Genomic DNA, 114,074 nt, shown 5'->3' with positions numbered 1-114,074 from the left:
AATGATTGGACTTCATTTCTCCGTGCCTCAGTCACCTCAGCTTTAAAATGGGATAAATTGTCTGTTCTTTCCTCCCTCTTTCTTCAGACGTACAGCCTCAATTTCAGACAGGGACTGTGTTCTATCAGATTATTTTATACTTACTAACAACTGTGGTATTTATTAAGAGTTTACTATGTGCCAGGCACTGCACTAAGCACTGGGGTGAATTCAAGCAAACTGCGGCTCACACTCTTAATCCCCATTTTAAAGATGAGGTAACTGAGGCCCAGAGAAGTGAAGTGACTTGCCCAAGGTCACACAGCAGACAAGTGGTGGAGCTGGGATTAGAACCCAGGACCTTCTGACTCCCAGGCCCATATTCTATCCACAAGTGCTTAGCACAGCACTCTGCACACCAGTAAATATTAGTAGTAGTAGTAGTAGTAGTACAGTGCCTGGCACATAGTAAGTACTTAACAAATATTGTTGTTGTTGTTGTTATTATTATTATTATTATTATTATTATTATTATTATTATTATCTGGGAAATGGAGATTAAGACTGCAAGCCTCACGTGGGACAGGGACTGTGTCCAACCCGATAAACCTGTATCTACCGCAGCACTTAGAACGGTGCTTTACACATAGTAAGTGCTTAAAAACACTATTTAAAAAGTACCATTAAAAAAATGCCTCCCATTCCATTGTATTGTATTCCATCCTGTCTGGGATTTTAAGGCTGCCATGACCGTATAATAATGATGGTATTTGTTAAGCGCTTACTATGTGTCATGCACTGTACTTAGTGCTGGGACAAGACAATCTAATCAGATTGGACTGTAAACTCGTTGTGGGGCAGGGAATGTGTCTTTTCCTTGTTGTATCGCTCTTTCCCAAGGGCTTAGCACAGTGATCTGCACACAATAAGCACTCAATAAATACGAATGAATGTATGAATGACACAGTCCGTGTCCCACATGCATCTCCTCCTGCCTTCAGGACATCTCCATCTGGATGTCTGCCCGCCACCTAAAGCTCAACATGTCAAAGACTGAACTCCTTGTCTTCCCTCCCAAACTTTGCCCTCTCCCTGACTTTCCCATCTCTGTTGACGGCACTACCATCCTTCCCGTCTCACAAGCCCGCAACCTTGGTGTCATCCTCAACTCCGCTCTCTCATTCACCCCTCACATCCAAGCCATCACCAAAACCTGCCGGTCTCAGCTCCGCAACATTGCCAAGATCAGCCCTTTCCTCTCCATCCATACCGCTACCCTGCTCATTCAAGCTCTCATCCTATCCCGTCTGGACTACTGCATCAGCCTTCTCTCTGATCTCCCATCCTCATGTCTCTCCCCACTTCAATCCATACTTCATGCTGCTGCCCGGATTATCTTTGTCCAGAAACGCTCTGGGCATATTACTCCCCTCCTCAAAAATCTCCAGTGGCTACCAATCAATCTGCGCATCAGGCAGAAACTCCTCACCCTGGGCTTCAAGGCTGTCCATCACCTCGCCCCCTCCTACCTCATCTCCCGTCTCTCCTTCTACAGCCCACCTCGCACCCTCCGCTCCTCTGCCGCTAATCTCCTCACCGTACCTCGTTCTCGCCTGTCCTGCCATCGACCCCCGGCCCACGTCATCCCCCGGGCCTGGAATGCCTTCCCTCTGCCCATCCACCAAGCTCCTTCTCTTCCTCCCTTCAAGGCCCTACTGAGAGCTCACCTCCTCCAGGAGGCCTTCCCAGACTGAGCCCCTTCCTTCTTCTCCCCCTCGTCCCCCTCTCCATCCACCCCATCTTACCTCCTTCCCTTCCTCACAAGACCTGTATATATGTATATATGTTTGTACATATTTATTACTCTATTTATTTATTTATTTTACTTGTACATATCTATTCTATTTATTTTATTTTGTTAGTACGTTTGGTTTTATCTCCCCCTTTTAGACTGTGAGCCCACTGTTGGGTAGGGACTGTCTCTATATGTTGCCAATTTGTACTTCCCAAGCGCTTAGTGTAGTGCTCTGCACACAGCAAACGCTCAATAAATACGATTGATGATGATGATGATTAATTCCCATTCTACAGATGAGGTAAATGAGGCCTAGGGAAGTGAAGTGACTTGTCCAAGGTCACATAGCTGAGAAATTGATTAGAACCCAGGTCCATCTGACTCGCAGGCCCGTATTCTAACCATTAAGCCATGCTGCACCAGGCCATATCTTAGCCTGATGCTACCATAGGGTTCCAAGGAGGACATAATAGGGCCCTGGACACCTCAGTCTGATTCTTTTGGGTGAGTTCTAAAATCCAAACATTCTCTCCCCACTTCAAAGCCTTACTGAAGGCAAATCTCCTTCAAGAGGCCTTCCCCCACGAGGCCCTTCTTTCCTCTTCTCCTACTCCCTTCTGTGTCGCCCTCGCACTTGGATTTTCTCCCTTCATTTGCCCCTCCCTCATCTCACAGTACTTACGTACATATCCAAAATTTATTTACTTATATTAATGTCTGTCTCCCCCTCTAGACTGTAAACTCGTTGTGGGCAGGGAAAGTGTCTTCCAACTCTGCTGTAGGGTAATAATAATAATAATAATAATAATAATGGCATTTATTAAGCGCTTACTATGTGCAAAGCACTGTACTAAGCGCTGGACTCTCCCTTCTCCTTAGTACAGTGCACTTCACACAGTAAATGCTCGATAAATACGACTGATTGACTGACCCCCACAGGGAGCCTGGGTCCGGCCAAAAGTGAACTCCTTTCACACACCATTTTTGTCACAAAGTGGATGGACCTGGGTTCTAATCCCGACTCTACCACTTGCCTGCTGTGTGACCTAGAGCAAGTCACTTAACCTCTCTGTGCCTCAGTGACCTCATCTGTCAAAGTGGATCAAGACAATGAGCCCCATGGGGGCCTTGGACTGTGTCCATCCTGATTAATTTGCATCTACCCCAGGGCTTAGTACAGTGCCTGGCACAGAGTAAGCGCTGAACAAATAGCAGTGAAACAAACAAATGAAAACAGCAAACAATCACTTTGCCTCACTCTTGTCTCTCCTGCCTCTGACTTCTGGTTTATGCCCATCCTCCTGTCTTGAACTTCCTAACCCTTCCCAACCAGCAGACCACAACTTCCTCATCTTCAAACCCTCAGGCCCATAGCACTTAGATACTTATCTGTAATGTATTTATTCATTCAGCCTCTAGACTGTAAACTCATTATGGGCGAGGAACATGTCTGCAAATTCTATTGCATTGTAGTCTCCCAAGCGCTTAGTACAGTGCTCTGCACATAGCGCTCGATAAATACCATTGATTGATTTTTATCAATGTCTGTCTCACCCTCTAGCCTGTAGAGGTCACAAATGATCTCCTTGCCAAATCCAACGGCCTCTACTCTATCCTAATCCTCCTTGACCTCTCAGCTCTCTTCGACACTGTGGACCACCCCCTTCTACTGGAAACGTTATCCAACCTCAGCTTCACTGACACCGTCCCCTCCTGGTTCTCCTTCTATCTCTCTGGCCTCTCATTCTCAGCCTCTTTTGCAGGCTCCTCCTCCGTCTCTTACCCTCTAACTGTGGGGGTTCCTCAAGGCTCAGTTCTGGGACCCCTTCTATTCTCCATCTATACACACTTACTTCCTCGGAGAACTCATTCGCTCCCATAGCTTGAACTACCACCTCCATGCGGATGATAACCATATCTAGTACAGTGCTCTGCACACAGTAAGTCCTTAATAAATACAATTGAACGAATGAATGAATCTCCATCTCCAGCCCTAATCTCTCCCTCACTGCAGTCTCATATTTCCTCCTGCTTTCAAGACATCTCTACTTGGTTGTCCTGCCTTCACCTCAAACGTAATATGTCTAAAACAAAACTGCTTATCTTCCCACCCAAATCCTGTCCTCCCCCTGACTTTCCCATCATTGTAGATGGCACCACCATCATTTCTGTCTCTTGAGCCCATAACCTTGGCATTATCCTTGACTCCTCCCTCTCATTCGACTCACATATACAACCCATCGAGAAATCCCATCAGTTTGACCTTCACAACATAGCTAAAATTCACCCTTTCTTCTCCAAACTATCATGTTAATCCGATCCCTTATCCTGTCCCGCCTTGATTACTGCATTAGCCTCCTTGTTGACTTCCCAACCTCCTGTCTCTCCCCACTCCAGTCCATACTTCATTCTGTGGCCCAGATCATTTTTCTACAGAAACATTTAGGCCATGTTTCCCCACTCCTCAAGAACCTCTAGTGGTTGTCCATCCACCTCTGCAAGCAGAAACTCCTCACCGTCAACTTTAAATCATTCAGTCACCTTACCCCCTCCTACTGCACCTCGCTACTCTCCTACTACAACCCACACACTTCACTCCTCTAATGCCAGCCTTCTCATTGTACCTCAATCTCATCTATCTCGCCTCTGACCTCTTGTCCACATCCTGCCTCTGGCCTGGAATGCCCTCCCTCCTCATATCCAACAGATGATTACCCTCCCCCACTTCAAAGCCTTGTTGAAGGCCCATCTCCTCCAAGAGTCCTTCCCTAAGCCCCCCTTTTACTCTTCTCCCACTCCCTTCTGTATCGCCCTGACTTGCTACCTTTATTCATCTCCCCTCCCAGCCCATTATTTATGTCCATATCTATAATTTATTTATTTATATTAATGTCTGTCTCCCCCCCTTCTAGACTTTAAGCTTACTGTGGGCAGGGAATGTGTCTGCTTATTGTTATACTGGACTCTTCCAAACATTTAGTACAGTCGTTCTAAGTCCCAGGTCCGTGCTCTACCCACTAGGCCATGCTGCTTCTAGAGGGCCAGAATCTTGACTCGGGGGGAAACCTTGTCATTGTTGGCTGATTGTTGATTGAGGTGTCAGCTTCCTGCTGCCTCCCTGCTCCTCCTTTGCCACTGGGTTAATCAACCAATCATCAGTCAATCAATTGAGCACGTTGTTGGGTAGGGACCGTCTCTAAATGTTGCCAACTTGTACTTCCCAAGCGCTTAGTTCAGTGCTCTGCACATAGTAAGCGCTCAATAAATATGATTGAATGAATGAATGAATTTATTGAGCACTATCTGTGCAGAGAATTCTACTAAGTGCTTGGGAAAGTACAATAGAACAATATAACAGAGTTACTACACTCATTCCCCGCCCAAAATGAGTTTACAGTCTACCACTAAGCACTCTTTTTTTATGGTATTTGTTAAGCACTTACTATGTGTCAGGCAGTTCTAAGCACTGGGGTAGATAAAAAGTAATCAGGTTGGATACCGTCCATATCCCACATGGGGCTCAGTCTTCATCCCCATTTTATAGATGAAGTAAACAAGGCACAGAGGAAGTGAAGTGACTTGCCAAAGTCACACAACAGACAAACAGTGTTTTAGCATAACCAAGTCCTTTTACTTCATCTTTGGATGCCATGGTGTCCCTGAGGAACTAATTCAGTGCCAAATAGGAACTCGTTTTGGACAGAGAATGTGTCTATTATATTGTACTCTGCCTAGCACTTAATACAGTGCTTTTGTACTCAATAACAATCAGTAAATATGACTGAGTGAATGAACTGGAAGAAAACGGTCTGACAGAAAACTGTTTTTGCATAACCAAGTCCTTTTACTTCATCTTTGGATGCCATGCTGTCCCTGAGGAACTAATTCAGTGCCAAATAGGAACTCGTTTTGGACAGAGAATGTGTCTGCTTATTACATTGTACTCTCCCAAGCACTTAGTACAGTGCTTTTGTACGCAATAAGCAATCAGTAAATACGACTGAGTGAATGAACGGGAAGAAACGGTCTGACAGCAAACTGTTTATGCATAACCAAGTCCTTTTACTTCATCTTTGGATGCCATGCTGTCCCTGAGGAACTAATTCAGCGCCAAATAGGAACTCGTTTTGGACAGAGAATGTGTCTGCTTATTATATTGTACTCTCCCAAGCACTTAGTATAGTGCTTTGTATGCAATGAACAATCAATACAACTGAGTGAATGAACTGGAAGAACACGGTCTGAAGAACGGTGACCCTCCTCTGAGGACATTGGAGACGCAGCAGACCGTGAGGGGGGTGGGGGCGTGGAGAGAAAGAAGAAGCCCCCCCGTCTCTCACTTCGGGGGGTGACGCTGCGGACACGCGTTCCCTCTCTTACCCAACAGAGCTGGGAGGCAAGTTTGGGGCTCCTCCTCCAACGCGCCAATAAACGGGGCGCCGCTCGGACCAATCAGCTAACAGCACCAGGAAAGCTCAGCTCCCTGTTCGCTTAAAGACATCAGGAGCCTGCGTAGTTGGGCGGACGTGACCTGACCTGTTTCCTATCAGGTCCGTCAAAATGTTCCGTGCTGCTCATTGGTGCAAGAGGTTAGGGTTGCGAAAGGAGTTGGTTTTTTTTGTTTTTTAAACTAAAATTGTTCAGCCTTTACTGAAGGCTGAATTGTTCAGCGTTGTCTCCCCCTTTTAGAATGTGAGCCCACTGTTGGGTAGGGACTGTCTCTATATGTTGCCACTTGTACTTCCCAAGCGCTTAGTACAGTGCTCTGCACACAGTAAACGCTCAATAAATACGATTGATGATGATGATGATTTACTATATGTCAGGCACTGTACTGAGCGCTGGGGTAGGAACACCATAATCCCGTTGGACACAGTCCATGTCCCACTTGGGGCTCTCAGTCTTATTCCACATTTTACAGATGAGGTCACAAGCACAGAAAAGTGAATTAATAATAATAATAATGGCATTTATTAAGCGCTTACTATGTGCAAAGCACTGTTCTAAGCACTGGGGGGGATACAAGGTGATCAGGTTGTCCCACATGGGGGCGCACAGTCTTAATCCCCATTTTACAGATGAGGTAACTGAGGCTCAGAGAAGTTAAGTGACTTGCCCAGGGTCACACAGCAGATGTGGCAGAGCCAGGATTCGAACCCATGATCTCTGACTCCAAAGCTCGTGCTCTTTCCACTGAGCCATGCTGACTTGCCCAAGGTTCCACAGCAGATAAAGTACCAGAGCTGACCCTAGAATGCAGGTGCTTCTGATTCTCAGGCCAGTGCTCTCTCCACTAGAAAACACTGCTCCTCAAGAAACGAGAGTTAAAGAAAGAGGAAGAAGCCAGAAAATCAATCAATGGTGTTTATTGAGTGCCTGCTGTGTACAGAAGGCTTGGGAGAGTACAATACAGTAGAGTGGCAGAAGTTTAGAGTTTTGAGGGGAAGACATACAGTTAAATCAATCAGTGGTATTTACTGAGTATTTTCTGTGTGCAAACCATTGTACTAAGGGGTTAGGAGAGTACAATATAACAGAGATGGTAGATATATTCCTTGCCCACAATGAGCTTACAGCCTAGAATAAAATTAAAATAAATTATTGATAAGGGAAATGTCAGAGTCTAGAATATGTATATGAGTGCTATGGGGCTGGGAGTGGGTGACTATCAATTGCTCAAGGGGTATAGATCCAAGAGCCTAGGCCACACAAACCGGGAGGTGAATATGGAGAATGAGGGCTTAGGGAAAACCTCTCAGAGGATATTTATTTTAGTAGGGCTTTGGAGAGGGGAGCATTGAGGTCTGTCAAATATGAAGGAGGAGAGAGTCCTAGGCCAGAGGGAGGATGTGGGCAATGGGGCCAGTGGTGAGACAGATGAGATGGAGGTACAGTGAGTAGGTTAGAGGTAGAGGAACAAAGTGTGTAAATTTGGTTGAAAGAGGAAATCAGCGAAGGAAGATTGGAGGGAGAGAGCTGACTGAGGGTCTTAAAGCCAATGGCAAAGAGTTTCTGTCTGTTATGGAGATGAATGGGCAACATTTGGGGGGTTTAGAGGGGTGGGGAGACCTGGGTCGAACTGTTTTTTGAGAAAAATGATCCAGACAACAGAGGACTGGAGTGGGGAGAGACCAGAGGTAGGGACGTCAGTGAGGAGGTTGATGCAGCAAAGTGGGATATGGTAAATGCTTGGATCAGCATAGTGGCAGTTCAGGTGAAGAGGAAGGGGCAGATCCTAGAGATGTTGCAAAGGGAGAACCGACAGGACTTGGTGAAAGATCGAAGGTGTGGGTTGAACGATGAGTCAAGGGTAATACCAAGGTTCCGGGCTTGGGAGGGAGGGAGGAAGGTTGGTGGTGTCTGCAGCGATGAGAAAGCCTTGGGAAGGAAGAGGAAGAGTTCTGGTTCAGAAGTGCTAGTGTGAGGACGAGAGCGAAGGAAAGGAGGAGATGACTCTGACTGCAGCCTCAGGGGGCTCCTGGGGGTCTGAGCTGGAGGAGAGGGAGAAGCAGGGTTGGATAGCTCCCTTCCAATGTTGTCAATGCTGCTTTTGGCCTCCAGGAGAAAATCTTAATGGGCCCCACTCTCTTCATTTCTTTCTGGACTCTTCCTATCTGTCTCTGGTGCTGAGCCTTCTCCGCAGAGTGATATACAGGCCCGTGTTGATGGCAAACAGGATTCCCACTGCCAAGTAGAAAAGGATGTGGATCCAGAGCAAAGAAGGTGTTGTACCTGAAGAGGAGACAGAGAACAGTTCCAGCCTTTGGGATCAAGGTTGGGAAATGGAAGGTGAAGCTATTGATTAACATAGTACCTCTGTGCCTCAGTTTCCTCCTCTATAAAATAGGGATAATATCTCTGCTCTCTCCCTACTTCTTAGATGTGAGCCCTGTGTGGGACAGGGCCTGTGTGTGATCAGGTTACCTTTTTTTCTACCCTGTACTTTACAAGGTGCTGTGGCATCTATCAATTAATCACATTTATTTATTTTAGGGTATTTGTTAAGTGCTTCCTATATGCCAGGCACTGTTCTAAGCATTGAGGTAGACACAAAGCAATCAGGTTGGATGCGGTCCATGTCCCACATGGGGCTCACAATTTTAATCCACGCTTTACTGATGAGGGAACTGAAGCACAGAGAAGGTAAGTGTCTTGCCCAAGGTCACACAGCAGACAAGTGGCAGAGTCAAGACTAGAACCCAGGTCCTTCTCAACTCCCAGGCCTGGGCTCTATCCACTAGGCCTCGTTGCTTCTCACACTTACTGTGTGCAGAGCATTGTACTAAGCACTTGGGAGAGAACAGTATAGTAGAGGAGGTAGACACATTCCCTGCTCACTAAGAGCTCACAGTCTAGAGGTAAATCTTAATCAATCAATCAATCGTATTTATTGAGTGCTTACTGTGTGCAGAGCACTGTACTAAGCACTTGGGAAGTACAAGTTGGCAACATATAGAGACGGTCCCAACCCAACAGTGGGCTCACAGTCTAGCTTAACATCATAAAACTATGATATTAAAGTAGTGGTGACTCTAATACCGTGTATTAAGCAGCCATTGAGTTGAAAACACTCGACTAAGCACTTTTTTTAAAGGTATTTGTTAATCGCTTATGTGCCAGGCATTGTACGAAGCACTGGGGTAGATTCAAGCTAATCAGTTTTGACACAGTCCATGTCACAATATTTCTCCTTATTTATCACCTCTAGACTATAAGCTTGTATGGGCTGGGAATGTGTCTGCTGATTTTGTTGTATCATACACTCCCAAGCACATAGCAAGCGCTCAATAAGTATTATCAATTGATTGATTTTACAAACGAGGTAACCAAGGCCCAGTGAAGTGAAGCGACTTCCCCAAGTTCACCCATCAGACAAGTGATGGGACTGGGATTAGTACCCTGGCCCAAGCTCTATCCATTAGACTTCGCTGCTTCTCTAGGTAATAGGAGAAGTTGTCACCTGACAAGGAATATGTTTGTTTATAACAATAAATATTATAAATATAACAATATTGTTACTATTCATTATTTATTAATTAATAGAACTAAGAATTAATTCTTAATGTTTTTGTTGTAAATATAACCATAACTACATTGTACTCTCCCAAGTGCCTAATACAGTGCTGTGCATATAGTAAGCACTCAATAAATATGATTGAATGAATGATGAATGAGTGTCACACTCTCCAATCTGATCTTTCCCCTTTAGGGCATTTTAGAGACTCTTAGGAGGTTAGTAATAATAATAGCAATAATGATGGTATTTGTTAAGTGCTTACTATGTACTAGGCACTGTTCTAAGCAGTGGGAGAGATACAAGGTACTCAGGTTGTCCCACATGGGGCTCACAGTCTTCATCCCCATTTTACAGATGAGCTAATCGAGGCACAGAGAGGTGAAGTGACTTGCCCAAAGTCACACAGCTAACAAGTGGAGGATTGGGATTAGAACCCACGGCCTCGGACTCCCAAGCCCGTGCTCTTGCCACTAAGCCTCCGTAGTTCCCACCCCTGTGCCCTTCAGACCAGCCCCTGGATCCCTTACCGTCATCTCGTTTAGTGGGGCGGCCCTCAGCCTGGACTGTGATTTTGACAGGCATAGATGAATAGTTTCCTTGGCCCAAGAATCCCCTGCAGGAGTAGGACCCGCTGTTATTGTGAGTGGCATGGGGGATGAAGATGTCGGAATTGCGCCTGTAAAACCTCATTATTCTTTCGTCTTTGTAGAAGGTCACACTGAACAAGTGCTGGTCCTTCCAGCTGTGGCATCTCAGGTCCACAGATTCACCCTCCAGAAACACCCAGCCAGAGGTCTGCAGGAGTAGCCAATCTGGAAGAGACGCGGCAGAGCCACAGGGGCAGGAGGCGCATTGGGTTGACTGTATGTTCATTATCGAACTCTCCCAAGCCCGGAGATCTGAATTGGACCCCAGTCTAAGCGGGCCGGGCTCCATCCCCCAATGGAGGACACGGACAGAGAATTCTCACTCCTTCCCGCTCCTCTGGGGAGCCCCCGTCTCCCTCCCCGCCCCCCGACTTCAGCCCCTTGGCCCTCGGCACTCACCTTGGCTCACATCCAGCCACACGGGGTCACTCTTGTTGGAGCCCCCCATCTGGCACTGGTACTCCCCGCTGTCACTGAAGGTGGCGGCCTGGATGTTGTAGCTGGGGGTCTTGATCGCCAAGGCCGTGTTGTTTTGAAACCACTGGGTGGTGGTGATATTCCCCGGGGAACTGGGGTCATCGCATTTCAGGGTCACTTTGTCCCCAGTGAGCACATTGACCCACTTTGGATGCAGGGTCAGCCTAGATTTCTGGGCACCAGCTTAGGGGGGATAGAGAGGGGAGAGCCACTTAAGAGCGGGAACCCAAGATTACCGCTCCATGGCAATGGGATGCTTGGCGAAAACATGAGCTGGTTGTCCTGGACCGCCATCCTTCTTGGTTAATAATAATAATGCTAGTTATGGTATTTGTTAAGCACTTACTATGTGCCAAGCACTGTTCTAAGCACTGGGGTAGATATACGTCAATCAGGTTGGACACAGTCCTTGTCCAACATGGGGCTCACACTCTTCATCCCCGTTTCCCTTGAGAAGACTGAGGCCCCAATCCAAATAGCCGTGGAAGTGGCCCTGAAGGGTTTGCCCCATGGGACGCTGGCTTCCTCTCTCCCCACAGAGTTCAGTACAGCTGAAAGCTTTATTCAAACTGTCCTGACTCCTTCTGGCTGTCCCCAGGAGGAAGTTACTCCTCCCTTCCCCTTCTCCTGGACCCTGCTGACTGGAAATCTCTGTCCTCCAGCTAAACATGAAATCTGCATTGGGCAGAAATGAAGCTTAACTCGCTGAGCCTCTTGACGCAGATCTTAACTCCTTCCCTCCTCTCTTCCTCTCCCTGCTTCCTGCAGTCAGAAAGAGGGTGGCTTGGGCTTCTGGGGGAGATCTAGCTGGGGATCCCTGATAGGCCTTTACTCCTGTGGGGGTGGGGGGCGAGGAAACAACAGGTGGGCAAATAAATGCGTGGTGAGCAGTCCATGCTGAGTCACTCGAAGAAAGTTTAGGGAGGGTGCGAATGAATGCATGGATGAGTGGTCCATGCTGAGGCACTAGAGAAAAGGTTAGGGAAGAGGAGAGGAGTCGGATGACCCCCCCCCCCCCCGCCCTCCTCCTCCCCGGGTTGACCTATGAGAACATTGGTGTGATAGAGCAGCCAGTACCTGGTTACTCCAAACATCCCGTTGCCCAGAAGGCAGACTCTGGATGGGAACAGACCAGCAATTGCGTAGGGCATGGGCCGATGTCCTTCTTAGAAGGGTCCCAGAGATTTCTGAGAATTCAGAATTCAGAGTGCACACACAAACACTTACCAATTCCCCCGTTTCCTGTAGCTGCAAGAGAGCACAGAGTAGAGATGAGCTCAGATCCTGCAGAGCGGGTGAAACTGGGAAGTTGAACAATCACAGAATCTGGGCATGACGGGCACAGGGGTAACACAGGAGTCCACAGACCGAACTCCCTCCCACTCCCTGCCCCCCACCTTCACCCACACCTACACTCATTGCCGTTTACCTGCCTCCTGTACTCTCATGTACATTCATTCATTCATTCAATCGCATTTATTGGGCGCTTATTGTGTACAGAGCACTGTACTGAGCACTTGGGTCCCAGGGGGCCAGTGAGAAGATCTCACTCTCCCTCCCTTTCCCATTTCATCCCCTGCCCCCTTCCTTTTTTTATGGTATTTGTAAAGTGCTTACTTCGTGCCAAGCACTGTACTAAGCATTGGATTAGATACAAGCGAATCAGGTTGGACACAAGCCCATGTTCCTCATGGGGCTCACAGTCTTCATCCCATTTTACAGTTTTGTTTATGGAGCACTTATTGCACGCAGACCACTGTACTAAGCTTTATGGAGAGTACCATAGAACAATAAACCGACACATTCCTTGGCCATAGTGAGCTTACGGTCTAAAAGGGGAGACAGAGATTAATAGAAATAGATGAATCACAGATATTTACATAAGTGCTATGGGGCTGGGAGAAGGGATGAATAAAGAGAGCAAGTCAGGGCAATGCAGAAGGGAGTGGGAGAAGAGGAAAAGGGGGGCTTAGTCCGGGAAGCCCTCTTGGAGGAGGGGGGCCTTCAATAAGGAGTTGAAAGTGGGGAGAGTCCTTGTCTGTTGGATATGAGGAGGGAGGGTGTTCCAGGACAGAGGCAGGACGTGGGTGAGAGGTTGGCAGCAAGACAAACGAGATCAAGGCACAGTGAGAAGGTTGGCATTAGAGGAGAGGGCTGCAATTAGAACCCAGGTCCTTCTGACTCCCAGGCCCGTGCTTTATCTACTAGATTACTGCTTCTTATTCATTCATTCAATCACATTTATAGAGTACTCACTGTGTGCAGAGCACTGTACTAATGGCTTAAGAAGCTCCAGGGAATGTGAGCCAGGGCTTTCTGCATCCAGAGCCCAGTCAGAACTGACAGCCCACTCTTTCTAGAGCCAGTTCAACTGCTCCTTCCCAACACACACACACACACACACACACACACACGCAAAGCCATGAGCTGGAAAATGAAACTAAGGTTGCCAACCCATCCCAGAATCAGCCCCCGGCCCACTACTCACCCAGAACCGACAGGGCTACCAACAGCCACATGGTCCTCAGACGAAGCCGACGGGAGCAGCCCAAGCAATGGGGCTGAAGGTTGCTGAAATGCCTAAGGCAACATTTGAAAAGAGGAAGGAAACTCCTCACTCAGCCTTCACTCAGGCTCTCACCCAACCAGTTCCATGCCTGGCAGTCTCTTGAATATAGACTCTTTGGGGAGCCATTACAATGCTTAAACCTCATTGACCCCATCAACCCTTCAGTTTCCCCCCAGTTTAACCCGTCGGCTCATCCCAGTCCTCCCCTTCCACCACGCCTCCCCCTTCCCCTCCTCCACCCAACCCCTCCCACCCCTTGCATCATTCCAATTTCTCCTCCTGGCCCCATCATCCTGTTAGAGCGACACCCTAAGTTCCTCTCTCCCTGAGCTGGCCCCTGTCAACGCCCTCCCATTCAACCCCTCTCCACCCCTTGTGCTGTCCCCTTCCCCAAGATCCCTCCCCCCGACACCCTCAAACAAGTGTAGCCTGTGGATCCTCTGCTCCATCATAGGGAAGCTTCCCTTCATCCTTGACCTTTTCCTCACCCGGCCACTGCTCCTCCTCGCCATCACTGAAACCTGGTTCTCCCCAGATGACATGGTCTCCTCTGCTGCTCTCTTCAAAGGGAGCTCATCTCTCCCACTCCCCCAGGATCACGGGGAAAGGAGGAGGTGCTGGTTTCCTTCTCACACCCCAATTCCGCTTTTGAACCATTCCATATCCCCCATCCCTTTCTTTCCCTTTCTTCGAAGCCCCTATCATCTGCCTCTACCACCCACTCTTGATTCTAATAATGGTTATCTACCACCCCCAGGTCCCACCTCCAACTTCTTTAACCATTTTGATACCTTTCTCACATTCCTTCTCTCCTTCTCCATGCCTACACTGATCCTTGGGACTTCAAGACCCGCACAGATATTCCCGAACACCCTCTCTCCACCCGTCTTCAGTCACTCCTCAACTCTGCCAACCTCCTGCTCCACCTCACCTCCCCCACTCACCAACTTGGACACATATTCTATCTCATTATCTCTAGCCACTGCACAATCTCTACCCTCACCAACTCTGAAATCCCTCTCTCTGACCACAACCTTCTCACCTATCTTCTCTCCCACACACCTCTTCCCAGTAAATCTGTACTCTTCCCCTTCTCCCCAAAACCAAAGACGCTGGTCGCAGAAGAGTTAAAATGAGGAGGCTTAGAATGGAAGTAGCCCCCCCCCCCCCCCCCCCACCGAGTCTTTCTGGCAAATGGTCTCAAGGGTCCCTGGCTCGGTGAAGAGTACAGCCCTGGAACCATCCGGCTCCAAAGGACAGATCTCTCCTAGATTTATGGAGAACAAAGGGTGTGTTTGAAGTGCCCCAGACCCCTCTCCCTGCCCCAGTATCCATCATCCCCTGCTTATTGATATTTGTGTAAGAGCCCTACCCCCTAGGGAAGCAGCCTGGTGTAATGAATAGAGCACAGGCCTGGAACTCAGAAGGTCATAGATTCTAATCCTGCCTCTGCCACCTGTCTGCTGCATGGCCTAGGGCAAGTCACTTCACTTCTCTGGGCCTCAGTTCCCTCATGTCACCTTGATTACTGCATCAACCTCCTTGCTGATCTTCCAAACTCCTGTCTCTCCCAACTTCAATCCATACTTCAGTCTGCCGCCCAGGTCATTTTCTTGCAAAAATGTTCAAGACACGTTTCCCCACTTCTCAAGAAACTCTAGTGGTTGCCTATCTGCCTCTGCATCAAACCAAAACTCCTCACCATTGGCTTCAGCATGGTTTAGGGGATAGAGCCCAGGCCTGCGAGTCAGAATCAATCAATCAATCAGTCGTATTTATTGAGCGCTTACTGTGTGCAGAGCACTGTACTAAGCGCTTGGGAAGTACAAGTTGGCAACATATAGAGACAGTCCCTACCCAACAGTGGGCTCACAGTCTAAAAGGGGGAGGCAGAGAACAAGACCAAACATACTAACAAAATAAAATAAATAGAATAGATATGTACAAGTAAAATAAATAAATAAATAGAGTAATAAATATGTACAAAACATATACACATATATACAGGTGCTGTGGGGAAGGGAAGGAGGTAAGATGGGGGGATGGAGAGGGGGGCGAGGGGGAGAGGAAGGAAGGGGCTCAGTCTGGGAAGGCCTCCTGGAGGAGGTGAGTTCTTAGTAGGGCCTTGAAGGGTGGAAGAGAGCTAGCTTGGCGGTTGGGCAGAGGGAGGGCATTCCAGAAGGTCGTGGGTTCTAATCCCAGCTCCATGGCTTGCCTGCTGTGTGACCTTGGGCAAGTCACTTCACTTCATCTGTAAAATGGGGATTGAGACTGTGAACCACATGTGGGACAGGGACTATGTCCAACCCGATCTGCTGGTACCCACCCCAGCACTTAGTACACTGTCTGGTACATAGCAAGCACTTAACAAATACCATAATGCTTATTATTATTATTATTATTCAAAGCATGCAATCACCTTACAACCTACTACGCTTAGAACAGTGCTTTGCATATAGTAAGTGCTTAGTAAATGCCATCATCATTATTATTATTATTACTACCTCCCCTCACTACTCTCCTCCTACATCCCAGCCCACACACTTCACTCCTCTAATGCCAACTTTCTCACTGTACCCCAATCTTGCCTATCTTGCTGCCGACCCCTCGCCCACGATCTGCCTCTGGCCTGGAATCCCCTCTCTCCTCATATCCGACTGATGATAACTCCCCCCTCTTCAAAGCCTTATTGAAGGCATGTCTCCTCCAAGAGGCTTTCCCCGACTGAGCCCTCCTTTCCTCTTCTCTCACTCCCTTCTGCATCACCCCTACTTGCTCCCTTTATTCATCCCCCTTCCCAACCCCACAACACTTATGGCCATATCTATCATTTATAGATTTCTATTAATGTCTGCCTCCTCCTCTAGACTGTAAGCCCATTGTGGGCTGGGAAAGTGTCTGTTTATTGCTCTATTGTACTCTCCCAAGAGCTTAGTATAGTGCTCTGTGCACAGTAAGTACTAAATAAATACATTTGAAAGAATGAATGAATGAAAAGAGAAACTGCGGGGAGAGCATGGTCTTGTGGAAAGAGTTGAAAGGTCTGGGTTTCAGGTCCCAGCTCTGCTACTAGTTTGCTGTGTAACCTTGGGTAAGCTGTGAAACCTCTCTGGACCTCAGTTTTCTCATCTGTAAAATGGGGTTCAGGGGTAAATAAAGCCTGACCAACCTTCACAGGGACCCAGGGAGATCATTGTTGGGAAATTTCTATGGAAACTGAAGTTAAAGGAACTCTGTAGATCCTCACAATTCCTCAGCCTTTTGGCTTTGTTCTGATGGGAGGTGTCCAGCTGAGTTAATCAGTAATAATAATAATAATAATAATAATAATAATAATAATAATAATAATTGTGGTATTTGTTAAGCATTTACTATGAGCTAGGCACTGTACAAAGGGCTGGGGCAGATGATGATGATGATGGCATTTATTAAGCACTTACTATGTGCAAAGCACTGTTCTAAGCGCTGGGGAGGTTACAAGGTGATCAGGTTGTCCCACAGGGGGCTCACAATCTTAATCCTCATTTTATAGATGAGGTAACTGAGGCACAGAGAAGTTAAGTGACTTGCCCAAAGTCACACAGCTGAAAATTGGCGGAGCCAGAATTCAAACCCATGAACTCTGACTACAAAGCCCATTCTCTTTCCACTGAGCCATGCTGCTTACAGGTTGGACAATGGCTCATGCCCCATGAGGGGCTCATAGTCAATCTCCATTTTACAAATAGGATAACTGAGGCCCAGAGAAATGAAGTCACTTGCCCAAGGTCACACGCCAGACAAAAAAGTGCATTTGCATAAACAAGTCCTTTAATTTCGTCTTTGGATGCCATGTTGGGTAGGGACCGTCTCTATATGGTGCCAACTTGTACTTCTCAAGCGCCTAGTACAGTGCTCTGCACACAGTAAGTGCTCAATAAATACAATTGAATGAATGACTGAATGAATGAATGTTGTCCCTGAGGAACGAGTTCAGTGCCAAACTCTCCCAGCCCCACAGAACTTATGTATATATCTGTAATTTTATTTCTTTGTATTGATGTCTGTTTATTTGTAATGATGTCTGTCTCCCCCCAACCCTCTAGACTGTGAGCTCGTTATGGGCATGGATTGTCACTCTTTATTGTTGTACTGTACTTTCTCAAGTGCTTAATAAAGCGTTCTACATATGGTAAGCGCTTAATAAATGCAAGTGAATGAATGAACGAAAAGAAGCTGAAGAACTGTTTCCCGGACCACTTCGCCTTCCTTTAAGGACACTGAAGGCGAAGTAGGCAGTGAGCGGAAGAAGTAGCTCCATCTCTCACTTTGGGGGGGCCCCACTCCGTGCTTGCAAACACGCTTCTGTTCTCTTACCCAACAGAGCTGGGAAATGAGACGGGGGCTCCCCCTTCTAGCTGTGCCGTAGCCACGCCACAGCCCCAGCAGGACAGACCTTGTTATTCGCTTTAAGACATCAGAAGCCAGCGTGGTTGGGCGGACGTGAGCTGATCTGTTCCCTATCAGATCCGCCCAGCTGTTCTGAGCTGCTGGTTGGTAGCAAAGGTTAGGATTGTGAAAGTGTGGGGTTGGTTTTTTTTTATTTGTATTTGTTCATTCATTCAATCATATTTACTAAGTGCTTACTGTCTGCTGAGCACTGTACTAAGCGCTTGGGAAAGAACAATACAACAATAAACAGTGACAATCCCCCACCCACAACGCTTAGTTGTGGCTACTCTAAGCGCTGGGGTAGGTACCTGGTAATCAGGTTGGACAGAATCTATGTCCCACATGGGGCCCTCAGTCACAGTCTTCATTTTACTAACTGAAGCACAGAGAAGTGAAGTGACTTATCCAAGGTCACACAGCAGACGTGCCAGAGCTGGGACAAGAACCCAGGTCCTTCTGACTCCCAGGCCAGTGCTCTATCCATTAGGCCATGCTGCTCCTCAAGGAATGAGGGTTAAGGAACAAGGAAGGAGCCGGAAAATCAATCAGTGGTGTTTATTGAGCTCCTACAGTGTACAGAAGGCTTGGGAGTGTACAATACAATACAGTATACTTGGTAGGAGTTTGCAGTCTTGAGGGGGGGCGCCTACTGTTAAATCAATCAGTGGCATTTATTGAGCACTTTCTGTGTGCAAAGTTCTATACTAAGGGCTTAGGAGAGCACAGTATAACAGAGTTGGTAGATACATTCCCTGACAACAACAAGCTTACAGTCTAGAATGAAATTAAAATAAATGAATGGCAGGAATGGCATTGGAAATGGCAGAGTCTAGGATATGTAGGAGAGTGCTGTGGGGCTGAGAGTGGGTGAATATCAGTTGCTGGAGGGGTACAGATCCTAGGGCAGAGGCCACACAGAAGGGAAGGTGAATAGGGAAAATGAGGGCATAGTCAGGGAAAGCCTGTCAGAGGTGATGAGATTTTAGTAGAGCTTTGGAGTGGGGCAGCATTATGGTCTGTCAAATATGAAAGGGGAGAGAGTCCCAGGCCAGAGGGAGGATGTGGGCAAAGGGGTGTGTGGTGACACAGATGAGTTGGGGGTGCAGTGAGTAGATTAAAGTTAGAGGAACAAAGTCTGTAGACTGGGCTGAAAGAGAAAATTGGCGAAGTAAGGTAGGAGGGAGAGAGCTGATTGAGGGTCTTAAAGCCAACAGTGAAGAGTTTCTGTTTGATATGGAGGTGAATGGGCAACACTTGGAGGTTTTTAAGGGGTGGGGAGACCTGGGTTGAACTGTTTTTTAAGAAAAACCATCAGGGCAGCAGAGGACTGGAATGGGGAGAGACAGAAGGTAGGGAGGTGAGCGAGGAGGCTGACGCAGCAGTCAAAGTGGGATATGTTAAATGCTTGAATCAGCATGATGGAAGTTAGGATGGAAAGGAAAGGACAGATCCCAGACGTATTGCCTGGGGCCGGCGGGCGCAGGCCGAGAGGGTGCGGGACCAGAGGCCCTAGCCCAAGGTTATAGACAGCCTAGTACAGTGCTTGACAGATAGTGAGCCCTTAACAAATATAAAAAAAAGAGGGGAGATAATAATAATAATAATAATAATGGTATTTATTAAGCACTTACTACGAGCAAAGCACTGTTCTAAGCGCTGGGGGGGATACAATGGGCTGTGTCCCCTCCCCACAGCACCTGTATATATGTATATATGTTTGTACATATTTATTACTCTACTTATTTTACTTGTACATATTTATTCTATTTATTTTATTTTGTTAATATGTTTTGTTTTGTTGTCTGTCTCCCCCTTCTAGACTGTGAGCCCGGTGTTGGGTAGGGACCATCTCTATATGTTGCCGACTTGTACTTCCCAAGCGCTTAGTACAGTGCTCTGCACTCAGTAAGCGCTCAATAAATACCATGGAATGAATGAATGCTAAGGTAGAACCAACAGGACTTAGTGAAAGACTGAAGGCGTGGGTCGAACGGGAGAGATGAATCGAGGATAATATCAATGTTCTGGGCTTCTGAGAGGGGGAAGATGGTCACTGTGTGCCAAGCACTGTACTAAGTGCTGGGGTAGATACAAGGAAATCAGGTTGGACACAGTCCCTGTCCCACATGGGGCTCACAGTCTCAATCCCCATTTGACAGATGAGGGAAATGAGGCACAGAGACGTGATTTGCCCAAGGTCACACAGCAGGCAAGTGGTGAATCAAGGATTAGAACCCATGACCTTCTGACTCCCATGCCTGGGCTCTATCCACTATGCCAAGCTGCTTCTCAGTGCTTGCCAATACTTGCCAACGCTGCTCTTGGCCTCCCGGGAGAACATTTTAATGGGCTTCACTCTCTTCATTTGTTTTTTCCTATTGTTTTTACCTATTTGTCTCTGGTGTCCAGAGCCTTTTCCACAGAGTGATATATGGGCCCCATGTCAGTGGCAAACAGCACTCCCACTGCCAAGTAGAAAAAGATGTGGATCCAGGATGAAGATGGGGTTGTACCTGAAGAGGATACAGGGAACAGTTCCAGCCTTTGGGATCAGAGTTTGGAAATGCGGGGGGTGGGGGGTGGGGGGGGCAGTGAAGACATAGCTTGGGCCTGGGAGTCAGAAGGTTATAGGTTCTAATCCTGGCTCTGCCACACATCTGCCGTCTGACTTGGGTAAGTCACTTCACTGGGCCTCAGTTCCCTCATCTGTAAAATGGGGATTAAGAGTGTGAGCCCCATGAGGGACAGGGACTAGGTCCGACATGACTAACTTGAATGTACCACAGTGCTTAGTACAGTGCTTGGCACATAGTAAGTGCTTAACAAGTGCCATATTTATTATTACTATTATTACATCTGGGGGCTCCAGGTGGCAACCTCCTGAGGGGAGCAGGATGAGGGGGATGGAGTAAAAATCGGGGTGGAAGTGGCTTCTGACTCCCAGGCCTGTGCTCTATCCATTAGGTCACGCCTTTTCTCTGGGTGACAGGAGAAGTTTTCACCTGCCACTCTCTCCAATCTGGCCTTGCCCCATTAGGGAGTTTCAGAGACTCTTGGGAGGGTCCACTTTCCTCCCTAATTCCCACCCCTGTGCCCTTTGGACCAGTCCCGCAATCCCATACCTCCACCTCCTCTAGCGGGGTGTTCCTTGTCCTAGATGGTGATGTTGATGGGTAATGACTTGAAGAGTTGGCCCAGGTATCCTGTCTTTGTGAGCAGCACAGGGGATGAAGAAATGGGATTCTGAGTGAAAAACCTCATAATTTCTTGGTCTTTGAAGATGGTCACATTGGTCAAGGGCTGGTCCTTCCAGCCGTGGCATCTCAGGTCCACTTGTTTGCCCACCAGGAACACCCAGCTGGAGGTCTGCAGAACCCATAACCTTCTGACTCAGAGGCCCCTGCTCTATCCACTGCACCATCCTGCTTCATCCTGCTTCTAATCCCGGCTCTGCCACTTCTGTGCTGAGTGACCTTGGGCAAGTTACGTCACTTCTCTGGGCTACAATTGCCTTATCTGAAAAAAAAAAGGGAATTGAGATTGTGAACCCCACATAGAACAGGGACTGTGTCCAGTGCGATTTGCTTGCATCTGCCCCAGCGCTTAGTTCAGTGTCTGGCATATAGTAAGTGCTTAACAAATACTACAAGGATTACTATTATCTTCTTTCCTTTGTTCTTTGGTCTTCCGAAAGAAGCAGCATATAACCTGAAGACCAGATGAAGCTAATCCCTTGATCTAATCAGGAACTGGCCCTGCTCCTGGGATTTAATCACCTAGAGAACAAAGCAGGGGCTGGGTGGGAAAATTCCCCCATGGACTTATTGCTGCCTATCCTAATGTATTTATCCTGCATTGTACTTTTCCAGTCAATTTTGATGTTGTACCAGCTGTAGTTGAAGAAACTCTGGATTTCTTAGAGCTGAGCTGGCCTTGACTAGCAGAGGAAACTCTGCCTGTCACTCCCTACTTGTGCTAGAAGTGCTGGTAGTAATAAACTTGTCTCGGTCATACCCGCTCTAACACAATGCTGAATCCGTGAAGTTTTTCTTCCACAAAACGAACATAGGTCCAAGCTCCTCTTCCTTCCTGTTCCCCTGGGGAGCCCCCGTCTCCCTCCCCACCCCCAAACATCAGCCCCTGTGAACTTGTCACTCACTTTGGCTCACATCGATCCACAGAGGATCACTGAGGGCGGAGCCCCCTTTCCAGCATTGGTAGTCCCTGCTGTCGGTGAAGGTGGCAGCCCGGATGCTGTAGCTGGGGGCTGGATCACCAAGGCCATATTGTTACGAAACCACTGGGTGGTGGTGATGTTCCCTGGGGAATTGGGGTCATCACATTTCAGGGTCACTGTCCTCAGTGAGCGCACCGGCCCACTTTTGATGTAGGATCAGCCTAGACTTCTGGGCACCAGCTTAGGAGGGAGAGAGATGGGAGAGCCACTTAAGAGAGGAATCCCAAGATTCCAACTCCATGGCAAAGGGGTGCTTGGTAAAATCATAAGCTGGTTGTCCTGAACCTCCATCCTCTTGGTTAACAATAATATTGATGATATTTGTTAAACACTTACTTTGTGCCAGGCACTGTACTGAGCTCAGGGGCAGATACAAGCAAATCAAATTGAACATAGTCCCTGTCCCATGTGGGGCTCACAGTTCTCAAACTCCATTTTACAGATGAGGGGACAGAGGCAGAGAGAAGAGAAGTGACTTGCCAAGGTCACACAGCCACAAGTGGTGGAGTCGGGATGAGAACCCATGACCCTCTGACTCCCAGCATGGCTTAGGGGGTAGAGCATGGGTCTAGGAGTCAGAAGGACCTGGTTTCTAATTCCAAATCCACCATTTGTCTGTTGGGTGACCTTGGGCAAGTCACTTCACTTCTCTAGTCCTCAGCTATCTCATCTGGAAAATGGGGTTTAAGACCGTGAGTGTAATGTGGGACAGAGACTCTGTCTAACCTCATTAGCTTGTACCTACCCCAGCGCTTAGTACAGTGCCTGACGCTTAGTAAATGCTTAACAAATACCATTAAAAAAGACCAAATTTGGGGTCCTTTCAGCTCAGCTAGGGCCCATCAGTCCTGCCTGGAAACTCTCAGACCTGGGATAAGCAAAGTGGGGCTCCCTATAGGCAGGGAAAGTGACTACTGACACTGTTGAATTGTACTCTCCTAAACTCTCAGTACAGTGCTCTTGCACACAGTCAATCATATTTATTGACTGCTTACTGTGTGCAGAGCACTGTACTAAGCACTTGGGAGACTACAATACAACAATAAATAGGCACATTCCCTGCCCACAACAAGCTTTGAGAGTTCAATACCATTGATGATGATGGTGATGATGACAAAAGGGAGGAAATAAATGAATTAATAAATTACGATCCTTTTTAAGCACTTACTATGTACTGTCCTAAGCGCTGGGGTACGTACAAGTCAATCAGGTTGGACACAGTCCCTGTCCCACATGGGGTTCTCACTCCTCTTCTTCAAAATACCAGCGAGTCTTACTACAGTGCTCATGCACTCAATAAGCACTCAATAAATACTATTGAATGAATGAATCGAGTTGTTTTCGACCCATAGCGACTCCATGGACACCCCCTTTCAGGACATCCCATCTTCTGTCATAATGTCATTCTGGTATGTGTGTCCATAGAGTTTTCTTGGTAAAGATACGGAAGTGGTTTACCATTGCCTTTTTCGGCACAGTAAAGTCATTAGTCTCAGCCGTTGTCTCTGATCAACATTTTGATCACTTATAACTCTTTCCCATGCTGCTGCTGCCCACCATAGATAAAGCAGCTTTGTCTGGTGCTTCAGCTTAGACCTTTTTATTTTGGGTAGCCCCATATGGCCTGGTTCTAAACTTCATCAGCATACACAAATTTTCCTGCTATGGAAAGGGCGACAATTCATAAATCACTCTGCTTTACAGATGAGGTAACTGAGACCCCAACTCAAAAAGCCGAGGCCGTGACAGTGATGGATTGCTACTCTCCTACTCCAACGCAGCCCGCGTGCTTTGCTCCTCTAATGCTAACTTTCTCACTGGACCTCTATCTCATCTATCTGGCCGCCAACCCCTTGCTCACATCCTGCCTCTGGGTCTGGAATACCCCTACCTCTTCATATCCAACAGATGACTCTTCCCCCACTTCACAGCCTTATTTAAGGCCCCTTCCTCCAAGAGGCCTTCACTGACTAAGTCCTCCTTTCCTCTTCTCCCACTCTCTTCTGGGACACTTTGACTTGCTCCCTTTACTCATCCCCACTCCCAGACCCATAACACTTATATACAAATCTGTACTGTCTTAACTTATATTGTCCGTCTCCCCCCTCCAGGCTGTAAGCTCGTTGTGAGCAGGGAACGTGTCTATTATACTGTTAGACGGTACTCTCCCAAGTGCTTAGTACAGAGCCCTGCACACAGAAAGCCCTCAATAAATACAACTGACTAATACAATTGACTGACTGATCACCCTTTGTCTATCCCAGTGTTTAGAACAGTGTCTGGTGAATAGTAAGCACTGAACAAATACCTCCAAACCCCACCCAAAACCAGACTATTCGTGGTGGAGTCTGCAGCCCTCTGTCCTCTCGACAGCTGTTCTGTCATGAATGGCAGACACTGGAGGGGGACGGCAGGTGGGTTAGAAAGGTTCAGATGAATGCATGGATGAGTAGTCCGTGAGGAGTCACTATTCATTCATTCATTCAGTCACATTTACTGAGCTCTTGCTATGTGCTGAGCTCTGCACACAGTAAGCGCTTGGGAAGTACAAGTCAGCAACATATAGAGACGGTCCCTAATAATAATACTGATGGCATTTATTAAGTGCTTACTATGTGCAAAGCACTGTTCTAAGCGCTGGGGAGGTTACAAGGTGATCAGGTTGTCCCATGGGGGGGCTCACAGTCTTCATCCCTATTTTACAGACGAGGTTACTGAGGCACAGAGAAGTTGTGACTTGCCCAAAGTCACACAGCTGACAGTTGGTGGAGCCAGGATTTGAACCCATGACCTCTGACTCCAAAGCCCGAGCACTTTCCACTGAGCCATGCTGCTTCTCTACCCAACAACGGGCTCACAGTCTAGAGGGGGGAGACAGACAACAAAACAAAACATGTAGACAGGTGTCAAAATCGTCAGAACAAATAGAATTATAGCTATAATGATTCACTAGAGGGAAGGTTCGGGAGGAGAAGAGGCTTTGAATGACCACCCTTTTCCCCCGCCCCCAGGATGACCCATGAGAACATTGGTCCAGGAGTGCAGCCAGTACCTATTTCCTCCAAGCTTCCTGTTGCCATGGAGACAGGCTCTGGATGGGAACGTCAGTCTCTCTCTGGGAAGCATCCCAAGGATTTCTGAGAATTCAGACCAGGCACGCACACTTACCAGTTCCCCCATTTCCTGTAGTTGCAAGAGAGCACAGAGCAGAGATGAGCTCAGATCCTGCAGAGCGGACGAAACTGAGAAGTTGAACAATTACAGGATCGGGGCAGGATGGGAACAGGGATTAAACAGGAATCCACATACTGGACTCCCTCTCACCCACCCCTTCGCCCATGCCCACACCCACTGCAGTTCAAATGCCGCCTGTATCTTCCAGGGGGCCAATGAGATGACCTCGCCTTCTCTCCTTCCCTGGATCAAACCCTTACCCCCACTTCTTTTTTTTTTAGTATTCAGCCCTTAGAACAGTGCTTGGCACGTACTAAGCACTTAACAAATGCCATCATTATTATTATTATTTGTTAAGCGCTTACTGTGTGCCAGGAACTGTACTATGCACTGGTATAGATATAAGTGAGTCAGCTTGGACGCAGCCCACATTCCACGTGGGCTCACAGTCTTCATCCCCATTTTACAGTTGAGGAAATCGAGGCCCAGAGAAGCAAAGTGACTGCCCAAGGTCACACAGCAGGTGGATGGGGGAGCCAGGATGAGATCTCAGGTCCTTCTGATTCCCAGGCCTGTTTTCCATTCACAGCCCAGGAAGGTCTAGAGGACATGAGCCAGGACTTCGCTTAGTACAGCTTAGTACAGTGCTCTGCACACAGTAAGTGCTCAATAAATATGAATGAACGAATGACTTTTTGCATCTGGAACCTTCTCAGAGCTGCTCTTTCTACAGCCAGTTCAAATGCTTCTTCTCAACACTCTCTCTCTCTCTCTCTCTCTCTCTCTCTCTCTCTCTCTCTCTCTCTCTCTCTCTCTCACTCTCTCTCTCACTTTACAGGCAGAACCATGAGCTGGAAGCAGAGACTAAGGTTACCAACCCATCCCACACTCAGCCCCTGACGTCCGATTCACCCAGGACCATCAGGGCTACCAGCAGCCACATGGTCCTCAGACGGCGACGGAAGCAACCCAAGGAATGTCCTGAAATGCTTAAAGCAACATTAGAAAAGAGGAAGGAAACTCCCCACTCTACCTTCCCCCAGTTCTCACCCAATCAGCTTCGATCCCTGGCCATTTCTTGAAAATAGACTCTTCAGCAGAGCCCGGAGAATCAAAAGTGAAACTGGAGGGACAGGGTGGTCTGGTGGAAAGAGTGGAGAAACCCAGGTTTCTAGTCCCAGCTCTGCTACTGCCCTGCTGTGTAATCTTGAGTAAGGCATGAAACCACTCTGAACCTCAGTTTTCTCATCTGTAAAATGGGTTGGGTGGGGTGGTAATAAAGCCTGACCAACCTTTACAGGGACCCTGCCAGATCATTGCCAGGAAATCCTTGTGAAAACTGAAGTTAAAGTGATTCTCTATGCCCTCATGGAAGCTTTCTTCTGGTGGAAGGTGTCCAGTTGAGTTAATCCATAATAATAATAATTGTGGTATTTGTTAAGTGCTTACTATGTGCTCTCACCTATGAATCAATGCCTTAACATGGCAGGAGAGTATGCATACATCGATGAAGCTTAGCGCATAGAGCATTGAGAGATACTCTCTCTCCAGGGCTACCCAGAATGGAAAGGTCTAAGCCAAAGCATCAGACAAAGTCGACTCACCTGTGCTTGGCAGCAGTGGCATGGGAAAGAGTCAAAGGCTGATGATCAAGGGATCAAAATGCTGATCAAAGACAATGGCAGAGACTCAAGTTTTACTGCACAGAAGAAGGCAATGGTAAACCACTTCTTTATTTTTTACTGAGAAAACTCAATGGACTACATAACAAAATGAAGATGGGATGCTCTGGAGAAGATTTGTCCTTGGAGTCACCACGAGTGGGAAACGACTCGACAGCATTTGACAACGACCGTGGCTGTGACCCTGCATGGTTTAGTGGAAAGAGCACAGGCTTGGGAGTCAAAGGATATGGGTTCTAATCCTGGCTCCTCCACTTGTTTGCTGTGTGACCTTGGGCAAGCCACTTAACTTCTCTGTGCCTCAGTTACCTCATCTGTAAAATGAGGATTAAGACTGTGAGCCCCATGTGGGACAACCTGATTACCTTGCATGTATCCTAGTGCTTAGAACAGTGCTTGGCACATTGTAAGTGCTTAACAAATATCATAATAATAACTCCTATTAATAATGATGGTATTTGTTAAGCACTTACTATGTGCTAAGCACTGTTCTATTACTACTACTACCATTACAGCTATTATTACCAATATACCATTACTGCTATGACTGCTATTACTACTACTATTACTAGTACTATGGCTCCCACTACTACTGTTACTACTGCTACAACTACTACTAGTAATAATAATAATGATGGCATTTGTTTAGTGATTACCGTGTGCCAGGCACTGTTCTAAGTGCTGGGGTGGATACAAGCAAATCAGTTTAGACACAGTCCCTGTCCCGCTTGGGGATCACAGTCTTAATCCCCATTTTACAGATAAGGAAACTGAAGAACAGAGAAGTGAAGTGACTTGCCCAAGGTCACACAGCCGATAAATGCTGGAGCCAGGATTAGAAACAATGACCTTCTGACTCCCAGGCATATCTGGTTGGACAATAGTCGATGTTCCACGTGGGGCTCTCAGTCAACCCCCATCTTACAGATGGGGTAACCGAGTCCCAAAGAAGTGAAGTAACTTGCCCAAGTTCATGCAGCAAACAGTGCTTTTGCAGAAACAAGTCCTTTTATCTTTAGATACCAAGCTGCCTCTGAGAAACGAGTTGAGTTCGCTGTGGGCAAGGAATGCATTCATTCATTCAATTGTATTTATTGAGCGCTTACTGTGTGCAGAGCACTGTAATAATAATGGTGGTATTTGTTAAGTGCTTACTATGTTCAAAGCACTGTTCTAAGCACTGGGGAGGTTACGAGGAGATCAGGTTGTCCCACGGGGGGCTCACAGTCTTAATCCCCATTTTACAGATAAGGGAACTGAGGCCCAGAGAAGTTACGTGACTTGCCCAAAGTCACTGTACTAAGTGCTTGGGAAGTATAAGTTGGCAACATATAGAGACGGTCCCTATCCAACAAGGGGCTCACAGTCTAGAAGTATGTTTGTTGTTGTAGTGTACTCTCCCAAGCGCTTAGTACAGAGCTTGGCACACAGTCAGAGCTCAATAAATACGGAAGAACGAATGAGTTCAGGGCTGAACTGGACGAAAACAGGGGGAAAGAACCGTTTCCTGGACCACTTCTCCCTCCTCTAGGGACGTTGGAGGCGCAGTAGGCCGTGAGCGGGAGGAGGAAGGAGGAGCCCCGTTTCTCACTTTGGGGGGTCCCGCTCCATGCCTGCAGACACGCATCCGTTCTCTTACCCGACAGAGCTGGGAAGAGACCGTAGTTCCCCATCCAGCACCAACAGCGCAAAACTCGTGATTCGCTAAGACGTCAGGAGCCAGGGGATGGGCGGACAGGGGATGGACGGACAGGGGATGGGCGGACAGGGGATGGGCGGATGTGGGATGATCAGGTCCTATCAGGTCCACCATCTGTTCGGCGCTGCTCATTGGTCGTCAAGGTCAGAGTTGCTCATTTTTTTTTCTAAATGTTATTTTTTCAGTGCTTACTATATGCCAGGCCCTGTAGCAAGCGCTGGGATAGTTTTGCGGTAATCACGCTGGACACAGTCCGTGTGCCACATAATAATAATAATAATGGTATTTGTTGAGCGATTTCTTTGTGCCAAGCACTGTTCTAAGTGCTGGGGTAGGTACAGGGTAATCAGGGTGTCCCACGTGGGGCTCACAGACTTATTCCCCATTTTACAGATGAGGTAACTGAAGCACAGAGAAGGAAAGTGACTTGCCCAAGGTTCCACAGCAGACAAGTGCCAGAGCCAATGTTAGATCGCATGTCCTTCTGATTCTTAGGGCAGTGCTCTAACCACTAGGGCATGCTGTTCTTCAAGGAAGGAGGAAGGAGCCCAAAAATCGATCAGTGATATTTATTGAGGAAGAGTACAATTCATTGAATCATTAAATTTTTTTTATTGAGAGCTTACTGTGTGCAGAGCACTGTACTAAGCGCTTGGGAGAGTAAAATACAACAATAAACAGACACATTCCCTGCCCACAACAAGCTTACCGTCTACAATAGAGTGGTAGGAGTTCACAGTCTTGAAGGGAAAAATACAGTTAAATCAATCAATAGTATTTATTGAGTGCTTTCTATGAGCAGAGCACTGTACTAAGGGCTTAGGAGAGTGCAGTATAACAGAGATGGTAGATATATTCCCTGTCCACAATGAGTTTGCAATCTATCATAAAATTAAAATAAATTGCCAGTAGGGGAAATGGTAGATCCTAGGATATGTACATGAGAGCTGTGGGGCTGAGAGTGGGTGAATATCAATTGTTCAAGAGGTACATATCTGTGTGCATAGGAAAACAGAAAGGAAGGGGAATAAGGGAAATGAGGACTTAGTCGGGGAAGGCACCTTGGAGGAGGTGTTAGTTTTTTAGTAGGGTTTTGGAGTGTAGACTGTGAGCACGTTGTTGGGTAGCAATTGTCTCTGTTGCTGAATTGTAATTTCCAAGCGCTTAGTACAGTGCTCTGCACACAATAAGCGCTCAATAAATATGAGTGAATGAATGAATAAATGAGTAGGGCATCATTGTGGTCTGTCAGCTATGAAGGGGGAGAGAGTTCCAGGCTAGATGGAGGTTGTGGGCAAAAGGGTCAGTGACAACACAGATGAGTTGAAGATACAGTGAGTAGGCTAGAGTTAGAGGAACAAAGTGTGTAGATTGGGTTGAAAGAGGAAATCAGCAAAGTAAGGTAGGAGGAAGAGAGCTGATTGAGGGTCTTAAAGCCAATGGCAAAGAGTTTCTTTTTGATATGGAGCTGAGTGGGTAACTCTTGGAGGTTTTTGAGGGGTGGGGAGACCTGGCTTGAATTTTTTTTTTTTTTTGAGAAAAATGAATCGGGCAGCAGAGGACTGGAGTGGGGAGAGGCAGAAAGTAAGGAGCTCAGTGGGGGCTGATGCAGCAAAGTGGGATATGGTAAGTACTTGGAGCAGGGTGGTGGCAGTTCAGGTGAAGAGGAAAGGACAGATCCTAGAGATGTTGCAAAGGAAGAACCGACAAGACTCAGTGAAAGACTGAAGGCGTGCATTGAACGAGAGAAATGAGTCAAGGATAATACCGAGGTTATGGGCTTGGAAGGGTGGGAGATGGGTTGGTGTTGTCTCCAGGGATTGGACAATCTGGGGGAGTACAGGATGTGAGTGGGAAGAGGTGGTGTTCTGATTCGGAAGTGCTAGTGTGAGGAGAAGAGCTAAGGAAGGGAGATGACTCCAACTGCAGTCTCAGGGGGCTCCTGGGGGCTGGAAGCAGAGGAGGGGGAGAAGCAGGGATGGGTCGTTCCCTCCTACTGCCACTTATGCTTCTCTTGGCCTCCAGGAGAAAATTTAAATGGGCTCCACTCTCTTGGTACTCATTTGTTTCTAGAAACTTCCTATTTGTCTCTGATGTGCAGAGCCTTCTCCGCAGAGTGACATACAGGCCCGTGTCAATGGCAAACAGGATTCCCATTGCCAAGAAGAAAAGGATGTGGATCCAGGATGAAGGTGAGGTTGTACCTGAAGAGGAGATAGGGAAAGATAGGGAAAGTTTCAGCCTCTGGGATCAAGGTTGGGAAATGGGCAATGAAGATATCCAGGGCTTCCAGATGCTACTGATTAACATAGTACTTCAGTTTCCTCCTCTATAAAATAGGGATAACATCCCTGCTCTCTCCCTACTTCTTAGATGTGAGCCCTGTGTGGGACAGGGCCTGTGTCTGCTTTGAGTACCTTGTTTCTACCCCAGTACTTTGCATGGTGCTTTGGCATCTATCAATTAATCATATTTCTTTATTTTTATGGTATGTGTTAAGCGCTTCTTATAATGCCAGACAATGTTCTAAGCCCTGGAGTAGATACAAAGCAATCAGGTTGGATGCGGCCCATGTCCCACGTGGGGCTCACAGTCTTAATCCACATTTTACTGATGAGGGAACTGAGGTGCAGAGAAGTTAAGTGTCTTGCCCAAGGTCACACAGCAGACAAGTAGCAGAGTCAAGATTAGAACCCAGGTCCTTCGTGACTCCCAGGCCTGTGTTCTATCCATTAGGCCATGTTGCTTCTCACACTTCTATGCACAGAGCACTGTACTAAGCACTTGGGAGAGAACACATAAAGGAGGTAGATACATTCCCTGACCACTACGAGCTCACAATCTAGAAATCAGTGCTTAATATCACACCATGATACTATAATAATGATGACACTAATGCCATATATTAAGCAGCCACTGAGTTCAATACACTCTACTAAGGACTTTTTTTAAAAGGTATTTGTTAAGCACTTACTATGTGCCAGGGACTGTAATAATAATGATGGTATTTTGATGGTATTTGCTAAGCACTTACTATGTGTCAAGCACTGTCCTAAGTGCTGGAATAGATACAAGGTTATCAGGTTGCCAGGTTGTACTAACAGCTGGGGTAGATACAAGCTAATCAGGTTTGACACTGCCCATGTCAGTATTTATCCTGATTTATCCCCTCTAGACTGTAAGCCTGTAGCAGCTGGGAACGTATCTTTTAATTTTGTTGTATCATACTCTCGCAGGTGCTTAATACAATGCTCTGCACATAGCAAGCGCTCAGTAAATACTATTGATTGACTGATTTTACAAATGAGGTATCCGAAGCCCAGAGAAGTGAAGTGAATCGCTCAAGGTCACCCAGCAAACAAGTGATACATTCAGAGAAGCAGCGTGGCTCAGTGGAAAGAGCACCGGCTTTGGAGTCAGAGGTCATGGGTTCAAATTCTGGCTCTGCCAATTGTCAACCGTGTGACTTTGGGCAAGTCACTTAACTTCCCTGTGCCTCAGTTCCCTCATCTGTAAAATGGGGATTAAGACTGTGAGCCCCCCGTGGGACAACCTGATCACCCTGTAACACCCCCCCAGCACTTAGAACAGTGCTTTGCACAAAGTAAGTGCTTAACAAATACCATCATTATTCAGTCGTATTTATTGAGTGCTTACTGTGTGCAGAGCACTGTACTAAGCACTTGGGAAGTACAAGTCAGCAACATATAAGTGATGGAACTGGAATTTGAACCCAGGTGCTTCAGAATCCCAGGCCTGGGCTCTATCCACTAACTAGTTGTCACCTGCCCAGGAATGAGTCTGTTTATTGTTATATTGTACTCTCCCAAGTGCTTAGTACAGTGTTTTGTACACATTAGCTAGCTCTCTTCCTCCCTTTAAGGCCCTGGTGAGAGCTCACCTCTTCCAGGAGGCCTTCCCAGACTGAGCCCCCTCCTTCCTCTCCCCCTCCTCCTCCTCTCCATCTCCCCCGCCTTACCTCCTTCCTTTCCCCACAGCACCTGTATATATGTATATATACATATATATGTTTCTATGTATTTATTTATGTATTTATGTATTTATTACTCTATTTATTTTACTTGTACATACCTATTCTATTTATTTTATTTTGTTAATAATAATTGATTGATTGATTCAGCTCTCAATAAATATGACTGCTGAATGAATGAATGAATGTCACTCTCTTCAGTCTGGCCTTCCCACTTTGCGGAGTTTTAGAGACTCCACTTTCCTCCCTGGTTCCCCTTTCCTGTGCCCTTCAGACCAGCCCACGGATTCCATACTCCTCCTGTAGGGGTGGGATGATTCTCACCCTGGACGGTGATGTCGATGGGTAATGACTTGAAGAGTTGGCTGCCCTGGTATCCTGTGCAGTGATAGGACCCGCTGTCACTGTGTGTGGCACTGGGGATGGAGAATCTGGAATTGTGGCTGTAAAACCTCATTATTCTTTGGTCTTTGTAGAAGGTCACCTTTAACAAGTGCTGGGCTTTCCAGCTGCAGCATCTCAGGTCCACAGTTTCGCCCTCCAGGAACACCCAGCTGGAGGTCTGCAGGAGTAGCCAATCTGGAAGAGATGTGGCAGAGCCACAGGAGCTGGAAGCACGTCAGGTTGACGGCACCTTGTTTCTTAAACTCTACCAAGCCTTGGGATCTGATTCAGACCCGAACCTAACCGGGCAGATTCCATCCTCCAGTGGAAGACAAGGACAGAGAATTCCAAACTCTCTCTCCTTCCTGTTCCCCTGGGGAGCCCCTGTCTCCCTTCCTACCCTCCAACTTCAGCCCCTTTGACCTCCTCACTCACCTTTGCTCACATCCAGCTGCACGAGGTCGCTCTTGTTGGACCCCTCCATTTGGCACTGGTACTCCCCGCTGTCGTTGAAGATGGCGGCCTGGATGCTGTAGCTGGGGGTCTGGATTGCCAAGGCTGAACCATTACGGAACCACTTTGTGTTGGTGATGTTTCCCGGGGAGTTGGGGTCATCACATTTCAGGGTCACTTTGTCCCCAGTGAACACATTGACCCACTTTGGATGCAGCGTCAGCCTAGACTTCTGGGCACCAGCTTAGGAGGAACAGAGAGGGGAGAGCCACAGATTCCATCTCCATGGCAAAATCATGAACTGATTGTCCTGGACCTCTACCCTTCTTGGTTAATAATAATAATGATGGGATTTGTTAAGAGCTTTCGATGTGCCAGGCAGTGTACTAGGCATGGAGTGGATACAAGCAAATCAAGTTGGACACAGTCCCTGTCCTGTGTGGGACTCACAGTTCTCAATCCCCATTTTACAGATGAGGTAACTGAGGCCCAGAGAAGTGAAGTGACTTGCCTAAGGTCACACAGTAGATGAGTGGTGGAGCCGGGATTAGAACTCATGACTTTCTGACTCCCAGGTTTGGGCTCTTATCCACTATGCCATGCTGGCTTGGACACCCTCCTCTCTCACCTTCAACTTTCCCCTCTCTACCCCTGGTCTTCTCCCCATTTGGGATGACTCATCAATGAATTTATTCTTTCAATCGTATTTATTGAGCATTTATGGTGTGCAGAGCACTGTACTAAGCATTTGGGAGAGCACAATACAATGATAAACAGACACATTCCCTGCCTACAAGGAGCTTCTAGACTGTGAGCCCCTTCTAGACTGTGAGCCTGCTGTTGGGTAGGGACCGCCTCTATATGTTGCCAACTTGTACTTCCCGAGTGCTTAGTACAGTGCTGTGCACACAGTAAACACTCAATAAATATGATTGAATGAATGAATGAATGAATGAGCTTACAGTCTAGAACCTGTTGATCAGTCCACTTGCCTGGGGGAAACAAATTCACCCACCTAGTGAAGAAATGCTTCCTCCTGTTGATTTTGAAGCTGCCCCTTTCAACTCCCCCCTCAGACTACAGGGGAATTTAAGGAAATGACCACAGTATGCTCACACAGCCCATCTCCTTTGGCTTTTGTGGACTTCAATCTTCCTAGTGGGACCTTTTCATTTTGAGTACATAGGTTGGGGAATGCCCAGGGTGGAGAGGGGAGGGAGCTTTCATTGGTGGAGTAAAGTGGAATAGGGTTTCAGAGAAGAGTGTCACCTAACAGATACAGCCAGGGCCTGGGAGTCAGCAGGACCTGGGTTCTAATCACTTCTGCTAATTGTCAGCTGTGTGACTTTGGGCAAGTCACTTGACTTCTCTGTGCCTCAGTTACCTCATCAGTAAAATGGGGATTAAGACTGTGAACCCCACGTGGGACAATCTGATCACTTTGTATCCTCCCCAGCGTTTAGAACAGTGCTTTGCACATAGCACTTAACAAATGCCATCATTATTATTGTCTGCTGGGTGAACTTAGTCAAGTCACTTCCATTCTCCATGCCTCAGTGACCTCATCTATAAAATGGGATTTAAGACTGTGAGGCTAATGTGGGACAGGGACCGGGTATAGCCTGATTAGCTTTTTCTACCCCAGCGCTTAGTAAGTGCTTAACAAATACCATTCTTTAAAAAAGACCCTATTTGGGGTCCTTTCAGCTCAGTTAAGACCCAACAGCCCTGTCCGGAAACTCTCAGAACCGAGATAAGCAAAGTTGGACTCCCTATGGGCAGGGAACATGACTACCAACTCTGTTGCATCGTACTCTCCCAAGCGCTTAGTAAAGTACTCCTGCATACAGCCAGTCAATCATATTTATTGAGGGCTTACTATGTGCAGAGCAATTTACTAAGCACTTAGGAGAGGACCATACAACAATAAAGAGACACAGTCCCTCCCCACAACGAGCTTTGGGAGCTCAACAAATACCATTGATGGTGATGATGATAATGGGGAGAAAATAAATAAATAAATAAATAAATAAATAAATAAATAAATAAATAAATAAATAAATAAATAAATAAAGATACTTATTAAGTGTTTGCTATGTGCCCAGCATTGTTCTGTGTAATCAATCCCTGTCCCACATGAGGCTCACACTCTTCATCCCCATTTTACAGATGAGTTTACCCAAGCAGCCATGGAAGAGACTGTGTTGGGTTTGCCCCCTTGGGATGTTGGATTCCTTGGTCTCTACAGAGTGTGGCACAACCAACAGTTTTGGGGGGTTTTTTGCAGACTTCCCAGACTCTTTCCAGCTGTCCCCAGGAGGAAGTTACTCTCCCCTTCTCCTTCCCTGCCACCCCTCTGACTATGGAGCAGCATGGCTTAGTGGAAAGAGCACGGGCTTGGAAGTCAGGGGTCATAGGTTCTAATCCCAGCTTTGCCACTTGTCAGCTGTGTGACTTTGGGCCAGTCTCTTAACTTCTCTGTGACTCAGATGCCTCACCTGTAAAATGGGGATTAAGACTGTGAGCCCCAAGTGGAACAACCTGATATCCTTGTGTTTACCCCAAAGCTTAGAACAGTATAAATGCTTAACAAGTACCATTATTATTATTATTATTATTATGGAAATCTTTGTCTTCCTGCTAAACATGAAATCAGTGTTGGGCGGAAATGAAGCCCAACTCACTGAGCCCCTCGATGCACATCTTCCCTCCTCTTTCCCCCTTCCCTCTCCCCGCAGTCAGACAGAGGGTGGCTTGGGTTTGTGGGGAGATCTAGACAGGGCTCCCTGCTAGACTTTTACTGCTGGAGGGGTACAGCAGGTGGGCCAGAAGGGTACAGATGAATGCACGGATGAGTAGTCCGCACTGGGGTATTAGAAGGAACATGGCATAATGGATAGAGCACAGGCCCAGGAGGCAGAATAATAATGATAATATTTGTTCAGTGCTTCCTATGTGTCAAGCATTGTTCTAAGCACTGGAGGAGATAGAATGTTGTCCCATGTGGGGCTCACAGTCTTAATCCCCATTTTACAGATGAGGTAACTGAGGCACAGAGAAGTTAAGTGACTTGCCCAAAGTCATACAGCTGACAAGTGGTGGAGCTGGCATTAGAACCCACAACCTTGGACTCCCAAGCCCGGGCTCTTTCCACTAGGCTACGCTGCTTCTCTGGGCCTCAGTTACCTCATCTGTAAAATGGGGATTGAAACATGAACCCCATATAGGACAGGGACTGTGTTCAACCCGATTTGCTTGTAGGCACCCCAGCGCTTAGTACAGTGGCACATGGTAAGCGCTTAACAAGTACCACAGTTATTATTAGAGGAAAGGCTAGGGAGGAGGAGAGGTGTTGGATGAGCATGTGGGTCGGGTAGGGCAGACAGTACCCGGTTCCTGCATGGCATCCTGTTGCCATGGAGGCAGACTCTGGATGGGAACCGACCAGCAATGGCATCGGGCATGGGCCAACGTCTTTCTGGGAAGGGTCCCGATGATTTCTGAGAATTCAGAGCGTGTGCACACACACACTTACCAATTCCCCCATTTCCCGTAGCTGCAAGAGAGCACAGAGCAGAGATGAGCTCAGATCCTGCAGAGCAGGTGAAACTGGGAAGTTGAACTATCACAGGCCCAGGGCTGGATATGCACAGGGGTTACATGGGAGTCCGAGGACAAGACTCCCTCCCACCTGCCCCCTCGCCCACCCCACACCCATTGTCGTTCACCTGTCTCTTGTATCCTCCTGTTATGGTGGGGTCTCAGCGGGCCAATGGGAAGACCTCTCCCTCCCTCCCTTTCCCTGATTATCCCCTTCCCCCTTCTTTTTTTTTTTTGTTTTCAATATTTGTTAAGCACTTACTGTGTGCCAGGCACTGTACAAAGCACTGGGGTGGATGAGAGAAGTAGCATGGCTTAGTGGAAAGAGCATGGGCTTGGGAGTCAGAGGTCATGTTCTAATCTTGACTCCGCCACTTATCAGCTATGTGACTTTGGGCAAGTCACTTAACTTCTCTGGACCTCAGTTACCACATCTGTTAAATGGGGATTGACTGTGAGCCCCACGTGGGACAACTTGATTGCCTTTCATCTACCCCAGCTTTTAGCAGTGCTTGGCACATAGTAAGTGCTTAACAAATATTATTATTATTATTACATGAGCTACTCAGGTTGGACCCAGCCTACGTTCCACCTGGGGCTCACAGTCTTCATCCCCATTTTACAACTGAGGGAACCGAGGCCCAGAGAAGCAAAGTGACTAGCCCAAGGTCACAGTGGACGCGTGGCAGAGGCGGGGTGAGAAGCCAGGTCCTTCTGACTCCCAGGCTCGGGCTCCATCCACTAGGCCACACGGTTCCTCAGCCCAGGAGGGTCCGGAGGATATAATTCAGTGCATCCTGTTTCCTGAGTCCACTCAAAGCTGGTGGCCCGCTCTTTCTAGAGCCAATTCAACTGCACCCTCCTAACACACACACACACACACAAACACACACACACACACACCAAAAAAAAAAAAAAAAAATACAGGCAGAACCATGAGCTGGAAGGCGACAAACCCATCCCGTACTCAGCCCCCTACCCCGGACTCACCCAGGACCGACAGGGCTACCAACAGCCACATGGCCCTCAGACGAAGCCGACAGGAGCAGCCGGAGGAATGGGGCCCGGGTAGTTGAAATACCTAAGGCAACATTAGAAAACAGGAAGGAAACTCCCCACTCTGCCTTCACTCCTCTCTCACCCAACCAGCTTCCCTGCCTGGCTGTTTCTTGAAGATAGACTCCTCAGCAGAATCTGGAGAATCAAAAGAGAAACTGGAGTGGCAATGTGGTCTGGTGGAAAGGGTTGAGGGACCTGGGTTTTGGGTCCCAGCTCTGCTACTGCTCTGCTGTGCAAACGTGGGCAAGTTGTGAAATTTCTCTGGACCTCAGTTTCCGCATCTGTAAAATGGAGGTGATGAGTAATAAAATCCTGATAGGGATCCAGGGGAGATCATTGCTGAGAAATCCCTGTGGAAACTGAAGATAGAGAAACTCTTTAAGTCCTCATGCTTCCTAGCCTTGTGGCTTTCTCCCGGTAGAAGGTGTCCACTCGAGTTAATCAATAATAATTGTGGCATTTATTAAGCGATTACTATGGGCTAGGCACTGTATTAATTAAGTGCTGGGGGAGGTACAAGCAAATCGGGCTGGACACAGTCCCTGTCCCAGTTGGGGCTCTTAGTCTTCATCCCCATTTTACAGATGAGGGAACTGAGGCCCAGAGAAGTGAAGTGACTTGCCCAAGGTCACATAGCAGAAATATGGCAGAGCCAGGATTAGAACCCAGGTCCTTCTGACTTAGTACAGTGTTCTTCATACAGTAAGAACTCAATAAATACGATTGATTGATTGATTGAGAGAAGCAACATGGCCTAGTGGATACAGCATGATCTGGGTTCTAATCCTGGTTCTGCCACTTAGTCTCCTTTGAGACTTTGGGCAAGTCATTTCACTTCTTTGGGCCTCAGTTACTTCATCTGTAAAATGGGGATTAAGGCCATAAGCCCCATGGGGAATAGAAACTGTGTTCTACCTAATTAGCTCTTATCTACCCCAGTGCTTAGTACAGTGACTGACACAAAACTGCTTAACAAATACCGTAAAAAAAATACAGTCGACTGTTGATCTCTGCACGGATTTTGGCAGGTACAGGCCAGATCAAAGTCTGGTGATTTGGGACAGAATGAATCAAGTGGGTTCCCGAAGAGGGAGAGGAAGTGGCAGGAGGGAAAAATTTAGGGGAAACCCCCAAGAGCCTACAGCTGTGTCTCTGGTTCCCCCAGCCTTCCCCCACCCTCTTTCCCTCCCTCCTCCACTCCAGCCTTGGCCTCTAGGACCAACCTGGAAAAAAGAACCAAACATGGAAACCAGTCGGATTTCTTCCCCAGAGCTGGGGGGGACACTGAACTACAGTAGCAGGTCAAGGGAAGGAGAAGGGAGGGAAAGAGAAAAGGGAGAAGGGGGTGTATGGGGGAGGGAGGGAGGAGAATTGTGAAGGAGGAAGGGGCTGAGAAAGGGAGGAAGTGGGAAGAGGGAGGGAGGGAGGGGCTGAGAGAGAGAGGAAAGGGGATGGAGGAAGAGATGGGGGATAACTTTGTTTTTTTATGGGATTTAAGAGCTTACTATGTGCCAGACACTGTACTGAGCACTGGGATAGATAACAAGTTAATCAGTTTGAACACAGTCCACTTGCACCATGGGGCTCCCATTCTTAATCTCCATTTTACAGATAGGGAGAACTGAGGCACAGAGAAGTGAAATGACTTGCCCAAGCTCACACAGCAGAAGAGTTCTCCAGCAGCCCCTTTGACTGATTTCTTTCTTCTCCCCAACTCAACAAAGCAAGCAGAGCAGAGGCCCGTTTAATCCCGATCCACCCCAGCCCTTAATTGGCAAACGACTTTAAATCCCCAGTCTGATTTGTCCTCTGTTCATGTCATTCCTTCAGCTACCTAAAAAAGACTCGTGTGGTTAGCAGTTTATTGTTTACTGTTTACTGTTGCTACTGGTTTTATCGATATTTTCACTCCTCTTCCCAGTGTATGCATCCTGCCCTGGGGTTTAGTAGTCTGAGAAGCAGTGTGGATTAAGGGATAGAGCCTGTGAGTCAGAAGGACCTAGGTTCTAATCCTGGCTCCACCACTTGTCCGCTATGTGACTTCGGGCAAGTCATTTCACTTCTCTAGGTCTCAGTTCACTCATCTGTAAAATGGAGACTAAGACAGTAAGCCCCACATGGGACAGGGACTGTGTCCAGCCTGATTAGCTTGTGTCTACCCTTGTGCTTAATATAATAATAATATGGTGCCTGGCACATAGTAAATGCTTATCACATCCCATTTTATAAAAAAAAAAGGTCCCACATGACATTAACAGTCTACACAAGAGGGAAAACAGATATTAAATCTCCATTTTGCAGATGACGGAACTGAGGCACAAGAAAGTTAAGTGACTTGCCCAAGGTCACACAGCAGACAATTGACTGAGCTAGGATGAGAACCCAGGTCAATCAATCAATCGTATTTACTAAGTGTTACTGTGTGCAGAGCACTGTACTAAGCACTTGGGAAAGTACAACACAAGGTCTTCTGACTCCCTAGCCTGGGCTCTTTCCACTAGGCTACACTGCTTCCCTGCCATCTTCCCCCAGACAAACGAAAACAGGTTGAAAGCCTCTCTCACTGTATCAATCAATCACATTTATTGAGTGCATACTGTGTGCAAAGTACTGTAGTAAGCTCTTGGGGGACTACAATATAACAGAGCTGATAGACTTGTTCCCTGCCCACCATGAGTTTACAATCTAGAGACGAGCTTACAATCTAGAGACTCATCTTTATGTAAGCTCATGGTGGGCAGGGAATGTGTCTGTTTATGGTTATATTGTACTCTCCCAAGCGCTTAGTACAGTGCTCTGGACACAGTAAGTGCTCAATTATTGATTGATTAAGTTTACAGTGTAGAGATGAGTGCCCCTCTTCCCCCCAACCCCTCTCCCAGTTCAGGTTGCTGGGACTCTCACTTCCCCAGTGGGCCAAAGCTGTGGCCAGAAGTTTCTAGAATTCTCCCAGTCAACCCCCCTCATCTGCAAAATGGGGATTGAGGCTTTGAGCTCCATGTGGGACATGATCTGTGTCCTTCCTGATTTGCTTGTTATCTATTCCAGCACTCAGTACAGTGCCTGGCACATAGTAAGTGCTTAATAAATACCATAATTATAATTATTACTTCACAAACACTTGTGACTTGGGCTGCTCCCTGTCAAACCAGACAAAACACTTACTTTAAAAAAAAATGGTATTTGTTAAGCACTTATCGTGTGCCTACTTACTAGGCACGTAGTCTCAATCCCCATTTTACAGATGAGGAAACTGAGGCCCAGAGAAGTGAAGCGACTTGCCCAATGTCACACAGTGGACAAGTGGCAGAGTTGGAATCAGAACCTGTGACCTTCTGACTCCAGAGTCCATGCTCTTTCCACTAGGCCACGCTGCTTCCCTAGGTGTAGCGCTCCCCACAGCCACACCGGCTTGTGACTGGGGGGATGGACCCAAACGGGGATGGACAGGAGGAAGGACGGGCCCCGAAGGGGGGACCCAACCGAAGAGACTTGCCGATCTCTTCTGTTACCCCTGCGGAAGGCCAGCGATGGACTAACAGCGCCCCCTCCTGGCCTCATTGACACTGTAATTATGGTATTTGTTAAGCGCTTACTGTGTGCCAGGCACTGTACTAAGCGCTGGAGTTGATATAAGCCGTTTGGATGGAGAAGAAAGGGTGAATTTTAACAATGTTGTGAAGGTAGAACTGACAGGATTTAGCGGTGGATTGAATGTGTGAGTTGAATGAGAGAGAGGAGTCAAGGATAACGCCAAGGTTACAGGCTTGTGAGAAAGGAAGGATAGTGGAGATGGGAAAGCCAAGGGGAGGACAGGGTCTGGGTGGGAAGATAAGAAGTTCGGTTTTGGACATATTAAGCTTAAGGTGACAGCAGGACATTCAAGTAGAGATGTCTTGAAGGCAGGAGGAAATGTGCCAAGATCCGCCCTTTCCTCTCCATCCATACCGCTACCCTGCTCGTTCAAGCTCTCATCCTATCCCGTCTGGACTACTGCATCAGCCTTCTCTCTGATCTCCCATCCTCGTGTCTCTCCCCACTTCAATCCATACTTCATGCTGCTGCCCGGATTGTCTTTGTCCAGAAAAGCTCTGGGCATGTTACTCCCCTCCTCAAAAATCTCCAGTGGCTACCAATCAATCTGCACATCAGGCAGAAACTCCTCACCCTGGGCTTCAAGGCTCTCCATCCCCTCGCCCCCTCCTACCTCACCTCCCTTCTCTCCTTCTACAGCCCACCCTGTACCCTCCACTCCTCTGCCGCTAATCTCCTCACCGTACCTCGTTCTCACCTGTCCTGCCATCGACCCCCGGCCCACGTCATCCCCCGGGCCTGGAATGCCCTCCCTCTGCCCATCCGCCAAGCTAGCTCTCTTCCTCCCTTCAAGGCCCTACTGAGAGCTCACCTCCTCCAGGAGGCCTTCCCAGACTGAGCCCCTCCCTTCCTCTCCCCCTCGTCCCCCTCTCCCTCCCCCATCTTACCTCCTTCCCTTCCCCACAGCACCTGTATATATGTATATATGTTTGTACATATTTATTACTCAATTTATTTATTTATTTATTTTACTTGTACATATCTATTCTATTTATTTTATTTTGTTAGTATGTTTGGTTTTGTTCTCTGTCTCCCCCTTTTAGACTGTGAGCCCACTGTTGGGTAGGGACTGTCTCTATGTGTTGCCAACTTGTACTTCCCAAGCACTTAGTACAGTGTTCTGTACACAGTAAGCGCTCAATAAATATGATTGATTGATTGATTGATTGATTGATTGATTGAGACTGCAGAGCGGGAGAGAGATCAGGGCTGGAGATGGAAATTTGGGTATTATCCACACAGAGATGAGAGTTGAAGCAATGGGAGCAAGTGAGTTCTCCAAGGGAGTGGGTGTAGATGGAGAATAGAAGGGGACACAGAACTGAACCTTGGGGGATCCCCACAGATAGGGAGTGGGAGGCAGAGGAAAAGCCCGAAAAAGAGGCTGAAAATGAGCAGCCAGAGAGATAGAAAAACCAGGAGAGGACGGTGTCAGTGAAGCCAAGATTGGATAACGTTCCTAAGAGAAGGGGCTGGTCGACAGTATCAAAGGCAGCTGAGCAGTTGAGGAGGATTAGGATAGAGTAGAGGCCATTGGATTTGGCAAAAAGGAAATTATTGGTGACCTTCAAGAGGGTGGTTTCTGTTGAGTGAAGGGGACAGAAGCCAGATTGGAAGGGGTCAAGGAGAGAATTGAAGGAGAGGAACTTGAGACAGCAGACAACTTGCTCAAGGAGTTTGGAGAGGAAAGGTCGTTGGGAGATGGGGCAATAACTGGAGGAGGCCATGGAGTCAGGAGAGGAGAGGGCAGACATGGGCATGTTTGAAAGCAATGGGGAAGAAGCCACTGGAGAGCGATCGGTTGAAGATGGCTTAGGGAGGGAAGAAGGGAGGGGGCAAGTGTTTTGATAAGGTGCAAGGGAATGGAGTCAGACGTGCAGGTGGATGGTGTGGATTTTGAGAGAAGGCAGGAGAAGAAGGCAGGAGATATCTTCTATAGATCCTGCTGGGAAAGATGGGAGAGTTGTAGAAGGGGCAGATTGGGGAAGGGAATGGGGAGGGGCAGGGGAAATTTTAGGGAGGTCACACCTGATAGTGTCACCTTTCTCAATAAAGTAAGAGGCCAGGTTATTACGGGCAAGGAATGGGGTAGGAGGTTGGGAGAGGGGGGTTGAGGAAGGAGTTAAACGTCTGGAACAACTGGAAAGGGCGATGGGCAAGGGTGTTGATAAGGGTGGAGAAATAAATTTGTTGGGCAGAGGAGAAGGCAGAGTTGAAGCATGCAAAGATAAACTTGAAACGGACAAAGTCAGCCTGACATCTGGATTTCCACCAGCAGCGTTCTGCAGCTCACACAGGCACACCCTTTGCTCCCCCCTCCACTCTTCTCCCCTGGCTCCTTCTGGAAGCATCTGGCAGCCCTGAAGAGGAATATCCCTGTCCCTGCCTAGAAACCCGGAAGGACCTCAAAGGAATCACAAGATTTCACTCCAAGGGTCGAGTGGAACAGGAAGAGGAAGAGAAACCGGCACAAGAACATAAAACTGATTGGCTCGGTGTGGCCTGTTTGGCTTCCTTGGTCTGATACTTCCAGGCGCCACAGATTCTGAGTGTCAGAGGGAGGTAAGTGTGTGTTATGGGGTGGGGGGGCTCCTGGGTAGGGAACAATCTGGGTGGGGCTTGGGATGGGTTTCTAGGGGCTAACAAGCCAAGAAAAATAAGATTGGGGCTGGGGGGGGTGGTCTTCTCTAAGGGTTTAGTGCAATACTAAGCACTTAGTACAGTGAGCTGCACACAGTAAGCCATCAATCAATCAGTGGTATTTACCAAGCTCTTACCCAGTGCAGAGCACTGTACTAAGCGCTTGTGAGAGTACAACAGAGATTTGTTCTCATCTCCCAGCGAGTTTATACTCAATAAATACCATTGATTAATTGATAGATCCTCTCCAAGACTCTCACATCTTGTGGGAGAGCCATGTCTGCCCCCAAGGAACATGGGGTGGTCTTTACTGGGGGGTCACGGGGGGTCTCTGAGTCAGATCAAACTAGACTAGACTAGACTGTAAGCTAGGCTGGACTGTAAGCTCGTTATGGGCAGAGAACGGTTACACTATTTCTGTTGTATTCTACTCTCCCAAGCGCTTAGTACAGTGCCCTGCACAGAGTAAGCACTCAATAAATCCCATCGATTAATTGATTGATTTGGGGGAGAAAACTTGGACAGAGTGTAATGGTGGTAGAACCCTCTCTCCTCCCCACACACCCACTTCACACCTGCTGCGGAGACCAGAATTAGTTAAGAGGTGGTATTTACCATGGGCTGACTCTGCGCTAAACCAAACTCACTCCACACAGGACTCACAAGACTAGAGAAACAGTGTGGCCTAATGGAAAAAGGCTGGGCCTGGAAGTCAGAGGATCTTGGTTCATTCATTCAACCGTATTTATTGAGCGCTTACTGTTTGCAGAGCACTGTACTAAGCACTTGGGAGTACAAATCGGCAACATATACAGACGGTCCCTACCCAACAACGAGCTCATAGTCTAGAAGGGGGAGACAGACAACAAAGCAAGTAGACAGGTGTCAATACCATCAAAATAAATAGAATTATAGCTATATCCACATCATTAATAAACGAAATAGAGTAATACATATGTGCAAATATACACAAGTGCTGTGGGGAGGGGAAGGGGGTAGGGCAGAGGGAGGGAGGGGGGCAATGGGGAGGGGAGGAGGAGGAGATAAAAAGGGGGGTCTCAGTCTGGGGGATCTGAATCAGAATGCACAGAAACCCCCCAAACCACTCACGACCCAGATTTACCTAGCACTAACAAGACCACCCACAGCAGCATGAGGCCGGCTCCAGGGGGTCGGAGTGGGAGTTGACCCGGGGGTTGGCGGGGTGTCCCCCTCCCAGCAACCGGTGGGGAACAAGGTCATGCTGAAGCAGTGTGGGGCAATGCTCCCCGGGCTGCAGGGAATCTCTCTGACTGATGGAAGTCTGGGTTTGGATCCTGGCTCTGACACTTGTCTGCAGTGTGACCTCTGGCGAGCCATTTCTCTTCTCTGGGCTTTGATTTCCTCATCCGCCAAATGGGGATTCAGTACCGGTTCTCCCTTCTACTTAGACTGTGAGCCCTCCATGGGACCTGATTATCTTGCACCTATCCCAGTGCATGGCACATAGTGAACTCTTAACAAAAACCATTTTTAAAGAAAAGAGAGCAGATACTTTAGCCTTCTTTTACAGATAACAAAGTTGAAGCTATGTGACTTGCCCATAGTCACACAGGAAGTCAATCAGGCAGAAACTTCTGCGCATCAAGCAGAAACTCCTCACCCTGGGCTTCAAGGCTCTCCATCACCTCGCCCCCTCCTACCTCACCTCCCTTCTCTCCTTCTACAGCCCATCCCGCACCCTCCGCTCCTCCGCCGCTAATCTCCTCACCGTACCTCGTTCTCGCCTGTCCCGGCATCAACCCCGGGCCCACGTCAACCCCTGGGCCTGGAATGCCCTCCCTCTGCCCATCCACCAAGCTAGCTCTCTTCCTCCCTTCAAGGCCCTACTGAGAGCTCACCTCCTCCAGGAGGCCTTCCCAGACTGAGCCCCTTCCTTCCTCTCCCCCTTGTCCCCCTTTCCCTCCCCCCATCTTACCTCCTTCCCTTCCCCACAGCACATGTATATATGTATATATGTTTGCACATATTTATTACTCTATTTATTTATTTATTTTACTTGTACATATCTATTCTATTTATTTTATTTTGTTAGTATGTTTGGTTTTGTTCTCTGTCTCCCCCTTTTAGACTGTGAGCCCACTGTTGGGTAGGGACTGTCTCTGTATGTTGCCAATTTGTACTACCCAAGCGCTTAGTACAGTGCTCTGCACATAGTAAGCGCTCAATAAATACGATTGATTGATGAATGTCTAAACTGAGACTAGAACCTGGGTCTTCTGTTTCCTAGCTTCTTGCTCTGTCCACTAGGCCATGCTGCCTCGGATCAGGAAGGTAGGGAGGGTGACATTTGCCCATCTTGGGCACTGAAATGTGAAGGGGTACAGGGCTCCATGGGCTTACTGGGGTGTCTGGAGGTGGGTGGGACACAAGGGCAGTTCTTTTTCCTCTCAAGCTAACCTAGAGAAACAGCATGGCTCAATAAAAAGAGCACAGGCTTTGGAGTCAGAGGTCATGGGTTCAAATCCCAGCTCCGCCAATTGTCAGCTGTGTGACTTTGGGCAAGTCACTGAACTTCTCTGTGCCTCAGTTACCACATCTATAAAATGGGGGTTAAGACTGTGGGACCCTCGTGGGACAACCTGATCACCTTGTAACCTCCCCAGCGCTTAGAACAGTGCTTTGCACATAGTAAGTGCTTAATAAATGCTGTCATTATTATTATTACTCACCCTCCTCTCTCCCTCGACAGACCTCTCGCTATCACCCTTCACCCTGTCTGGGGTTCCCTCCCCCTTCTGCCCTCCCACCCTCCTCTCCTTACCTAACTTCCTCTTTCCCTATCTCAATCAATCAGTCGTTTTTATTGAGCACTTACTTTGTGCAGAGCACTGCACACAGCACTTTAGAAAGTTGGGCCTTCTCTCATTTCTTTCCCTCCTTTATTTCCTCTCCTTTCTCCTTCCCTCCATCCTCCCCTCCCTCTCTCTGTCCAACCCTCCTTCCTTCCCTCTCTCCCTCTGTCCCTGCTTTCCTCCCTATGTCCCAGCCTTGCCCCATTGATGATTATGGTACTCATTAGTTGCTCACTATGTGCCAAGCACTGTTCTAAGCACTGGGGTAGATCCAAGTTAATCAGGTTGGACATAGTCCCGGTCCCACGTGGAGCTCATACTCTTAATCTCCATTTGACAAATGAGCCCAGAAGAGCTCAGAGAAGTAAAGTGACTTGCTTAAGGTCACACAACAGATGTGTGACCCGGCCAGGATTAGAACCCAGGTCCTTCTGACTCCCGGGCCCGTGTTCGATCCACTAAGCCATGCTAGTATGTGCGGAGACCCGGGAAACAGCCAGGGCCTGGGGGAGGGGGCGTTCTTGATGGTCAGGCCTTGTCTCTCACCCCAGCGGGGGCGGCGGGCCGAGGTCGTGGATTTGTTTTTCTGAAATTCCTCGGAATCGGGAGTTTTGGCAGGAGCCTGCCTCCAGCTGGGGGTGGGCAGGGCCTGGGCGGCGGAAGCCCTGATTTGGCTGAGGGACCGAGGGCCGCTGCGATGAGGCAAAATTCCTCGGCTCATTTCCTCTTTCTCTGAAAGATAGCTGGGGACTCCACTGCCCTGAGACTACTCTGCCCGGTGCGGGGGCCGGGGAGACCTCTGAGACCTCTGGGGGTCTGCTGTGAGACCCCAGGTTTTCCTCAGCTCCCACCTTCTCCGTTCCCCTAGCCCTGAGCGCAAGCCACCAACAAGCGGAAGATCCGGTAGGCCCCCCTCTTCCTCATGCTGCTGCTGACTGCTCTGCTGGTGTTGGGTGAGTGATCCTGCGGGGGGATTCCTAGAGAGGTGGGGGGTAAGAGCAGGGGGAGGGGCCTGGAGTCATGCCCTAGATCTGCCCACTGAGGACACCGTTCCTGAGTCACTGGGTCCATCTAGGTAGGAGACAGGGACTGGGCCATGCTTGCAAGGCTAGGGGCAGGAGTGGTTGGTGGAAACCTGGGGAAAGCCATTGAGCCGGACTCTTCTCAGAGGTAGGGGGGCTTAGAAGGGGTGGAGGGGCTCACATATTCAGGCAGAGGATGGGGGTGCATTGCTCCAGCTGAGGATAGGACCCTCTCTAGAAGTCTCTGCTCCTCCTGGCTGGGCTTGGTGCCCATCTCCAGGGAAGGCATGGGGCTTGGTGCCCTTGGGTGGGCCCATCTGCAGGCATGGCAAATCTCTCCAGTTCCCCCTCTTTGGGGCACAGACACCCGGGTGAACAAGATGGAAGCTCAGAAGCCATTTCATTGTCTCTAGGGAGTCAGGGGTGAGGGTTGGAGGGTGGCTATCTCCCTGGGGGGTGTGAGGGATGAGTTCTGAAGAATCTTATCACTTCAGCAGATGGCACAGCATCAGCTCCTCCCCCGCCTTTGCCTGCTGTGTGATCTTGGGCAAGTCACTTCATTTCTCTAAGCCTCAGTAACCTCATTTGTAAAATGGGGATTAACACTGTGAGCCCCACATGGGACAGGGACTGTGTCCAACTCGATTTGCTTATATCCACCCCGGTGCTTAGTGCAGTGCCTGGCACTTAGTAAGCACTTAACAAAAGCAATTATCAGTATTATTATTATTATTGTTATTATTATTATCTTCATCTTCCCTCTTCCCTTCTCTCCCCCACCCCCCTCCCCTCCACCAAGGCCCAAGTTAGGGACCATTTCACAGACTCACAGAGCCATAAAACCTGATTTTCTCAGGTCTCAAACCCACATCCCCACATCCGCTTCCCTCTTGTTCCCCCATTAGCAAGAGTGGGAGGGTGGTGTTCTGGTCTAAATCCCCATCCCCACCCCACTGCAGCATTGGTTCACCAATCAGCCCAGGGATGGAAAGAAACAGATTGACCTAGTGGCCCCAGACCAGGGCCTGGGAGACAGAAGACCAGCATTCTAATCTGGGCTCTGCCACTTGTCCATTGCGCAACCTTGGACAAGTAACTTCACTTCTCTGTGTCTCAGTTCCCTCATCTGTAAAATGGGGGTTCAATACCTATTCTCCCTCCTACTTACACTTTGCGCCCCAGGTGGGACCTGATTAACCTTGTAACCTTTATCCCAGGGCTCAGCAAAAATAATAGTAATTATTATGGTATTTGTTAGGTGCTTACTACTGAGAAGCAGCATGGCTCAGTGGAAAGAGCACGGGCTTTGGATTCAGAGGTCATGGGTTCAAATCCTGGCTCTGCCAACTGTCAACTGTGTGACTTTGGGCAAATCACTTAACTTCTCTGTGCCTCAGTTACCTCATTTGTAAAATGGGGATAGACTGTAAGCCCTCTGTGGGACAACCTGATCACCTTGTAACCTCCCCAGTGCTTAGAACAGTGCTTTTTACATAGTAAGCACTTAACAAATGCCATCATTATTATTATTATTATATACCAAGCACTGTTCTAAGCACTGGGGTGGATACAAGGTAATCAGATTGAACACAGTCCTTGTCCCACATGGGCCTCACAGTCTGAATCCCCATTTTCCAGATGAGGGAACTGAGGTCCAGAGAAGTTAAGTGACTTGCCCAAGGTCACACAGCATACAAGGGGCAGAGGCGGAATTAGAACCCACATCCTCTGACACCCAGGCCCGTGCTCTTCCTACTGGGCCATGCTGCTTCACACACAAACACCACCCACCAAACATACCACCCTGGCACTTAGTAAGTGCTTAATGAATAATACAATTATTGTTGTTATTATTATTACTACCCCCAGATCTTTCTCACCCCCCCCACCCCCCAATTCTTCCTATCCTGGACAACCTGCCTTAACTCCGGGCCACCCCACGAACACTTCTTCCTTTTCGGTCTAATACTAAATGGAGTTGAACCCCTCCATTGCCCTCTCAGAACTTCTCCTGTGGAAGTGTAGGGAGACAGGGAGGGTCTGGGTCAGGGGAGGAAGGTTGTGGGCTTGGGAGGCTTGGGGCAGTGATGCCATTCCATCCCTAAGCCCTACCAGGGGGTCCCCTCCCTGACTCCTGGGGCTTTGCTCATCTTCATTCTCTGTTTTTTTGCAGCTCCTGGTGGTGGACAAGCAGGTGAGTCCTTGCCTAATCAATCAATCAATCAATCAGTAGTATTTATTGAGCGCTTACCTTGTTCAGAGCACAATACACTAGAGTTCGTAGACATGATCCCTGCCCACAAGGAGTTTAGTTTAGCCTACAAGGAGTTTAGGTGGCTTAGTATGGGCTTGGGAGTCAGAAGGATCTGGGTTCTATTCCTGGTTCTGCCACGTGTGTGCCTTGTGTCCTTGGGCAAGTTACTTCACTTCTCTGGACCTCAGTTCCCTCATCTGTAAAATGGGGATTAAGACTGTGAGTCCCACATGGGATGGGGACTGTGTCCAACCCGATTTGCTTGTATCCACTGCAGCACTTAGTACTGTGGCTGGAACATAGTAAACACTTAATAAATACCACAATTATTATTATTATTATTATTATTATTATTATCTGCCCAGAGGACAGGAGCTGACAACGAATCATCTCCCCATAGCACTGCCCCACTTTCCCTCAAACATCCCTGAGTCCCTGAGTCCTATCGAGGCCGGCTCTTCTGGGCTTTGAGGAAACCACAGCAGGGGTGGGGCCGAATCCTTCCCTCCCGGAACTGAGAAGCTGAGTCAGCACATCTGGCAACTTTTCTTTTTTTTTTTTTTTGTTTTTTCCTGTCTTTGTTAAGCGCCTACTGCTTACTGTCAACCACTGTTCCAAGCTTTGGGGTAGATACGAGTTTTATCAGGTTGGACAAAGTCTTTGTCCCACATGGCTCTCACGATCTAACTCCATGTACAATGCTGAATAAGCAGCATGGCCGAACAGATAGGGCAGGGGCCTTGGAGTCAGAAGGATCAGGTGCGTCTGCTGTGTGACCGGGGGCAAGTTACTTAACTTCTCTGGGCCTTAGGTCCCTCGTCTAAATGAGGATTAAGAGTGTGAGCCTCATATGGGACATAGACTGTGTCCAGTTTCTTTACCTTGTATCTACCCCAGTGCTTAAAACAGTGCTTGGTACATAGTAAGAGCTTAACAAGTACCATTTTTATTATTACTACTATTCACCATGTCCTTCAGTTGCCCCAAGAAATGTTGGTTTCAGCTTCATGCAAATTGACTAAAAACCTGCAGGCTCCAGGCTGCATGGTGTAGTGGATAGATCCCGGGCTTGGGAGTCAGAAGGTCGTGGGTTTTAATTCTGTCTCCACCATGTGTCTGCTGTGTGGCTTGGGCAAGTTACTTCACTTCTCTGTGCCTCAGTTGCCTCGCTTGTAAACTGGGAGTTGAGATTGTGAGCCCCATGTGGGACAGGGACTGTGTCCAACCTGATTTGCTGGTATCCACCCCAGGGCTTAGTACAGTGCACATAGTAAGCACTTAACAAATACCATAATGATTATTTGGGTGTTTATGTCTGTGACTGCATGATCTGTATATCTGCGCCATATAAACTCTGAGTGGATCCATGCCAGACTCTCAGAGCTCTCTTTTCTAACTCCCTCTCCCCTCTCTACCCACCTCAGCTGACCCCCCAAAGTCTGTGCTTACCCTGAGCCCTCCATGGATCAATGTGTTCAGGGAAGACAGTGTGACACTGAACTGCGACAGCCCCAACCCTTCGGGGGACCACGTCACCCAGTGGTTCCACAATGGCACGGTCCTCGGGATCCAGACCCCCAGCTACGGCATCTGGATGGTCACCTTCAACGACAGTGGGGAATACCGGTGCCGGATGGGGGATTCCACGCTCAGTGACCCTGTGAGGCTGGATGTCTACAGCGGTGAGTGCTGAGGAGAAGGGGGCTGAGATCAGGGGGCGGGCAGGGAGGAAGACAGGGGAATGGCACTGGCCTGGGAGTCAGAAGGTCCTGGGTTCTAAACCTAGCTCCACCAATTGTTGCATGTCCTCGGACAAGTCATTTCACTTCTCTGGGCCTCAGTTCCCTTATCTTTGGGGCCAGGGAAAGTGTTTGTTACATTTTTATGTCATACTCTCCCAAGTGCTTAGTACAGTGATCTGTGCACAGCATGCCCTCAACAAATACTATTGACTGACTGACTCATCTGTAAAAATGGGGATGAAGACTGTGAGCCTCATATGGGACAGGGACTATGTCTAACCTGACTAGCTTGAATCTACGTCAGCACTTAGTACAGTGCCTGGCACATAGTAAGCGTTTAACAAATACCATTAAAAAATGGGCAAGGAATGGGAATTTGGGATTATACATCAGTGTCCTCCCTTGGGGAGTGGAACCTGGCTGTTTAGAGAAGCAGCATGGCTCAGTGGAAAGAGCACGGGCTTTGGAGTCAGAGGTCATGGGTTCAAATCCCGGTTCTGCCAATTGTCAGCTGTGTGACTCTGGCCAAGTCACTTCAGTTCTCTGGGCCTCAGTTCCCACATCTGTAAAATGGGGATTAAGATCATGAGCCCCCTGTGGAACAACCTAATCACCTTGTAACCTCCCCAGAGCTTAGAACGGTGCTTTGCCCATAGTAAGCACTTAACAAATGCCATTATTATTATTATTATTATTATTATTATTATTATTATTTAGGTTCATGTCTGCCTCAGAGCAATGCTTGGGAGAGTTTAATAATCACGGTGTAATGCCAAGCTTCTCACTGTACCTCGATCTGGTCTAACTCATCGCCATTCTCTCATCCGCTTCCTGCTTCTGGCCTGGAATGCCCTCCCTCCTCAAATCCGACAGATAATGACTCTCCCCCACTTTCAAAGTCTTATTGAAGGCCCATCACCTCCAAGAGGCCTTCCCTGACTAATAATAATAATAATAATAACGATGGCATTTATTAAGCGCTTACTATTTGCAAAGCACTGTACTAAGCACTGGGGAGGTAACAAGGTGATCAGGTTGTCCCATGGGGGGATTCACAGTCTTAATCCCCATTTTACAGATGAGGTGACTGAGGCCCAGAGAAGTGAAGTGACTTGCCCAAAGTCACACAGCTGACAATTGGTGGAGCTGGGATTTGAACCCATGACCTCTGACTCCAAAGCCCGAGCTCTTTCCACTGCGCCACATTGCTAAGCCCCCATTTCCTCTTCTCCCCCTCCCTTCTGAGTCTCCCTGACTTGTTCCCTTTATTCATCCCCTCCCACCCAGCCCCACAGCACTTATGTCCACATCTGCCACTTGATTTATTTCTATTCATGTCTGCCTCCCCCTCCAGACTGTAAGCTCCTTATGGGCAGGGAATGTGCCTGTTTGCTTACCCTAGTGTCGTCATCATCATCATCATCAATTGTATTTATTGAGCGCTTACTATGTGCAGAGCACTGTACTAAGCGCTTGGGAAGTACAAATTGGCAACATAGTGTCCTCTCCCAAGTGCTTAGTACAGCGCCCTACACAAGGTAAGCGCTCAATAAATGCAATTAACTGACTGACTGACCCCAACGCCCCTGGCTCAGGTACCGAGCGGAGGCCTCCTGACCTGTGTCTCCCTGGGCTCTGCTGTATCTGCTGTGTGATCTTGGTTAAGTCACTTGGTTAAGTCACTTCACTTCTCTGTGCCTCAGTTACCTCAACTGTAAAATGGGGATTGAGACCGTCAGCCCCATGTGGGGCAGGGACTGTGTCCAACCCGATTTGCTTGTATCCACCCCAGCACTTAGTAGAGTGCCTGACACATAGTAAGTGCTTAACAAATACCATTATTATTATTATTATTCTCTTCCAGACTGGCTACTCCTGCAGACCACCAGCTGGGTGTTCCTGGAGGGGGAACCCATGGTACTGAGATGCCACAGCTGGAGGAATCACCCCTTGTTTAAGGTGATCTTCTACCAGGATGGCAAAGCCCTGAAGTTCTTCCACGAGAATTCCAACTTCTCCATCCCCCAGGCCAAGCAAAGCCACAGTGGTTCTTACTTCTGCTCAGGGTTCATGGGCCACGAACGCTTCACGTCATCCGTCTTCAACATCACTGTCCAAGGTGAGGGCCTCCCCTCCGAGCAGTGGGAGAGAATCCCTGAGGGGAGAGGTTGAGAGGGAAGGGTTTCCGGTCAAGTGCTGCACAGAAGGAAACGCAGGCCTGAGAGTCAGCACACCGGGGGGTTCCTGTCCTGGTTTGGCCAGGCCCAGCTGGGTGACCTTGGAGCAGTCACTCAATCCTCTCTAGGCCCAAGTTCAGTCCTCTGAAAAACGGGAAGAATGACCGGAATCCAGGGTTTGCTACGATTGCCGAGGTTGACTGATGGCCAATTTGGATGTGTCTCCACGCCCAGGGGGATGGATTCACTCAGACCCTACTCACTGGCCACTAGGTCGCTCTATCTCTCTGTCTGTCTCTCTCTCTCTGTCTCTTTCTGTCTCTCTCTCTCCAGCCTATGAGGAAGCAGCATGGCCTAGTGGATAGAGTACAGTCCTGGAAGTCAGACGACCCGAGTTCTAATCCCCACTCTGCCACTTACCTGCTCTGTGGCCTTGGGCAAGTCACATCAATTCTCTGTGCCTCAGTTCCATCATCTGCAAACTGGGGATTCAATCCTTGTTCTCTCTCCTACTTAAGAAGAATGAATAATTATGGTACTTTCATTCATTCATTCATTCATTCATTCAGTCGTATTTATTGAACACTTACTGTGTGCAGAGCAGTGTACTAAGCGCTTGGGAAGTACACGTCGGCAACATATAGAGACAGTCCCTACCCAACAACGGGCTCACAATCTAGAAGAGGGAGACAGATAACAAAACAAAACATGTAGACAGGTGTCAAAATCGTCAGAACAAATAGAATTAAAGCTTACTAGGTGCCAGACACTGTCCTAAGTGCTGGGGTTGATACAAATTAATCTGGCTGGATACGGTCCCTGTCCCACGTGGGGCTCATGCTCTCAATCCCCATTTTCCAAATGAGGCCACTGAGGCCCAGTGAAGTGAAGCGACCTTGCCAAGGTCACACAGCAGAGAAGAGGTGGATCTGGGATTAGAACCCAGGACCTTCTGACTTCCAGGCCCGTGCTCTATCCACTAAGCCACGCTGCTTCTCAGACTACTTAAACTGTGAGTCCCCTAGGGGACCTGATTTTCTCATCTCTGCCCCAGTGCTTAGTACAGTGATTGGGCACATAGTCAGTGCTTCCCAAACATAATGATCATTATGAACAGAGATGCATGTGATGGGGAGCGGGATGAACCTGCCTGGGGCCGAGAGTGGAGACGGGGAATCTCCGGCCTTGGCTGTCGGGACCAGAGGTCCGGCTTCATCCTAAGATCTCTCTTCCCTCCCAGGGAGGAGCATCCTGAGCCAGTGGGGGATACTGGCTGTGTTCAGCGGGCTTGGTGTGGCCATCGCTGCTGCTGCCACTGCCACCGCTCTTATATATTTCTTCAAGCTCCGGAGAAAAACAGGTTTGTGCTCCTGCTCTTCCCCTTCATTCATCTGTGTTTTCCCTTTCGTTCATCTGTGCTTGGCTCCATGAGCCACACTCTCCCAGACTCCACCCATGTACACACAACACATACACCACAGGTAACGATACCTAAGTACACACACACTGTAAGCTCATTGTGGCATTCGATCATATTTATTGAGCACTTACTATGTGCAAAGCACTGTCTTAAGCGCTTGGGAGAGGACAATACAACAATATAACAGGCACATTCCCTCCCCACAGCGAGCTTACAGTCTAATAAGAAGAAGAACTGCGATATTTGTGAAGCGCTTACTATGGGTCAGGCACTGTAGTAAGCACCGAGATAGCTGTCCTAAGCACTTGGGAGAGGACAATATTACACTATAACAGCACATTCCCTCCCCACAATGAGCTTACGGTCTAATAATAATAATAATGTGGCATTTGTGAAGCGCTTACTATGTGTCAGGCACTCCACTAAGCGCCGAGGTAGCTACAAGCAGATCGGGTTGGACACGGTCCCCACATGAGCTCATTGTGTCCAACCCAATTTGCTTGTATCCACCTCAGCGCTTAGTATAGTGCATAGCCCATAGTAAGTGCTTAACAGATGTGACAGTCATTAGTATTATTAGAGTATTCATTGAGCTCCTACTGTGTGCACAGCACTGTACTATTCCCTGTGTGAGCAGACTGAGGCTTTATTCATCCATTCATTCGATAACATTTACTGAGCACTTACTGTGTGCAGAGCACTGTAATTATAGCTTGGGAAGTACAATTCGGCAACAAATAGAAACAATCCCTGCCCACAGTGGGCTTTATAACATGGCAAGGCTCTGTTTTTTGCTCAGTATTCAGCTGGCCTTGGGACTCTTGCTGCCACACAATTGACTGCTGAATTTAAAAATACAATCATTCGACCAATCAATAGTATTGACTATGTACCTACTGAATGTAGAGCAGTGTATTAGGCGCTTGGGAGAGAGTAAATATAACAATAAAGAGACACATTCCCTGCCCACAAAGAGGGCAGGGAATCAATTGCCAGGTCAATCCAAGGCATTTATCAAACACTTAACCTTTTATGGTATTTGTTAAGTGCTTACTATGTGCCAGGCACTCGAATGAGTGATGGGGTAGATACGAGCTAATCAGGTTGGATATAAACCATGTTCCACGTGGGGCTCACAGTCTTAAGCCCCTTTTTACAAATAAGGTAACTGAGGCACAGAATAGTTAAGTGACATGACCAAGGTCATAGAGCAGACTAGTGGCAGAGCTGGTTTTAGAACCTTCTGACAAGCCTGTGCTCTATCCACTAGGCCATGCAGAGCACTGTGCTAAGTGCTCGGGAGAGTACAATACAAGGGAATTGGCAGACACACCAGACATTAATAGAAATAATTAATTATGGATATGTATGCTGCGGAGCTGAGTATGGGGTGAATATTGTAAATATTACAGATCCGAGTGCCTATATGACGCCGAAGGGATGTAGTAGGAAGCCCATTATGGGCAGAGAATGTGTCTGTTTATTGTTCTATTGTACTGACCCAAGCGCTTAGTACAGTGCTCTGCACACAATAAGAGCTTAATAAATATGATCAAATGAATGAGTAAATAAACATGCTCTCTGCCCACAGGACGCTTCCAATTTAACATAACTGATACTCTTCCCTTCTCCAATCTAGTCCTGAGGCGGTGCCTGCTGGCTCCGCGTCCCCAACCTCTACCTGAGCCCCCTTACTAACCTGCTAATGTGCCCCTCCTCAGCTCCTTCAGAAAGCCCTGAGCACGGGGATGGGTACGAAGCCCCCCCGGAAGATACACGTGAGTGTCGTTTGCCACTGGGGCTCCTTCCTGCCCCTCCTCCTGCAGTGCCATTTTGTCAGCAGTTTGTTTCGGGTTTTGTGGGGGGGCTTGTGTGAAGCTTAGCCGGATTGCAGTGAGGGTGGAAGGCTCAAATCCCTTGGTCAATTCCGTATCCCACTCCCGGACTGGGCAGGGGCCAGGAAAAGGGAAGCACCTGGGTCTGAGATGGGATGGAGCCCACAGCCTCTCTCTCTCTCTCTTCCTCCCTCTCTGATAACCCGAGATTTTCCTGAAAAGGCAGGATTTCCTGTGGAATTTTTGGGATCAGGGAGGGATCTAGAGGCAAGAAGTTGAGCGGGAGTCATTCATTCATTTAATCATATCTATTGAGTGCTTACTGTGGGCAGAGCACTGTACTTAAGCGCTTGGGAGAGTACAGTAGAACTATAAACAGACACATTCTCTGCCCACAAGGAGTTTACAGTCTAAAGGGGGTGACAGACAATAATACAAATAAATACATGACAGATATGGACATGAGTGTTGTGGGCTGGAAGGGTGGGATGAATAAAGGGAGCAAGTCAAGGCCACACAGAAGGGAGTGGGAGAAGAGAAAAGGAGGGCTTAGTCAGGGAAGGCTAAGATGTGGAGGAGATGTGCCTTCAAAAAGACTTTGAAGTAGCGGGAGAAGGAAAGGAAAGGAGTTGAGACTGAAGCAGTGAATAGGGGTTACAGAACAGAGGCTTAGGACAAACCATCCTAGATGGCTAATTCTGGGCTCAGAATGGGGAGCAGATGGGCTGGGATGACCCTAAGCTAAGGAGATTCCTCCCCTTCTCGGGGAACACTTTATTCCCAGGGAAATGCAGCCTTCTCTGTGGGTTAGCACCATAACCAAGGTCTTTTTGGGGTGGGATGGGGGGAGGGGGAAGAGAGGAAAGTCCAGGCGGCCGAGAGGAATACGGAATCTCATCAAAGGGTTTGGGGATGCAGGTGCGGCGCTGCGGGGGGGTTGGAATGTGCTTTGGGTCAGTCTGTCCCCCGTTTGTCTGCAACTGGGAGCCCCCCTCCCCACCACACCGCACCCCTTCCCTGCGACCCCGAGCCGGCAAGGCAGCTCTGCAGACAGCCAAACTGAGGCAGGGTGGGCAGGGAGAATCTAGGGTTTAGTAGGTTGACTATCCAGCAGTTAGTACAGTGCCTGGCGCATAGTAAGCGCTTAATAGATACCACTAAAAAAAAGATATATGTGTGTGTGTGTGTGTGTGTGTGTGTGTGTGTGTGTGTGTGTGTATCACCCCAGCTCCTCCATCAGTCAATAGTATTTATTAATTGTGGTAATTGTTAAGCGTTTACTATGTGCCAAGCACTCTATTAAGTGCCGGAGTTGATACAAGCAACTTGGGGTGGGCATAATCCCTGTCCCTCATGAGGCTCACTATCTCAATCTCCAGTTTACATATGAAGCAGCCGAAGCCTAGAGAAGTGAAATGAATTTCCCAAGGTCACTCAGCAGAGTTGGTGGCAGGAAGGGAATTAGAATCCCAGTCCTTTTGACTCCCAGGCCCGTGCTCTATTCACAAGGCCATGCTGCTTCTCTGAGCACTTACTATGTGCACAGCACTGTACTAAACGCTTGGGAGGGTACACTATGGCAGAATTAGCGGACACGTTCCCTGTCCATACGAGTTTACAGTCTCATCTACATGAGCAAAGAAACGTCATCTCTCCCCTAAAAAAACCCTGCCAAGGGAGGTCAGTGAATTCCCCACCGAGGTCTGTCCAGGCCAGATTTTTTCCCAGGAGGCAGCAGGGGGGTGCCTCTGTTGGAGCTGGGGTCATTTGAAACCAGCACCCTAATTCCACAGTCAAACAACCAATGGTATTTTGGGGGTACTTACTATCTATCATCTACCTTCTCTATCTTCCCTGCTACATTGTAAGCTCCTTGAAGACAATATGGTGTCAATCAATTAATGGTATTTATCGAGCGCTTACTGTGTACAGAGCACTGTACTAAGTGTTCGGGAGTATGGCCTAGTGGAAAGAGCACTGGTCTGGGAGTCAGAGGACCTGACACAGTGTGCCTGGCTCATAATGTGCGCTTAACAAAATATTAAAAAAAAAAAAGACTGGAGAGGAATTCTCTGGGCAGGACATCTCTTCCAAGAGGGGTAATAATAATTGTGTTATTCGTTAAGCGCTTACTATGTGCCAGGCACTGTACTATGTGCTGGAGTAGATACAAATTGGTTTGGATATAGTCCCTGTCCTGCATGGGGCTCAAAGTCTTAATCCCCATTTTACAGATGAGGGAACTGAGGCACAAAGGAGTGAAGTGATTTACCCAAGGCCACACAGCAGACAAGTGGCAGAACCGGGATTACAACCTGTGAACTTCTGACTCCCAGGCCCATGCTCTATCCATTAGGCCATGCTGCTTCCCTAGGCCATGCTGCTTACACTTCAGAGAAAGCACAACTACAACTAAAGACATCCCGGGGGGGGTGCTGGACCCCCACCCCCACCCCAAGTGAAATACTGACAGAAGGGGGAGAAGGTTCTGTTCGCCCCTTGGCCAACCCTGGCCTTACTTCTAGCCTGGCTGATGGCCTCGAGCACCCCTGATGCCCTCATCTGCAAAGCCCCGCTTCTTGCCCCCTGCCAAGTTGTCAACCTCAGTGCTTCTTGCCCCCTGCCAAGTTGTCAACCTCAACGTTTGACCCCATCCCTTTCCCTCTACAGCCAGACCCCATGAGATCCTGCCCGTGGTGGAAGTGAGTATGATTCTCCCATACATGGAAAAAGACTCTCCTTTTTTGTTTCTCTTCTCCTCCTCCTCCCTCCTTCTCCTCCCTTTCTTCTCTTTCCTCCCTTTTCCCCCCTCCCCACTTCCATTTCCTTTCACTCTCCACTTCCTTCTCCCTTCAGTCCAACTCTCTTCCCCCTCACTCCCTACTTTCTCCTCGCTTCACTCACCACTTTCTTCTCCCGTCACTCCTTACTTCCTTCCCCTTCCACTCCCTACATTTTTCTCCCCTCATTCCCCACTTCCTTTTCCCTCCTCTCCCCACTTTCTTCTCCCTCCTCTCCCCACTTTCTTCCTCACTCACTCTCCACTTCCTTCTCCCTCCTCTCCCCACTTTCTTCCTCATTCACTCTCCACTTCCTTCTCCCTCCTCTCCCCACTTTCTTCCTCACTCACTTTCCACTTCCTTCTCCCTCCTCTCCCCACTTTCTTCCTCACTCAATCTCCACTTCCTTCTCCCTCCTCTCCCCATTTTCTTCCCCCCTCACTCCCTACTTTCTTCCTCCCTCACTCACCACTTTCTTCTCCCCTCACTCCCTTCTTTCTTCCTCCCTCACTCCCCACTTTTTTCTACCCTCACACCCCACTTCCTTATCCCTCCACTCCCCACTTTCTTCTTCCCTCATTCCCCACTTCCTTCTCCTTCCATTCCCCACTTTCTTCCCCTCTCACTACCTCCTTTCTTCTCCCCTCACTCCCCACTTTCTCCTCCCCTCACTTCCCCCTTTCTTCTCCCCTCACTGCCTCCTTCCCTTCCTCCTCACTTTTCTCCCTCCCTTAACAATCAGTAGTATTTATAGAGCACTCACTGTGTGCAGAGCACTTATTAAGCACTTGGGAAAGTACCGTACAAAAGAGTCAGTAGACACATTCCTTGCCCACACCCTTCTTTCCCTCTCCCCAATCCCTCTCCACTTCCTTCTCCTCCTTTCCCTTCCTCCCTACTTTCTTCCCCTTCCCACCCTCTTCCCTTCCTCTTTCGGAGCCCCACTCCCCCTCCCATCCTCTCCCTCTCCCCTCTCCCTCACGCCCTTCCCTCAGTAACCATTCCTCTTTCTGCCTCCAGGACGACGGTGTGGTCTCCTATTCTCTGCTCAAGCACACGGACATCCCGGATGAGGAAGAGGAAGAGCGAGACCGTCTTGATTATGAGAACATCCCAAACTCGTGAATCCCTGACCCTAGGTTCAGCTCTCAGAGTTCCTAAGAAAAAGCTGCCCTCCTGAACCTAACTGCCCTCAGGTTTTTATTTTTATGGTATTTGTTAAGCGCTTACAGTGTGCCAGGCACTGTACTAAGCGCTAGGATAGATAGCTTAATCAGGTTGGATACAGTGCATCTCCCACATAATAATAATAATAATAATAATAATAATAATAATAATAATGGTATGTGTTAAGTGCTTACTGCATGCAAAGCACTGTTCTAAGCGCTGGGGAGGTTACAAGGTGATCAGGTTGTCCCAGGGGGGCTCACAGTTTTAATCCCCAATTTCCAGATGAGGTAACTGAGGCACAGAGAAGTGAAGTGACTTACCCAAGGTCACACAGCAGACCTGTGGCAGAGCCAGGATTCAAGCCCATGACCTCTGACTCCAAAGCCCAGGCTCTTTCCACTGAGCCACGCTGCTTCTCCATGGGGATTAAGACTGTGAGCCCTCTGTGGGACAGGGACAGTGTCTGACCTGATTAGCTTGTATAGTAATATTGGCATTCATTAAGCCAATATCCACCCCCAGCACTTAGTACAGTGCCTGGCACATAGTAAGCGCTAAACAAATACCATCATTATAATTATTATTGTGGGGCTCACAGTCTTGATTCCCATTTTACAGATGAGGGAAGTGAGGCCCAGCATCATTAAGTGACTTGCCCAAGGTCACACAGCAGACAAGAGGCAGAGCTGGGATCAGAACCCAAATTGATGCCATAATCCTGAGGGTAGTGGGGCTGGAATTGTCAAATAAAAGTCTTAACACCTGCATTTTAAAAAACCTTTGGGATTGTCAGTGTCTATGTGACCCCTCCCCGCTTTTCTCTCTGTCCTGCTCCCCCAGTCAGTGATTTCCCAGAACACATCACTGTGCTACTCCGGTCTCTGATGCCAACCGTTCTCCTCCTGCTGGCTCTCACCTTGTTCCTGCCCTGGTCTGACCAGAGATGCAGATCATTAGGGGGCAAGAGAGGAGGGGGACCCTACCTCCAAGCATCATGGGGAGAAAGTGGGGCAGTGCCAGAGAGTTTGATCCCAGACTGACCAAGGCTGAGCCCCTTTCCCAACTCCCAGCACAGGCTTCTGCTGGCCATGCTAGTAAGCCCAGGGGAGCCCCGTGCTGGGGAAGGACTACATCTTGAGAGATGAGACCCCCCGGCCCGACCCTCGGCCCCCCGGCAGTGTCCAGCTCTGCTGCGGCACCTCCAGGTCGTTGGCACATTGTGGGCCAAGAGCTTTCATTCATTTCTTCAGTTGTATTTCTTGAGCACTTTCTGTGTGCCGATAATAATAGTATTTGTTAAGCACTTACTATGTGCCAAGCACTGTTGTGCTTGAGAGAGTACAATAAAGCAATAACCGGACACACTCCCTGCCCACGATGGGCTTATAGTCTAGAGGCAGAGACACATTAATAGAAATAAATAAATGACAGATAAGGACATAAGTGCTGTGGGGCTGAGAGAGGGGGATGAATGAAGGGAGAAAGTCACGTGACACAGAAGGGAGAGAGAAAAGAGGAAAGGCAGGCTTAGTCAGGGAAGGCCTCTTGGAGGAGGAACACGTCTACCAACTTTGTTGCACTGGACTCTCCCAAGCCCCTCTGCACATAGTAAGTTCTCAATAAAGAAGATTGATTGGACTGGGGAGCTGCTGCAGGGATCTTAGAGCTACACTTACAGGGACCTTGCAGATAGCTGCTGGCCCACTGTCCCAAGAAGGAAGTTGGAGAGCAGGCTCAAGGGGAAGACACAGCAGTCTCCACCCCACCCCTCTGCCCACTCCTCCACTGACCAAAAACTGATGGCTTTTTGGGTCTCGGCAGCGCCCCTGGGAGATCCTGAAAAAGAGGCAAAGGGAGGAAGAGCCAAGCTGTAGCCACCCCAGCTGCCCTACCCAAGCCTCCCCTCCCTTCCTCCCTTGGGGCCTTTAGGCCCCTCCCCTGCCCCATCTGCAGCAGGGTTGACTGCTCCCCCCAACCCTCCAGTGCACCCCGGGTTTGCCAGCCACCCTTCCCCCACGTGGGTTTCACCTGACACCTGTTGCCCAAGCAATGGAAAATTATAGTGATTCTTTTGAAGTGAATTTATCACCATTTACCTTCCACATCCTCACTTACCCAAGCAGCTGGGGCCAGAGTCCATCATGTGATGCCCACTGTGAGGTTGTCTTTGGGGGTCATTTCATTCCTTCCTTCCTTCATTCATTCAATCGTATTTATTAAGCACTTACTCTGTGCAGAGCCCTGGACTGAACACTTGGGAAAGTACAACAATAAACAGTGACAATCCCTGTCCACAGTGAGCTCACAGTCTAGAGGGGGTGAAACAGCAATAAAAATAAATAGAATTACAGATATATACATAAGTGCTGTGGCATAGAACTCCAGACTATTCCCAAGGTCATCCTAGCCCCTTTGCCTGTCTCCTCCAGCTCATTTGGCCGAGGAGAGCGGGGGGCGGGGGGGGAGGGCATTTGCCATGCTTTGTCATCATGAAACAGACATTGAGTTTTCACTTTGTTTTTAAATGATATTCATTAAGCTCCAGCATTGTACTAAGCACTGGGATAGGTTTAAGCTAATCAAGTTGGACACAATCCATGTCCCACATAGGGCTCACAGACTTAATCCCTATTTTACAGATGAGGGAACTGAGGCCCAGAAGAGTGAAGTGACTTACCCAAGGTCACACAGCAGACCTGCGGTGGAGCCAGGATGAGAACCCAGGTCCTTCTGACTCCCAGGCCTGAGCTGGGAGGGAACAAACAAAACAGGATGGGTGTTGGGGGGTGGGGGGGAGGGGGGGGCTTTAAAAATGTGTGAAAGAACCTGAGTGATGCCTGAACACAATGTTCTCCACCTCATCCCCAGCACACTGCTTAGCATTAGCCAGGTGCAGCTGGAGTGTGCTGGGATGAAATTGGATGGGTCTGGGGAGAGGGGTGGGGTGGAGACTGCTGTGTCTTCCCCTTGAGCCTACAGGTGGGTAGGGAAACGGGAAGTTATTAGAAAGTCATTAATAGAAGGGGAGGGAATTAGGGGCTTTCACTCTGTTGCTTCCATCTAACTGAAATTTTTTCTCGTGACTGCCTTCCCTGCTGCATTGAAAGTCTCTTGAAGACAGGAATTGTGTCTACCAACGCTATTGGTCCCTCCCAAACAAATACCACACACACACACACACACACACACACACACTCACACACACACGGCAGGAGTCACAATGATCAGAACGAGACAGACTCCATATCTATTTCCCTGATGTTGGAAACACTTCTACTTTGCTGAGCTGAAGCCACCTGGTCCATGACCTTCGCCCCGTGGTTGGTTCATGTCAGAACCCTGGGCTCTAACCACATCCCCTTTCCCCTGGCAAGTACTTTCTATCCCTTTCTCTTTCTCACTGTTCTCCACCTATTGGTTCACTCAACAGTACTGACTGAGGCTACAGGGCACTGTCCTGAGCAAGTGAGAGAATACAGTAGGAGCAGTGGCTCTTGCCCTAATGGGGCTTCCAGTTTTTCAGGCTGTACGGTCTAATGGGGCCACCTGAACCAGAGAGAGGGAGGGAGGTTGGATGGGCCGCCAAGTGGCTTACAGACCTCTAGACTTTAATCTCGTTGTGGGCAGGGAAAGTATCTACTAACTCTGTTATATTGGACTCTTCCAAGCGCTTAGTAAAGTTCTCTGAATGCAGTAAGCGTCTGATAAATATGATCCATCGATTGATTGTGTCTCGGCCTTGTGGGAGCAGAAAAGGAGGAGAGTCTTAAACTGCCTTTTCAGAACTAGCCAGGGACCTTCTCAGGAGATCCTCAGCTCTGCCTAGGGTGGTCTTACTACTAGTCCAACACCTGACATCAAAAGCCTCATGTCGGGCACTTAGCATAACATGAAGTCCAAAACACTGTCTTGCAGAAATCAAACCCCCAGCCACTGGCCCTCTATCCCGATTGCCAGACTATTAACCCTGTCCCTGTCTTCTCTTTCCCCCTACTTCTGTCCTTGTCTTCTCTTTCCCCCCATTGCTCTCTCCTTCGTCCAGCTTAGAGCTTTGTCTGCAGGATCCGAGAAGCAGCATGACCTAGTGGGAGCTCCCTAAAAGGGAAAGACCAGATTGGAATTGAGTGGCAGGAGACAACTTCTGCCACTTAGGGAAGCAGCATGGCCTAATGGACACAGTAAGCGCTCAATAAATACGATTGATGATGATAGAGCACGGGCCTGGGAGTCAGAAGGACCTAGGTTCTAATCCCGACTCCACCATGTGTCTGCTGCATTACCTTGGGCAAGTCTCTTTACTTCTCTGAGCCTCAGTTACCTCAGAGAGGTACTGAAATCAAAGGGGCCATCAGCACAACAATAAAAATAACTCCCACCCTAGGCCCTTCCGGATTTGCGGTGTAAAAGTCAAATATCGAGACCAGAAACAGGCAGGAAGTCCCAAACTGGGGCAAAGAGGCAGTTAAGATTTGCTTCCCCTTTTTCCGACCTGCGACGTTTTCCATCCAGCCCAGATCGATAACGCCGGGAGCAGCCGACAACCCTCAGAGATTCCCATCGCCATGCCAATGGGCAGCTCCTTTTCTCCAGGGCCGGGCTGCTCTGCCATGCCACTGGGTGCAGCTCTCTTGGTCCTGGGTGAGTTGGCAGGGGAGGGAGGGGGCAACGTTGGGTGTCAGGGGCTGGAGGGCTGAGGGCCGGGGTTAGGACGGGACCCCCTCTCCCCACATGGGTAGAAAGCTTTGACCTCTCCTAGTGGCTCAGGATTCTGGCTCCCCAGGGGGATGCTGGGAAACAATGGGACAGAGCAACTTGACTCATCATGCAGAGGGGTTGGAAAAGCCATCTGGTGGGACCGGAGGGGGAAAGTGTCTTAGTGCTCAGCACTTAGAACAGTGCTTTGCACATAGTAAACTCTTAACAAATGCCATCATCATCATCTTGCTGGATCGATCTATTGATGTTCCGCACTTATTATGTGCCAAGCGCTGTTCTAAGCACTGGGGTAGGTACAAGTTAATCAGATTGGTCACAGTCCCTGTTCCACATGAGGCACCCAATCTAAGAAGGAGGGACTAAGTTTGAATCCCCACTTTACAGATAAGGTAATTGTGGTGCAGGGAAGGGAAGTGACTTGCCTGAGGTCACACAGCAGACACGTGGTAGAGCCGGAATTAGAACCCAGGTCCCTCTGACTCCCAGGCCTGTGTTCTTTCCATCTTGGGATTTCTCCTTCTCTGGACTTGGGGGCACTGGGATGTGGAAGCCAGAGGAGGATGTTTTCATACTCCTGAGTTGATGTCAGGGTTGGGGTTCTGGAACTTTATCTGCTTCAGCTGGTCAGGGGTAGGTAGGGAGATGGGAGAACCAGGGGTGGACGTGGACATAAGGCATGAGCATCTTGGGCACAGGGGGCTGAGTTAAAAAGAACACAAATAAAAATAATAATAATAGTAATAATAATAATAGCACTTGTTAAGTGCTTACTATATGCCAAGCACTTTTGTAAGCACTGGGTAGACACAAGTTAATCAGGTTGGACATAGTCCCTCTCCCACATGGGGCTCACACTTTTAATCTCAGTTTTACAGATAAGGTCACTGAGGCCCAGAGAAGTGAAGTGACTTACCTAAGGTCATACAGCAGACATGTGGTGGAGTCAGAATTAGAACCCTAGACTGTGAGCCCACTGTTGGGTAGGGACCATCTCTATATGTTGCCAACCTGTACTTTCCAAGTGCTCAGTACAGTGCTCTGCACACAGTAAGCGCTCAATAAATACAATTGAATGAATGAATGAATGAACCCAGGGCCTTCTGACTCCCAGGCCTGTCTTCTAGCCACTAAGCCATGGTATTGGTGAAGCACATACTATGTATGTGCCAAGCACTATACTAAGCGCTGAGTAGATACAAGGCAATCATGTCCCACAGGGGACTCATAGTCTTAATAAATGCCATCATTATTAAGTAGGAGGGTTAACAAGTCATGTATCACTATAATAATAATTATGGTATTATGGTATTTCTTAAGCGCTTACTATGTGCTGAACACTGTTCTAAGAGTTATTGTACTTCCCAACTTGTACTTCCCAAGTGCTTAGTACAGTGCTCTGTACACAGTAAGTGCTCAATAAATACGATTGATTGATTGATTGTCAGTCAGTTGATCATATTTATTGAGCACTTACGGTATGCAAAGTACTGCACTAAGCTCTTGGGAGAGAACAATATAGCAGTATAACAGACATTTTCCCCACCCACAGTGATCTTACAGTCTGCTGATGAGGTGCCTGAGCTAGAGAGAAATTAAGTGACTTAACCAAGGTCACACAGCAGAAAAATGGCAGAGTGGGGATTAGAACCCAAGACCACTTGCTCCTAGGCCCATTCTTTTTCTACTGGGGAAGGCTGCTTCTAGTATCTTGGGACTCTGGCATTTGGGGTGGAGGTCCCCTCCAATTTCCACCCTGTAGCATCTCAGTCCCCCCCCTCCCCCCGCCGAAAAGAAGGACTTATCTCCCCTTTCTTATCTCTTGCAGGTCTGTGCAGTGGACATGCCGGTGAGTCTCTTTCACTGCTCCTCCCCATCCCTGGCTCAGACTGACAGAGGTCCCCAACACCCCCACCACCCCCAGCCCTGGTGCAGTGACGTATGTAGCAGGCCCCTGGGGGCTCTAAGTTGGAATATCATGGGGGCTTGCCCGCCCGACACCAAACGGAGCCCGGTCCTCTCGCTGAATCGATCTCCTAGCTGACTTAGCCTGCTTCAAAGCAATTGATTCCCTACCTCCAACTCAGATGGAGATCACCCCATCCACATTGGAATGAAGGCTCAGGGGTAAAACCAGGAACCATCTATGCTGGAGTGAAGGCTCATGGGTAAAACTAGTAACTCCATCAACCACCCTCCCTACTCTCTTTCTCTCTCTTCCCATCCATCCTCTCCCCCTGACATATAGGCCACTGAGAATAAGCCTGGTTGTGGAGGTGAAATATAACCCAGCTTCAAGCCCTCCCTCCCTCTCCCTGGTTCCTTTACAGACCCCAAAAGCCCTCCTTCCACAACTCCCTGCCCCTGAGGAAGGTCAACAAAAGGTGATCCCCACACCCAGGTAGATGTGACCTGTGTCCACTTCCTCTTCTCCTTCCTCCGCAGCGCCTGCCACAAAACCCGAACAGCTCACCAGGCCCTCGTGTGCCACTGTTGCCCCGGGCCAGAGGGTGACCCTGAAGTGCGAAGAGTCCCCAGGACCCAACTCCCACAAGAGAAAGGTCATCAAACCTCTGGACAGACTCTCCGATGTCGATGGTATCCCAGAAGAGGACATCGGCCAGCAGAGCATGGGCTACCTGTTCAGCAGGCCCTTCCATCTAAGCGTGTCCTATGGTGAGGACAGAGGAAGGTTCTGTCCCCAACCCAACCAGAACAGGGCCTGGCACTTTACAAATACCATGAAAAGAGAGAGAGAGAGAGAGAGAGAGAGAGAGAGAGAGAGAGAGAGAGAGAGAGAGAGAGAGAGAGAGAGAGAGATATGGAGGAGCTGGGAAGAAGAAAATTTGAAGTACAAGGTCAAGAGACAGGGACAGAGCCAGCACTGGAGAAAAAGGGTTTTACCTCAGCCTGATCCCACTAAAGAAAGTCTGAATACCCCACCTCAGGACCTTTTTGTTTCCTTAAATGCTCCTCCAACCCATCTTCGAGAAACAGCAAGGCCTACTGGAAAGAGTAGAGGCCTGGGAGTCAAAGGACCTGGGTTCTGATTCCAGCTCTGCCACTTGTCTGCTGTGTGACCTTGAGCAAGTCACTTCCTTTCTCCAGGCCTCAGTTCCCTCATCTGTAAAATGCGGATTTAATGCCTGTTTTCTTTCCTTCTTAGATGGTAAACCCCATATGGGACAGGACTGTGTCCAATCTATCTTGTATCTACCCCAGTGCTTGGCACGTAGTAAGCACTTAACACATGCCATAATAATTTTTTTTTTATGGTATGTGTTAAGTGCTTACCATGTGTCAACGACTGTTACAAGCCCTGGGATAAATACAAGTTAATCAGGCTGAATTCAGTACCTTTCCTACATGGGACTCCACTTAACTAGGAGGGAGAACATGGTGTAGCGGATAGAGCACGGGTGTGGAGTCGGAAGGTTATGGGTTCTAACCCTGGCTCTGCCACTTGTCTGCTGTGTGACCTTAGGCAAGTCATTTCACTTCTCTGGGGCTCAGTTACCTCATCTGTAAAATGGGGATTGAGACTGTGAGCCCCATGTGGGACAGGGCTGTGTCCAACCCAATTTGTTTGTATTCACCCCAGCACTTAGAACAGTGCCTGGCACATAGTAAGTGCTTAACAAATACCACAATGATGATGATGATGATTATTATTACTATTATTCATTATTAGATAGCAAATCCTTATTTTGCATTTGAGGCCTAGAGAAGTGAAGTGATGTGGGTTCTAATTCTGGCACTGCCACTTGTCTGACGTGTGACCTTGGGCAAGTCGCTTCACTTCTCTGTTCCTCAGTTACCTTATCTGTAAAATGGGGATTAAGACTGTGAGCCCCACGTGGGAAAACCTGATTACCTTGTATCCATCCCAGCACTTAGAACAGTGCTTGGCACATAGTAAGCGCTTAGCAAATACCATAATTATTATAATTGCCCAAGGTCACACCATCGACAAATGGTGGGCCTGGGATTTGAACCCAGGTCCCCTGGCTCCCAGACACATGATTTAATCCACTAGGCCTCAAACCTCCTTCTCCCTGCTTCTCCCAAGTGCTTAGTACAGCTCGCTGTGGGCAGGGAATGTGTCTGTTTATTGTTACATTGCACTCTCCCAAGTGATCAGTACAGTGCTCTGCCCACAGTAAGCGCTCAATAAATATGATCAAATGAATACAGTGCTCGACACATAGTAAGCGCTAAGAAAATTGCACTGATTGATCGTTTGACCCATTCTCTCCCTCTCCCTCCACTCAACAACCTCCTTTCTCTGCCCCTCACCCCCTCCCGGCCTCTGCCGCAGAATGGCTGATCCTGGAGGCCCCCCTGTCCCCGGTGTGGGAGGGCGAGGCCCTGGTCCTGCACTGTCGGAGCTGGAGGAACTGGCCGCTCTCCCGTGTCACCTTCTATCACGACGGCGTGGCTCTGAGCTCCTCTCCCGAGAGCGCAGACTTCGCCATCACCTCAGCGAAGCCAGAGGACGGTGGCTGGTATCACTGCACTGGCTCCCTCCGGACCCCGGTTACTGTGACCAGGGAGTCGGCAGTGGCCGTGGCCGTAGAAGTCCGAGGTGAGGAGTGGGAGAGGGACGGAGTGAGGGACCGGAACGCTTAGTTACAGTGCCAGCACTTAGTACAGTGTCTGGCACATAGTAAGCTCTTCACAAACACCATCATTATTATTATTATTTTTAAGAGGGGAAGTCCAGCTGGTTCTTCTGCCCCTCTCCCTGTCAATAATAATGGAGACAGTTTTTTAAAAGGAATTTTTTAAGTGCTTGTTCATGCATTCATTCAATTGTATTTCCTGAGCGCTTACTATGTGCCAAGCATTGTATTAAGCACTTGGGAGAAGACAATAGAACAATAAACAGATACATTCCCTACCCACACCAAATTTGTGTCTGGCACTGTACTGAACACTGGGGGGGATACAAGCTAATCAGGCTAGGCACAGTCCGCGTCCCACATGGGGCTCACAGTCTTCAACTCCATTTAACGGATGAGGGAACCGAGGCCCAGAGAAGTGAAGCAACTTGCCCGAGGTCACACAGCAGGGGGGAGGGAGGGAACCAGGATTAGAACTCCAGTCCTCTGACTCTCAGGCCATGCTCTTTTCTCTAGGCTATGCTGCTCCTCATAGATGCTTTGTTAAGCATTTACTATGTGCTAAACACTGTACAAAGCACTGGGGCAGAAACTAGATAATCAGGTTGGACACAGTCCTGCTCCCTCAAGCCCTTCTCCCCGCTTCCACATCCTGTCTCTGGCCTGGAACTCCCTCCTTCTTCAAATCTGACAGATAAGTACTCTCCCCCTTTCAAAGCCTTATTCAAGGCCCATCTCCTCCAAGAGGCCTTCCCTGACTGAGCCTTTCTTTCCTCTTTTCCCACTCCTTGCTGCGTCATCCTGACTTGCTCCCTTTATTCACCCCCATCCCAGCCCCACAGCACTTATGTTCACATTTGTCATTTATTGATTTCTATTAATGTCTCTCTCCCCTTCTAGACAGTGAACTCATCGTGGGCAGGGAATGTATCTCTTATATTATGCCATTCTCTTCCATGTGATTAGTACAGTGCTCTGCACACAGTAAGAACTCAATAAATATGATTGACCGACTGCTCCTAGACTTGGCGCTCTGCACCCCTTAACCTCCGGTCTGCCCCTCTCCAGAGCTGTTCCCACCGCCCATGCTGAGAGCCGCCCCTTCCACCGAGCCCAGAGAGGGGAGCCCTCTGACCCTGACCTGTGACACGCATCCAGACCCCCGCAGGCCGGACCCCCGGCTCCGCTTCTCCTTCTACAGAGACAACCGGACGGTGAGGGGATGGGACAGCTCCCCGGAACACAGGATCCCGGGGGCCCAGAGCGGGGACTCTGGCTCCTACCAGTGCGAGGTGGCCATGGACACTGGGAGAGTGTGGAAAAGGAGCCCCAAGCTGCAGATCCGGGTGCAGCGTGAGTCCAGAGGGGGTTCATGGTGAAGGTGGAGGTGGGGGGCACTTCCCCAGGAAGAATGGGAGACAAGTGGAGAGGGGATGGGGTGACAGACTGTCACAGCTGACTGTGGAGACAGTTACCAGGCTGGCCAAGGGGTGAGCAGAGGGGCTGAGGAGGTCACCAGCTTCTGAAAATGGCCCCCAATCCCAGCTCTGAGGCCTGTCGGAACAGTTAGAGGGGTGGAGCCCTAGAGCTCTCCTTTCCTCCTGGGTGCCTGCCCTCCCTAGAAAAGAATGTAAGGGGACTTGGCTGGAGATCTAAAACCTTCTGAAACCAACTCAGGGTTAAGCCTAGAGAAGCAGCATGGCAAAGTGGATAGAGCCCAGGCCTGGGAGTCAGAAGGTCATGGGTTCCAATCCCGACTCCACTGCTTGTCTGCTGTGTGACTTTGGGGAAGTCACTTCACTTCTCTGAGCCTCAGTTACCTCATCTGTCAAATGGGGATTGAGACTGTGAGTCCTCTGTGGGACAGGGACTGTCCAACCTGATTTGCTTGGATCCCCCTGGTGCTTAGTACAGTGCCTGGCACATAGTAAGTGCTTACCCAGTGCCAAAATTATTATTACCATCCTGCAGGGCCCCCCCAACTCTTTGGTCCCCCACTTCTTCTCTCCCACAGGACCCCCTTCCTAGGGTTATCCTAATCCTATATTTCCAACCTCAGGTGCTGTCAGGTTTCAGACAATGTCTCTCACTTTTTTTAATTTTTGTTAAACGGTATTTCTGCTTGGCACATAGTAAGTGCTTAACAAATACCATAATTATTATTTGTTAAAAACTTACTCTGTTGCAGGGACTGTACTGAGCACTGGAGTAGATATAAGATTGGCAGCCAGGAGACGTGTAGACCTCGAATGAAAATGAGGAGTCACTACCTAATAATTATAATAATTGCGGTATTTGTTAAGTGCTTACTGGGTGCCAGACGCTGTACTAAGTGCTGGGCTGGAGACAAACAAATTGGGTTGGACACAGTCCCTGTCCCACATTGGGCTCACAGTCTCAATACTCATTTTACAGATGAGGTAACTGAAGCCCAGAGAAGTGAAGTGCCTTACCCGAGCTCACAAAGCAGACAAGTGGCGGAGCCGGGATTAGGAGCCAGGTCCTTCTGATTTCCAGGCCCGGGCTTCATCCACTAGACCACCCTACCTTTTCTTCTCTTCTCCTCATGAGAACTTTTGAGGTCCCAGCTGCCTGGAAGGGCATGGACTGAATCTGGAGTTTCTTGCCTTCCTCAACCTCCCCTTCCCCCCCACCACCCCACCCTTTCACCCCAACCTGTAGGCCCAGGGTTATCGTTATTGATCCGGTTCTGGGGGTTTGTAGCCCTTTTCACAGTGTGTTCTCTGTGTCTCTCTTCTTCTCAGGTTCCTCCTCCAGAGACTCACCCACAACCCCTCCTCCTCTCTCACCGGATCCCTCAGCTCCTCCAGAAGTAACTTCCAGGGAGCCCCCACTCTCCAGACCCTGTGCCACGTGCTGCCCACCTCCCCAGTGTGGGCCGGCCCCCTCCCCACCCACCCTGGATCCCCAGCTGAGCCTCCTGCTCCAGGAAATTCAGGCAGCCAGAGCCCTTCTGAGTCAGTTGAACCTGGAAGCAAGGGCCCAGCACAATTGCCTGGACCCCAAGATCAGCGTCCCCTCGGGGGATTGAAGAAAAGCAAATGGCTTTGGTTCTTCTTAGCCTTGTGCTCCTTTCTCCTCCAGCCTTAGCACTTTCTGTGCCTCTCCTCAACCAGCCAACCCTGCCCCCTCCCTCCAGTCCTTCCTAGACTCCCTGACCCTCTGACATCTCCTGTCTCATTCCCAGTTTGGAAACAACTTTTCTTGTGTTTTCCCCTGCAAAGCATCATGAAGCAATTTCCCCTCCAATCTCTAGACAGTAAGCTCGTAGGGAGCAGGGAACCAACTCTATTGTATTGTACTCTCCCAAGCGCTTAGTACAGTGTTCTGCACATAGAAAGTGCTCAATAAATACCATTGAATGATTGATCCCATGGTTTCTGGGTCTCTCTGGGGATGTTTCCAGAGTGTGGGTCTTCCCAAAGGATCCAAGGTGGGAAAAGCAGTGTGGCTTAGTGGATAAAGCACAGGTCTGGGAATCAGAGGGGCATGGGTGCTAATCCTGGCTCTGCCACATGTCTGCTATGTGACCTTGGGTAAGTCACTTCACTTCTCTGGGACTCAGTGACCTCATCTGTAAAATGAGGGTTAAGAGTGTAAGTCCTATGTGGGGACAGGGACTGAGTCCAATCTAACTTGAATCTACCCAGTGCTTAGAACAGTGCTTGGCACATATTAAGGAGATAACAAGTACCATAATTATTATGAAAGAGGGACCAGTTCTTCCTCACCTCACCCCACCACCACAGGCCAGCCCACTGCCCTGCTCCTCTTGAATCCAATCAGATGGAATCCTCAGGCAGTCTCCTCCAGCTTGGAAATTTGAGGAGTGGAAGGAAGCAAAAGGAAGAAACTCCTCTCTCTCTCTCTCTGTCTCTCTGTCTCTCTCTCGCTCTCTCTTTCTCTCTCTCTCTCTCTCTCTCTCTCTCTCTCTCTCTCTCTCTCTCTCTCTCTCTCTCTCTCTCTCTCTCTCTCTCTCTCTCTCTCTCTCTGTGCCAAGGTGAACCCAGGCACCTGCCATCTCAAGGTCGGAATAATAATAATAATGGTATTTGTTAAGCGCTTGCTACGTGCCAGGCACTGGGGCAGATACGAGCAAACTGAGTTGGACAATAATAATAATAATGATGGCATTTATTAAGCGCTTACTATGTGCAAAGCACCGTTCTAAGCACTGGGAAGGTTACAAGGTGATCAGGTTGTCCAACAGGGGCTCACAATCTTAATCCTCATTTTACAGATGAGGTAACAGAGGCACAGAGAAGTTAAGTGACTTGCCCAAAGTCACACAGCTGACAATTGGCAGAGCTGGGATAAAACCTGTCCCATGTGGAGCTCACAGTCTGAAGCCCCATTTTCCAGGTGAGGTAACTGAAGCCCAGAAAAGTGAAATGACTTGTCCAAGGTCACACAGCAGACAATGGTGGAGCCGGAATTGGAACCCATGATCTTCTGACTCCCAGGCCCATACTCTATCCACTACACCATGCTGTTTCCATGAAAATTCCTGAGCTAGAAAAGTGGAATAACAATCATGGTATTTGTTAAGCACTTACTATGTGCCAAGCACTGTTTTAAGTACTGGGGCTTGGAAGCTCAGGAGGGAACCAAAACTGCTAGATAGACATCCCCAGGCCAGGAATATGGAAGGTGTCCCTCGCCCCTGTATCAATCAAATAAAATATGGAGCGGGGTGGCGGAGGTTGAACAAGTGGAGGGTGGAAGCTGGGTATGGCCTGGGAGCGTGGGTGCTAAATACTTGAGGCCTCTGACTTTTGGGGCAGCAGACCAGGACTTGCCACAGCCGCTCACACATCGCCCCTGCCCGGAATGTGGGATGCCCGCTCTGTCTGCACTAAGAGAGGGACCACGGGACGAGTGAGTATCTCACTGAGTGCTCGTGGGCAGAAGCTAGGTGCTTCACCACGTGCAAGTAACACATAGGTGAAATCTTCCCAAGTGGGAAGTGATTGTGGGTGGGAGCTAGATAATAATAATAATAATGATGGTATTTGTTAAGCGCTTACTATGTGCAAAGCACTGTTCTAAGTGCGGGGGAGGTTACAAGGTGATCAGGTTGTCCCATGGGGGGCTCACAGTTTTAATCCCCATTCTACAGATGAGGTAACTGAGGCACAGAGAAGTTAAGTGGCTTGCCCAAAGTCACACAGCTGACAGTTGGTGGAGTCGGGATTTGAACCTCTGACTCCAAAGCCCATGCTCTTTCCATTGAGTCACCACTGGCAAGCAATGCCTAAATCAGAAGTCAGAAGGTCATGGATTCTAATCCCGGCTTGCCACTTGTCTGCTGTGTGGCCTTGGGCAAGTCACTTCACTTCTCTGGGCCTCAGTTCCCTCATCTGTAAAATGGGGATGAAGACTGTGAGCCCCACGTGGGACAACTTGATTATCTTGTATCTACCCCAGCACTTTGAACAGTGCTTGGCACATTTTAAGTGCTTAACAAATACCACAATTATTATAGGTGGATTCCTCCCGAATGGGAAGCAGTCAAGGGCAGGAGCAAGCATAAGTATATTTCTCCCAATAGGGAAGCCCCAATATAATTAAAAGATCATGTTCCTCCCAAAAGGGGAAGTTCAATTTGCAGGGTCCAAATAATTAAATAATCATATTTCTCCCAAAAAGGAAGTTCAGTTTGCAGCATCCTAAATAATTAAATAATTATGTCCTTCCCAAATATGAAGGACTCCGGCTTCTTTCTCTCGCCAAGCTGATACCTGAACACATCCCCGGGCAACAGGTGACACTCCCCCTCCCCGCCAAGTCTGTTGTTTCAGAAAATAGAGGATCCACGTACTGCATTGTGCTCACCCAAGTGCTCAATACAGTGCTCTGGATGCAGTAAGTGCTCAACAAATTCCACTGATTGATTGCTTGATAGATTAATGAATTGATTAATAGAGGCTCGGGGCCAGGACAGCGCATACCTTGAATTCATTCATTCGTTCATTCAATCGTATTTATTGAGCATTTACTGTGTGCAGAGCACTGTGCTAAGCGCTTGGGAAGTACAAGTTGGCAACATATAGAGACGGTCCCTACCCAACAACAGGCTCACAGTCTAGAAGGGGGAGACAGACAACAAAACAAAACATGTGGACGGGTGTCAAGTCATCAGAATAAATTATGAATTATCATTAATGATTGAATTATCATCATGGCCAATGGTATTTATTGAGCGCTTACTGTGTGCAAAGTGCTGTACTAAGTGCTTGGAAGAGATTGTAATGCAGTAGAGTTGGTAGACATGTTCCCTACCCACTGTGAGCTTATAGCCTAGAGGGGGAGACAGACATTCATATAAAAAAATAATTGTAATATGTAATTTACTGATATGTACATATGCGCTGTGGGGTTGAGAATGGGGTGAATTTCAAATGCCCAAAAGTCACAGATCCGAGTGGATGGGTGACACAGAAGGGAGAGGGAGCCCTGGGAAAATAGGGCTTCATCAGGGAAGGCCTCGTGGAAGGGATTTGATATTAATAGTGTTTTGAAAGGGCGGGGAGGGGTTGTCTGACATATCATCAATCGTATTTATTGAGCGCTTACTGTGTGCAGAGCACTGTACTAAGCGCTTGGGAAGTACAAATTGGCAACATATAGAGACAGTCCCTACCCAATAGTGGGCTCACAATCTAAAAGGGGGAGACAGAGAACAAAACCAAACATACTAACAAAATAAAATAAATGGAATAGATATGCACAAGTAAAATAAATAAATAAATAGAGTAACAAATATGTACAAACATATATACATATATACAGGTGCTGTGGGGAAGGGAAGGAGGTAAGATGGGGGGATGGAGAGGGGGACGAGGGGGAGAGGAAAGAAGGGGCTCAGTCTGGGAAGGCCTCCTGGAGGAGGTGAGCTCTCAGTAGGGCCTTGAAGGGAGGAAGAGAGCTAGCTTGGCGGATGGGCAGAGGGAGGGCATTCCAGACCCGGGGGATGACGTGGGTCGGGGGTCGATGGCGGAACAGGCGAGAATGAGGTACGGTGAGGAGATTAGTGGCAGAGGAGCGGAGGGTGTGGGGTGGGCTGTAGAAGGAGAGAAGGGAGGTGAGGTAGGAGGGGGCGAGGTGACGGAGAGCCTTGAAGCCCAGGGTGAGGAGTTTCTGCCTGATGTGCAGATTGATTGGTAGCCACTCAATCATTATTGAGGGGGAGAGAGTAACAGGCTAAGAGGATAAAGTGCCCCTCTCCCATGGAGACCAGGATGACTGTGCCCCCCACCCTCCCTGACCCCTCTATTTCCCTTCCAGGATGTGTCTTGCCCCTGCCCACGCCCCCTCAGCCAAAGTCCTGTGGGTTGGAGAACAGCTGTGACTGCAGCTGATGCTTCTCACCAACAGAGGGGCTCTGGGGTAGCTGAGAAGCTGTGGGGCCTGCAAGTCAGAGGATCTGGGTTCTAATCCCACTCTGCCACTTGTCTGCTGTGAGACCTTGGACAAGTCGTTTAACTTCTCTGGTCCTTGGTTTCCTCATCTGTAAAATGGGGATTTAAAACCTGTTCTCCTTCCTACTTTGTGAGTTCTATGTGGAATAGTCTGTCCTGATTAACTTGTGGTTTACCCCAGTGTTAAGTCCAGTGCATGGTACATATTATTATTATTATTATAGTTACTAAGCCATGGGGCTTAGGTTGACTGAGTAAATTGGGTGGGTTGGTGGGGAAGACAGTAAAAAAGATAATGTCTCCAATCAAAAAATCAATCAGTCATTGGTATTTACTGAGCTCTTACACTATGCAGAGCACTGTACTGAGCACTTGGGAGAGTACAGAATAACAAATCAACCCAGCCCCTGGCTTCTCCTCCTTTCCTCATCTCCCACTCCATTTTGCATCGCCCCCATTTGCTCCCTTTGTTCTTCCCCTCTCCCAGCCCCACAGCACTTATGTACATAGCTGTCATTTATTTATTTATATTAATGTTTGTCTCCCCCCTCAACCTCACTGTGGGCAGGGAATGGTCTGTTTATTGTTATATCGTCCTCTCCCAAGCATTTAGTACAGCACTCGGCACAGGGTAACTGCTCAACAAGTACGATTGAATGAATCCATTCAATCGTATTTATTGAGCACTTACTGTGTGCAGAGCACTGTGAACTTTAATCCAGACCTTATCTGTGGTTAACTCTGTTGGGGCTGGGTGGGAGGGAAGGGAGGGCTAAAGTGACAGCTACTCACTATGGGGGCATAGCAGAGAGGAGGGGAGGGGTCCCCAGCCTGCCACACCCTGCCCCCCCACCCCCGATCTGGATGAGGACAGCCTCGTGGGAGGGGAGGGATATGAGGTTGGTATCTGCTCCAGTCTTACCCTGTGTCAGAGGAAAATCCGCTAGGCTGCAGAGGAGCCGTGGCCTGAAGCCATTTGCTACTTTGAATTTTCCACCTGGGGACCTCATGCCCCATGGCTTTCCCTCCTTCTCACCACCCCACTATTCCACCCACCCTCCTCCAGCCCAGAGATAGAGAAAGGAACCATCTGCAGCTGAAAGCTTCTGGGTACTCCTGGGTCTTCCCCTGATCTTCCCCTTTCTCTCCTCCCCGCCTCAAAGCTCTCCCCCCACACACGGGGTAGATGACCACTTCATCTAAATAGCAGACCAAAAGGAAACCAGCCTCGGCCTCCAGATGCCTCCCACTCTCTCCATCCCCCTTTCTTTACCGGTATTTCTTAATCACTTGAGAAGAAGCACAGCCTAATGGATAGGGCTTTGTCCAACCTGATGAGTTTGTATCTACCCCAGCTCTTAGTACAGTGGTTGGCATACAAAAAGCACTTTAACAAATGCCATAAAGAAAAAGAAAAAGGGGCTCACTGGCTAGTCACCCCACGGGACTTGAAAGAAGTCAGGGAGTGGAGATAAGGTAACTTTCTTGTGGTGGGAGAGGTCAGCCGCAGAGAAGAAGCAAAACGGATGTTGTGAAGGTCCTGACCGGTTTTGAATATCCTTAAAAAACTCTCCTCTCCTCTCCCCCATGGGACCAAGGAGAGAGCATGAGCCCAGAGCCCCCCCACCGTCTCTCCGGGCTGAACCCAGTTCACCCCGGCTCTACTACCACACTCCCTTCTGGCTTCCCCACGCAGACCCCATTACTCTCCCCTCCCTCCTTTCCACATCACTCCCTCCCTGCTATCCCAACTCTGGGTCCAGCTGGGAGGAGGGCTGCGATGTTGTCCACACTCACCCAGGAGCAGTAAAGTGGTCAGCACCCGCATGGTGACTCCAATCCCAGCTTCCCAATGTCCACCCTGGAGTTTAGGAAAACTATTTAATTGGAGGGGAAATTTGGGGGTGGGCGTGAGGGACTCCTCTTGTCCCAGGCCTGTCGAGGGAAGTAGAGCTAAGCTGGAGGGAGAGGTGGATGGGGGAGAGAGAGTAGCTAGCCCATCCTCCAATCTCTGAAGATTGCTCTTCCTTCTCCACAGCCTTATAGGGGGCAAGATCTTACCTAAGACCCGGATATGGCCTGATTTTCTTCAGAAGTACTGCAGGGCTTCTGCTTCCTGTGCTCGCTTATGGGAGAGATCCAGTTCTCCCATAAATGTTTAATGGAGTTTCCATCCCGTTAGCATATCGCCTTGGATGCTATAGCCTGTTCTGTACCCTCCAGCTGCTCCCCAAGACAGAAAAACCCTCTTTTCTTTTTTTTTCTTTTTTTTTAATGGTTTAGTGTTTACTATGTGCTAAGGACTGGAGTAGATACAGTCTAATCAGTTTGGGCACAGTCCCTGTTCTTCATGGGACTCACAGTCTTAGTGACCATTTTACAGATGAGGTTAACTGAAGTACAGAGGAAGTGAAATGACCTGCCCAAGGTCACACAGCAGACAATTGACACAGCAGGGATTAGAACCAAGGTCCTTCTGACTCCCAGGGCTGTATGCTATCAGCTAGGCCACACTGCTTTTTCACACAGAAGCATATCCCTTTCCCAAAGAGGGAAATAGCCCCGGCCTGGGAGTCAGAAGGTCATGGGTTCTAATCCCAGCTCTGCCACTTGCCTGCTGTCTGACCTTGGGCAAGTCACTTTACTTCTCTGGGCCTCAGGTTCCTCATCTGTAAAATGAGGATTGAGACTGTGAGCCCCACATTGGGCAGGGGCTGGGTCCAACCCAATTTGCTTGTATCCACCCCAGGCCTTAGTACAGTGCCTGGCACATAGAAAACACTTATCAAATACTATCATTACTAGCATTATTAATACTTAACTTCTCTGTGCTTCAGTTCCCTCATCTGTAAAATGGGGATTAAGACTATGAGCATGTGGGACATGAGCAGTGTCCAACCAGAATACTTTGTATCTACCCCAGCGCTTACAACAGTGCCTGGCACATAGTAAGCACTTAACGTATACCATAAAAAAATAAAACAAAATGAAAAAAAAGGGCTTCCCTGGCTAGCAGAGCAACTGGACAGACAGAACAGGCTACAGCATCCAGGGCGATATGCTACAGGGATGGAAATTCCATTAAACATTTACAAGAGAACTGGAACTCTTCCGTAAGTGAGTTCAGGAAGCAGAGGCCCTGCAGTAGCCCTAAAGAAAATAGGACCGTGTCCCGGCCTCAGGTGAGATCCCGTCCCCTGTTTGGCTGTGGAGAAGGAAGGGCATTCTTCAGAGATTGGAGGATTGGCTAGCAGCTCTTTCTCCCCCATCCACGTCTCCCTCCAGCCTGGTTCTCCTTTCCTCAACAGGCTGGGGACAAGAAGAATGCCCCCCCCCCAATTCCTACCTCCAATTTTCCCCTCCAATTAAATAACTTTCCCAAACTCCAGGGTGGACTCTGGGAAGCTGGGATTGGAGTCACCATGTGGGTGCTGACCGCCTTACTGCTCCTAGGTGAGTCTGGACAACATCACGGCCTCACTCCCTGCCAGACCCAGAGTCGGGATAGCCGGGAGGGAGCAATGTGGGTTGGAGGGAGGGAAGAGAAATGGGGTCTGGGTGGGGAAACTGGAAGGCGAGTGTGGTGGTGGAGCCCGGGTGATCTGGGCTCAGCCTGCAGACGGGAGGATCCTTGAGACCGGTTCTCTCCTGGGTCGCATGGTGGAGGGAGAGGAGAGCTTTCTAGGAGATTCATAATCCGAAAAGGGACCCTCACATCTGTTTGGCTTCTGCCCTGAGGCTGACCACCCCACCATCCCCCCCATAAGGAAGTTGCCTTATCTCTACTCCCTGATCTCTTACAGGTCCGATAGGCGGAGAAGCCGGTGAGTCCCTTTCATTTTTTTTTTACAGTATTTGCTAAGTACTTACTATGTGCCAGCCACTGTACTAAGCGCTGGGGTGGATACAAACAAATCGAGTTGGACACACTCCCTGGCCCACATGGGGCTCCCAGTTTCACTCCCCATTTTACAGATGAGGTAACTGAGGCACAGAGAAGTTGAGTGACTTGCTCAAGGACACATTTCAGACAAGAGGCAGAGGCTGGATTAAAACCTGGGTCCTTCTGACTCTCAGGACCTGGCTCCCCCAGGACCATGCTCTACCCACTAGGCCAAGCTGCTTCTACTCCAAGGTCCCCCTCTCTTCCCCCACACTGTCTTTGACCCTCTGTGCCCTTCCCCCATTGGTCATAATAGTTACAGGGACCCCCACCCCCAAGCTATCCAACAGTTGATCCCTATCCCCACCTTCGAAAACTTTTCAAAGACACATCTCCTCCAAGAGATCTTCCCTGACTAAACCCTCATTTCCTCTTCTCCCACTCCTTTCTGCATCACCCTTGCTTGCACTTGGATTTTCACCCTTCATTCCCTTCTCCCTCTGCCCCATAGCACTCTTGTCCATATCCATCATTTATCTGTTACTTCTAATGTCTGTCTTCCCCTCTAGACTGGAAATTTGTTGTGGGGCAGGGAACTCATTTCCCAACTCTGTTGTATTGTAATAATAATAATAATGATGATGATGGTATTTTTTAAGCACTTATTATGTGCCAAGCACTGTTCTAAGCACTTGGGGGGATACAGGGTAATCAGGTTGTCCCATGTGGGGCTCACAGTCTCCATCTCCATTTTACAGATGAGAGAACTGAGGCCCAGAGAAGTGAAGTGAATTGCCCAAAGTCACATAGCTGACAAGTGGCGGAGCCGGGATTAGAACCCATGACCTCTGACTCCCAAGCCCTGTGCTCGTTCCATTGAGCCATGCTGCTCTCCCAAGCACTTAGTACAGTGCTCTGTACATAGTAATGCTCGTTAAGAAGCAGCGTGGCTCAGTGGAAAGAACCCGGGCTCAGGAGTGAGAGGTCATGGGTTCAAATCCCTGCTCCTCCAATTGTCAGCTGTGTGACTTTGGGCAAGTCACTTAACTTCTCTGTGCCTCAGTTACCTCATCTGGAAAATGGGGATTAAAACTGTGAGCTCCCCCCCCCGCACCCCATGGGACAACCTGATCACCTTGTAACCTTCCCAGCGCTTAGAACAGTGCTTTGCACATAGTAAGCACTTAATGAATGCAATTATTATTATAAGTATGATTGACTGATAGACTGATTGCTGGATCGGTCATTAAACTGAAGATCTAAAGGTCCCTGGTTCGATCCTGGGTTTTGGCATGCTGTATCTTGTGGGAAGCAGCATGGCATAGTGGAGAGAGCACTGGCCTGGGAGTCAGAAGGTCATGGGTTCTAATTCCAACCCTACCACTTGTCTGCTGTGTGGCCTTGGGTGAGTCATTTCACTTCTCTGGGCCTCAGTGACCTCATCTGGAAAATGGCGATTGAGACTGTGAGCCCCACATGAGACAGGGACAGTGCCCAACGTGTTTTTCTTGTATCCACCCAGCGCTTAGTACATTACCTGAAACATAGCAAGCGCTTAAAAAATCCCACACCCATTATTGTCATCACCATCCCCTTGCAGCCACTCTAGCCAAACCGGTGGTGTCCCTGCAGCCGCCCTGGACCACGATCTTCAAGGGGGAGCGGGTAGTCCTGAAGTGTGCAGGGTACCACCCCCTGATCCTGGAGATGAAACACAGCAGCATCCTGTGGTACTGGGGTCACCTTCTGCTATCCTCGCGTGGGCGGAGTCTGGAGGTGCAGGTGGCCGGGGTGTACCGTTGTCAGACTCGTGGCACCCCCGTCAGTGATCCCATCCGCCTCTCCGTGTCCAGCGGTGAGCATCGTCGGCCGGGAACGGGGCACACAAATGGGCACTTGGGGTGAGATGGGCCACATGGCGCAGTGGATGGAGGAGCCTGGGCCTGGGAATGAGAAGGCCATGGGTTCTAATCCTGGCTGTGCCCCTTGTCTGCTGTGTGACCTTGGGCAAGTCACTTCACTTCTCTGGGCCTTGGTTACCTCATCTGGAAAATAATAATAATAATAATGATGGTATTTGTTAAATGCTTACTATGTGCCAAGCACTGTTCAAACCGCTGGGGTAGATACAATATAATCAAGTTGTCCGATGTGGGGCTCACAGTCTTTATCCCCGTTTTACAGATGAGGGAACTGAGGCCCAGAGAAGTGAAGTGACTTACCCAAGGTCACACAGCAGACAAGGGGCAGAGCTGGGATTAGAACTCATGATCTTCTGACTTCCAAGCCTGTGCTCTATCCACTATGCAGCACTAACTACATTCCAAGATCATCAGGTCCCACTTGGGCAGGACAGGGGGAATTTGAGGGGGAAGAATTTCAGGACCAACAGAAGGGTGGGGTTGGTGTTGGGGGAATGTCTTGACTACTGTCTCCCCCTCTACCCCCAAGACTGGTTGATTCTTCAGGTGCCCTACGGGGCCGTGTTTGAGGGCAAAGCCCTGGTGCTGCGCTGCCGGGGCTGGTACGATAAGGAGGTGTCCCGGTTAAACTACTACCGCAACGGCCAGCCCCTCCAATCCTCATCCTCTAGCATCGACTTCACAGTGGCCCGGGCCCAGACCAACCACAGCGGTCATTACCAGTGTTCGGGGACCATGCGTATGCCCGTCGAAAGTGCCCCCTTGTTCTCAGCCGAGGTGCCCGTCTCCATCCAAGGTAAAGCCACCCCGAATATTTTGGGGTTGAGTTGGGATGGGGAGGGAGGAAGAGGGGAAGAGGAGGGAGAAGTGGCCCAGAAGTCACACATCCATAGAGAAGCAGTATGGCCTAATGGATAGGGCACAGGCTTGGGAGTCAAAAGGACCTAGATTCAAATGTTGAGTGACACTGGGTGAGGCATTTCACATCTCTGTGCCTCAGAGGATTGTAAAATGGGGATAAAGACTGTGAGCCCCATCTGGGACAGGGGACTGTGTCCAACCAACACAGTCCCCGTCCCATATGGGACTCCCAGTCTAAGCGCTTGGGAGAGTCCAGTAGAACAATATAACAGACATATTCCCTGCCCACAAAGAGGGGAGACCCAAAGAGACGCAGGGAGGGGGCTGTCACCCCTCTCCACCCACCACCCCAACCCCCTGGCTCCACAGCCTGCAAATGAATGAATAAATGAATGACCCCCACCTCCCTCCCCCTCCATGGGGGTCTCTCCACAGAGCTGTTTCCGCCACCCATCCTGAGAGCAGTGGTCCCGGAGGCCCCCCTGCCAGGGAAGGGGGTGACGCTGACCTGCATGACACGACTGCACCCACAGAAGCGGGGCACGAGGCTGCAGTTCTCCTTCCACAAGCACAGCCAGGTGGTGAGGGGCTGGGACCGAGCTCCCATCCACACCCTCGCGCCCACAGCCAAGGTGGACAACCTGGACTCCTACTGGTGCGAGGCGGCAACCGAGAGCCGTGGGGTCCAGAAACGTAGCCCCCGATTCCAGCTGGGTGGCCATGGTGAGGACACCATATCCCCCCCACCTAAAACTAATCCAAATATATTCATTCAATTGTATTTATAGAGTGTTTACTGTGTGCATAGCACTGTACTAAGCCTTTGGGAAAGGACAATAGAATGATAAACAGACACATTCCCTGCCCACAGTGAGCTTAATACACTTCTAATACAAGTAGAACCCAGGTCCTCTGCTGCCCAAGCCCATTCTCTTTCCACGAGGCCACACTGCTTCACAACTAGAACCCTGGTGGCTTGAATTCCGGCACTATGGTTTTTTCATTAGGCCACAGATCTCTTCCCACCATCTTTCCTCCTTTCTTCCCAAAGGGTTCCTCCCTCTCCCTGCCTCCCCCAGAGTGTCTATGAGCCCCACTCTCCCTGCCATACACACTCACCCAGCCGAGGCCTGCAGGGAACAGGGAGTAGTTGGAGGCCCCAAAACTCACTGGCCACTTGGGAAGGACCAGTTGACCCTGTTCCACCACCAGGCCATGTCTTCCTGTGCCTTTCAGTCAGTCAGTTGGTCAGTCAATCGTTTTAATTGAACACTTACTATGTGCATAATGTTAACTTATTATTATTATTAAGTTTTTATAAAGCACTTGAGAAAGTACAATATTACATAACAAGTGCTTAGTACAGTGCTCTGCACACAGTAAGTACTTAATAAATAAGACTGAATGAATATGAATAACAGACATATTCTTTGCCCACAAGGAGCTTGCAGTCTAGAGAGGGAGACAGGCATAAACACAAATAAATAAAATTATTATTATTATTTCCTGTAGCTCCTTCCTCCAGCACCCCAACCGTGTCTCCTCCCAGCATGACATCTAGCCCGGGGACTTCCCCACCCCTCACCACCTCCAGGCCCCTCTCCACCTGGATGTCGTCTTCCCCTCCGGCTGGAAACAGCACCTCTGCCCAGGGACTCCTCTTGGAACTCAGCACCCCCAAAGAGGACCCCCTGGGCTCACGTCATTCTGCTCCGCTCCTGGGAGATTCAGCCGGTGACTTGGAAGGGAAGGTGACTCTCCTGCTTCAGGAAATGCAGCTTCTCAGGGGAGCACTGGGGCAGCTCTTGGACGGATTGCGGCTGGGTCCCAGGAGACTCCGGGAGACATGACGACCTAGACCGGAGGTTCTTCAGTTCTCGCAGTGTCTCTACCCTGGCATCCTGTCAGGACCTCCCTGGACCTGTCAATCAATAAACTGTAAACTCTAAACCTTATGCCCGTTGTGGAGATTGTGTCTGTTCATTGTTCTATTGTCCTCTCCCAAGCGCTTAGTGCAGTGCTCTGCACACAGTAAGCACTCAATAAATACGCTTGAATGAATGAATAATAATGAGCATATTTGTTAAGCGCTTACTACATGCCAGGCACTGTACTAAGAGCTGGGCGAATGGTCGACACGATCCCTGCCCACAAGGAGTTTACCGTCTAGAGGAGGAGGCAGATATTAAAAGAGATTCCCTGGAAAACCTAAAGCACTCCCTCAAGGCCTAGTGGTTAGAGCCCGGGCCTGGGAATCAGAAGGACCTGGGTTCTATTCTCTGCTCTGTCACTCGGCTGCTGGGTGACCTCGGGTTAGTCACTTCACTTCTCTGGGACTTAGTTCCCTCATCTGTAAAATGGGGATTAAGATTGTGAGCCCCATGTGGTATAGGGACTGTGTAATAATAATGACTGTGATATTTCTTAAAGGTTTACTACGGGACATGGGGAAACAAGCAAATTGGGTTGGACACAGCACCAACAGCACAACAGGTTCACAGTCTTAATCCCCATTTTACAGATGAGGAAAGTGAAGCACAGAGAAGTGAAATGACTTGCCCAAGGTCACACAGCAGGCAAGCGGTGGAGCCAGGATTAGAACCCATGTCCTTCTGACTCCCAGGCCCGGGCTCTATCCACTAGGCCATGCTGCTTCTCTTCAATCAATCATATTTATTAAGCACTTACCATGTGCAGAGCACTATACTAAGCACTTGGGAGAGTACAATATAACAGAGTTGGTAGACTGTGTCCAACCTGATTAGCTTGTATCTACCTCAGTGCTTAGAACAGTGCTTGATACATAGTAAGCGCTCAACAAATACCATCATAGTCATCCTAACATGGGGGGGAGGGAGTTCCAGACCAGGGGAAGGGTATGAGAAAGGTCCCTTTCCTCTCCCCCTTCAGTAAGGGCAGCAGCTGAGTCAGTCGTACTTATGGAGCACTTACTGTGTGCACAGCACTATACTAAGCGCTTAGGGAGACTCCAGTACAGCAATAAATGAACGCATTCCCTGCCCACAATGAGCTGAGCTGCAAGCAAGCATGAGGGTGAACCTATATAAGTGCAGGAGAGGAACCCGTTTCCACAGGCCAGTGAGGGCGCCTACGCATGAGAAAAAGCACCTGGTGCATGCCACTCTTCCCCTCCACCTACCCCCGCCTCGGCGGCCGAGAAGACAGGTCAGATTCACACCAAAGAGTGAAGGTCAAACTGGAGACAGGCCCTTCCCCAGAACCGGCCCGAGCCCAGACCCGACCCCACAGTATCCAAACTCTGTTCTGGTCGTGGTGGGAGATGCCAGAATCCCTTTTCTCTCCTCACCACCCTTGGCTCTGTGTTGCCTCCTGTTTCAGGAAATGCTCCTCGGGGGTAATTTGAATTCTGCTCTCAGTTCCCCGTTGCGGCCCAGTAGGGAAGAACTAGCAGTCAACAGGCTGCCCCAGAGAGGAGAGAGGGGACCCCACAGCCTTGTTCCGCTATTCAGCTGATTTAGGTCCCCACTCTGATATTTCTTAAATGCCCACGCCCTGCCTGTCAACTCATCCTCACCATGGTTTTCTGTGCTCCTTTATATTTTCTGGTTTTTGCTCAGTGCTTACTATGTGCCACGCGCTGAACTAAGCGCTGGGGTAGATACAAGTCATTCAGGTGAGACAAGGTCCATGTCCCACAAGGGGCTCACAATCTTAATCCCTATTTTGAAGATGAGGTAATTGAGGCACCGAGAAGTGAAGTGACTTGTCACGCAACAGACTAGTGGAGAAGCCGGGATTAGAACCCTGGTCCTCTGACCCTCAGGTCCGTGCTCATCATTCATTCATTCAATCAATCGTATTTATTGAGCGCTTACTGGGTGCAATTCAGCAACAGAGACAATCCCTGCCCACAAGGGGCTCACAGTGTATGACCCCACTAGACCACGCTGCTACTCTTCAATCAATCAATCATATTTATTGAGCATTTACTGTGTGCAGAGCACTGTACTAAGCACATGGGCAGTACAATAGGACAGAGTTGGTAGACATATCCCTTACCCACAACGAGTTTACAGTCTTTTCTCTCTCCCACTCCTCTCCCACCCTACCATCTCAACTCGATCCCACCAACTTTTCCCCCACCATTCACATTGTCACCCCCCCTCACCATTCCCATTTGTGGGCCAGCTGGAGTAAGATGAGAGGGTCCCAGAGTGCCCCCAGTTCCCCAAGACACTGGCTCCCACAGCCTCAAGCCTCATGCCCACCCCCAGCCCCAGAGAAAGGGGGTGACATTGCCACAGTTTCCAGTCTGGCACCCACCACGGAGAGGCTCTGAAGAGTACCCCTCCTGGACGAAGATGTTTTAAGGTGACACAATTCCCCATCCAGGATGAGTTGGTCATCCACCTGTCGGGAGTCAGTCAGTCAATCGTATTTATTGAGTGCTGGCTGCGTGCAGAGCACTGTACTAAGCATTTGGGAAAGTCCAATATAACAATATAACAGGCACATTCCCTGCCCACAGAAAACTTACAATCTAGGAGGCTGGGGGACAGGCCAAATGAACTCTCCACGTTCCTGCCCAGGGAATCATATGGGACACACTCACACACACACCCCAACACAAACACACACACACACACACACACACACATATACACGCCATCCCCCCCCCCGCCCCCCCGTGTGGGACACCTCTCCTGGCCTCATGAAAGAATTCCCTCCTACTTAAACTGCGACCGTTCCCTCCCCCACCAAACGCTGTACAAGAAAGGGACTGCGTCGGACCTAATTATCATGTACCTACCCCGGCGCTTAGAGCAGTGTTTGACACTGTGGTCTATCTCGCCTCCAATCCCCCCTCCCCCCGCAACTTCCTGTCTCTGGCCTGGAACGCCCACCCTCATATCTGACGGCATTTAATCGTTCATACAATCGTATTTATTGAGCACTTAACTGAGTGCAAAGCACTGTACTAAGTGCTTAATTACTAAGCTCTTACTTAATTGCTTACAGCAGTCACTTTCCATGTCTTCAAAGCCTTATTGAAGGCGCATCTCCTCCAAGAGACCTTCCCCCAAACTAAACCTTCCTTTCCTCTTCTCCCTTGCCCTTCTGCATCGCCCTGACTTACTCTCTTTATTCATCCCCCCTCCTAGACCCACGGCACTTAGGTCCACCTCTGTCATTGATTTATTTCTTTTAATGTTCGTCTCCCCCTCCAGACTGTGAGCTCGTTGTGAGCAGAGAATGTATCTGTTATACTGTAGTACTCTCCCAGGCACTTAGTACAGTGATCTGTACTCGGAAGCAGCATGGCATAGTGGTAGAAGCACGGGCCTGGCATGAGTCCTAATCTCAGCACTGCCACTTTTCTGCTGTGCTATCTTGGGCAAGTCACTTCACTTTTCTGTGCCTCAGTTACCTCCTCTGTAAAATCCCCCTGGGGATTGAGACTGTGATCCCCACGTGGGACAGGTACTGTATCCAACCAGATTTGTTTGTATCCACCCCAGTGGTTAGTATAGTGCCTGGCACATTGTAAGCACTTAACTACCAAAATTATTGTTATTATCATCTAAACACAGTAAGTGCTTAATAAATACGATTGACTGACTGACATGGTAAAAGTTTAACAAATACCATTAGAAAAAAGGTTCAGGAGGGAACAGTGGTGGGGGATGATCACCCCTCTCACCTCCCTGCCCTCCCCTCATCTCCCTGCCCTCCCTCCATCATCTCCATGCACCCCTTGAGGCCCTGAGGAAGTGCAGATTGAACTCACAGGGGCGGTAAAACCCACTTCCTCTTTTCTCCCTGACCTCCGTCAATCGAAGAGATTCCCTGCAGCCGGGGGAGCGTCGCCCCACCGTGGAAAGACGCCCCCCACACTGTTTCAGCCTGATCTTGTTCCCCACCGGTTGCTGGGAGGGGGACACCCCACCGAACCCCAGGTCAACTCCCGCTCTGACCTCCTGGAGCCGGCCTCATGCTGCTGTGGGTGGTCTTGCTGGTCCTAGGTAAATCTGGGTCGTGAGCGGATTGGGGGTTGGGGGGTTTCTGTGGATTCTGATTCAGATCTCCCAGATCTCCCAAACTGAGCACGCCCTTTTCCTCTCCTCCTCCTCCCCTCCCCATCGCCCCCATCCCTCCCTCTGCCCTACCCCCTTCCCCTCCCCACAGCACTTGTGTATATTACTGCATAAGTATTACTCTATTTAATTAATGATGTGTATATAGCTATAAATCTATTTATTTTGATGGTATTGCCACCTTGTCTACTTGTTTTGTTTTATTGTCTGTCTCCCCCTTCTAGACTGTAAGCCCCTTGTTGGGTAGGGACCATATTTACATGTTGCCGATTTGTACTTCCCAAGCGCTTAGTACAGTGCTCTGCACACAGTAAGCGCTCAATAAATACGTTTGAATGAATGAATGAATGAATGAATGAATGAATGAATGATTGGAGGGAGGGAGGAGGTGCTGGGAGGAATGCACAGGAGGGAGGCTAATTCCGGATCACCCTGGAGCTGGTGGGTGGATGTTGTATGTCAGCTCCTTGTGGACAGGGAAAGTGTCACCCAACTCGGTTGTCATGTGCTCGTCCAAACGCTCAGCACACAGTAAGCGCTCAATAAATACCACTGATTGATTGTTGGGAGGGTTCGTGATGAGTGCAGGGCCACGGACTCGAGTATAAGCAGCAGCATTGTGTAGTGGGTAAAACAAATCCGAAGGTCATGGCTTCCAATCCCGCCTCTGCCACTTGCCTGCTGTGTGACCTTGGGCAAGTCACTTCACTTTTCTGTGCCTCCATTACCTCATCTGGAAAATGGGGATTGAGACTGTTAGCCCCACGTGGGACATGGGACGTGTCCAATCCAATTTGATTGAATCCATGCCAGCGCTTAGTACAGTGCCTGGCACATAGTAAGTGCTTAGTAAATACAATAATTATTATATGGGGGAGAGGGGGTTTATGGGGTGGGGGCAGGGGTACAATGTGGGGTGAAGACTGGGAGCCCCGTGTGGGACGAGGACTGTATCCAACCTGATTAGCTTGGCTCTACCCCAGTGCTTAGAACAGTGTTTAACAAATACCATCGTTATTCCCTGAGCGCTCATCTCTGTTTTCTGGTCTCTTACAGTTCCAGGCGGAGAATCAATCGGTGAGTCCCTCTTATGGCTCCAGCCCCGTCCCCCCATTCTTTGGGGGGCGCTAGGAGCCCGGGACAGCATCTCGTGTGGAAAAAAAGGGAGTAGTGGGTAATGGGGTGGGGGGGAAAGGCTGGGGAAGGGGTGGTGGGAACATATTGATTCTGGATTCCGAGTAGCCTCGGAATTTGAGGAGAAGAGAGTGAGATGGGGAGGTCCCTCCAGAGGTTGATCCATCCGCCTTCTTCATTTTCACCCTACTCCTTATGTCTCCTCTTCCCTTCCTTCCCCTGACTTCTTGTTCTCCTTCTTCCCTTCCCTTTCCCCTCTTTCCTTTCCTCCTTTTCTTTCTCTTTTCTCTCCCCCCTCCCTTTCATCAACACCTTCCTCCATTCCCTTTCTCCTTTCTACATGACCATTCCTTCATCCCTTCCTTATTTTCCCTCTTCTCCTCCTCCTCTTCCTCCTCCTCACTCCTCCTCCCCTTGCTCCTCTTCCTTCTTTCCTCCTCCTTCTCCTCCCCCTCCACTTCCCCCTACTTCTCCTTTCTCTCCTCTACCTCCTCCTCTTACTCCTCCTCTTCTCCTCGCCCTCTTCCCCTCCTCCTTCTCCCTTCTTCTCATCCCCCTCCACCTCCTCTCCTCCTCTTTCTCTCCTTCCTCCTTTCCTCCTTCTCCCCTTCTTCTTCTCCCCCTCCACATCTCCTACTCCTCCTCTTCTTCCTCCTCACTCCTCCTCCTTTTTCTCCTCTTTCCCTCCTCCTCCCCTTCTCTTCCCTCTCCACCTACCCTCCTCCTCTTTCTCCTCTTCCTCTTCCCCGCTTCCTTCTCCCCTCCTCCTTCTCCTCCCACTCCACCTCTCCCTCCTCCACTTCTTTCTCCTCTTCCTCCTCTTCCTCCCCTCATCTTCTTCCACCTCCTCCTTTTCTTCCTCCACTTTCTTCTTGTCTCAGATCCCTGGAAGTCACAGCTGATCCTGTCTCCTCCCTCCCCCATACTCAAGGGGGAGGAGGCGAAACTGACTTGCAGTGGCTCCCCAGAGGTCAGCAAGAGATCTCAAACCACCAGGTGGTTCAAGAACAATAAATCATTGCGCAGTCAGAAGAATGTCCTGCTGGTTGATGGCCCCGGAGAGTACCAGTGCCAAACAGGGAGCTTTCTCAAAAGTGATCCGATATTCGTGGAAATCTCTCAGGGTGAGGGACGCACTCTCGCTTCACTCTCTGCTGGGTGGAAGCCCCTAATCCCCTCACCCCCGGACCCCCACCCAATCCACAATGAAGTCCTCCTTTCCTCTTCTCCCACTCCCTTCTGCAGCACCCTGACTTGCTCCCTTTATTCATCCCCCGCTTCCCAGCCCCACGACACTTAGGTCCATATCTGTCATTTTTTTATTTCGAATAATGTCTGTCTCGTCCTCCAAACTGTAAGCTTGTTGTGGTCAGGGAATGTGTCCGTTTATTATTATATTATCCTCTCCCAAGCAATTAGTACAGTGCTTTGCACACACTAAGATCTCAATAAATACGACTGAATGAGTGGATGAAGGAATGCCGACAGACCATGCACAGTGTCAGGCCCATGGTCTATCCAGCTCGGGATCCTATCACTTGACAGTGGCCCCTTGCTCATCACGGCCTCCTTTGTCTCAGGGTCAAGGGCCTGGGGTAGGGGAGAGGAGAGAGGAGAGAGGAGCTGTAAGTTCTGCTGGAGCTGGGAGGAGTTCACTCATTCATTCATTCATTCATTCACTCACTCATTCATTCGTATTTATTGAGTGCCTACTGAGTGCGGACCAAGGTACTAAACATTTGGGAGAATACAGCATAACAATAAACAGACACATTCCCTGCCCACAAGCTTACAGCCTAGAAGGGGAGGCAGCAGGGCCCGAGGAAGGAGGGAAGGGAGGGGAGGGTGCTGTAATGTCTGTTAGAGAGGAGTGCAGGACATAGAAAGGAGAGGAAAGAATAGTAATAATAACTAATAATTATGGTATTTGTTAAGTGCTTATTGTGTGTCAGGCACTGTACTAAGCGCTGGGGTGGATACAAGAAAATCGGGTTGGACATGGTCCCTGTCCCACTTGGGGCTCACAGTCTCAATTGCCATTTTACAGATGAGGTAACAGGCCCAGAGAAGTGAAGTGCCTTGCCCAAGGTCACACAGCAGACAAGTGGTGGAGCCGGGATTAGAACCCATGATGCCCAGGCCCGTGCTGTATCCACTATGCCATGCTGCTTCTCATGGAAGAGAAGGGAGAAGCAGCATAGTCTAGCGGGTAGAGCACTGACCTAGGAGAAAGAAGGACCTTGGTGCTAAACCTGGCTCTGCCACTTGTCTGATGGGTGACCTCGGGCAAGTCACTTCACTTCTCTGGGCCTCAATTCCCTCATCTATAAAATGGGGATTAAGTCTGTGAGCCCCATGTGGGACAGGGACTGTGTCCAACCTCATTATCTCGTGTCTACCCCAATGTTTAGTACAGCGCCAGGCACATAGCACTTAACAAATACCAACAAAATAAGAAAGGGGGGCTGTGATGTTTACTGGGGCTGAGGAGGGTGGAGACAAACTGAGGATCACATGTGCCTATACCTCTTTCAGACAAGGCGATTCTTCAGGCCCCTCGTTCTTTGCTGGAGGGGGACACCCTGACCCTGACATGCCGAACAGTCCGCACAAGAACCTCAGTAAATTACTTCCGAAATGGAATAGCCTTTCAAACAAGGAACGCGAAAGACCCAGTAATTATCTCCAGTGTGAAAACCAGTGACAGCGGCAACTACACCTGCAGTGTCTCTGATGGGAATATTTTTTCTTCAAAAGAATTCTTTTCGAAAAGTGTTCTCATTTACATTGAAGGTGTGAGGGGCTCCAAGAAGCAGGGATGGCATCAGGGATTGGGTTTGGGTCAGGGGTGGGAGGCAGGCAGGGTCTGGGTTCTGTGTGTTCGGGGTTGTCAGGGGAGAAGGAGGGTGGCTTGGTGGCTAGATCCCAGGCCTGGGAGTCAGAAGGACCTGGGTTCTCATCCTGGCTCTGCTACTCGTCTGCTGTGTGAACTTGGGCAAATCACTTCACTTTGGGCCTCAGTTCCCTCATCTGGAAAATGGGGATTAATAACCTCTAGACTGTGAGCCCGTTGTTGGGTAGGGACTGTCTCTATATGTTGCCAACTTGTACTTCCCAAGTGCTTAGTACAGTGCTCTGCACACAGTAAGTGCTCAATAAATACGATTGAATGAATGAATGAATGAATGGATGAGTGAATGAATAACAGTAATGGTATTTGTTAAGCACTTACTATGTACCAGATATTGTTCTAAGTACTGGAGTAGATACAAGATAATCATGTTGGACAGAGTCCATGTCCCACATAGTGCTCACAGTCTTAACCCACATTTAACAGATGAGGGAATTGAGGCCCAGAGAAGTGAAATGACTTGCCCAAGGCCACACAGCAGCCAAGTGGAGGAGCCGGGATTAGACTCCAGGTCCTTCTGACTCCCAGGCCTGTGGTCTTTCCACTAGAACAAGCTGCTTGGGACAGGGGGTTGTGCCCAACACAATTACCTTATACCTTCCCCAGTGCTTTCTACAGTGCCTGGCACACAGTAAATGCTTAACAAATACCATAATTATTATTATTATTGCTAAGCACTTGGGAGAGTTATGAATCCAGTAGCCTATCTGTCCAGGTATGGTTGGTCTTCCCTCTCTCCTGGGGCCTGGAGCTTGGCACCCTTCGAACCCTCTGATTCCCCTTCCCTCTCCCTAGAGCTGTTCAAGACACCTCAGTTGGAAGCAACCCCCTCCAATGAGCCCGAGGAGGGGACCCCGGTGACCCTGACCTGTGAGGTACAACCAGCCTCCCCTGAACTCCAGCTCTTCTTCTCCTTCTACAAAGAGAGCAGATCACTGCAAAGTTGGAGCAGATCCCCGGAGTACCGGATCGCCGAGGCTGGGATGAGGGATTCCGGCTTGTACTGGTGCCAGGCGATCATGAAGACCAAATACCTCCAGAAACAAAGCTCCAAGCTGCAGATCTGGGTGCAGCGTAAGTCTGGGAAGGGGCTGGAGAGGTTGCACTATTCTAAGCACTAGGGTAGATACAAGTCAATCAGGTTGGACACAGTCCATGTTCCACATGGGGCTCACACTCTTAATCCCCATTTTACAGATGAGGGAACTGAGGCTCAAAGAAGATAAGGGACTTGTCCAAGGCCACACAGCCGACAAGTGGGGATTAGAGCCCAGGGGCTCTGACTCCAAAGCCCGGGCTGTAACACCTAGGCCGTGCTGCTTCTCTCCATCTCTCATCAGCAATAGGCCCCCATATGAGATGGAATCATACCACCAGAGGTGGTGGGTGTTACTTGGAAAAGGTGGCCTGGGATAAGTGGGAAGGGCTAAGAATGGTGGCTTGTCCCATTCGGGAACACTGACTCCCCTTCAAAGCCTTATTGAAGTGTGGCTCAGTGGAAAGAGCACGGTCTTTGGAGTCAGAGGTCATGGGTTCAAATCCCTGCTCTGCCAATTGTCAGCTGTGTGACTTTGGGTAAGTCACTTCACTTCTCTGTGCCTCAGTTCCCTCATCTGTAAAATAGGGATTAAGACTGTGAGCCCCAAGTGGGACCACCTGATCACCTTGTAACCTCCCCAGCGCTTAGAACAGTGCTTTGCACATAGTAAGCGCTTAATACATGTCATTATTATTATTATTATGAAGACCCATCTCCTCCAGGAGGTCTTCCTTGATTAAGCCCTCCTTTCCTCTTCTCCCGCTCCCTTCTGCATCACCCTGACCTGCCCCCTTTATTCATCCCTTCTCCCAGCCCCTCAGCACTTATATAAATACCTGTAATTTATTGATTTCTGTTAATGTCTGTCTCCCCCTCTAGACTGTGAGCTCATTGTGGGCTGGGAATGTATCTGTTTACTGCTGTATTGTCCTCTCCCAAGTGCTTGGTACAGTGCTCCACACACAGTAAGCGCTTAGTAAATACAATTGAACAAATGAATGAAGTTCCCTCCTTTCTCTCCTCCACGCCAGGTTTCCGGGTCTCTGGAGTCAGCCTGGTGTCCCAGCCCCCCGGGGGTCAGGTGAAGGAAGGGGAGAGGCTAGTGCTGTTTTGTTCAGTGGCAGCGGGCACATTGCCCATCACCTTCTCCTGGCACCAAACGGGCACCACGGGGTTGCTGAGACAGGATGTGCAGCGGGCTAAGACGATGGCCCTGGAGATCCCCGCAGCCAGGGCCAGCGACCAGGGACGCTACCAGTGTGCCGCTGCCAACGGCTATGGCCCTGTGCCCAGCCAATGGCTGAACATCACGGTGAGATGTGAGTGCCCCCTCCCATCCCCCGCTCCACCTCCCCTGGTCACCCCAGTGGCTGATGCCCAGGAAAAGTCCTCGAGCTACGCAAGACTAAGATATCAGAAGTACCAGGAAGCAGCATTGCACAGTGGATGAAGCGTGGGCTTGGGAGTCAGAAGGTCATGGTTTCTAATACCGGCTCTGCCACTTGTCTTCTGTGTGGTCTTGGGCAAGTCACTTTGCTTCTCTGGGCCTCAGTTCCCTCATCTGTAAAATGGGGATGAAGACTGTGACCCGCAGGGGGGACAGGGACTGTGTCCAACCTGATTTACTTGTAACCACCACAGTGCCCAGCACATAGCAAGTGCTTAACAAATACCGCCTTTAATATTATTACCAGAGCACTTAGTACAGTTCCTGGCACATAGTAAGCACTTAACGAATACCACTATTATTATTACTGGGAGTGGGGAGGCGGCAGTGGGGCGGCCACCAGAAGGGAGAAACCGGGGGGCGGGTAGGGCTGAGGGCACAGCAACAGTGGTAATTGTGGGGTGGAAGAGAGGGGGCATTTTCACACACACCTTGCCTCCATCTCCCCCGATAGTCCCCGTCTCTGGAGTCAGCCTGAAGGCCCAGCCCCCCAAGGAGGAGGCAGCTGAAGGACAAAAGCTGGCTCTGGTCTGCTCAGTGGCGGAGGGCACCATGCCTGTCATGTTCTCCTGGTACCGGGAGGGCGGAGGAAAGGCGCTGAGGGAGGAGTCATGGTGGGCACAGTCGGCGGTGTTGGAGCTCCCGGCCGTGAAGGAAGAGGATGCGGGGCAGTACTGGTGCACGGCCAACAACGACTTCGGCCCCGTGGCCAGCGCCAGCCTCAACATCACCGTGACAGGTGAAGTGACCAGCCTCATGCACACACCCTTCTGTCAGCGGGAGCTGGCTGGGTGGGGGGGTCCTGACTGGTCACCTGGGAAGGCTGGATCAATTAATCAATCAGTCAGTGGTATTTATTGAGCTTGTACTATCTGCACAGCACTGTACTGAGTGCTTGGGAGAGTACAATACAATCAGTCGGTCGATCAGTCGTATTTATTGAGTGCTGACTATGGGCAGAGCATTGTATTAATTGCTTGGGAGAGTACAACAGAATTAGCAATCTCATTCCCTGCTCAATGGTATTTACTGAACTTGTACTATCTGCAGAGCACTGTACTGAGCACTGGAGAGAGTATCATACAATCAGTCCATCGATCAGTCATATTTATTGAGTGCTGACTATGGACAGAGCACTGTACTAAGTGCTTCAGATAGTACAATACAACAGAATTAGCAATCTCATTCCCTGCCCATAATGATCTTACGCCAGAGTTGGTAGACATTTTCCCTACCCACAACGAGCTTATAGTCTAGACAGGACAGACATTAATCTGAGAAGCCGTGTGGCCTTGTGGAAAGAGCGCGGGCCTGGGAGTCAGAGGATCTGGGTTCTAATCCCGGCTCTGCCAAATGTCTGCTGTGTGACCTCGGACAAGTCACTTCACTTGTCTGTGCCTCAATTTCCACATCTGTAAAATGGGGATTCAATACCTGTTCTTCCTCCTACTTTGTTTGTGAGCTCCATGTGAGGCAGAGTCTGTGTCCGATCTGATAACCCTGAATCTCCCCTAGCCCTTAGTACAGGGCTAGTGAGTGCTTAACAAAGACCAATATTATTACCTGGAGGGCAGCAATCTAAAGGGGCAAAGTCTGGGAAAGGCTGGGGCCTGGGAGGGCTAGTGAGCACTTAACAAAGACCAATATTATTACCTGGAGGGCAGCAATCTAAAGGGGCAAAGTCTGGGAAGGGCTGGGGCCTGGGAGGGAGAGGGATGGAAGTCCCCTTCTCAATCAATCAATAGCATTTCCTGAGTATCTGTTGTGTGTAGAGCACTGTACTAAGGATTTAGTGGAAAACACCCAGGACTGAAAGCCAGGAGGTCTGATTTCTCATTCCAGCTCCTTCCCCTGCTTGCTGTGTGACTTTGGACAAGTCACTTAACATCTGTGTGGCCTCAGTTTCCTCATCTATAAAATGGGAATTAAATGCCTGTTCTCCCTCCTTCTTAGACTGTGGCCCCATAAGGGATAGGGTTTGATTTGATCATCTTCTATCTACCACAATGGCTGGCACACAGTAAGCACTTAAATACAATTATTGCTATTAGTAGTGGTAGTAGTACTGAGTGGCTAGAGAAGCAGTGTGGCTCAGTGGACAGAGTGTGGGCTTGGGAGTCAGAGGTCATGGGTTTGAATCCCACCTCCCTCACATGTCTGCTGTGTGACCTTGGGCAAGTCACTTCACTTCTCTGTGCCTCAGTTCCCTTATCTGTAAAATGGGGATTAAGACTGTGAGCCCCACATGGGACAACCTCATCTCCTTGTGTTCCCCCCAGCACTTAGAACAGTGCTTTGCACATAGTAAGTGCTTAACAAATACCAACATTATTATTAGTAGTAGTAGTATTTCTATTGTGGCTCAATGTAAAGAGCCCAGGCTTTGGGCTATATGTCAGAGGTCATGGGTTCAAATCCTGGCTCCACCAATTGTCAGCTGTGTGACTTTGGGCAAGTCACTTCACTTCTCTGAAGGATGTCATGTGGGACAGAGACTGTGTCCAACCTGATTAGCTTGTAATTACCCCAGTGCTTAGAACAGTGCTTGACATATAGTAAGCACCTAACAAATACCATCATTTGTAATAGTAGTAGTACTAGTAGTAATCCTCCAGTCATTCTGCAGTCATATTTGTTGAATGCTTACTGTGTGTAGAGTGCTGTATTAAGCTCTTGGGAGAGTACAATATAACAATGAACAGACATATTCCTTGCACACAATGAGCTTACAGTCTAGAGTAGGAGATAGACATTAATAGAAATAAAGAAATGACATATATGGACACAAGTACTGTGGGGCTGGGACAAGGGATGAATAAAGGGAGCAAGTCAGGGTGAGGCAGAAGGGAACTGAAGAAAAGGAAAAGAAGGTTTAGTCAGGGAAGGCCTCTTCTAGTAGTAGTAGTATAGTAATGATGATGATATTTGTTAAGCGCTTACTATGTGTCAAGCACTGTTTTAAGTGCTTGGGTAGATCCAAGGTAATCAGGTTGGACGCAGTTTCTGTCGCACATCATCATCATCATCATCACCAATCGTATTTATTGAGCGCTTACTATGTGCAGAGCACTGTACTAAGCGCTTGGGAAGTACAAATTGGCAATATATAGAGACAGTCCCTACCCAACAGTGGGCTCACAGTCTAAAAGGGGGAGACAGAGAACAAAACCAAACATACTAACAAAATAAAATAAATAGAATAGATATGTACAAGTACATGGGGCTCACAGTCTTAATCCCCATTTTACAGATGCGGTAACTGAAGCACAGAGAAGTTTAGTCGTAGTAGTGTTACTAAGAAGTAGTTGCTGGGTAGGGATTGTCTCTGTTGCTGAATTGTACTTTCTAAGTGCTTAGTACAGTGCTCTGCACAAGGTAAGCGCTCAATAAATGTGATTGAATGAAAGAATAGTAGGATTACTAAGCCCTTGGGAAAACACAATGGAATTAGTACATTCCTTCAGTCGTATTAATTGAGGGCTTACTGTGTGCAGAGCACTGTACTAAGCACTTGGAAGAGGACAATAGAACAATAAACAGTCAAGTTCCCAGCCCACAACGGGCTTACAGTCTAGACATGATCTCTGCCCTCAAGGAGCTTGGAATCAACCCCTGCCAACTTCCTGTCCTGCTCCTATCAGTTCCAGTGTCTCCTCCCCGCCTGACCCTGGAGACAGCCACGGCCGGTGCCACCGTGGGGGACGAGGTGGAGCTGTGCTGTGAGGCCCAGAGGGGCTCCCCCCCGATCTGGTACCGGTTTTACCACGAAGACAGGGTCCTGGGGAACAGCTCGGTCCTGGCCAGAGGAGCCGCCTGCTTCTCCCTCACAGTGGCATCCGGGCAGGATGCAGGAAATTATTCCTGCCAGGCGGAGAACAGGGCCTCCACCGGAAGCAGCGAGCCCGAGATTCTGTCGGTGTTGAGTAAGTTGAAGGTTGGAGAGTTGGGGGGACCGGAGCCCTAGGGAATGATGGGGAGTGAGACTCATGGCTGATGCAGATGTGGGGGGTGGGGTTGGTAGGTGGATGGAGTGGTTACAAGCATCCAGGATCTGCCTCCTGTCTACTGTGTAAACTTGGGCAAGACATTTCACTCCTCTGAGCTCAGTTACCTCATCTGTAAAGTGGGGATTGAGACTGTGAGCCCCATGTGGAGCAGGGATTGTGTCCAACTCAATTTGCTTGTATCGACCCCAGTGCTTAGTTCAGTGCCTGACACATATAAGCATTTAACAAATGCCATCATTACTATGCTAGCTAAGGCCTTGGGGGGCGCCTACTGAACCAGCTGGGAGCCTGCAACATTCATTCAATTCATTCATTCGTATTTATTGAGTGCTTACTGAGTATGGAGCACTGTACTAAGCACTTGGGAGAGTACAGTACAACAATAACCATGTTCCCTACCCATAATGAGCTTACAGTCTAAAGACAGGGATAGACATTAATAGAAATAAATAAATGACAGATATGGACATAGGTGCTGTGGAGCTGGAAGGGGGATGAATAAAGGGAGCAAGTCAGGGCAACTTAGAAAGGAGTGGGAGAAGAGAAAAAGGTGGCTTAATCAGGGAAGGCCTCTTGGACGAGATATGACTTCAATAGGCTTTGAAACAGAGTAGAGTAATTATCCAGGATTAGTCTACCCCAGAGACTATTTGAAGATTTTTCCCACTGTGGGGCTGAAGGAGGGGTGAATAAAAGGAGCAAAACCAAGTGCAAGGGCAACGCAGAAGGGAGTGGCAGAAAAGGAAAGGAGGGCTTAGTCGGGGAAGGCTTCTTGGAGATGTGACTCAGAGGCTTTGAAGATGGGGCGATTGATTTTCTGTCAGATATGAAAAGGAAAGGCATTCCAGGCCAGAGGCAGGATGTGGGCGAGAGGTCGGTGGTGAGACAGACGACATGGAGGCCCAGTGAGAAGGTCGGCATTAGAGGAGTGAAGAGTGCAGGCTGGGATGGAGTAGGAGAATAGCGAGGTGAGGTAGGAGGGGGCAAGGCGATTAAACCCTTTTCTGATTCTCCATCCCCGTGTCTGGGCTCATTTGTTTCCTCAGTCCCAGCAGGAAGCCGGAGCAGCCTGGCCGTGGGGGGAGGCTTGGCCACGATCCTTGTGGCTGCCGTAACTGCTGCCTCGCTTGTGTATTTCTTCAAATTCCGAAAGAAAACAGGTTTGTGGTTTTGATTATTTCCCTCAACCTGGGGCCCCAGGGCCTCAACCAGCCCTTCACTCAAGCAGGGAGGTTGGTCCCCTCCTCTCTTCCTGATCAGCGCTTAACAAATGCCATTATTATTATTATTATTATTATTATTATTGTTATCGGGAAATCACACACACATACACACACTCCCTGTCTAGGCAACTTTTTTTATTAAAGTATTAGTATTCGTTTGTTTGCTTTTTAATGGTATTTGTTAAGCGCTTACTATGTGCCAGGCACTGTACTAAGCTCTGGGGTAGACACAAGCTAATCAAGTTGCACACAGTCCATGTACCACATGGGTATCACAGTCTGAATCCCCATTTTACCTATAACTGATAAATATTATTTATTTGTATTACTGACTGTCTTCCCCTTTAGACTGTAAGCTCGTTGTGGGCAGGGAATGTGCCTGTTTATTGTTACACTGTACTCTCCCAAGCGCTTAGTACTGTAAATGGCTCAATAAATATGATTGACTCGATTCCTTCAAATCTCACGTTTGGCACTTTGGCGCCACCTACAGTCTAAATCCCCATTTTACAGATGAGAGAGCTGACAAATACTATCTGTCTATCATCTATCTATCTATCTATCTATCTATCTATCTATCTATCTATCTATCTATATCTATCTATCTATCTATCTATATCTATCTATCTATCTATCTATCTATCTATCTATCTATCTGTCTGTTTATTTATTTATTTCACTGTCTCTTCCCCTTTAGACTGTGAGCTAAATATAGCTCTAATTCTGTTTATTCTGACGGTTTCGACACCTGTCTACATGTTTTGTTGTCTGACTCCCCCTTCTAGACTGTGAGCCCGCTTTTGGGTGGGGACCGTCTCTATATGTTGCTGACTTGTACTTCCCAAGCGCTTAGTACAGTGCTCTGCACACAGTAAGCGCTCAATAAATACGATTGAATGAATGAATGAATGAGCTCGTTGTGGGCAGGGATTGTCACTCTTCACTGTTGTATCATACTTTCTCAAGCGCTTAGTACAATGCTCTGCACAAAGTAAGCACTTAATAAATATGATTGAATGCATGAAAAATACCTATTTTCCCTTCTCTTTTACTTCCTCCTCTCTCTCATTTAATAATCATGGTGCCTGTTAAGCGCTTACTATGTTCCAAGCACTGCTCTAAGCCCTGAAGTAGATACAAGTTAATCATGTCGAATGCTGTCCCTGTCCCACATGGGTGTAAGTAGAAGGGAATAGGATTTGATCCCCATTTGACAGATGAGATCACTGAGGCACAGAGAAGTTAAATGACTTACCCAAGATCCCAGAGCAGACAGAGCCGGAATTAGAACCCAGGTCCTCTGACTTCGGCCCCAGGGCTCTTTCCACTAGGCCGTGCTGTTTTCTTTCCTTCTCCATCTCACCTGCTGGATGTTAAACTCCTGGGGGGCAGGGATACTCATTGAAAATAGTAATGATGGTGTCTTTGCAGGAGAGGCACCTCTCACAAATCCGGATAGGTGAGTATATCATGAGGGGTTAGAGCCAGAGGAGGGGGGTTGGTCACCTCTCCCTGCTGTGGTCACCTTCTTGGCCCACCTGAGGCAGGTGATAAGAGCTGGGGGCATTGGGGAGAGAAGGGTTGGGGGCTGTCAAGGGGAGAGGCACCGGGGGAGGAGGAGAATCTTTCTCCTCCTGGTCCCCTCAGAGAGGGACCCAGCCTCTTCTGTCTCCCAGAATCTTCCAGAGCTTCACTCTCCCAGACACCGTCATGAGGGAGGAGTCGCAGGCCACTTATGTAAATGGTAGGAACTCCCCGTCTCCCCCTCTTCAGTGGGGTGGGTTACTCTGTCCATGGGGTGGGAGGTGAGGGGCAAGCGTGGGAGCATGGGGAGGGTCATATGACCCCTACCCTAAAGGCTGGGGAGAGGGAGGCAGCAATAACTTGATAACTTGAGGGGGAAGAAGGTGCCAGGAGGTGTAAGGGATGGGAGGGGGAACTTCCAGCAGTGACTGGAGGCAGAGAGGGTAAATCTAAGAAGACTTCTGGAAGTAGGTGGGGATCAGATGGAGCTGAGAAGGAGGGCATGGGTCGGGTATGGGAAAAGAAGGGGAAAGGGAGGAAGAGATTCTGACTCCTTCCTGGTGAAACTCATCTCTCCTAGTGAAACTTGGCAAAAGCAGCAGTGTGGTCTACTCCGAGTTCAGCATCCTGCCGGGGAATGACAGTAAGTGAATCGAGACCGGACCCTGGAGGGGGCTTCCCTCCTGGACCCCCGAGGGAGGGAGAAGAGTGGGATGTGGGTGGCATGGGGGGAGAAGAGGAAAACAGAGTAGGCCACTAGGCGAGGCCTAGTGGATAGTGCATGGGCCTGGAAGTCGGAAGGACCTGAGTTCTAATCCTTGTTCCACCGCTTGTCTGCTGGGCAAGTTGCTTCACTTCTCTGTGCCTCAGTCATCTCATCTGTAAAATGGGGATTAATACTATAATCCCCGTGCTTTACAGGGAGTGTGTCCAACCTGATTTGCTTGTATTCACCCCATCCCTCAATATGGTGCCTGGCACATAGTAAGTGCTTAACAAATGCCAAAATTATTATTATTAAGTGAAGTGACTTGCCCAAGGTCACACAGCAGAGAAGTGATGGAGCCAGGATTAGAGCCAAGGTCCTCAGATTCCCAGGCCTGGACTTTCCACTAGGCCTCACCGCTTCTCAGTCTTTTCCTCAGATCCACCCAGACTTTTGTAAAACTAGAGGGTGGCTGTTGGGGAGATGCTTCTCCTGCAGCTGCAGCTCTCTCCACCTGCAACGCAAGGTCCTGGGTTTGTGGCCAGGGAACGCGTCTATTGTTGTATTGGACTATCCCGAGCGCTTAGTACAGTGTTCTGCACACAGTAAGTGCTCAGTAAACACGATTGAAATCTGATTGAATGAATAAGGCCCCCATTTCAGGCCTGTCCAATGCCAATTCAAATCGAGAGGTTCGCACCCTCTCCAAGTATCACTCCACCACCCACTCTACTCACCCTGTGAGTTTTCCATCCTGGTCAAGAGGGAATAGAGGCAGTTTGTCAGAACCAGGCCCCGGGGAGATCCAAGTCAGGGATTAATCAATCAGTCAGTCAGTCAATCTTATTTATTGAGCGTTTACTGTGTGCAGAGCACTGTACTGTTCAGGAGAGCATTATTATTATTATTATTATTATTATTATTATTATTGTTATTATTATTGTTATTATTGTTATTATAATTATTATCATGGTATTTGTTAAGCACTAATTATGTGCCAGGCGCTGTTCTAAGGGCTGGGGTAGACACAAGATAATCATATTGGACACAGTACCTGTCCCTCATAGGGCTCACAGTCTTAATCCCCATTTTTCAGATTAAAGAACTGAGGTCTAGAGAAGCAGTGCGGCTTAGCGGAAAGAGTACGGGTTTGGGAGTCAGAGGACATGGGTTCTAATCTTGGATCTGCCATTTGTCTGCTATGTGACCTTGGGCAGGCCACTTAACTTCTCTGTGCCTCAGTTCCCTCATCTGTAAAATGGGGATTGAGACTGTGAGCCCTATGTGGGACAACCTGATTACCTCAGTACTTAGAACAGTGCTTGGCACATAGTAAGCACTTAACAAGTACCATCATCATTTTATTATTATTATTTTTAAGTACAATATAACAGTATAACAGATACACTCCCTGCCCATTACAAGCTTCCAGAATACAGGGGGAGACAGACATGAATAGAAATAAATAGATGACAGAGATGGACATAAGTGCTGTGGGAGTGGGAGAAGGGGTGAATAAAGGGAGCAAGTCAGGGCAATGCAGAAGGAAGTGGGAGAAGAGGAAAAGGAGGGCTTAGTCAGGGAAGGTCCCTTGGAGGAGATGTGCCCTCAGTAAGGCTTTGAAGCAGGGTGGGGTGACAGCAATTGTCTGTTGGATAATCGATCAATCAAGGGAATTTATTGAACACTTACAGTGTGCAGAGCACTGTGTGGGGGTGTCCATTAGAACAGAGTTAGTAGACACATTCCTTGCCCACAATGAGCTTCCAGTCTAGAGGGAGTAGCGTGGGAGCATTCATCTGGACCCATCTTCCATCTTGGACTCACTTTTCTGTTCACAGCTGCCCGCTCAGCCAGGGCCTCCATGGTGGTGGAAGAGGTGAGTGAACCTTGCTTAGGTATCTGCCCCACCCCTGGCCGGTCCCCCTCGTCCCCCACAAGCCCCCATCACCCTCATCCTTAACCCATCTGCTCTCCCCGCTCCCCCTTCCCAGGACTTTGACTCCGTCCTGTACACTGATGTGAAGGGAAAGCAAGCCTTGGAGGAACCTCCCCACAAGAGCAGGGAAGAAGACACAGAGCAGGAAACCACCATGAACGATTATGAAAACGTCACAAATGGGATTCCTGCCATTGGTTCGGACCGAAGGGCCTAGTCTCTTCTGGTGGGGGTTGGGGGCCGGAGGGGCTTTGGCAGACGGCTCTGCTCTCACCCCACCCTGTACATCCCTTCCCTAGGTCCTTGTGGGGGATCATATGGTCTTCCTTGTCTCCACAGAGGAGCCAGAGCTGAGCCTGTGCAGCAAGGAATTCTGGAATGGAGGATCCCCGGAGAAGGGGTGAAGGAAGAGCGAGGAAGGCTGCTTAGGATTCTTGGTCCAGCTGGAGGGTGGGCAGTGGGTGGGTCTCACTTCAACCCTCTGCTGCCTTTAGGAGGACCCCTCTTGTTCCTTCTGTGTGCATAAGTCTGGTTCCCTCCTCCCTGGCTCCCAATCAATATTGGGGCTTCCACAACTGGTCACTCCTTGACAGGGAGAGGAGGTCCCTGGCTCCTGCCCGCAGTCTCCGGGGCTGCCTTAGATCTCTTCTCTTTGACCCCGTGGAAACAAATCTCTCCATCTCTTTCCGATTAGGGTGGTGGGGCTGAGGCTTCCCAAGAAACACAACTAGGCCAATACTGGGTCCACTACCAATTTAATAACAATAATAATAATGATAATAATAACAGTAGTATTTGTTCATCTTCTAAACTGTAAGCTTGTTGTGGGCAGGGAATGTGTCTATATATTGTTATACTGTACTCTCCCAAGTGCATAGTACTGTTCTCTGCACATGGTAAGCACTCACTAAATACAAATGAATGCATGAATGAGTTAAGCCTTTACTGTATGTCAGGCACAGTACTAAGCATTGGGGTAGATACCAGCTAATGCGACTGGATACAGTCCGTGTCCCACATGGGTCTCGTAGTCTTAATCCCCATCTTACAGATGAGGGAATTGAGGCCCAGAGAAGTGAAGTGACTTGCCTAAGGTCATACAGCAGACAAATGGTGGATCTGGATTTAGAACCCATGACCTTCTGGCTCCCAAGTCCGTGCTGAATTGCTGAACTGTACTTTCCAAGCACTTAGTACAGTGCTCTGCACACAGTAAGAGCTCCATAAATATGATTGAATGAATGAATGAATAAATGCTCTATCCATTATACCACACTGCTTCTATGTGCTCCCAACCCCATCCAGAACCCTGGTTTCCACCACTCCCCATGTCAGATGCTTGTCAGACTTTTTTTAATCTGAGCATCCAGGGTTTGAATCCTTGTTCAGACAGAATGGTATTTCAAGAGCTTAGTACAGTGCTCTGCACACAGTAAGCACTCAATAAATACGATGCATTAATTGATTGATTGATTCCATATCTCCCCACCTCTCAAAAATCTTTAATGGTTGCCTATCTACGACCTTATCAGCGTTACTTGTTTTGTTTTGTTGTCTGTCTCCCCCTTCTAGACTGTGAGCCCGTTGTCTATCTGTTGCCGAATTGTACTTTCCAAGCGCTTAGTACAGTGTTCTATGCACAGTAAGCGCTCAATAAATATGATTGAATGAATGAATGAATGACTTTAAGGCTCTTACCTGCTTGCTCCCTCCGATCAATCAATCGTATTGATTGATCTAACCTCACTGCTCTGCTACTGCAACCCAATCTGCACACTCCACTCTCCTAAATGCCATCCTGCTCTCTGAACCTCAAACGTGTCTATCCCGCTGCCGACCCCTCGCCCACATCCTCCCTTTGCCCTGGAACTCTCTCCCCCTTCATATCCAACAGTCTACCACTTTTCTCAAAATCCCTTCTAAAATCACATCCCCTCCAAGAGGCCTTCCCTGACAAAGCCCTCATTTCCCCATTGGCCTGCTCCTTTGTGTTGATGATGTACTTGGCTGAATACCCCAGACTGATAGCACTTATGCAGATATCCTTATACAGTGCTATATACTCTCCTATATATACTACTACTACATATACCCTCCTCTCTGGAATTAATTTTAACTTTTATTTTATTATTTTGTTAACATCCCTTCCATAGAATGTATGCTTAATCAATTCTATTGTAGTGCACTTTCCCAGTCACCTAGTACAGTAAGAGTTCAATAAATACCATTGATTAATTCCCCACTGGTCAATCAGTACCGAAGCAGCATGGTCTAATGGTTAGAGCATGGGCCTGGGAGTCGGAAGGACCTGGGTTCTAATCCAGACTCCTCCACTTGTCTGCTGTGGGATCTTGGGCAAGTCACTTAACTCTTCTGAGCCTCAGGCTTCTCATCTGCAAAATGGGGATTAAGAATGTGAACCCTATGTGGGACAGGGATTGTGTCCAACCTGATTAACTTGTATCTTCCCCAGCTCTTAGTACAGTGCCTGACAAATAGTAGGTTCTTAACGAATACCATAAAAAAAATCAATCCATCAGTGGTACTTACTGAGCGCTTACTGTGTGCAAGAGGCTCACTGTACAAGAGACTTGGGAGAGTACAATACAACAAAGTTGATGGACCAGCTCCAATCAACCAATCAGTGCACTTACTGTGTACAGAGCACTGTACTAAGTGCTTGGGAGAGTACAACATAAAGGACTTGGTAGACATGTTCCAATCAACCAATTAACGGTATTTATTGAGGACTTGCTGTTTGCAGAGCATTGTACTAATCGTTTGGGAGAGTACAATCCAACAGCATTGGTAGACATGTTCCAATCAGTGGTATTCATTGAGCACATGTCGTGTGCAGAGCGCTGTACTAAGCGCCCAGGAGAATACAACGTAACAGGGTTGGTAGACTGAGTGGTCCAAATATCCCATTCAGCTGTAGGGCAAGAGACACCCAGGAGTCTGAAGGAACATCTGGGAATCTGCGAGCATTGTTACGGCACCGGGCTCTGAGGCCTTATCCTCCCCGCAGACCTTCTCCAAGCCATTCCTTCTGGAATCTGTGGGGATGTGATGAATGCCACCATTGTCCCATGTGGATTTGGGATTTGGCCTGGCTCTCTGGGGCTTCTTCCAACAGGATGATCTTCTGCCAACACCCAAGGAGACAATGAAAGGAGGGTCTGTGTTTTGTCAGATTGGAGCCAGTCTCTCTGGCTCCCACAAACACTCCCTTCCTCCTTGCCTTCCCCACAACACACATGCTGTTCACCTGCAATCAGTATCTAGGTCCGTGTACATCACCTGCCTCCTTCCCCCCACCCCTCCTGGGTGCTGGGCAGAGCACTGTGCTAAGCTCTTGGGAGGGTACCGCGTGGCAGAGTTGGTAGGCATATTCCTGGCCCACAACAACAACAACAACAACAACAACAACAACAACAACAACAACAACAACAATAATAATAATAATAATAATAATAATAATAATAATAATAATAATGATAATAATAATATTTGAAACGTGCTTATTATGTTCCAAGCACTGTACTAAAAACTGGGGGGGGGGGGGGTGCAAGCAAATCAGGTTGGACACAGTCCCTGTCCCTCTGGGGAGGGCTTGAAGACCCCTCTCAAAGGAGGAAAAGGGAGGCAGGGTCTGACACATTTTTCCAATCTCCGGAGTGCCTGCAAAGCTGGGATTTTCAAACTCTTCTTCCGCTCCCCCCAAATTCATTTTTTCAAATGATCTGTCCAGACTAGAGCTGAAACCTTGGGTTGTGGTCAGGGTTAGAATACCCCCAGGGCATTGGGGCACCTGTGGAATTCATTCATTCATTCATTCAATCGTATTCATTGAGCGCTTACTGTGTGCAGAGCACTGTACTAAGCACTTGAGAAGTACAAGTTGGCAACATATAGAGACGGTCCCTACCCAACAGCAGGCTCACAGTCTAGAAGGGGGAGACAGACAACAAAAGAAAACATATTAACAAAATAAAATAAATAGAATAAATATGTACAAATAAAATAGAGTAATAAATATGTACAAACATATATACATATATGCAGGTGCTGTGGGGAGGGGAAGGAGGTAAGGCGGGGGGGGATGGGGAGGGGGAGTAGGAGGAGAGGAAGGAGGGGGCTCAATCTGGAAAGGCCTCCTGGAGGAGGTGAGCTCTCAGTAGGGCTTTAAAGGGAGGAAGAGAGCTAGCTTGGCAGATGTGCGGAGGGAGGGCATTCCAGGCCTGGGGGAGGACGTGGGCTGGGGGTCGATGGCGGGACAGGCGAAAACGAGGCCCAGTGAGGAGGTTAGTGGCAGAGGAGCGGAGGGTGCGGGCTGGGCTGGAGAAGGAGAGAAGGGAGGTAAGGTAGGAGGGGGCGAGGTGATGGACAGCCTTGAAGCCGAGGGTGAGGAGTTTTTGCCTGATGCGTAGGTTGATTGGTAGCCACTGGAGATTTTTGAGGAGGGGAGTAACATGCCCAGAACGTTTCTGGACAAAGACGATCCGGGCAGTGGCGTGAAGTATGGATTGAAGTGGGGAGAGACAGGAGGATGGGAGATCGGAGAGGAGGCTAGGCTGCCGTTTCTACAGCATGGTGTAGTGGCTAGAACACAGGCCTGGGAGTCAGAAGGTCATAGAGCCCAATCTCGTCTCCTCCGCTTGTCTGCTGCGTGAACTTGGGCAAGTCACTTTACTTTGTTCCTCAGTTACCTCATCTGTAAAATGGGGATTGAGACTGTGAGCCCCACATGGAACGGGGACTGCGTCCAACCTGACTTGCTAGTATCCACCCCGGGGCTTAGTAGAGTGCCTGGCATATAGTGAGCACTTAGCAAATACTATTATTGTTATTATTATTATTACAGTTTTCCAGAGAGAGCTCGGACAGTGATATCACCGCCCCACACCTTCACTGCCCGCTACTGAGTGCACAAAGAACACCTCCAGTCCCAAGTAGCCCCACCCTTTGATCCATTTACCTTTGGCCTGGCAAGGCTGCAATGGCTCAGCCTGAAAGATGGAAGTGGCCCAGGCCTGGTTTGGGGTCTGCTGGGGGAAGCTCTTGTCCCATACCCTGTCCAGACACCGCCTTCTCACTAAAATGCTCTGTTTCCTTCCAGTTGGGGCAAGCAATGGGGAGACCACGGCTACATTTACATGTCTAAGGACCGGGGCAACCACTGAAGCATCACCTCAGCTACCTGCTACCCTCTGCTGTGCCCGTGACACTCGTGTTCCTGAAACACAACCGCCCCCGCCCCGCCAACATTCATTCAATCGTATTTATTGAGCGCTTACTGTGTGCAGAGCACTGTACTAAGCACTTGGGAAGTACAAATAGGCAACAAATAAACACACAAGCACCGCCTACAAGGGACCCGGCTGTGTAGTTAACACAGGGCCATGGCGGAGCTGTTCTCCATCTGGATGTTCGCATTCTGATTGTGTACATTCCCAGTTTGTAAACTTACAAATAAAAGTTTATTTTCCAAATAAGAGTCGTGTCACGGTGGCCGGTTGGAGTGACTGGATTCCCCTCTTTTGCTTTAGCATCCCTGAGAACTTGTCTGCTGTGTGACCTTGGGAGAGTCACTTCACTTCTCTGTGCCTCAATTATTTCATCTGTAAAATGGGGATTGAGACTGTGAGCCCCACATGGTACACGGACAGTGTCTAACTCGGTTTGCCTTCATTCAATCGTATTCATTGAGCGCATACTGTGTGCAGAGCACTGTACTAAGCACTTGGAGAGTACAATTCAGCAATAGAGACAATCCCCACCCACACCGAGCTTACGGTCTAGAGGTGGCGGGGCGGGGGGAGGGGGGGTAACAGACCTCAAAACAAGTAAACAGGTATCAATATAAATAAATAGAATTATAGATATCAATCAATCAACCAATCGTATTTATTGAGTGCTTACTGTGTGCAGAGCACTGTACTAAGCGCTTAGGAAGTACAAGATAGCAACATATAGAGACAGTCCCTACCCAACAGTGGGCTTACAGTCTAAAATATATGTATATGTATCCAGCCCAGTGCTTAGTACAGTTCCTGGCACATAGAAAGCACTTAGTAAATACTACCATTATTAGAACGTGGCTGCTCAGTTCAGGACAGGGAGATTCCACTCTGGGTTTCAGTAGGGAGGAAGGATGGGAACTTTGTCTTCCTGGAGCAGGACAATCTCCCCTCCTAGTTGTGGGTGGTGGTTCATCCCACTCAGGGAAGTAAGGATAAGTCTGGGATTGGGGAATTCTTAGCCCATAGGATGCCTTCTTGCTCTGACCTGAATTATAAAATTGGGCAAACGATTTGGATCCAAAGAATCTTAAAACGGTTTGGTCAAACCTCCGTACGGGTGAAAGCAAAACCCCTGATTTCGAGGAAAGTAAAACTTATTCCCTGACCGGGAATCGAACCCGGGCCACGGCGGTGAGAGCGCCGAATCCTAACCACTAGACCACCAGGGACTTCTTTTTACCTTCTTAGAACCAAAATATATGCCCTATGAGGTGAAGTCTCTACTTAGTTCTTTAATTCTGAGTAATGATTATGGTACTGGTTATCATCAATTGTATTTATTGAGCGCTTACTATGTGCAGAGCACTGTATTGGTTATGTGCTTACTATGTGCCAGGGACTGTATTAAAGTGCTGGGGAGGGTACAAGCAAATCGGGTTGGACACAGTTCCTGTCCCGCACAGGGCTCACCGACTTCATCCCCATTTTACAGATGAGGTAGCTGAGGCACAGAGAAGTGAAGTGGCTTGCCCAAGGCCACGCAGCAGACAAGAGGGGGAGCTGGGATTAGAATGGAAGTTCTATGAAACCTAGGCAATCCCAGTGCATTCTTTCCCCAAGACAGCATTGTTGGTGAGTCACAAAGCCTCACCACGAATGGATGTTTAGCAGCAGTGGTGATGGTTTAATACTACTACTACTACTACTACTACTACTACT

The 114,074-nt window shown here is 48.8% G+C and overlaps 3 protein-coding genes and 1 non-coding gene across 4 annotated transcripts; 1 reads left to right on the top strand and 3 right to left on the bottom strand.

Annotated features, from left to right (window-relative positions):
• Window positions 1–7,940: 7,940 nt before the first annotated feature.
• On the bottom strand, window positions 7,941–13,484 carry LOC119946881 (low affinity immunoglobulin gamma Fc region receptor III-like). Its single transcript, XM_038768360.1, has 5 exons — window positions 13,404–13,484; window positions 12,143–12,163; window positions 10,838–11,098; window positions 10,319–10,603; window positions 7,941–8,506 (listed from the first exon to the last, which is right to left on the bottom strand). The coding sequence occupies exons 1-5, from the start codon at window positions 13,432–13,434 to the stop codon at window positions 8,385–8,387; spliced, it is 720 nt and encodes a 239-aa protein (XP_038624288.1). The 5' UTR covers window positions 13,435–13,484; the 3' UTR covers window positions 7,941–8,384.
• Window positions 13,485–30,223: 16,739 nt separating this feature from the next.
• Window positions 30,224–38,173, bottom strand: LOC119946875 (low affinity immunoglobulin gamma Fc region receptor III-like). Its single transcript, XM_038768355.1, has 5 exons — window positions 38,126–38,173; window positions 37,071–37,091; window positions 33,518–33,778; window positions 33,023–33,277; window positions 30,224–30,911 (listed from the first exon to the last, which is right to left on the bottom strand). Exons 1-5 carry the CDS (start codon window positions 38,154–38,156, stop codon window positions 30,481–30,483), a joined length of 999 nt encoding a protein of 332 aa, XP_038624283.1. The 5' UTR covers window positions 38,157–38,173; the 3' UTR covers window positions 30,224–30,480.
• Window positions 38,174–47,949: 9,776 nt separating this feature from the next.
• LOC119946956 (Fc receptor-like protein 5) lies at window positions 47,950–104,406 on the top strand. The gene is made up of 31 exons (XM_038768437.1): window positions 47,950–48,215; window positions 50,458–50,478; window positions 51,963–52,220; window positions 54,145–54,399; window positions 55,698–55,817; window positions 57,599–57,655; window positions 60,383–60,414; window positions 61,513–61,613; window positions 64,531–64,601; window positions 66,172–66,300; window positions 68,204–68,224; window positions 68,821–69,051; window positions 70,694–70,960; window positions 72,066–72,350; window positions 73,763–73,830; window positions 73,891–74,031; window positions 81,829–81,892; window positions 82,243–82,263; window positions 83,923–84,177; window positions 84,774–85,040; window positions 85,541–85,828; window positions 86,229–86,352; window positions 86,655–86,839; window positions 93,198–93,440; window positions 94,852–95,109; window positions 96,023–96,301; window positions 97,298–97,585; window positions 98,168–98,452; window positions 101,355–101,636; window positions 102,767–102,880; window positions 104,375–104,406. The coding sequence occupies exons 1-31, from the start codon at window positions 48,185–48,187 to the stop codon at window positions 104,404–104,406; spliced, it is 5,073 nt and encodes a 1,690-aa protein (XP_038624365.1). The 5' UTR covers window positions 47,950–48,184.
• A 9,106-nt stretch (window positions 104,407–113,512) lies between these two features.
• On the bottom strand, window positions 113,513–113,584 carry TRNAE-CUC. Its single transcript has one exon. It is a non-coding gene; the product is annotated as a tRNA-Glu (tRNA).
• Window positions 113,585–114,074: the final 490 nt, after the last annotated feature.

The sequence above is a fragment of the Tachyglossus aculeatus genome, chromosome Y4 (genome assembly GCF_015852505.1).
Source record: "Tachyglossus aculeatus isolate mTacAcu1 chromosome Y4, mTacAcu1.pri, whole genome shotgun sequence".
NCBI lineage: Eukaryota > Metazoa > Chordata > Mammalia > Monotremata > Tachyglossidae > Tachyglossus > Tachyglossus aculeatus.
This window is presented reverse-complemented; position numbering and strand designations above follow the sequence as displayed.

What these genes read in the sequence shown, in the direction of transcription:
- LOC119946881 (XM_038768360.1), bottom strand. Translation starts at nt 13,434, where the DNA reads ATGTGGCTGTTGGTAGCCCTGTCGGTTCTGG. An exon ending in TACAGGAAACGGGGGAATTG is followed by an intron (nt 11,099 to 12,142) that starts GTAAGTGTTTGT and finishes ATCCCCCCTAAG; the next exon opens with CTGGTGCCCAGAAATCTAGG. An exon ending in CCCCACTAAACGAGATGACG is followed by an intron (nt 8,507 to 10,318) that starts GTAAGGGATCCA and finishes TCTCCTCTTCAG; the next exon opens with GTACAACACCTTCTTTGCTC.
- LOC119946956 (XM_038768437.1), top strand. Translation starts at nt 48,185, where the DNA reads ATGCTGCTGCTGACTGCTCTGCTGGTGTTGG. An exon ending in CCATCTAAGCGTGTCCTATG is followed by an intron (nt 69,052 to 70,693) that starts GTGAGGACAGAG and finishes CCTCTGCCGCAG; the next exon opens with AATGGCTGATCCTGGAGGCC. An exon ending in TGTTCTCATTTACATTGAAG is followed by an intron (nt 95,110 to 96,022) that starts GTGTGAGGGGCT and finishes CCCTCTCCCTAG; the next exon opens with AGCTGTTCAAGACACCTCAG.
- LOC119946875 (XM_038768355.1), bottom strand. Translation starts at nt 38,156, where the DNA reads ATGTGGCTGTTGGTAGCCCTGTCGGTCCTGG. An exon ending in GGTAGCCCTGTCGGTCCTGG is followed by an intron (nt 37,092 to 38,125) that starts GTGAGTCCGGGG and finishes GCTCTCTTGCAG; the next exon opens with CTACGGGAAATGGGGGAATT. An exon ending in CATCGACATCACCGTCCAGG is followed by an intron (nt 30,912 to 33,022) that starts GTGAGAATCATC and finishes TCTCCTCTTCAG; the next exon opens with GTACAACCTCACCTTCATCC.